Source organism: Mauremys mutica, chromosome 17, assembly GCF_020497125.1.
Source record: "Mauremys mutica isolate MM-2020 ecotype Southern chromosome 17, ASM2049712v1, whole genome shotgun sequence".
Taxonomy (NCBI): Eukaryota; Metazoa; Chordata; order Testudines; family Geoemydidae; genus Mauremys; species Mauremys mutica.
The window spans coordinates 9,208,086-9,347,624 of record NC_059088.1 but is presented as its reverse complement, the minus strand read 5'-3'; the positions used below and the strand labels follow the sequence as shown (position 1 = coordinate 9,347,624).

Here is a 139,539-nt window from a genome sequence, read left to right as displayed (position 1 = left end):
CCCGGCCCCAGGCCTCCGCAGGGGGACAGGAGCAGGCTTGGGGGCCGGGGGGAAACCGCCTCCCAGCGGAGGGGGGTGGGGCTAGGTTGCTCCACATCCTGCTGCCCGGTGATTGCAGGGCGGCCCCGACCCCCACTCACGGGGCAGCGGGAAGTGGAGCGACCTGGCCCCAGCCTGCTCTGCTCTGCTCCCCTGGCTCCCAGCCTTGGGACTTGAGGGCAGGGGGGAACCGCCCCCCAGCACTCACGGGGACGCATAGCTCAGGGGAAGGGGTGGGGTGGGGGCAGGGCTGGGGCAGAGCAGGGGCAGGGCTTTGGGGATGGGGTGGAGTGGGGGGTGGGGGCCATGGGGACGAGGCGAAGCAGGGAAGGGGGCAGCTTTCCTGGGTGGCTCAGCTGGGGGATCGGGCTGGCCGCTGGGGCAATTTCCTGGTGCCCTGCGCAGCTGCGTAGTTTGCGCGTGGGTAAGGCCGGCCCTGCACAAAAGGCTGTGATGAACTGCGGACCTGCCGCAAGGCAGATTGAAATGGAGCAGGGGGGCTCAGGGAGTGGGGCTAAGGCGAAACGGACGTGTCGCAGCAACCCAGAGTGTCCCATGCGTCTCACCGTGATACAGGCTCTCTGGGAACGTCCCCTTCTTATTGCCCGGCCCCAGAATCCCACAGGACAGCCCCACAGCTGGGTCCCTGGCTCCAGCACGTCGGTTTCGTACCATGGCTCCTTCGACAGGTCCCAAAGAGTTTGCACCCCCGCTGGAGGCTGAACTGACGTTCTCCCCTGTAGCTCCCAGCCTGTGCGTGCCAAGGTGGGAATTTTCTTAATGTTATGTCTGAAGCCGGTGTGTGCCTCAGTTTACCCTGTGCGTTGCACCAGTATCTAGGTGGTGGGACAGGGGTGTAGAAGCAGCAAAGAATCCTGTGGCACCTTATAGACTAACAGACGTTTTGCAGCATGAGCTTTCGTGGGTGAATGCCCACTTCGTGGGATGCAAGAATGGAAATTTCCAGGGGCAGGTAAATATAAGCAAGCCAGAAGCAAGCTAGAGATAACGAGGTTAGATCAATCAGGGAGGATGAGGCCCTGTTCTAGCAGTTGAGGTGTGAAAACCAAGGGAGGAGAAACTGGTTCTGTAATTGGCAAGCCATTCACAGTCTTTGTTTAATCCTAAACTGATGGTGTCAAATTTGCAAATGAACTGAAGCTCAGCAGTTTCTCTTAGGGCTTGTCTACACTACAGGACTATTTCGAATCTACTTAAGTCGAATTTGTGGATTCGACCTTATGAAGTCGAATTTGTGTATCCATACTAAATACACAAATTCGAACTTCTGAGTCCACATTCACGGGGCCAGCTTCGACTTTGGAAGCGGTGCACTGTGGGAAGCTATCCCACAGTTCCCGCACTCCCCGCTGCCCATTGGAATTGTGGGATTTCCCCCCAATGCATGCTGGGGGAAAAAATGTGTCGTCATTGAACCGTCAATCCCGCCCTCCCTGTCTTCCTTGAAAGCGCCGGCGGGAAATCTGTTCGCGCCCTTGTCTGGTCGGTTACAGCGCGGACGCCACAGCACTGCGAGCATGGAGCCCGCTGCGATCATCGCTGCACTTATGGCCGTTGTCAACTCCTCGCACGTTATCGTCCACCTCTTCCACAGTCAGATGCTGAGAAACCGGGCGAGGAGGCTCCGGCAGCACGGTGAGGAGAGTGGCGCAGACCTCTCAGAAAGCAGGGTACGCCGGGCAGTGGAGATCATGGTGGCAATGGGTCAAGTTCATGGTGTGGAACGGCGATTCTGGGCCCGGGAAACAAGCACAGACTGGTGGGACCGCATAGTGTTGCAGGTCTGGGATGACACAGAGTGGCTGCGAAACTTCAGGATGCGTAAGGGCACTTTCCTTGAACTGTGTGACTTGCTGTCCCCTGCCCTGAAGCGCCAGGACACAAGGATGCGAGCAGCCCTGAGTGTGCAGAAGCGAGTGGCCATAGCCCTCTGGAAACTTGCCACGCCAGACAGCTACCGGTCAGTAGCGAACCACTTTGGCGTGGGCAAATCTACTGTGGGGGTTGCTGTCATTCAAGTAGCCCACGCAATCGTTGAGCAACTGTTCTCAAAGGTAGTGACTCTCGGAAATGTCCAGGTCATCATAGATGGCTTCGCCGCGATGGGATTCCCAAACTGCGGTGGGGCTATAGATGGGACTCACATCCCTATCCTGGCACCAGCCCACCAGGCCAGCGAGTACATTAACCGAAAGGGCTACTTTTCAATGGTGCTGCAAGCTGTGGTGGACCATAGGGGACGTTTTACCAACATCAACGTCGGGTGGGCGGGCAAGGTTCATGACGCGCGTGTGTTCAGGAACTCTGGTCTGTTTAGACGCCTCCAGGCAGGCACTTTCTTCCCGGACCACAAAATAACGGTTGGGGATGTGCAGATGCCTACAGTGATCCTCGGGGACCCGGCCTACCCGCTAATGCCCTGGCTCATGAAGCCCTATACAGGCGCCTTGGACAGAGACAAGGAACTCTTCAACTACCGGCTGAGCAAGTGCAGAATGGTGGTGGAGTGTGCTTTCGGACGTCTCAAGGGGAGATGGCGGACCTTACTGACTCGCTCGGACATCAGCGAAAAGAATATCCCCGTAGTGATTGCTGCTTGCTGTGTGCTCCACAATCTCTGTGAGAGCAAGGGCGAGACCTTTTTGGCCGCTTGGGAGGTTGAGGCAAATCGCCTGGCTGCTGTTTACGATTAGCCAGACACCCGTGCTGAGAGAATATCCCAGCGGGAAGCGATATGCATCAGGGAGGCTTTGAAAGCGAGTTTCCTCGCAGAGCAGGGTAACCTGTGACTGTCCACTTGATTTTAAGAGAGCCTGATCATAAACCAAGTTTCCCCCAGTTCCGAAGGACGTTTTAAAACTAAGGACATGTTTTAGTAATTAATAATAAATCTTTCGTTGACTTTGCATTTCTCTTTCTTCGTTGAAACATGGAAGCACTCTGTGCTGGTTAAGGTGTGCACTGATGGGTGGGTTTGCAGGAAGGGGCGAGGGGTGCCGTCTTTGGATAGGGGTTAACATGACGGCTGTGGGTTTGGGCGTTGGAAGGGGTGAGGGGTGTGGGGGAAGGGTGAGTATCTGCCCCTGGATGAGGTCTCTTTTTGGGGCTCAGGGCACCGGGGAGGATCGTGACTACGGTCCAAGTGCATGTGAAGGGAAGCCTGCCTTTACATTCTGGGATGTCAGGCACCAGGACCCTGCACAAGCATACACATCAAGGAAAGACCCGGGGCAGCATACACCACACAGACTGTCCCTGGTGCCTAGTGACTGCAGTCTGTGTGTGCCCTGCAGTTGTCCCTGCAGCCAAGTCTGTAGCATGGCACTGTGGGCTATGCAGTGAAATTACAACCCCCCCCCCCCCCTACAGAACAACAGAAAGTCTTCTGACACCAGAAACATGACGGAAACAGTCAGTAACACAAAACCGCTTTTAATAATGTAGTACACAGTGGGGGGTTTAAACTTGGAGTTGGGACTGGTTGATGCTTTAAGGAAAGAGCTTGTACAAATTTACAGCGCGACAGTTGTCTCGAACATTATCGGTGTGCTGCGGTGCAGGGACAGTTCTCACGGCCCCTACCGCCCCTCCGTCTTGTCACTTTGGGTGGGGGGGACAGGACTTCTTGGCGTTGGAGGGCGGTTGCAGATGCACTGCAGGGGGGCTCTCTCCTCCTGACTGCGGTCTTGCAGAACATCTACAAGGCGCCGGAGCGTGTCCGTTTGCTCCCTCATTAGACCAAGCAGCGTTTGAGTCGCCTGCTGGTCTTCCTGCCGCCACCTATCCTCCCGTTCCATGTGTGTGCGATGCTGCTGACACAGGCTCTCCCTCTACTGTCTCTGCTCTGCCGCCTCCGCTCTGGAGCTGGCCATCAGTTCCTGGAACATGTCGTCCCTTGTCTTTTTCTTTCGGCGTCTAATCTGAGCCAGCCTCTGCGAGGGGGATGGCGGGGCAGTCCGGGAAGGACCCGAAGCTGTGTGATGCGAAAAAGTAGGTGATTTCCTTGAACAAATACATGTTTGCCAACAGTAAACACAGTCTAGTCAGTTTCAGTTAAGAAGACCAAACAGGGAACCAAGTCTCAGGAGATCTCGGAACTAGTCCGAGATTTCGGAATACGCTCTCATTGGCGGCGCGATTGCACTGGATAGCGCACAAGCGAGGAGAGACAGCTGCATCCCTCTTGCACAAAGTCCTGGTAAGCCTTACAGTACAGAGTGCTTATCAGTTACTGCTTAGCTGTGGTCTCCTGCTGGAGGCAATGTGCAAAGCAGAAAAGATGAGCGTTATGCGGCACCTCCCGCCAGTGAACGGGAAAGACCCCTGTATGCGTTTCCTCTGTGGCCTGCAACACGTGGCTGTTAAGCGAGGGTCATTCTTATGCAAAGTAAAACTCTGTTAAGCGAGGGTCATTCTTATGCAAAGTAAAAGTCTACCATGCACAATAGTAACAGTACACTAATTCCACTAATTAGATGCAGCACTTCCACAACGACATCACCCTGAGGCGTGTCAGGCGCACACAGAGAGAGCGGATGTTAATAGAAGCCCTGCACAGACCAGGACCCTACGCTGCCATGCTCGTAGAGGCGATGGTCCCCCTGTACCTGAGGATGGCCTGGCGCGGAAGAGTGTGCTTCAACGGAGCACCCAATAAAGCACCTCTCCCAAGAAACCTCTTGCTGAGGCTTTTCCAGCTGCTCTCTGAGAGCTTTTTTGAACTATCCCCAGAGGACTATTGCTCCATTGCTGTTTGTGTAGACCTGCTGTTTGTCTAGTTTCATATTTAAAAATTGTTATATAGTATTTCTATTTTTTATATATATCCCTGTTTCTTAAAAAAATAAATGTATCCCTGTTTGTAGCACTTACCGCCTGATCCTTCCCCTGATTCCGAGTCCGGGTTAACGGGCGGGGACGGTTGGTAGGGGATCTCTGTGAGGGTGATGAAGAGATCCTGGCTGTCAGGGAAAGCGGGAGTGGGTTCGATGTCGCCTGCGCCGTCCTCAACAGACCCTTCCTCATCTTCCCCATCGGCGAACAGGGAGGGGGAACTGTCCCGGTACACTATTCCGTCCTCGGAGTCCACCGTCACTGGTGGGGCACTGGTGGCAGACCCACCTAGAATGGCATGCAGTGCCTCGTAGAAGCGGCATGTCTGGGGCTGGGCTCCGGAGCGTCCGTTTGCCGCTCTGACTTTTTGATACCCTTGTCTTAGGTCCTTCACTTTCACGCGGCACTGCATCGCATCCCGGCTGTATCCTTTGTCTTTCATGGCTTTAGAGACCTTCTCGAAGGTCTTCGCGTTCCGCTTGTTGGAGCGCAGCTCCGAGAGCACAGACTCCTCGCCCCACACAGCGATCAGATCCTGGACTTCCCGGTCAGTCCATGCTGGGGACCTCTTTCTATTCTGGGATTGCCCGGACTCCTCTGCTGGAGAGCTCTGCATCGTTGCAGGTGCTGCGGAGCTCGCCCCGATGTGCAACCAGAACGTCAGATTCAAACCGCCCAGACAGGAAAATGAATTCAAATTTTCGCGGGTCATTTCCTGTGTGGCTGGCCAGAGAATCCAAGCTCGGAATGCTGTCCAGAGCGTCAACAGAGTGGTGAACTGTGGGATAGCTCCCGGAGCTGCTAAGTTCGATTAGCATCCACACCAAGCCTAATTCGAGCTAGCAAGTGCGAATTTAGCGTTACTCCACCTGCCGGGGTGGAGTACCAAATTCGAACTAAAGAGCCCTCTAGTTCGAATTAAATGGCTTCCTGGTGTGGACGGTTGAGCGGTTAGTTCGAATTAACGCTGATAAATTCGAATTAAAGTCCTAGTGTAGACCAGGGCTTAGAAGTCTGGTCCTAAAGTTTTTTTGCTGCAGGATGGCCACCTTGAGATCTGCTATTGTGTGGCCAGGGAGGTTGAAGTGTTCTCCTACAGGGTTTTGTATATTGCCATTCCTAATGTCTGATTTGTGTCCATTTATCCTTTTCCTTAGAGACTGTCCAGTTTGGCCGATGTACATAGCAGAGGGGCATTGCTGGCATATGATGGCATATATTACATTGGTGGACGAGCAGGTGAATGAACCAGTGATGGTGTGGCTGATCTGGTTAGGTCCTGTGATGGTGTCGCTGGTGTAGATATGTGGGCAGAGTTGGCATTGAGGTTTGTTGCATGGATTGGTTCCTGAGCTAGAGTTACTATGGTGCAGGGTGCAGTTACTGGTGAGAATATGCTTCAGGTTGGCAGGTTGTCTGTGGGCGAGGACTGCTCAGAAACTGCTGAGCTTCAGTTCATTTGCAAATCTGACACCATCAGCTCAGGACTAAACAAAGACTGTGAATGGCTTGCCAATTACAGAACCAGTTTCTCCTCCCTTGGTTTTCACACCTCAACTGCTAGAACAGGGCCTCATCCTCCCTGATTGATCTAACCTCGTTATCTCTAGCTTGCTTCTTGCTTGCTTATATTTACCTGCCCCTGGAAATTTCCACTCTTGCATACGACGAAGTGGGTATTCACCCACGAAAGCTCATGCTGCAAAACGTCTGTTAGTCTATAAGGTGCCACAGGATTCTTTGCTGCTTTTACAGAACCAGACTAACACGGCTACCTCTCTGATACTGGACAGGGGTGTGTGATTGTGCAGAGATCCCTAGAGGGCAGGTGTGACCGCCAGGTCCTCTAGCTGCCTGGGCCCAGACAATGGCTGGACACTGTATCCTGGCAACATGGCCAGGGCCCATCCTCGGCAGGAGCCAGCGGGAGGAGCTGGGAGCAGAGGAAGGGGGAGGCTGGGCACCTGGGTGTGATGAAGGGTGGGCTGCTGGACACTGAGTGGTCTCCTGGTTTGGGAATTGGGGTGGGGAGAGCCCAGGGCTCTGGATCCCCCCAAGATGGACGTTGCTGAACCTCCCTGGTTACTCTGCTAACAAGCTCTGTTCTACACCATGTTCCCAATGACTAATAACCCATTTGTGTCACCCGCTGGCTGAGTCACTGCTGACGGCAACGTTGGGGGGCAGGGCCCTGGGGGGGGCGGGTAGGGCTTTCACAGGGGTACGATTCAGATAGGCTCCCTGGGGAGCTCGCGGTGTGAACAGGGGGCTGAACGCCCCGAGGTCAGAGACTGGCCCCGGTGAGAGTCTGGCCCAAGGGGGGGTCACTGCAGGAGGGGCCTGTCTGAACTTCATTCCAAGACGTTCCAGAGCCCCCAGCCTGGGGCCCGGGACATGGTGCTGCCTAATTTCCCACTGGGGTCGTTCTAAGCCTGACCTGAGGGCACGGAACCGCATCCACAGGAGGTGAGATTAAAAAGATTAGGGCCGTTCAGCTTGGCAAAGAGACGACTCAGGGGGGATATGATGGAAGGCTAGAAAATCATGCCATGGGGTGGGGAAAGTGACCAGAGAACTGCTATTTCCCCTGTGCCACAGCACCAGAACCAGGGCCCACCCAATGAAGCCAACAGGCAGCAGGTTTCATACAAACAAGGGGCTGTGCTTTTCCCCACGGTGCACAATTAACCTGTGGAACTCCTTGCCAGGGGATGTGGGCATGGGCAAAAGCATAGCAGGGTCCAGAAAAGAACTAGATCAGTTCCTGGAGGATGGGGCCATCAATGGCAATTAGCCAAGATGGTCAGGGACACAACCCCCCGCTCTTGGTGTCCCCAAACCTGGGACCGCCAGAAGCTGGGAGGAGAAGTTGGGGTGGGTCTCTCCTAAATTGCCATGTGCTGGGCACTGCCCCTGAAGTTCTGGTCGTGCCGCTGTCGGAGACAGGACACTGGACTAGCTGTGGCCGCTCTTCTGTTCTTAACAGGCTTCTTGACGGCACCACCCACGAGAACTACATTTTTCCCCATTAAAATAAATAAATCCAAAGAGTTGGGTCTCAGGTTCGTTTTATGCAGTGCAACAACATCAAGGGAGGTGAGTCCGTCCGGGAGCCGAGAACCCCTGCGGGGGAGAGTGGCTAACGCAGGCTGCAGGGTGGATTTCAGTGCCGTGTTGCTTGTTGCACTGGGTGGGGAATCAGGAGAGAAGCGTCAGCAGGAGGAGCCCAGCGAGGGCTGGGAGGAGCCCGGCTGCTCCTGGTGCCCCGCCCGCCGCACCGGAGGCCTCAGTGCATTTCTCTCTGGTTAGATTCAAATTGATCCTTGCGAAGGCCGACGAAGTCTCATTTAAGTGGTGGCACATGGACTCGGAAGCGCAGCCCTTCATGACGGTCGGTAATGGGATGCCAGCTGTGTGGGGTGGGGGAAAGCAGGTGATTGTCAGGGGAGCAGCTCCATTCCTCAAGCTGGAGCAGGACACAACAGACTCCCCCTCCTCAGGGCCCATCCAAACTCCCCTCCCCCCACCCGGAGCCTCCATCTACTCATTTTCTCTGCTCCCCCCCAGCCTGTTTGTCCCTGGATGGCCGCCCCCCTCCGACTCAGACTCACTGTGTGTCCTTGACCAAGTCTCTTGCAGCCCCAGTCAAGAGCCCACCGACAACACCTGGCCTGTATTAGCCCCACGGCTCCCCTACAAAGCAGCAGCTCAGTTCTGGTTGGATCTCTAAAACGGGTGGTTTTGCAGTGAGCTAAGGCAACATGATGGGACTGCACAAACTAGGGTCAGTTCCCAGCCCTGCCACAGCCTTCCTGTGTGACCTTGGGCTAGTCACGGCAGTGCTCTGTGCCTCAGTTTCCCCACCTCTTAAATGGGGAGAATGATCCCCACTCAGCCTACAGAGATTGCAGGCTCTTTGGGGCACAGACTGTATCTCCCTATGAGTTTTTAGTGCCCAGCACAGAACGGGTCCCTTAGCTTCCTTGTGGGTCTGTGCAGTGCCCGGCATGACGGGTCTCCCAGGACTAAACCGGACCCTGCCACGAAGAGTCTAAACTACAGACAGGCAACACATAGGAGGAGAACCAGAGGCCCAGGGAGGGGAAGACACTGGCCCAAGGTCTCACCAGAGGCCAGTGCTGGGAACAGAACCCAGGTGTCCTGATCTGCAGCCGACACCTTTCCCTAACGGCCCCCACCCAGCGTCTCGATTCTGCCCGACGGGGGGAACACAGCAAAGGAAAAATAATCCCACAATAAATGAAGAGACGTTACCAATCATTACAGCCCCAACGGCGTCAATACATTGGGTCTCAGCTCCAGTACAATCTATGGTCCCTTCACGGCATTGCTCAGTGGTCAGAGCGAAGCAGCCCGGGCAGCTCCGGCCGTTGTGTGTGGTGTCAGCCGGGGGCACTGGGAAGAAACAGAGCAAACGCAGTCAGCTCGGGGGACGAGCCCCAGGAGGCGTCGGGGCAGGGAGAGCAGCTGGGGGCTGCACAGCTCAGCCCTGGGTGCCCCCTGCAGGGGGAGCTGTAGCTCCGGGGACGCCGGGGTTAGCAGGGACGGGGGAGGGGTTTGCAGCAAGGAGCCCTGGACCCCGCCCTGGGTGGGGTCAGCCGGGTTCACACCTGGTGAGCTCCACCCACTAACCTCCACATACCCAGGGTCTCAGTGTTATTCAGGGCGGGAGAATCAGTCTCAGGAAGTTAACATGGGGCAGGTTCCAGGCATCGGGAGGTGCAGGGGGATCGAGGATGAGAGGCGGATATGGGGAGATTTACGTGTAACATTGACTGTTTTGCAGGCGTCTCCCTCGCAGCAGGTGATGTTCGTCCTTGATGTCACTACATTCCCAAAATTCACAGAGATGGGACCGGTTTCACATTGACTCGACGGCACACAGGCCTTGAGAATTCTCTGGGTCTCAATTCCCGCTGCACAACAGGAGAAGACAGATTTATTCCCCTTCCACTCACACCCCACTGATGCCCTCTTTACAATGACGCCCATGTGCCATTATCCTTCCTCTACCCACAGAGAAACTGAGGCACAGGGAGGGGAAGCAACTTACCCAAGGTCCCGCAAGGCTAGACAAAGTGATTCCAGCACCTAAATCCAGTGCTTAGATCCTCCAGCTCCCCACTCGGCTGCCGCCTAAGCCTGGGGGCCCAGGATCTCCGGCCCATAAAGTCCAGGCACTCACAGGAAATCCGCAGTGTTTGCAATTTGCACAGTTCCGACGCTGTCCTGGTGACAGGTTGACGTGCTGTGTCAGTAAAGGCCAGACACCCGGAGCGTGGAAAGAAGAAGAGGTGGCAGGAAGAATACCACCAACGGGACACGGTTGCGACGAACTGTATGAACTGAAGAGAACAAGTCTGCTCTAAGAAAGCATCAGTTACCAAAGTTTCCAGGAGGTGGTACATGCAGGGCTGCCGAAATCCTGATGCCGTGTGTCCTGCTCACCCCTTAGCCAGCCCAGGGCGGGATTCACAAACTGAATGTTCCCCTGCCAATATCACCTGTGGGACCTGATCCAGGGGACGCCCTGGGAGCACGCCCACCAGATCCGGCTCTGCACAAAGCCCAGCCAGGGAGGAGGTTGGCGGGGGGGGGGGGGGGGCCGGGGGATATTACCTCCCATATACCCAAGAGACCAGTCGATATTTACAAGTGCTCTGCTAGCAAAACTGTCTGAGCCACTTTCTTAGAGCAGACTTGTTCTCTTCAGTTCATACAGTTAGTCACAACCGTGTCACGGTGGTGGTATTCCACCTAGCATCTCTTCTTCACATGGTACGGGTGTCTGCCTGTACTGACGGCACGTCCGACCGTCACCAGGACAGTGTTTGAACTGTCCAAGCTGCAAACACCGTGAATTCCCTCTGACTGACCGGGCCTTTTGTTTGAGACCCGCTGCTTGCAATGCTGAGGCTAAGCCCCATTGGGAGGTAGCCCCACAGCGACTGGCATAGAAACCCAGGAGTCCTGGCTCCCAGTCATTGCCTGTTGGAACCCAGCCACCTCACTTCCGTCCCAGAGGAAGGCGTAGAATAGAACCCAGGAGTCCTGGCTCCCCAGCCCCTTCCCTGACCCAGGTTGGTTAGGGCCCATCTCACCTACCCGCTATGATTTCAGTAAGGAAGATGCCACAAGAGTATTGCCCAGCGGCGCAGGTCTGCATGCTGCCCGTGCAGTTGCTTCCAAATCCTTTGCAAACCTCACATTGCAGACAGGTCCCTGGAGAAGGAGAGAGAACATGAGGGTCTAGATTCATCCCTTCCTTGCACCCTCACTTTCTCTTGAATTTAATTGTGGGTCTCACCCATTGATACCAATGGAGATACGGTCCTTTGACCCCTGCTAGGGATCGTGCAGAAATGCCTTTAATATTGTCTTGAGCTCACGTTAGTGAAATTCAGATCTGCTGCCTTTCAGACAAACTCGTGGGGGAAATCCCCTTTCAGGAATGTCCCTGGTTTCTGGCCAGCTCTGAAACGTGCCCAGTCAGGACACAGTTCTAGTGATTTAAAGAATAAATATTTCCTCCCATTTCCAGAATTGTTTCACTCCTTTCCACGGGGGCTTTCCTCCTCGGACGTTGTCACTCAGACATCCCCAGCTCAGCCCCCGTTATCCTGTGGCTGCTTTTTGGTTACATTCACTAACAGTTTTACCTGACAGGCTGCTCTGAGGAGTTCGAGGAGTTAGGAAATCAGCCCCTGTAGGAACAGACCCCACTCACCCGTAGCCAGGAGAGCAGCGAGGATGCAGACAGCAAGAGAAGCCTCCATGGTGATGGGGAAGCAGTAGATCGGCGCTGGGGTCTCGGATGCAGCCAATTCTCTGGCCAGAGGATTGATCACAGAGGGGCTGAACTGAGATCAGAAGAAAGGTTGCACATGCATGATCCAGTCGACAGGGGTGCGGAACCACTGAGCCGTTTGGCACAGTTCTGAGGTAGCCCCACTTCTGACCCCTTGGTGGCTGGTATGTTTATGGCACCCACACAGATAAGTCAGAGAGAAACCTGAAATGCTCCTGCTGGAAGGTTGCAGCATAAGATGACTCTGTTTCTGGGCATCCAGAACAATCAGCCACAAGAACAGAAATAAGAGAGAGAGAAAGCAGGCTGCTCCCTAAACCGTGGGAGAGAAACCAGGCAGCTGCCCATGGCAGCGAGAGACAACTCAGCCCACTTTGTTCTAGGCTGGTTCTTTGCAAGCTGCATCTGGTCCCACGTCTCCCTGCAGAGCCCCCAAGACTGCCAGCAGGACCAGGAAGCCGCCCTCTCTCCCCCTCACCCCTCTTAAAGTGACAGTGTGCCATTGCAAACAGTCCTCAATACAAAACATCCATTAACAGTCATATGGTGGAGGAGTGGGGCTGGGAGCCAGGACTCCTGGGTTCTAGCCTTAGCTCTGGAAGGGGAGTGGGGTCTAATGGTTAGAGCGGGAGGGACAGGGAGCCAGGACTCCTGGGTTCTGCCTGCAGTTCCAGGAGAAGAGTAGGGTTTGGTGGGTTAAAGCAGGGTTACTGGGAGCCAGGACTCCCAGATTCTATCCTTGGCTGCAGAAGGGGAGTAGGGTCTTGTGGTTAGAGCACAAGCAGATGGAGGGGTATCACTTACCAAATGCTCCTTAGAGTAAAGTTTGCCTGGGTGAACTCGGTGGCTAATTCTGCGAGTGGAAAAGCTGTGCCAGGCTCTCCCTGCTTCCTGTTACACCGGGGCTGCCCCTGGCTCTCTGCCTCTTTTTATAGAAGGGCTCAGGTATCTGCTGTGATGCAATATAGAAAGTTTAATGGATCTGCACACTTCAGAGTCTGTACGTTCCTGGTCCCCTCTCCAGCCCTGCACACTGGGCGTCTGTGCACACTGACAAATTCTCCTCCCTTCCTGCCGGGAAATCGAATGAGGGGAATGAGTGAAAGCACCTCCTCTTGGAAGGCTTGGGGTGGCGACGAGGAGTAGCCAGTCACATGTCTGAGGGAAGGAACGGGGCAGCAGGACTCCTGGGTTCTGATCCTGATGACATCTAGCTTAAGGGCAGGTCTCCTGCGTCCTACTCCTGTCCTTGGGAGAAGCGGGATCCAGTGGTGAGAGAAGTGGGGACGGGAGCCAGGAAGCCTGGGTTCTATGCAGGTGACAGTGGGGCACAGTGGAGTAGGGTTGGGTGGGCCTTGGAAATCTGGGTTCCATAAGGATGTGGGTCTAGTGAGTTAATGCAGGAGGAAGGGGGCCTGCAGGTCAGGAGTCCTGGGTCCCGTAGAGAAGTGTGGGGGGGTGTCAAGTAAGTTAAAACTCGTTGTCAGGACTCCTGGGTTCTCTCCACAACTCTGGGGAGGGAATGGGGGCTGGTGGGTTAGAGGAGGGGGCTAGGAGCAAGTTTACTGGGGTCCTGTTCTCAGCCGGGAGCAGGATTTTGTGGGTTTGACTCTCAATCTTTCCAGACGACTGTTCCCCTTTCAGGACTCTGATTTGTCTTGCGTGCCCCCAAGTTCCCCCTCACTTAAAAACGACTCGCTCCCAAAATCAGACATAACAATCCCAAAGCGCCACAGCCGCACTATTACTGACACATTGCTGCCTTTCTCATTGTTACCACATCATTATAAAATAAATCGATTGGGATGTTAATAAAATATTGCACTTGCATTTCAGCGGACAGTCTAGAGAGCAGTGTAAACACGTCATTGTATGAAATGTTAGTTTGTACTGACTTCACTGGGGCTTTTTATGTGGCCTGTTGTACATCTAGCCAAATGTCTAGATGAGTTGATGTACCCCTGGAAGACCTCTGCGTACCCCAGGGGTACACAGATCTTTGGTTGAGAATCACTGGATTAGAGAAAAGGCACCAATTTTTCAGTCAGAAGGTGCTGTGACTTTTTTTTTCTAATTTCTCCTTGTACAAGCAAGTCGTTTTTTAAGTGAGGGCAAACTTGGGGGTACGCAAACCAAATCAGAGTCCGAAAAGTGGTACAGTCTTCTGGAAAGGTTGAGAGCCACTGGGTTAGATCGAGGCTTCGACCCAGGGCTCCTGGCTTCTCTTCCCAGCCCCAGCAATCGCTCCGTGACTTTGGGAAAGTCACAGGGCCCGTCTCGCCTTTTCACTGTAAACATTACAACAATATTGCCAACCTCCACCGGATCTCGTAATAACCTTTGCAACCTTCTTGGTACCTTGCAGTGCTGGGCATGGGGAGGGCTAAAGCTCTAGGATGTTTTGGGTTCTTTTCCCTCCTTTGTTCCATTGACACTCACGTTCAGCCCCGTTTAAACGCAGAGCGGAACAGAGGGAGCTGGGCACGAAGAGGAACCAGCATCCTGCAATGCAGAGATTCTACCAGGCCGGCAGAATCAGTCCAGGGGTTCCCATCACCTTCCTAATGATCTTGACAACAGCTCTGGGTTTAAGCTAGTTGTGATTTGTAATGGTTTTGGCTGAAAACAGAACCATTTTTGGCCAGAAATGTCAAAAACAAATCGATTTTAAGGCAAAAAAAAAGTCAATAGCTGAAAATCGTTTAAGTTCACAAGGGAAGCATTTTCAGTGACAATGTCCTGGAAACTGAACAACTGTCAGCTGGATACAAAACAAATTTGGCCAAAAGTCACCCAATCTTTGGCCACAAACGGACAAAATCTTTGGATTCAAACTTAGTTGTGATGGGAAATTTCCTCGCAGCTCCTCATGGAAATGCCCCTCACTGAAATGTGTTGGGCGGGCTCTTGGTCAGCCCTCTCCCGGTACAAAAAGAAAGGGGAAGGGTGGAAGAGAAATCGGGATCTTGAGACTGACAGTCCCCAGGGCCAATGGGGAGAGGGCAGTGCTCCAGGTTAGCTTGATTGACAGGGCATTGAGGCAATCAGGACCCTGGGGGGCTGTCCTTTGTGTGAGCTGGGGCTTCCTGAGCCAGGGCAGGGCAGAGCTAAGGGGAGAGCAGCAGCCTGAGCTGGGAGCTAGAACTGGAGCAGGCCGGAGCTGGGTGGCTGAGAGTCTTAGCTCCCATTAGCCCCCCTGGCAGCCCCCAGCAGCGCTCGCAGCCCCAGCGCCGGAGGGCACTCAAAGCCCTTCCTGTGGGGAAATAGCTCCTCGCTTCCCCGCTGGTGGGACGGGAGCCAGGGGAGGGCAGGGCCTGGCCAGCCTTGGCCCAGAGAAGGGACCTGGCCAGTGCTGAGCTCCAGGAGTCTCCCCCACAAAGCCGGGCAGTTTTATTTCCAGTGTCACCCTCGGTGCTGTCCTGAGACATTTCAGTCGCTCCTGACGGAAACCTGAGGACATTATTGTCTGTACCTCGGCGTCTCCATCAGCAAATACAAATGTTTGCTTTCTGAAATTAGTCTATGGACCCGGGGACTTTTTCACAGTTCCTGGAGGGATCTTAATCATACCAGGTTGTTACAGCCTGGGAACAGGTCTCTTTCCTAACTTCCTTAATATCTGAGTGTGCTCTAGATACAACATTGCTTAGCGGGCAAATGTTCTTGATAACATTTAACATGACTAGTGTCAGATTGTATTTTCATTATGGCACGTTGAGAATCATTCAGTTGGGTCACTGTAGATACAGACTCAGGATTCCTCTAGTACATTATAAAACTGAACAGTTTCCAGAGGTTAAAACCACCTTTTAGATCAGTCCTTTGTAAATACAAGTTCAATTTATAAATTGGTTTTTATGTTTGGAATCTTTACACCTGGAGTTCCTTGAACTGGAGGGTGTTTCTTTTGTGCTGGAGAACTATCAAATGCATCGTATAAATAGATTACAATATTTAAGACTTTATTTCTAGTTACTGAGTAACTTAATAAGAAAAGAAAACACATTACCATTGGAAAAAGGTGATAACATTGTAATCTACTGGAAATACACCGTCAGATGTTGTAGAGATGATGGGAAACCGTTGTTGGCCAATCTATTGCAATATTTTCTTTCCAATGATCACTTTTAAAGCTTTTGGTTTTTCCTTTTTTTTTAAACTAGTGCCAAAATGACCCTCTCTAATTTATTAGTTATTCCATGTTTTAGAAGAATATTTTTTGGAAAACTGAACTGCTTTACTTCATAACTTTTTCATGAGAAATGAGATACACAAGTTAAAAGTGTGTATATTTGCTTGCTTATAATTTTCCAAAAGGCAATATAAATGAAAATAAACAAGTGTGTGAGTGTCTGAGAGTGATTGGTGGCACAGGGTAAGGACATTGATATTGAGCAAATATTCTGCATGAATTTTATTTGCCGGTTAAAGTTATTAGTTCTTGTATTAAGACTCCAAAACTGATAAAAGTAAGTAAATGCAAAGTAATGCACATTGGAAAACATAATCCCAGCTACACATACAAAAGGATGGGGTCTAAATTAGCTGTTACCACTCAAGAAAGATCTTGGAGTCACTGTGGATAGTTCTCTGAAAACATCCATTCAATGGGCAGCAGCAGGCAAAAAAGCGAACAGAATGTTGGAAATCATCAAGAACGGGATAGATAATAAGACAGAAAATATCATATTGCCTCTATATAAATCCATAGTATGCCCACACGTTGAATACTGTGTGCAGATCTGGTCAGCCAATCTGAAAAAAAGATATATTGGAATTGGAAAATGTACAGACAAGAGCAACAGAAATGATTAGGGGGATGGAACAGCTTCTGTATGAGGAGAGATTAAAAAGACTGGGATTCTTCAGCTTGGAAAAGATACAAGTAAGTGGGAATATGATAGAGATCTATAAAATGTTGAAGGGTGAGGAGACAGTGAATAAGGAAGTGTTATTTACTCCTTCACATTACATGAGAACTAGGGGTCACCCAGTAAAATTAATAGGCAGCAGGTTTAAAACAAACAAAAGGAAGTATTTTTCCACACAATGCATGGTTAACCTGTGGAACTTCTTGCCAGAGGATGTTGTGAAGACCAAGAATTAACAGGGTTCAAAAAAGAACTAGATATGTTCATGGAGGATAGATCCAAAGATGGAGTCCATAGCTCTGTTTGCCAGAAGTTGGGAATGGGCGACAGGGGTTGGATCACTTGATGATTCCCTGTTCTGTTCATTCCCCCTGGGGCACCTGGCGTTATCCTCCGACAGTAGGCAGGATAGTGGGCTAGACAGACCATTGGTCTGACCCAGTCTGGCCGTTTTTATGCTTTTACCTCAAGGCTTGGGGTTGGGAATATCCTGCTGTGTTATCTCCTGATTGTTCTAAATTTAGATATAAATGTAAAATGAAGCTTTAACTGGGGTTTGTATATAGATCTAGATATTTCTTTCTTTCTCTAGGAATTAGGTAGTGTGCTCCTGTCTGCTAATTCTAAGTTATTACCTGCCAAAAAATTGGATCCACCTCCCCAATCTGAAATGGCGCCGCTGGGATGGGCCCAGGACGCCTCAGCCTGCTCTGATCATTCACGCTGAAGTTCAGCAACCTGGGTCTGTTGTTCTTCAATTCCGGCCCTGGCAGGGCCCGTGGCCAGACCTGGACAGTGCTAGCGGAACCCAGCCAGTAAGGCAACGGGGTGGATCCTCTTTGTGACACCAATTATGTAAGCGGAAGCGGGAGATGGTCTCGCTATTGTGGGGAACTTTCTTGGCTTCTGCAGCATCCCAGGTGGTATCGGATGGTGGCAGGATCTGAGTCCACCAGAGGCCGGCTGCCCCCGAGGGCTCCCCTTCCTCTCTCCTGCGCGGCAGAGTCCTTGTGACCCCAACATGGCTGGGCTCAGGATCCCTGGGGGGCTGACCCTCCTGTCTCATGGTGGTCACTTAGGCCAGGGGTTAGGGTGTCCCCCCCCCAGGTGTTCTCTCCACACCGGACGCTTCCCTGAGCCCTGCATTACGTGCAAACCCAGCACAATGTATTCAACAGGAACTGTAAGGAAAATAAGGAAAAAAATAGCAGGTGAAAGGAACAAGGACCCCGCCCTGTGGGCCCGGGGACACCACAGCCAGCCGTCTCTGGGATGTAAGGGGAGTTCAAAAGTCTGGTCCTCACATGTCCCAGGCCCCAGCCATGCTGTGGTGACACCGCGCGTCGGCCCCTGCTCTGGCGGTGCCCACATGCCCTCAGGCACTAGGGGGCAGGACCCTTCTCCCCAGCATCGGCCTCCCCGTCAGGGTTAATGTCTTTCTCCAAGGCCAACGTGTCCCTGCACTAGGTCCTCTGGTGTAGCTCAGTCCTGGCTCCCCGGCAGCCCGGCTGGTCTCCAGTACTCCAGCTCCCAGCTCCGGCCTGCTCCAGCTCCAGCTCCCAGCTCGGGCTGCTGCTCTCCCCTTAGCTCTGCCCTGCACTGGCTCAGCCAGCCCCAGCTCACACAGAGGACAGGCCCCCGGGGTCCTGATTGCCTCAATGTCCTGTCAATCAAGCTGACCTGGAGCACTGCCCTCTCCCCATTGGCCCTGGGGACTGTCAGTCTCAAGATCACGATTTCTCTTTGGCCCTTCCCCTTTCTTTTCGTACCAGCAGAGGGCTGACCAAGAACCCACCCAACACATTTCAGTGAGGGGCATTTCCATGAGGAGCTGCGAGGAAATTTCCCATCACAACTAAGTTTGAATCCAAAGATTTTGTCCGTTTGTGACCAAAGATTGGGTGACTTTTGGCCAAATTTGTTTTGTTTCCAGGACATTGTCGCTGAAAATGCTTCACTTGTGGATTTATACAGAGGCATTATGATATTTTCTGTCTTATCTTTCCCATTCTGAAGGTTCCCAACATTCTGGTCACTGTTTTGATGCCACTGCACATTGAGTGGATGTTTTCAGAGAACTATCCACAGTGACTCCCAGATCTCTTTATAGAGTGGTAACAACTAATTTAGACCCCATCATTTTGTCTGTATAGCTGAGATAATGTTTTCCAGTGTGCATTACTTTGCATTTCCTGTCCTTTCTCAGTTTTGGAGCCTTAATACAAGAACTAATCACTGTAACTGGTAAATAAAATTCATGCAGAATATTTGCACCATGTCACACCAATCCCCTTCAAACACCCACACACTTGTTTATTTTAGTTTATATGACCTTTTGGAGAATTATAAGCAAGCAAATATACACACTTTTAATTTGTGTTTCTCATTGCTCATGATAAAGTCATGAAGTAAAGCAGTTCAGTTTTCCAAAAAATATTCTTCTAAAACATGGAATAACTAATAAATTAGAGAGGGTCATTTTGGCACTAGTTTAAAAAAAAAGGAAAAACCAAAAGCTTTAAAAGTGATCAATGGAAAGAAAATATTCCAATAGATTGGCCAACAACGGTTTCCCATCATCTCTACAACATCTGATGGTGTATTTCCAGTAGATTACAATGTTATCACCTTTTTCCAATGGTGATGTGTTTTCTTTTCTTATTAAGTTACTCAGTAACTAGAAATAAACTCTTAAATATTGTAATCTATTTATACGATGCATTTGATAGTTCTCCAGCACAAATGAAACACCCTCGAGTTCAAGGAACTCCAGGTGTAAAGATTCAAAACATAAAAACCAATTTATAAACTGAACTTGTATTTACAAAGGACTGATCTAAGAGCTGGTTTTAGCCTCTGGAAACTGTTCAGTTTTATAATGTACTAGAGAAATCCTGAGTCTGTATCTACAGTGACCCAACTGAATGATTCTCAACATGCCATAATGAAAATACAATCTGACACGAGACGTGTTAAATGTTATCAAGAACATTTGCCCTCTAAGCAATGTCGTATCTAGAGCACACTCCGATATTAAGGAAGTTAGGAAAGAGACCTGTTCCCAGGCTGTAACAACCTGGTATGATTAAGAGCCCTCCAGGAACTGCAAAAAAGTCCCTGGGTCCATAGACTAATTTCAGAAAGCAAACATTTGTATGTGCTGATGGAGACGTCGAGGTACAACAATAACGTCCTCAGGTTTCCGTCAGGAGCGACTGAAAGGTCTCAGGGCAGCACCGAGGGTGACACTGGAAATAAAACTGCCCGGCTTTGTGGGGGAGACTCCTGGAGCTCAGCACTCGCCAGGTCCCTTCTCTGGGCCAAGGCTGGCCAGGCCCTGCCCTCCCCTGGCTCCCATCCCACCAGCGGGGGAGCGAGGAGCTATTTCCCCACAGGAAGGGCTTTGAGTGCCCTCCGGTGCCGGGGCTGCGAGCACTGCTGGGGGCTGGCGGGGGGGGGCTAATGGGCACCCAGACTCTCAGCCACCCAGCTCCGGCCTACTCCAGTTCTAGCTCCCAGCTCAGGCTGCTGCTCTCCCCTTAGCTCTGCCCTGCCCTGGCTGAGCCAGCCCCAGCTCACACAGAGGACGGGCCCCTGGGGTCCTGATTGCCTCAATGCCCTGTCAATCAAGCTGACCTGGAGCACTGCCCTCTCCCCATTGGCCCTGGGGACTGTCAGTCTCAATATCCTGATTTCTCTTCCACCCTTCCCCTTTCTTTTCGTACCGGGAGAGGGCTGACCAAGAACCCACCCAACACATTTCAGTGAGGGGCATTTCCATGAGGAGCTGCGAGGAAATTTCCCATCACAACTAAGTTTGAATCCAAAGATTTTGTCCGTTTGTGGCCAAAGATTGGGTGACATTTGACCAAACTTGTTTTGTTTCCAGCTGACAGTTGTTCAGTTTCCAGGACATTGTCGCTGAAAATGCTTCCCTTGTGAACTTAAATGATTTTCAGCTTTTGACTTTTTTTTGCCTTAAAATTGATTTGTTTTTGACATTTCTGGCCAAAAATTGTTCTGTTTTCGGCCAAAACCATTACAAATCACAACTAGCTTAAACCCAGAGCTGTTGTCAAGATCATTAGGAAGGTGATGGGAACCCCTGGAATGCTTCTGCCGGCCTGGTAGAATCCCTGCATTGCAGGACCCTGGTTCCTCTTCATGCCCAGCTCCCTCTGTTCCGCTCTGCGTTTAAACGGGGCTGAACGTGTGTGTCAATGGAACAAAGGAGGGAAAAGAACCAAAAACATCCTAGAGCTTTAGCCCTCCTCATGCCCAGCACTCCAAGGTACCAAGAACGTTGCAAAGGTTATTACGAGATCCGGTGGAGGTTGGCAATATTGTTGTAATGTTTACAGTGAAAAGTCGAGACGGGTCCTGTGACTTTCCTTAGGTCACGGAGCGATTGCAGGGGTTGGGAAGAGAAGCCAGGAGCCCTGAGTCGAAGCCCCGATCTAACCCAGTGGCTCTCAACCTTTCCAGAAGACTGTACCACTTTTCGGACTCTGATTTGGTTAGCATACCCCCAAGTTTGCCCTCACTTAAAAAAACAACTTGCTTGTACAAGGAGAAATAAAAAAACCCAAAAGTCACAGCACCTTCTGACTGAAAAATTGCTGCCTTTTCTCTAATCCAGCGATTCTCAACCAAAGATCTGTGTACCCCTGGGGTACACAAAGGTCTTCCAGGGGGTACATCAACTCATCTAGACATTTGGCTAGATGTACAACAGGCCACATAAAAAGCCCCAGTGAAGTCAGTACAAACTAACATTTCATACAATGACGTGTTTACACTGCTCTCTAGACTGTCCGCTGAAATGCAAGTGCAATATTTTATTTACATCCCAATCGATTTATTTTATAATGATGTGGTAACAACGAGAAAGGCAGCAATGTGTCAGTAATAGTGCGGCTGTGGCGCTTTGGGATTGTTATGTCTGATTTTGGGAGCGAGTCGTTTTTAAGTGAGGGGGAACTTGGGGGTACGCAAGACAAATCAGAGCCCTGAAAGGGGAACAGTCGTCTGGAAAGATTGAGAGTCAAACCCACAAAATCCTGCTCCCGGCTGAGAACAGGACCCCAGTAAACTTGCTCCTAGCCCCCTCCTCTAACCCACCAGCCCCCATTCCCTCCCCAGAGTTGTGGAGAGAACCCAGGAGTCCTGACAACCAGTTTTAACTTACTTGACACCCCCCCACACTTCTCTACGGGACCCAGGACTCCTGACCTGCAGGCCCCCTTCCTCCTGCATTAACTCACTAGACCCACACCCTTATGGAACCCAGAGTTCCAAGGCCCACCCAACCCTACGCCACTGTGCCCCACTGTCCACTCTATAAAACCCAGGCGTCCTGGCTCCCGTCCCCACTTCTCTCACCACTGGATCCCGCTTCCCCAAGGACAGGAGTAGGACACATTAGTCCTGGTCTTAATCTAGATGTCATCAGGAACAGAACCCAGGAGTCCTGCTGCCCCGTTCCTTCCCTCAGACATGTGACAGGCTACTCCTCGTCGCCACCCCTAGCCTTCCAAGGGGAGTTGCTTTCACTCATTCCCCTCATTCGATTTCCCGGCAGGAAGGGAGGAGAATTTGTCAGTGTGCACAGACGCCCAACGTGCAGGGCTGGTGAGGGGACCAGGAACGTACAGACTCTAAAGTGTGCAGATCTGTTCAAGTTTCGATATTGCATCACAGCAGGTACCTGAGCCCTTCTCTAAAAAGAGGCAGAGAGCCAGGGGCAGCCCCGGTGTAACAGGAAGTGCCTGGCACAGCTTTTCCACTCGCAGAATTAGCCACCGACTTCACCCAGGCAAACTTTACTCTAAGGAGCATTTGGTAAGTGATACCCCTCCATCTGCTTGTGCTCTAACCACAAGACCCTACTCCCCTTCTGCAGCCAAGGATAGAATCTGGGAGTCCTGGCTCCCAGTAACCCTGCTTTAACCCGCCAAACCCTACTCTTCTCCTGGAACTGCAGGCAGAACCCAGGAGTCCTGGCTCCCTGTCCTTTCTGCTCTAACCACTGGACCCCACTCCCCTTCCAGAGTTAAGGCTAGAACCCAGGAGTCCTGGCTCCCTGTTCCTCCTGCTCTAACCACTAGACCCCACTCCCCTTCAAGAGCTAAGGCTAGAACCCAGGAGTCCTGGCTCCCAGCCCCACTCCTCCACCATATGACTGTTAATGGATGTTTTGTATTGAGGACTGTTTGCAATGGCACACTGTCACTTTAAGAGGGGTGAGGGGGAGAGACGGTGGCTTCCTGGTCCTGCTGGCAGTCTTGGGGGCTCTGCAGGGAGACGTGGGACCAGATGCAGCCTGAAAAGAACAAGCCCAGAACAAAGTGGGCTGAGTTGTCTCTCGCTGCCATGGGCAGCTGCCTGGTTTCTCTCCCACGGTTTAGGGAGCAGCCTGCTTTCTCTCTCTCTTATTTCTGTTCTTGTGGCTGATTGTTCTGGATGCCCAGAAACAGAGTCATCTTATGCTGCAACCTTCCAGCAGGAGCATTTCAGGTTTCTCTCTGACTTATCTGTGTGGGTGCCATAAACATACCAGCCACCAAGGGGTCAGAAGTGGGGCTACCTCAGAACTGTGCCAAACGGCTCAGTGGTTCCGCACCCCTGTCGACTGGATCATGCATGTGCAACCTTTCTTCTGATCTCAGTTCAGCCCCTCTGTGATCAATCCTCCGGCCAGAGAATTGGCTGCATCCGAGACCCCAGCGCCGATCTACTGCTTCCCCATCACCATGGAGGCTTCTCTTGCTGTCTGCATCCTCGCTGCTCTCCTGGCTACGGGTGAGGGGGGTCTGTTCCTACAGGGGCTGATTTCCTAACTCCTCGAACTCCTCAGAGCAGCCTGTCAGGTAAAACCGTTAGTGAATGTAACCAAAAAGCAGCCACAGAATAACGGGGGCTGAGCTGGGGATGTCTGAGTGACAACGTCCGAGGAGGAAAGTCCCCGTGGAAAGGAGTGAAACAATTCTGGAAATGGGAGGAAATATTTATTCTTTAAATCACTAGAACTGTGTCCTGACTGGGCACGTTTCAGAGCTGGCCAGAAACCAGGGACATTCCTGAAAGGGGATGTGCACCGAGGGTTTGTCTGAAAGGAAACAGATCTGATTCTCAGGCACATGAGCTCAAGGTGATATGAAAGGCATTTCTACATCATCATCCCCAGTTGAGGTCAATGGGCTGTGGCTCCACTGGTGTCAGTGGGGCCAGATCTGCAGCTGGGTTCAGTTAAATTCAGGGGAAAGTGAGGGTGCAAGGAAGGGACGAATCTAGACCCTCATGTTCTCTCTCCTTTTCCAGGGACCTGTCTGCAGTGTGAGGTTTGCACTGGAGCAGGAAACAACTGCACGGGCAGCATGCAGACCTGCCCCACTGGGCAAGACTCTTGTGCCTTCATTCGTACCGATGTCACAATGGGTAGGTGAGATGGACCCTAACCGACATGGATCAGGGAACAGGCTGGGGAGCCAGGACTCCTGGGTTCTATTCTACGCCTTCCTCTGGGACGGGCTTGGGGTGGTTGGGTTCCACCAGGAAACGGCTGGGAGCCAGGACTCCTGGGTTCTGTGCTGCACCCTGTGGGCTAGTATGTAAAAAGCATCTCAGTATTGCAACAGTGGGTCTCAAATAAAAGGCCCTGCAACTTTTAACTTTTTTTAAGGGGGAGAGGAGAGAGAGCCAGGTCCTCCCTCCCACGGACAGAGCCAGCCGCCCCACGGCGCTCTAAGGAAACACCACTGAGCCCCTAGTGCTGCTCCGGGGGGCAGGGCAGGTGCTGGTGCTGGGATCTTGGGGAAGGGGCTCTGGGACCCCAAAAGCTGCAGCGGCTGCAATTGAAGCCGCTGGTGGCCACATGTGTCCACTGCAGCTGTGCTTGGGAATCAGTCCAGGTGACTCGCCAGCCCGTGGGCCGGGGCCCACTCAGGAAGGGAGCCGCAGAAGCCAGCACAGCCAGCAGGGGCCGCCTAAGCCAGCCAATAGGAAAGGCCGAGGAGAGGGGTGTGGCCTAAGTTTGGCTTCACGGAGGCGCCAATCTCTGGTTGGGATCCACAGCTGGGAACCCCTCACTGGTAGTCGGGCATCTGAACTGGGTCAGCCCTTCCTTGCAGAAGACGGCATTGAAAGAGGGGCTGCCAGGAGACCCCAGCATCTGGGTGCTCAGCTAGGCCCTGGGGGAGCCAAGTTCAAATCTCCACTTAGCCAAAATCAGGCTGGGGACTTCAGCGCAGATCTCTCCCTCCTACGGCCGTGCCTGGCCCCCTGGCCTCTGGGTGGGTCTCTCAGTCTCTCCTGTTGAAAAAAACGCACATTGTATGAAATAGTAAATCGTTCCCTGGAACCCGATTCCCCCATGTCCACGGGGAGCGTCCGACCCACTGGGCTCCTGGGTATCCGGGGGGAGCAGCCCAGCATCTCCTCCCCTGGCTGGGCTTTGTGCAGGGCCGGATCGGGTGTGCGTGCACCAAAGGCATCCCCTGGCTCCGGCCCTGCAGGTGAGATCGTCAGGGGAACAACTAGTCTGTGAATCCCGCCGTGGCTAAGGGGTGATGCCCAGTGTCGGGATCTCAGGAGCCTGGCACCTACCCCCTGGTGGGAACTTTGGCATCAAAAGGACTTTCTGGGCAGGAGATTCGGGCCCGCAGGGTTCGGTGTCAGCTGAGTGGGGAGCTGGAGGATGTAAGTGCTGGGTTTAGGTGCTAAAATCTCTTTGTCTGGCCCTGTAGGACTGTGGGTGAATCACGTCTCTCTGTGCCTCAGTTTCCCCATGGGTAGAGGAAGGCTAATGGCACAGGGCTTTGTTGTGAAGAGGGCATTGATGGGGTGGGAGTGGAAGGGGAACAAATCTCAGCCTTCTCCTCTTGTGCAGCGGGAGTGACGGGACAGAGCTTTCTCAAGGGCTGTGTGCCATCCAGCGAATGTAAAGTCGGCCCCGTCTCTGTGAATTTCGGGAATGGAATGGAAATAAGGACAAGCTTCACCTGCTGCGTGGGAGACGCCTGCAGAACAACCACAGTTACAGGTACCTCTCCCCAGCTCCGCCTCTCCTGCCCCATCCTTCTGCACCTCCTGCTGCCTGGAACCTGCCCCATATTAACTTATTGAGCCTGGTCCTCCCGCCCTGCAGGGGGCGCCCCATGGAATAACGCTGAGCCCCAGAATGGGTGGAGTTTAGTGGGTGGGGCTCTAGGCTCCCACCAGGTGTGAACCCGGCTGGCCCCACCCAGGGCAGGGTCCAGGGGTCCCTGTTGCAAACCCCCTCCCCCGCTCCTGCTGCCCCCGGAGCTACAGCTCCCCCTGCAGGGGGCACCCAGGGCTGAGCTGTGCAGCCCCCAGCTGCTCTCCCTGCCCCGACGCCTCCTGGGGCTCGTCCCCCGAGCTGACTGCGTTTGCTCCGCTTCTTCCCAGTGCCCCTGGCTAACACCACCCTGAATGGCCGGAGCTGCCGTGGCTGCTACGCGTTGAACACTGGTCAATGCAATGAACAAACCATAGCGTGTACTGGACCTGAGACGCAGTGTATTGATATTGCTGGGACCATAACATCTGGTAACTTCCGTTCATTTATTCAGGGGTTCTTTTTCCTTTGGGCAGAAGCGAGACGCTGGGTGGGGGCCGTTGGGTAAAGGTATCGGCTGCAGATCAGGACACCTGGGCTCTGTTCCCAGCGCTGGCCTCCACTGTGAACTTGGTGTGACGGGTTGGACCACAGAACCCCCCTGGGGAGCTGCCAACTGATGTGCCAAGACTACTTCTGCTCCTGCTTTCCCTGCCAGCCTGGGAATCCAGCACCCTGTCCTGCTGAGCCAGACACGCCCGTCTGCCCCAACACCGCCCCAGGGTCTGAACCACGTGCCCCAAAGCTGCAGGCTTTACTGAAGGCAGCTCACAGAAGTGTGCTTGTCTTTAACACTCAGATGCCCAACTCCCAGTGGGGTCTAAACCCAAATAAATCCATTTTACCCCTGTATAAAGCTTATACAGGGTAAAGTCATAAACTGTTCACCCGCTATAACACCAATAGAGAGATAATACCCCCCAGGTATTAATCCATACTCTGGGTTAATTAATAAAAAGTGATTTTATTAAATACAAAAAGTAGGATTTAAGTGGTTCCAGGTGATGACAGACAGAACAAAGTGAATTACCAAGCAAAATAAAATAGAACACTCAAGTCTGTATCTAATACAGTAAGAAAACTGAATACAGATAAAATCTCACCCTCAGAGGAGTTCCAGTGAGCTTCCTTTTCCAGACGAGTCTCCTTCTAGTCTGGGTCCAGCAATCACTCCCACCCCCTGTAGTTCCTGTCCTTTGTTCCAGTCTCTTTCAGGTATCCTTGGAGGCGGAGAGGCTCTCTCTTTAGCCAGCTGAAGACAAAATGGAGGGGTCTCCTAGGGGTTTAAATAGACTTTCTCTTGTGGGTGGAGACCCCTCCCTCCCCCTGTGTAGAATCCAGCTCCAAGATGGAGTTTTGGAGTCACATGGGCAAGTCACATGTCCATGTATGACTGAGTTTCTTACCAGCCAAGCCACATTCCTGGGAAAGCTCAGCTGTGGATTGGTGTCTTCAAGTTCATTGTTGGCTTAAGTGGTTCTTGATTGGGCACTTAATTTTCCCATTTTTTTCTCAAGAAGCTGCCCAAATGCTCTAGTTAAAACCAAGACAGTACACAGCCAATATTCATAACTTCAAACACAAAAATGACACGTGCATACAAATAGGGGGAATAGATTCAGTAGATCATAACCTTTGCAGAGATATGTTACATGGCCTGTGTAGGATAAAACATATTCCAATTATGTCGTATTTACTTTCATAAGCATATTTCCATAAAGCTTTATGGGGTGGGCCAGTGTCTTCCCCTCCCTGTGCCTTTGGTTCTCCTCCGTCCATTGCCTGTCAATAGTTAAGTCTATAAACTCCTTATTGTAGGGCCTGGCTTAGTCCTGGGAACCCCTGTTGTGCCCGGCCCTGGACAGACCCCTGACCAAGATTGGGGTCTCCTCTTCTGCTGGGTGCCAAAAAGACTTTTGACTGAGATCGGGGTCCCCTCTTCTGCCAGATGCTGAAGGACTCCTAGTGAGATACAGTCCCTGTCCCCAAAGAGCCTGCAATCTAAGCAGGCAAATGAAGGATCTTTCTCCCCATTTTAAAGGTGGGGAAACTGAGGCACGGAGCAGTACCGAGACTTGCCCAGTGTGACACAGGAAGGCTGTGGCAGAGCTGGGATCTGAACCTAGTTTTGCGAAGTCCCCTCATGGTGCCTTAATTCACTACAAAGCTGCCCTGTTTAGAGATCCCACTACTGCCACCAGAAAAGAGCTGCTGCTTTGGAGATGAGCTGTGGGGTTAATACAGGCCTCATCCAATGTAGGTGTTGTCAGTGGGCTCTGGATCGGGGCTGCAAGTGACTGGTTTACAGACACACAGCGAGACTCTGTCCGAGCGGAGGAGAAGTGGGAGGCCATCCTGGGCCAGACAGGCTGGTGGGAGCAGACAGATGGAGAGGTGAAGGCTGTGGGGGTCAGGGGAGGTTGGTGAGGCCCTGAGGAGGGGGAGGCCATTGTGTCCTAGTCCAGCTGGAGGAGTGGAGCTGCCCCCCTGACAATCACCTGTTTCTCCCAAACACGCAGGTGGAAGTCAAATGCAGACGGTCATGAAGGGCTGCGCTTCCGAGTCCATCTGCACCAATATAAAAGTGGGTTCAGGGACCTTCGCAGGCAGCAGTGCAGATCTAACCACGGCCAAATGCACAGTGGCCTCTGGCGCGGTGGGCGTGGCTCCGGGACTGGTCGAGATCCTCCTCCCGGCCCTCGCTGGGCTCCTGCTGCTGAAACTTCTCTCCTGATTCCCACCCGGTGCAAGAGCGACACAGCACTGAAATCCACCCTGCAGCCTGCGTTAGCCGCTCTCCCCGCTGGCAGGGGTTTTCGGCTCCAGGATGGACTCACATCCCCTTGATGTTGCTGCACTGAATAAAACACTGGAGACGAAATGCTCTGGAATTTTATTTATTTATTTATTTAAAATGGGAAAAATTCAATTCTCGTGGGTGGGACCATCAAGAAGCCTGTTAGGAACAGAAGAGCGGCCACAGCTAGTCTAGGGTCCTGTCCCCGACAGTAGCACAACCAGAACTTCCAGGGCAGTGCCCAGATAACGGCCATATTGGAGAGACCCAGCCCTGACTTCCCCTCCCGGCTTCTGGTAGACAGAGGTTTAGGGACATCCAGAGCAGGGGGGTTTGTCTCTGAGCAACTGGCAAATTGCCATTGATGGCCCCATCCTCCAGGAACTGATCTAGTTCTTTTCTGGACCCTGCTATACTTTTGCCCATGCCCACATCCCCTGGCAAGGAGTTCCACAGGTTAATTGTGCACCGTGGGGAAAAGCACAGCCTCTTGTTTGTATGAAACCTGCTGCCTGTTCATTTCATTGGGTGACCCCTGGTTATGGTGCTGTGGCACAGGGGAAATAGCAGTTCTCTCATCACTTTCCCCACCCCATGGCATGATTTTCTAGCCTTCCATCATATCCCCCCTGAGTCGTCTCTTTGCCAAGCTGAACGGCCCTAATCTTTTTAATCTCGCCTCATATGGAAGCGGTTCCGTGCCCTCAGATCAGGCTTAGAACGACCCCAGTGGGAAATTAGGCAGCACCGTGTCCCGGGCCCCAGGCTGGGGGCTCTGGAACGGCTCGGAATGAAGTTCAGACAGGCCCCTCCTGCCGTGACCCCCCTCGAGCCAGACTCTCACGAGAGCCAGTCTCTGACCTCGGGGCGTTCAGCCCCCTGTTCACACCGCGAGCTCCCCAGGGAGCCTGCCTGAATCGTACCCCTGTGAAAGCCCCCCCGCCCCCCCCAGGGCCCTGCCCCGCAACGTCGCCGTCGGCAGCGACTCCGCCAGCGGGTGACACAGAAGGGTTGGTGAGGCTACGATGATGTCACGGAGCTAATGGAATCCGTGACTTCCAGAGACCTCCGTGACATTTCCTGCTTCAGCCCCGGGGCAGTGGGGCTGGAGCTGGCAGCCAGTGAGGGACCCAGAGCTCTGAGCTACCGCAGGCGGCAGGACCCCCCCACAGCTCCCGGCCACCAGCCCCAGAGCTCCAAGCCGTGGCAGGCGGCAGGGGGCTCCCCCTGTTCCCAGTCGCTGTGGGTGGAGGGCGGCCCAAGCAGCTCCCAGCCACCATGGTGGCGGGGAGGAAACCCTGAAGCTGGAGCTGAGGTGGGTGCTGGACCCCCCAACGCCCCATTTTGTTACCGTTGGTTCTAGTAAAGTCAGGGACTGTCACGGGCTCCTGTCCATTTTTGTTCTCCGGCTCCCCCAGCGGCTTTGTGCAGAGGATGGGCCCTGGCCATCAGTTGCCAGGGAGGGGGGGGCTGAATGGGGGTGCAGGGACACATAGGGATGGGGGAGGGGGTTTAGGGACACGTGGACATTGGCAGATGTGCCTGACCAAATGGGAGAAGCCAGGGGTCAGCCAGGGTCTGCATGGGGCAGGGTCCCAACTCCCTAACAACCCCCCCTCAAAAAACCCTGTTCCACGCTTCTCCCACCCACACCCGACCACCCTCCAGATTTACTGCCAGGCTCCTGCCCTCCCTCAGCTCCTCTGTTACCCCGACTCCCCCCGGCCTTTGCAATGCTTCTGAGGGCTGCAGGAATTACATAGCTGTGTTGTGGTTTAAATGAATTATCACTCGGAGTTCTGTATTAATGTGCCTAGTAAGGAATCTATTTATCAAAAAAAAAAACATTTCTTGAAACTTTTTCGTTGCCTGCACTGTTACAGACATACTTGCTAACAGGTATTTTGAAATAAATTACCAAAATAATTGAATCTGGTGGGATTATAGTGTTCTTTTGACAGATAACATGCGGAATTTTGAAGAATTGTACAATATTGTGTGCAGAACTTTTAATGTTTTGGTGCAGAATTTAAATTTTTTTGGTGCAGAATTCCCCCAGGAGTAAATAATTTAAATGATCATTAACAGAAATGGCATTTGCCACCTAGTGGTGCATTAAAAAACTACAAACAAGCTGATTTTATACAGTTTATATGGACAGTAATTCAAAAAAAGTCCCTCAATTTTTCACAGCTCCCCCCAAATGTCTAGGGGACAGAAATCGTCTATAGATGGAAAACTCCCAGCCCTGGACACACATAAGGAATTGCACTCACTGGTGTCCCCGATGCTGGCAGCTCTGGAGCAGCTAACTGAATTAATAGCTGCATTTCTCTGATGAATGCATCTGTTCTGGAATTTGAATGCTCGTGCTCAGTTGGTTGAAGAGCTCAAGACAGGGCAAAGTGAAGTTTGTCCAGGCCCTGAGAGTGGCTTTCCGGCGTTTCAGCCTTGGATCTGGATTGTCCTGCTGGCCGCACGTCGTTCATGGCAGAAAACACCCTCTGCACTGAAACATTGCGGCCAGGCAGGCAGAGGCTCCGTTCTGCGTGTGGCACTGAGGATTTCCCTGAGATGTTTGATTGCTTGATCCCATCTGCCGCATACCAGCATCCCTGTAGTTGTGTCAGTCCAGCCACACGGTTCCCCTGGGTCCATAAACTAATTTCAGAAAATAAATATTTGTATTTGCTGATGGAGACGCCGAGATACAGACAATAACGTCCCCTTTGTGGGGGAGACTCCTGGAGCTCAGCACTCAGCAGGTCCCTTCTCTGGGCCAAGGCAGGCCGGGACCTGCCCATCCCACCAGCGGGGGAGCGAGGAGCTATTTCCCCACAGGAAGGGCTTTGAGTGCCCTCCGGTGCCGGGGCGGCGAGCGCTGCTGGGGGCCGATGGGCGCCCAGGCTCTCAGCCGCCCAGCCGGCGGGGGATGTGGGGAATGCATTACACCGGCTCTGCTCAGGGTGGGGGTGGACAGAGCCATCTGGACAGCTCCCCTCTTCCGGCCACGGAGCAGCAGCAGCCCACACAGCCGGGGGATTGACATTTCCCGCCATGGGCAGCGCGTGAACCCCTCGTTCGGGGATGCTATGACTCGGCCCCACCCATTCCGCCCAAGGCCCTGCCCCCTCCCGCTCCAGAGCCCTGAGCCCCCCACTGCAGCCGGAGGACCCCACCCCAGCTGCCCCAAGTGCCGGCGCCCCAGCCAGCCCGGGCCCCAGGCCACCCTGCCCTGGCTGGCCCCAAGCTCAAACCACCCCAGCCGGCCCAGCCTCGGGTTGGCCAGCCCCAGCACCGGGCAGCCCCAGGCCTGGAGCGCCGGGCGGCACGAACACCGGCCCAGAGCCCCTTCCCACACCATGAACCCCTCTGCCCCGCCCCCAGCCTGGAGCCCCCTCCTGACCCCAAACCCCTCATCCCCAGCCCCACGCTAGAGCCCACACCCCCCGCCGGACCCCTCGCCCCCCCCCCGTGCCTGCCAACCCCCTGCCTGAGCCTGGAGCCTTCTTCCACACCCTGCGCCCCTCATTTCTGGCCCCCACCCCGGAGCCCACACCCCCGGCTGGAGCCCTCAGCCCCTCCCACACCCCAGCCCAGTGACAGTGAGTGAGGGTGGGGGAGAGCGAGGCACCGGGCGGGGGGGGAATGTAGTGAGTGGTGCGTAGGGCCTCGGGAAGGGGGCGTGGCCTCACGGAAGGGGCGGGGCTAGGGTGTTCGGTGTTGTGCCGTTAGAAAGTTGGCAACCCCAGCCCTGAGTCCCTGGCCAGCCCCCCTCGCCCCAGCCCCAGCCCGCACCCGCTTCGGGAAAGAGGCTGAGCGAGGGTGGGAAGAGGCGCAGCCGGGGCTGGGGCCATGGGGGAATCGCGGGATGCAGGACGGGGCCTTGGGGCAGAGCGTGGGCCAGGCCTGGCTGTTTGGGGAGGCTCAGCCCCCCCTGGCCTACGATACCTGCCGCTCATGTCCCACAGCCCGGAGCCGAGGGGATGGGGGAAGCTCCTGGGGGACATCCCTAGCAGCCAGCAGCCACGTCCCACTCGGACCCCAGCTAAGGGCTGCGGGTGCCTTTTCCTGTTTGCACCCTGCTGTGGTAGAAAACTTGGGGGGGGAGAAACCCCTGCTCCATCCTTCCTCAGTGCTGCCCCTGCCTCGTTGGGGCTACGAGGACTGTGCCCCGTGGGACAGAGGGGAAGAGGTGCCCCCGAGGGCAGGCCGGCCCCTGGGTAGAGGGAGTGGGAGCGAGGACTCGGATCCTTTCACCGTCCGATTCCACCTCCATAGTGCAGAAGCCAAGAAAGTTCCCCCAAGAGCGGGACCATCCCCCGCTTACATAATTGGCACCACAAACAGGATCCTGTCCGCAGGCTCCACCCCATGGCATTACTGGCGGGGTTCCAGTGGCACGGGCCAGCTCTGGTCCAAAGCCCTATCATGGTAGGGTGACGATACGGCCCCGTTTTCCAGGGCCAGTCGCCAGGCGAGGTCCTGTGTCCCAGGGCAAACACCATCCCCAGGAGAGTCACCCCAGCGCTATCTCAGTGTGTCAGGATCTTTCCTCGCTACACCCCTAAAACCCCTCCGTGCCTGGGGAAAGCACACAGCTGACTGGAGAGGTTTGAAGTGTCTGCCTCTAAAGCCAGCTCCTTTCAGACCTGAGACTGACGCAGCTGTCGAGTCAGTGCACGAGAAATGCCCAAACGTGAGGATTGACGAGGAGGCGCTGTTGGACGGAATCCCTCGGTTAAAGGAGTTTGTGCTGGGGGCGGGAGAACTGTGTGGCTGGAATGACACAACTACAGGGATGCTGGTATGCAGCAGATGGGATCAAGCAATCAAACATCTCAGGGAAATCCTCAGTGCCACACGCAGAACGGAGCCTCTGCCTGCGTGGCCGCAATGTTTCAGTGCAGAGGGTGTTTTCTGTCATGAACGACGTGTGGCCAGCAGGACAATCCAGATCCAAGGCTGAAACGCCGGAAAGCCACTCTCAGGGCCTGGACAAACTTCACTTTGCCCTGTCTTGAGCTCTTCAACCAACTGAGCACGAGCATTCAAATTCCAGAACAGATGCATTCATCAGAGAAATGCAGCTATTAATCCAGCCAGCTGCTCCAGAGCTGCCAGCATCGGGAACACCGGTGAGTACAATTCCTTATGTGTGTCCAGGGCTGGGAGTTTTCCATCTATAGACAATTTCTGTCCCCTAGACATTTTGGGGAGAGCTGTGAAAAATTAAGAGGGACTTTTTTTGAATTATTGTCCGTATAAATTGTATAAAAACAGCTTGTTTGTAGTTTTTTAATGCACCACTAGGTGGCAAATGCCATTTCTGTGAATGATCATTTAAATTATTTACTCCTGGGGGAATTCTGCACCAAAACAAGTTCTGCGCACAATATTGTACAATTCTTCAAAATTCTGCATATGTTATCTGTCAAAAGAACATAGTATAATCCCACCAGTTTCAATTATTTTGGTAATTTATTTCAAAATGCCTGTTAGCAAGTATGTCTGTAACAGTGCAGGCAACGAAAAAGTTTCAAGAAATGGTTTTTTTTTTGATAAATAGATTCCTTACTAGGCACATTAATACAGAACTCCGAGTGATAATTCATTTAAACCACAACGCAGCTACGTAGTTCCTGCACCCCTCAGAAGCGTGGCAAAGGCCGGGGGGAGTCGGGGTAACAGAGGAGCTGAGGGAGGGCAGGAGTCTGGCAGTAAATCTGGAGGGTGGTCGGGTGTGGGTGGGAGAAGCGTGGAACAGGGTTTTTTGAGGGGGGGTTGTTAGGGAGTTGGGGACCCTGCCCCATGCAGACCCCGGCTGACCCCTGGCTTCTCCCATATAGTCAGCACATCTGCCAACGTCCACGTGTCCCTAAACCCCCTCCCCCATCCCTATGTGTCCCTGCACCCCCATTCAGCCCCCCCCCCCTCCCTGGCAACTGATGGCCCGGGCCCATCCTCTGCACCAAGCCGCTGGGGGAGCTGGAGAACAAAAATGGACAGGAGCCCGTGACTGTCCCTGACTTTACTAGAACTAACGGTAACAAACTGGGGCGTTGGGGGGTCCAGCACCCACCGCAGCTCCAGCGTCAGGGTTTCCTCCCCGCCACCGTGGTGGCTGGGAGCTGCGGGGGCCCCCCTCCACCCACAGCGACTGGGAGCAGTGGGAGCCCCCTGCCGCCTGCCACGGCTTGGAGCTCTGGGGCTGGTGGCCGGGAGCTGTGGGGGGGTCCTGCCGCCTGCGGTAGCTCAGAGCTCTGGGGCCCCCACTGGCTGCCAGCTCCAGCCCCACTGACCCGGGGCTGAAGCAGGAAATGTCACGGAGGCCTCTGGAAGTCACGGATTCCATTAGCTCCGTGACATCATCGTAGCCTCACCAACCCTTCTGTGTCACCCGCTGGCGGAGTCACTGCTGACGGCGACGTTGGGGGGCAGGGCCCTGTGGGGGGCGGGTAGGGCTTTCACAGGGGTACGATTCAGGCAGGCTCCCTGGGGAGCTCGTGGTGTGAACAGGGGGCTGAACGCCCCGAGGTCAGAGACTGGCCCTGGTGAGAGTCTGGCCCGAGGTGGGTCACTGCAGGAGGGGCCTGACTGAACTTCATTCCGAGCCGTTCCAGAGCCCCCAGCCTGGTGCCCGGGACACGGTGCTGCCTAATTTCCCACTGGGGTCGTTCTAAGCCTGATCTGAGGGCACGGAACCGCTTCCATATGAGGCGAGATTAAAAAGATTAGGGCCGTTCAGCTTGGCAAAGAGACGACTCAGGGGTGATATGATGGAAGGCTAGAAAATCATGCCATGGGGTGGGGAAAGTGACCAGAGAACTGCTATTTCCCCTGTGCCACCGCACCAGAACCAGGGGTCACCCAATGAAGCCAACAGGCAGCAGGTTTCATACAAACAAGAGGCTGTACTTTTCCCCACGGTGCACAATTAACCTGTGGAACTCCTTGCCAGGGGATGTGGGCATGGGCAAAAGTATAGCAGGGTCCAGAAAAGAACTAGATCAGTTCCTGGAGGATGGGGCCATCAATGGCAATTTGCCAGTTACTCAGAGACAAAACCCCCTGCTCTGGGTGTCCCTAAACCTCTGTCTACCAGAAGCCGGGAGGGGAAGACAGGGCTGGGTCTCTCCAATATGGCCGTGTTCTGGGCACTGCCCTGGAAGTTCTGGTTGTGCCACTGTCGGGGACAGGACCCCAGACTAGCTGTGGCCGCTCTTCTGTTCCTAACAGGCTTCTTGATGGTCCCACCCACGAGAATTGAATTGTTCCCATTTTAAATAAATAAATAAAATTCCAGAGCGTTTCGTCTCCAGTGTTTTATTCAGTGCAGCAACATCAAGGGGATGTGAGTCCATCCCGGAGCCGAAAACCCCTGCCAGCGGGGAGAGCAGCTAACGCAGGCTGCAGGGTGGATTTCAGTGCTGTTTTGCTGTTGCACCGGGTGGGGAATCAGGAGAGAAGCTTCAGCAGGAGGAGCCCAGCGAGGGCCGGGAGGAGGATCTCGACCAGTCCCGGAGCCACGCCCACCGCGCCGGAGGCCACTGTGCATTTGGCCGTGGTTAGATCTACACTGCTGCCTGCGAAGGTCCCTGAACCCACTTTTATATTGGCGCAGACGGACTCGGAAGCGCAGCCCTTCATGACCGTCTGCATTTGACTTCCACCTGTGTGTTTGGGAGAAACAGGTGATTGTCAGGGGGGCAGCTCCACTCCTCCAGCTGGACTAGGACACAATGGCCTCCCCCTCCTCAGGGCCCCGCCAACCTCCCCTGACCCCCACAGCCTTCACCTACCCATCTGTCTGCTCCCACCAGCCTGTCTGGCCCAGGATGGCCTCCCCTTTCTCCTCCGCTCGGACAGAGTCTCGCTGTGTGTCTGTAAACCAGTCACTTGCAGCCCCAATCCAGAGCCCACTGACAACACCTACATTGGATGAGGCCTGTATTAACCCCACAGCTCATCTGCAAAGCAGCAGCTCAGTTCTGGTGGCAGTAGTGGGATCTCTAAACAGGGCGGCTTTGTAGTGAATTAAGGCACCATGAGGGGACTCCGCAAAACTAGGTTCAGATCCCAGCTCTGCCACAGCCTTCCTGTGTCACACTGGGCAAGTCTCGGTACTGCTCCGTGCCTCAGTTTCCCCACCTTTAAAATGGGGAGAAAGATCCTTCATTTGCCTGCTTAGATTGCAGGCTCTTTGGGGACAGGGACTGTATCTCACTAGGAGTCCTTCAGCATCTGGCAGAAGAGGGGACCCCGATCTCAGTCAAAGGTCTTTGTGGCACCCAGCACAAGAGGAGACCCCAATCTTGGTCAGGGGTCTGTCCAGGGCCGGGCACAACAGGGGTTCCCAGGACTAAGCCAGGCCCTACAATAAGGAGTTTATTGACTTAACTATTGACAGGCAATGGACGGAGGAGAACCAAAGGCACAGGGAGGGGAAGACACTGGCCCACCCCATAAAGCTTTATGGAAATATGCTTATGAAAGTAAATACGACATAATTGGAATATGCTTTATGCTACAAAGGCCATGTAACATATCTCTGCAAAGGTTATGATCTACTGAATCTATTCCTCCTATTTGTATGCACGTGTCATTTTTGTATTCAAAGTTATGAATATTGGCTGTGTACTGGCTTGGTTTTAACTAGAGCATTTGGGCAGCTTCTTGAGAAAAGAATGGGAAAATTAAGTGCCCAATCAAGAACCACTTAAGTCAATAATGAACTTGAAGACGCCAATCCACAGCTGAGCTTTCCCAGGAATGTGGCTTGGCTGGTAAGAAACTCAGTCATACATGGACATGTGACTTGCCCATGTGACTCCAAAACTCCATCTTGGAGCTGGATTCTACACAGGGGGAGGGAGGGGTCTCCACCCACAAGAGAAAGTCTATTTAAACCCTTGGGAGACGCCTCCATTTTGTCTTCAGCTGGCTAAAGAGAGAGCCTCTCCGCCTCCAAGGATACCTGAAAGAGACTGGAACAAAGGACAGGAACTACAGGGGGTGGGAGTGATTGCTGGACCCAGACTAGAAGGAGACTCGTCTGGAAAAGGAAGCTCACTGGAACTCCTCTGAGGGTGAGATTTTATCTGTATTCAGTTTTCTTACTGTATTAGATACAGACTTGAGTGTTCTATTTTATTTTGCTTGGTAATTCACTTTGTTCTGTCTGTCATCACCTGGAACCACTTAAATCCTACTTTTTGTATTTAATAAAATCACTTTTTATTAATTAACCCAGAGTATGGATTAATACCTGGGGGGTATTATCTCTCTATTGGTGTTATAGAGGGTGAACAGTTTATGACTTTACCCTGTATAAGCTTTATACAGGGGTAAAATGGATTTATTTGGGTTTAGACCCCACTGGGAGTTGGGCATCTGAGTGTTAAAGACAAGCACAGTTCTGTGAGCTGCCTTCAGTAAAGCCTGCAGCTTTGGGGCACGTGGTTCAGACCCTGGGGCGGTGTTGGGGCAGACGGGCGTGTCTGGCTCAGCAGGACAGGGCGCTGGATTCCCAGGCTGGCAGGGAAAGCAGGAGCAGAAGTAGTCTTGGCACATCAGTTGGCAGCTCCCCAGGGGGTTTCTGTGATCCAACCCGTCACACCAAGTTCACAGTGGAGGCCAGCGCTGGGAACAGAACCCAGGTGTCCTGATCTGCAGCCGATACCTTTACCCAACGGCCCCCACCCAGCGTCTCGCTTCTGCCCTATGGGGGGATGGGGGGTGAACAGCAAAGGAAAAAGAACCCCTGAATAAATGAACGGAAGTTACCAGATGTTATGGTCCCAGCAATATCAATACACTGCGTCTCAGGTCCAGTACACGCTATGGTTTGTTCATTGCATTGACCAGCGTTCAACGCGTAGCAGCCACGGCAGCTCCGGCCGTTCAGGGTGGTGTTAGCCGGGGGCACTGGGAAGAAGCGGAGCAAACCCAGTCAGCTCGGGGACGAGCCCTAGGAGGCATCGGGGCAGGGAGAGCAGCTGGGGGCTGCACAGCTCAGCCCTGGGTGCCCCCTGCAGGGGGAGCTGTAGCTCCGGGGATGCCAGGGGCAGCAGGGGCGGGGGAGGGGTTTGCAGCAGGGAGCCCTGGACCCCGCCCTGGGTGGGGCCAGCCGGGTTCACACCTGGTGGGAGCCTAGAGCCCCGCCCACTAAACTCCACCCATTTTGGGGCTCAGCGTTATTCCATGGGGCGCCCCCTGCAGGGCGGGAGGACCAGGCTCAATAAGTTAATATGGGGCAGGTTCCGGGCAGCAGGAGGTGCTGGGGATGGGGGAGGAGAGGCGGAGTTGGGGAGAGGTACCTGTACCTGTGGTTGTTCTGCAGGCGTCTCCCACGCAGCAGACGATGCTCGTCCTTGTTGTCATCACCTGCCCAAAATTCACAGAGACGGGGCCGACTTTACATTCGCTGGATGGCAGACAGCTCTTGAGAAAGCTCTGTCCCGTCACTCCCACTGCACAAGAGGAGAAGGCTGAGATTTGTTCCCCTTCCACTCCCACCCCATCAATGCCCTCTTCACAACAAAGCCCTGTGCTATTATCCTTCCTCTACCCATGGGGAAACTGAGGCACGGAGAGACGTGATTCACCCATGGTCCTACAGGGCCAGACAAAGAGATTTCAGCACCTAAACCCAGCACTTACATCCTCCAGCTCCCCACTCAGCTGACACCGAACCCTGGGGGCCTGAATCTCCTACCCAGAAAGTCCTTTTGATGCTAAAGTTCCCACCAGGGGGTAGAGCCACCCCTTAGCTGCAGTGGGATTCACAGACTAGGTGTCCCCTGACGATCTCACCTGCAGGGCTGGAGCCAGGGGATGCCTTCGGCGCACGCACACCAGATCCGGCCCTGCACAAAGCCCAGCCAGGGGAGGAGATGCTGGGCTGCTCCCCCCGGATACCCAGGAGCCTAGTGGGTCGGATGCTCCCCGTGGACATGGGGGAATCGGGTTCCAGGGAACGATTTACTATTTCATACAATGTGTGGCTTTTTCAACAGGAGAGACTGAGAGACCCACCCAGAGGCCAGGGGGCCAGGCATGACCTCTTTCAATGCCGTCTTCTGCAAGGAAGGGCTGACCCGGTCCAGATGCCGGACTCCCAGTGAGGGGTTCCCAGCTGTGGATCCCAACCAGAGCTGGGCGCCTCCGTGAAGCCAAACTCCGGGTGAGGGGCGGGGCTTAGGCCACACCCCTCTCCTCGGCCTTTCCTATTGGCTGGCTTAGGCGGCCCCTGCTGGCTGTGCTGGCTTCTGCAGCTCCCATCCTGAGTGGGCCCCGGCCCACGGGCTGGCGAGTCACCTGGACTGATTCCCAAGCACAGCTGCAGTGGACACATGTGGCCACCAGAGGCTTCAATTGCAGCCGCTGCAACTTTTGGGGTCCCAGAGCCCCTTCCCCAAGATCGCAGCACCAGCACCTGCCCTGCCCCCCGGAGCGGCACTAGGGGCCCAGTGGTGTTTCCTTAGAGAGCCGTGGGGCGGCTGGCTCTGTCCGTGGGAGGGAGGACCTGGCTTTCTCTCCTCTCCCCCTTTGCTGTGATTGAAATCGAAAATCGGTCCCTGATATTTACGACGGCTTTGCTACCAAAAAAATATGAGATGCTTTCTTACAGCAAACACGTTCTGTTCAGTTCATTGCAACTGTGTCATGTTGGTGGCACCTCGTCTTCCTTACACGGTGCAGGTGCCTTCCTGTACCGATGTGGCACGTCCAGCTGCCACCAGGACGGTGTTTGAACTCCCCAAGCTGCAGCCACTGTGAAGTTGGTGGGCCTTTTATTGGAGACCGACTGTTTGCAATACTGAGATGCCTTTCACGTACTAGCCCACAGGGTGCAGCACAGGACCCAGGAGTCCTGGCTCCCAGCCATTTCCTGGTGGAACCCAGCCACCCTAAGCCCGTCCCAGAGGAAGGCGTAGAATAGAACCCAGGAGTCCTGGCTCCCCAGCCGGTTCCCTGACCCATGTTGGTTAGGGTCCATCTCACCTACCCATTGTGACATCGGTACGAATGAAGGCACAAGAGTCTTGCCCAGCGGCGCAGGTCTGCATGCTGCCCGTGCAGTTGTTTCCTGCTCCAGTGCAAAACTCACACTGCAGACAGGTCCCTGGAGAAGGAGAGAGAACATGAGGGTCTAGATTCGTCCCTTCCTTGCACCCTCACTTTCCCCTGAATTTAACTGAACCCAGCTGCAGATCTGGCCCCACTGACACCAGTGGAGCCACAGCCCATTGACACCAACTGGGGATGATGATGTAGAAATGCCTTTCATATCACCTTGAGCTCATGTGCCTGAGAATCAGATCTGTTTCCTTTCAGACAAACCCTCGGTGCACATCCCCTTTCAGGAATGTCCCTGGTTTCTGGCCAGCTCTGAAACGTGCCCAGTCACGACTCGGTTCTAGTGATTTAAACTGTAAATCTTTCCTCCTTTTTCCAGAATTGTTTCATCCCTTGTCACAGGGACTTTGTGACTTCCAGCCGTCTCCTCCTCGGACGTTGTCACTCAGACGCCCCCAGCTCGGCCCCCCTTATTCTGTGGCTGCGTTTCGGTTCCGTTCATCAACAGTTTCACCCGGCAGGCCGCTCTGAGCTGTTGGTACGTTGGAGAAGTTAGGAAATCAGCCCCTGTAGGAACAGACCCCACTCACCCGTAGCCAGGAGAGCAGCGAGGATGCAGACGGCAAGAGAAGCCTCCATGGTGATGGAGAAGCAGTAGATCAACACTGGGGTTGCTGATGCAACCAGATCTCAAGTTGGGGGATTTATCGGAGACGGGCTGAAATGAGATCAGACGAAGGATTGTACACGCACAATCCCAGCTGACAGGGCCGGTGGAACCACAGAGCCATTTGCCACAGCTCTGGGGTAGCCGTAGCACTGAGCCCTTGGCGGCTGGTATGTTCGTGGCACCCACATAGAGGCAAACCTGAAATGCTCCTGCTGGAAGGTTACAGCGTGAGGTGACGCTGTTTCTGGGAATCCAGAACAATCACGCACGAAACCACAAAGAAGCGGGACACAAAGCAGGCAGCCTCTTAAACAGGGTGAGACAAAGCAGGCTGCTCCCTGTGGCAGCGAGAGACAATGGGCCCACCTTGTTCTAGGCTGGTTCTGTCCAGGCCGCATCTGGTCCCCACGTCTCCCTGCAGACCCCCACGACTGCCAGCAGGACCAGGAAACCACCCCCGCCCACTCTTAACGCGATAGCTTGCCACTGCAAACAGTGCTTGATACATAAAGTCCAGGTCTCTGCAAAGCGGCTCTCAGCCACGTGCTATTTTTAACAGCGGAGGGATCCCTGGGCCTGGAAAAAGGCAAACCCTTATCCCTCCTCCAGAGCCAAATTACCTCTGTTCTCCCTCCCCACAGATCAGGGTCTGGGGCCCTGGAATCATCACCCCAGTTTCCCCAAGAGGAGGAGGAATTGTACTGACCCCTCCCCACACTCAGGTGAATTTTTTTCCCCACACCACACAGCTGTGACACATCCCCCACTCAGTTGGGGTCCCTCACTTTGCCACAGGCCATCAGGGAGCCATAGGCTGGGGGGAGACATTCCCCTCCCTCCTGGTGACAGCTACCTCCGCCCCCCCCCTCCCCATGCACTGTGCTGGGGCACTTCCCAGCCTTGCGGCGTGTCACAGAATTGCCAGTACTCTGCAGCTGCCTCAGTTTCCCCACTCTCAGCCACCCTCATGCTCTGTTGTGCCAGGGCGGAGCTGATTTCCCTGCTCCCGGCAGAAGAGTCCAAGAGTTTACACTGAAGTCAGAGTCCCCTCTCCGGTGAGGCAGCAGGCGGCTCTCTCCTGACACAGCCTATCAGTCTCAGGCAGCTGTTTGCAGTCGCTGGGTATAGAACTGGAGTTTAATGGTGCTTCTCCCTTGATACGACCCCGCTGCAGCTGTCAGTTGCCAGCTTGCACGCTGGCTCTTGCCGTCATCAGCATTAATATGGTGGAGGAGTGGGGCTGAGCACCAGGACTCCTGGGTTCTATACTAGCTTGGGGAGGGGAGTGGGGTCTAGTGGTTACAGCATCAACAGCCTGGAGGGGTATCACTTACCCAAACGCTCCTTAGAGTGAAGTTTGCCTGGGGTGAAGTCAGAGGCTGATTCTGCAGAGTGGAAAAGCTGTGCCCGGCTCTTGTTCTGTCCTGTCACACCTGGGCTGCGTCTGCCTGGTTTTATAGGTACCTGCTGTGATGTAATATAGAAATCTGTGAGATTTCTTCACCAGGTAGAGTCTATACGTTTCTATTCTTCTCACTGGCCCTGCCCACCCTTTCGACATCTGTGCACACAGACAAATTCTTCTCCCTTCCTGCCAGGGAATTGAATGAGAGGAAGGAGTGAAACCAACTCCCCTTAAGAGGCCTGGGGTGGCAACGTAGGCAGCGGGTCACACAAGGGACAGAGAGGCCTGACTTCTGGATCCTGTGCTTGGGAGAAGCAGGACTCCTGGGTTCCATACAGTGGGGCACAGAGGAGAAGGGTTGGGTGGGCCTTGGAAATCTGGGTCCCCTAAGGGCGTGGGGTCTAGTTAATGCAGGAGGAAGGAGGCCTGCTGGTCAGGACTCCTGGGTTCCATAGGGGTGGAAAGGGAGGGAGGCTAGTAGTTAAAACTGGTTGCCAGGATTCCTGGGTTCTCTCTCCAGCTCTGGGAGGAGAGTGGGGGCTACTAAAGTAAAGCAGGGGGCCTGGGAGGCTGGACTTCCATGTTCTGCCACCAGCTGTGTCCTCTGGTGGATTAAAGAAAAGGTCTGGGAGTCGGGACTCCTTAGATCTAGGCCCAGCTCTTAGGTGGAAGCAGGATCTCCTGGGTTACAGCCGGGCTCGGAGCCTGAGTTCCCTTTTCAACTCTTCCAGTCACTGTGTGTCCTTGGGAAAGTCACAGGGCCTGTCTCTCTTTTCATTGCACACGTTATAACAATATTGCCAACCTCCACCAGCTCTCGTAATAACCTTTGCAAAGTTCTTGGTACATTGGGGCGTGGGGAGGGCCACAGCTCTGAGGGTGTTTTTGATCCTTTTCCCCGTGCATCCCATTGACACACAATTTAAGCCCCAATTTAAATGCAGACCGGAACAGCGGCATGTCATAAAACAGTTAGCTAAGGGTTAACGTCTCTTTTACCTGTAAAGGGTTAACAAGCAGTAACCTGATGAACACCTGACCAGAGGACCAATCAAGGGACAAGATAATTTCAAATCTCTGTGGAGGGAAGCCTTTGTCTGTGTTCTTTGTTTTGAGTTCGTTCTCTCTTTGGATCTCAGAGAGGCCAGACATATTCTTCAAGTTCTCCAAGGTTTCCTGAAGTATTTTCTTCTATTCAGTATAGTGAGTATTAGAAGGCGGTTTAGTCTTATAATTGATTTCTACATTTGCAATTGTGTATTTGCTGAAGAAATATCTTTATTTCTGTTTGCTGTTACTTTGATTATTCCGAGGAAGGAGGAGGGGAGGAAAAGCCTCTCCAGGCTTCTAAGTTAGACCCTGTATTTTTGCATCCTGGTAATACAGAGATAGTGTACTTTTTTTTCTTTCTTTAATAAAATCTTTTCTTTTTTAGAACTTGATTGATTTCTTCCCTTGTTTGGATTTTCAGGGGAAGGGGAGGAGGGGAAAGTGAATCCCTCTTTGTTTGATTCAAGGAGTTTGAATCAAGGTATCTCTCCCAAGGACAAGGGGAGGGGGAAGGAGGTGGGGGGAATGGATTATTTCCCTTTGTGTTAAGATCCAAGGAAGTTGGGATCTGTGTTCCCCAGGGAAAGTTTTGGGGAACAGGGAGTGTACTAGACACTGGAATTTCTAGTTGGTGGCAGCTTTACCAGATCTAAACTAGGATTTTAGTTTAGAGGAGTCCATGCAGGTCCCCATCTTGTGAACGCTAAAGTTCAGAGTGGGGAATAAACCTATGACACGGCACCTGCGCATGGAGACCATCCAGGGCCCTGCAATGCAGTTGAGATTCTACCGGCCCGGCAAAGTCATGCCTGGGGGTTCCCATCACCTTCCTAATCACCTTGACAGCAGCTCCGGGTTCAAGCTGGTTGTAATTTGTGCTTGATCTCTGCACCTCTTCCTCCTGTCCCTCAGCCCCAGCTCCCTCACACTGTGTCATAAATGTTATGGAAGAGCAGAGAGGGATTCTCGCCCCCAGGCCCAGAGTAACACACACGCGGCCCCGCCGAAAACCTCACAAATCTGACAAGCACGAAACCGTTGGCAGAAAATTGCAGGTAAAAAAAAAATCGGCCGGAAAATGAAAATTGTCTAGCTGATAATACAAAAAAATGTGGGTTGAAAAGCGCTAAAAACTGGATAAGTTTTGGCTACAAACTGCTACGAATTGACCGACGATTGGCCTAAATGTGAATGATTTTCAGCCTAAACCCAACAATGTTTTGAAGCCAAATTATCAAAACCCAAACAATTTTCAGCCAAAACAAAGGTGAAAAAATGTAGTGTTTCCGGCTGAAAACGGAACAATTTTTTGGCCCATATGAGGAAAGATTAGGGCCGTTTAGCTTGGCAAAGAGACGACTCAGGGGGCATGTGACAGAGGGCTAGAAAATCATGCCATGGGGTGGGGAAAGTGACCAGAGAACTGCTATTTCCCCTGTGCCACCGCACCAGAACCAGGGGTCACCCAATGAAACAAACAGGCAGCGGGTCTCATACAAACAAGGGGCTGTACTTTTTCCCGCAGTGTACAATTAACCTGTGGAACTCACTGCCAGGGGATGTGGGGATGGTCTAAGGTACAGCAGGGTTGAAAAAAGAGCTAGATCTGTTCCTGGAGGATAGGGCCATCAATTAGGGCAATTAGCCAAGATGGTCAGGGACACAGCCCCCTGCTCTGGGTGTCCCTAAACCTGTGACTGCCAGAAGCCAGGAGGGAAGACAGGGCTGGGTCTGTCTTAAATTACCATGTTCTGTGCACTGCCCTGGAAGTTCTGGTTGTGCCAGTGTTGGGGACACGGCACTGGACTGGCTGTGGCCGCTCTTATGTTCTTACCGGGGTTCTTGATGGTCCCACCCATGAGAATCCCATTTTCCCTCCATTGAAACGAATAAATAAAATCCCAGAGCGTTTGGTCTCCAGTGTGTTTTATTCAGTGCAACAATATCAAGGGGAGCCGAGAACCCCCGGAGGGATGAGGGGCTGACGCAGGCTGCAGGGGGGGATTTCAGTGCAGAGTGGCCATTGCACCCGGTGGGGAATTAGGAGAGAAGCGTCAGCAGCAGGAGACCAGCAAAAGCTGCAAGGAGAAACCCAGCTGGTCCTGGAGCCACGCCCGCCGCGCCGGAGGTTGTGGTCCTTGAAGTCACGCCCGCTGCGCCGGAGGTTGTGGTCCTTGAAGTCACGCCCGCCGCATGGGAGGTTGTGGCTGCTGGAGCCACGCTTGGAGCGTTGGAGGCCCCAGGTCCCGGAGATGTGTCCGTCGCGTTGGAGGCCCCGAGTCCCGGCGGCGTGTCTGTCACGTTGGAGGCCCCGGGTCCTGGCGACGCGTCTGTCGCGTTGGAGGCCCCAAGTCCCGGAGACGCGTCTGTCGCGTTGGAGGCTCCAGGTCCTGGCGATGCGTCCGTCGCGTTGGAGGCCTCAGGTTCCGGAGGCGCGTCTGTCGCGTTGGAGGCCCCAGGTCCCGGCGGCGCGTCTGTCGCGTTGGAGGCCCCGGGTTCTGGAGGCGCGTCTGTCGCGTTGGAGGCCCCGGGTCCCGGCGGCACGTCTGTCGCGTTGGAGGCCCCAGGTTCCAGAGGCGCGTCTGTCGCGTTGGAGGCCCCGGGTCCCGGTGGCACGTCTGTCGCGTTGGAGGCCCCGGGTCCTGGCGACGCGTCCGTCGCGTTGGAGGCCCCGGGTCCCGGAGACGCGTCTGTCGCGTTGGAGGCTCCAGGTCCTGGCGATGCGTCTGTCGCGTTGGAGGCTCCAGGTCCCGGAGACGCGTCCGTCGCGTTGGAGGCCCCGGGTCCCAGAGGTGCCTCCGTCACATTGGAGGCCCCAGGTCCCGGCGGCGCGTCTGTCGCGTTGGAGGCCCCGGGTCCCGGCGGCGCGTCTGTCGCGTTGGAGGCCCCAGGTTCCGGAGGCGCGTCCGTCGCATTGGAGGCCCCAGGTTCCGGAGGCGCATCTGTCGCGTTGGAGGCCCCGGGTCCCAGAGGTTCGTCCGTTGTGTTGGAGGCCCCAGGTTCTGGAGGCGCGTCCGTCACGTTGGAGGCCCCGGGTTCCGGCGGCACGTCCGTCGCGTTGGAGGCCTCAGGTTCCGGAGGTGCGTCTGTTGCGTTGGAGGCCCCAGGTCCCGGTGGCGCGTCTGTCGCGTTGGGGGTCCCGGGTCCCGGAGGCGCGTCCATTGTGCCGGAGGCCGCAGGTCCTGTCCAGGAGGGGTGACCTGGAGAGGGGGAGAGACCCATAGGGAGGCGCTGACGGACAGGCTGGCGCTGCATCCCAGGCCTGCACCATCCACCCTGCACAGTGACAGGGAGCAACACTGCCCCCCACCTGACAGGCCGCAGGTACCCCCAGCATCCCCCAGGTACCCCCTCCCAGTTCACCCCCCCTTCAGCATCCCCCAGGTACCCCCTCCCAGTACACACACACCCCTCCTGCAGCTCCAATTACCCCTAAAGCACCCCTCAATTGTACCCCCCAGGTCTCCTCTCCCTGGCAGTGTCCTCTATTTGGGAACTGGAAATATGGCAACCCTAGCAGCAGGGAGCCCTGGATCCTGCCCCGGGTGGGGCCAGCTGGGTTCACACCTGGTGAGAACCCTGAGCCCCAACCACTAAACTCCATCTACCCAGGGTCTGAGTGTTATTCCATGGGGTGCCCCCTGCAGGACAGGAGGCCTATTCCCAGGTGATCAGTGTTATTCCAAGGGGCGCCCCCTGCAGGACAGGAGGACTATTCCCAGGTGATCAGTGTTATTCCAAGGCGCGCCCCCTGCAGGACAGGAGGACTGTTCCCAAGTGATCAGTGTTATTCAATAGGGTGCCCCCTGCAGGACAGGAGGACTGTTCCCAGGGGCTGAGTGTTATTCCAAGGAGCGCCCCCTGCAGGGTCAGAGGAGCAGTCTCAGGAAGTTAACACCAGGTAGGTTCCAGGCAGCAGGAGGTGCAGAGGGATGGGGCAGGAGAGGCAGGGATGGGGAGATTTACCTGTAACTGTGGTTGTTCTGCAGGCCTCTCCCACGCAGCAGGTGAAGCTTGTCCTTATTTCCATTCCATTCCCGAAATTCACAGAGACGGGGCCGGATCTACATTGGCTGGATGTCACACAGCCCTGGAGAACGGTTTGGGTCTTCATTCCCGCTGCACAGGAGGAGACGTCTAAGATTTATTCCCCTTCCACTCACACCCCATTGATGGCCCTGTGCCATTAGCTTTCCTCTACCCATGGGGAAACTGAGGCACGGGGCATGGAAGTGACTCACCTGAGGTCCCGCAGGGCTAGACAAAGCAATTTCACCACCTACATCCAGTATTTACATTCTCCAGCTCCCCACTCTCCGGCTGCGGGGGAATCAGGTTCCAGGGAATGTTTATTTCATACAATGTGGGGCGGCTTCAACACACACACACACACCCTGGATCCAGGGGGCCAGGCACGACCGTAGGAGGGGAGAGATCGGGGCTGAAGACCCCAGCCCCATTCGGGCCAAATGGGGATTTGAACTTGTCTCCCTAAGGGTCCAGCTGAGCCCCCAGCTGCTGGGGTCTCCTGGCAGCCCCTCCTCCGGCGCTGACATTAGCAAGGAAGGGCCGACCCGGTCCAGGCCCCGGACTCCCAGGGAGGGGCTCCCGGCTCTGGATCCCAAGCACCTCCATTCAGCCCAGACTTAGGGGCTTAACTCCGGGTGAGGGGCGGGGCTTAAGCCACACCCCTCTCCTCGGCATTTCCTATTGGCTGGTTTAGGTGGCTGTCTGCTCTGCGTGCTGGCTCTGATGGATCCCATCCTCAGGCACCTCCCTCTGCCCATGCACCGTACGGGGAGCCGGGCCCTGACCCACTGGCTGGTGAGTCGCCTGGGGGTTCGGCATCGCAGTGCTGAGCCAAAGGCCCCGTTGGGGAGCTAACCCACAGGATCTGGCACAGAACCCAGGTGTCCTGGCTCCTTAACCGCCGCTCAGACCCACCCACCCGACTCCCTTCTCAGAGCTGGGACTAGGAGAGGACCCAGGCGTCCTGGCTCCCCAGCCTGTTCCCTGGCCCGGGTTGGGTAGGGTCCCTCTCACCTACCCCATGTCATTTCTGTCAGAGCGATGCCACAAGAGTCTATCCCAGCATCACAGGTCTGTAGGTCGCCCGAGCAGCTGGTTCCTGGTCGATCGCAAACCTCACACTGCAGACAGGCCCCTGGAGCCGGAGAGAGAACAGGAGCCACCTGGATTTGTCCCTCCCTCACCTTCCCCTGGGCTCGGCGGGGAAGCACCGGGTACGGTGCCCTGGGGTCCCTCATCCACCGCGCTGCCCCAGGTCGGTCCCTGGTCCCAGCTGGCTACAGACATTTCACGCTGCTCGGGGGCTGCATCTCCCCGGGTTTGCTGCAGGTTTCATTTCCCCAGGGGGGTTTTCCCAAAGAGATCCCCAGCGGGTGTGAGCTGGTGTCGCTCTCCAGTGCGGTGCAGCAAGGGCCGAGTCCCACCTGCCATCGAGTCCAGTGCAGCTGCACCCCCCTGACACCGGCTGGGCCCTGCCCCACTGACTCCAGTGCAGCTGCGCCCCCCTGACACCGGCTGGGCCCTGCCCCACTGACTCCAGTGCAGCTGCGCCCCCCTGACACCGGCTGGGCCCTGCCCCACTGACTCCAGTGCAGCTGCGCCCCCCTGACACTGGCTGGGCCCTGCCCCACTGACTCCAGTGCAGCTGCACCCCCCTGACACTGGCTGGGCCCGGCCCCACTGACTCCAGTGCAGCTGCACCCCCCTGACACCGGCTGGGCCCTGCCCCACGGACTCCAGTGCAGCTGCGCCCCCATGACACTGGCTGGGCCCTGCCCCACTGACTGCAGTGCAGCTGCACCCCCCTGACATCGGCTGGGCCCTGCCCCACTGACTCCAGTGCAGCTGCGCCCCCCTGACACTGGCTGGGCCCGGCCCCACGGACTCCAGTGCAGCTGCGCCCCCATGACACCGGCTGGGGATCACATTCACCGGCCCTTCATGTTGCCTTGTGCTTCTGCTGCTGAAATTCAGCTCCGCTGCCTGTCACACCACAGACAATCCCCGTTCGAAATGCCCTTGGCCTCTGGCCAGCTCTGAAACCTGCCCAGTCACGACTCCGTTCTAGTGATTTAAACTGTAAATATTTCCTCCCTTTTCCACAATTGCTGCACTCGCTGTCACGGGGACCTTGTGACTTCCAGCCCTCTCCTCCTCGGACGTTGTCACTCAGACCCCCCAGCTCAGCCCCCGTTATCCTGCGGCTGCGTTTCGGTTTCGCTCATGCAGAGTTTCACCCGGCGGGTGGCTCTGAGCTGTTGGTACGTTGGAGAAGTTAGGAAATCAGCCCCTGTAGGAACACAGCCTCACTTGTGGCAAAGAGAGCACCAGGAGCACAGGGTCTGGGGTAAGCCCGGTGGCTGGACCCAAAGTCAAAGCAGAGCGATACCAGGTCAGCGTCTGGTACCGGAACTTGGCAGCAGGGTTGCTAGTGTTGCTAAAACACGGGTTCTCCTGAGAAGTACCAGGCACCGGGAATTCATGTAAATACATTCCAGAGGGCGAGGACAGGACCACCCCAGCATAAAACTACCGGATAAACACCATCCTGGGAGCCAGAGCAGGGCCACACCGACCCCTAGGAAAGCCAAAGGGAGGAGGACAGAGTGATGGATGGACCTGGTGTGTTTGAACCAACAGGAGAAGGTCCAGGGTGGTGGCTCACCACGTCGGGAGTGTGATACGCAACTGACTGAGCTGTTAGGAGGCTGTAACCACGCAGCCGGGACGCTAGGACAGTGTTTCCTGGAGCCCCTTCGCCGCCGAACCGAGTCTGTGTCTTTCTGGGTAATACCATCCAGGTCTGCTGTGCCCGCACAGCTGGGATGGCACATGGAAAGACCAATCACGCATGCCAACTGCCAACCCCACTCACCCATAGCCAGGAGAGCAGCGAGGATGCAGGCGGCAAGAGACGCCTCCATGGTGATGGAGAAGCATAGATCGGCACTGGGGTCTCTGATGCAGCCAAATCTCCGTCCGGGGGATTTATCACAGACGGGCTGAAATGAGATCAGACGGGGGACGGCACGTGCATGAGCCCATTGATAAGGTGGGTGGAACCACAGAGCTATTCCCCACAGTTCTGGGGTAGTCGCACCTCCGATCCCTTCGTGGCTGGTATGTTCGTGGCACCCACTCAGAGAAGTCAGAGACAAACCTCAAATGCTCCTGCTGGAAGGTAGCAGCCTAAGGTGACTCTGTTTCTAGGAATCCAGAATGATCACACAGAAAAAACCAAAAACAAGAGGGAGACAAAACAGGCTGCTCCCTATGGCGGTGCGAGACAACTCACCCACCTTCTTCTAGGCTGGTTCTTTGCAGGCTGCCTCCGGTCCCACACTTCCCTGCAGAGCCCCCAGACTGCCAGCAGGACCAGGAAACCCCACTCCCCCGACCCACACACTCTTAAAGTGACAGCATGCCATTACAAACAGTCCTCGATACACAGTGTCCAGCTCCCTGCAAAGCAGCTCTCAGCCATGCACTGCTTTTAACAGCAGAGGGATCCCGGGGCAGGACAAACCCTAATCCCTCTTCCAGAGCCAAATTCCCTCTCTGCCCCTCCCCACAGATCAGGGCCTGGGGCCGTGCCCCATCGCCCCAGGTTCCCCAGGGGGAGGAGGAATTTGACTGACCCCTCCCCCAGACTGAGTGGGGGTTTTGCTCCCCACGCCACACAGCTGTGACACCTCCCGCACCCAGCTGGGCTCATGCATGTTCGCACAGACCACCAGGCAGCCATAGAGTGGGGGGAGACATTCCCCCTCCCTCCTGGGGGCAGCGACCTCTGCCCTCTCCCTCCCACCCCTGTGCACTGTGCTTGGGGGCTTCCCACCCTAGGGGGGTGTCACGGCATTGCCGGGGGGGGTCTGCAGCTGCCTCAGTTTCCCCACATTTAGCTGGGGCCTCAGCCACCCTCAGTCTCTGTTCTGCCCCATGCTCCCTGGTAAGGTGGGGGGCAGAGCTGATTTCCTGGGCCCGGCTGAAGCAGTCCAAGTGTCTACACGGGAGTCAGAGAATCATTTCTCCGGTGCGGCAGTGGGCGGCTCTCTCACCCCACCTCCCCTCAGTCTCAGGCACTCGCTGGGAGGAGAACGGAGCACAATGGTGCTTCTCCTTTGATGCGAACCTGCCGCACCCATCAGCCGCCCCGTTCGCATGCTGGCGCTTGCCTTCATCAGCATTCATACGGTGGAGGAGTGGGGGTGAGCAGCAGGACTCCTGGGTTCTATGACTGGCTCTCAGCGGGAAGTGGTGTCTAGTGGTTAGAGCCAGGGTGGGGGACTGGGAACCAGGACTCCTGGATTCTCTCCCCAGCTCTGGGAGGGGAATCTAGTGGTTAGAGCAGGGGGGCTGGGTGCCAGGACTCCTGGGTTCTCTCCCCAGCTCTGGGAGGGGAGTAGGGTCTAGTGGTTAGAGCACCAACAGCCCAGAGGGGTATCACTTACCTAGCGCTCCTTAGAGAGAAGTTTGCCTGGGGTGAAGGAGGTGACTAATTCTGCGAAACAGAAAGGTGCACCTGTCTCTCTCTTTTTATAGACGGGCTTGGGTAGATGCTGTGATGTAATATAGAAACAAATGGCTTAGCAGGTTTCTTCTGGTCATGCCTATACATTCCTGTTCCCCTCACCGGCCCTGCCCTCCTGTGCACCCTGACAAATACTCCTCTCTTCCTGCCGGGAAATCCTATTCGAGCAGCGGGTTCCAGACCCCTAGGTGTACCAGTGCTCTCGTCGGGGGTACGTGGGAGAAATCCTGTAACGGCGGAGAACCGTGGGAGTAGCTGGACCCCTATCTTCAGAGGGGCAGAGCCCCGGGCCAGCAGCCCCCGCTCTTTGGCCGCCCAGCTCTGAAGGCAGCACCACCGCCCGCAGCAGCGCAGAACTTCAGAGATGGGCCAGACCTATAACAGGGTTATAGAAAACTGGATAAATCCATGGCGGACGGGTCCATCACCGGCTATTAGCCAGGCTGGGCAGGGATGGTGTCCCCAGCCTCTGTTTGCCAGCAGCTGAGAATGGGAGAAAGGCAGGGCCGGCTCCAGGCACCAGCCGACCAAGCACGTGCTTGGGGCGGCACCTTGTAAGGGGCGGCCAAGATTGGAGTGACGGGGCGGCGCTGTGGGGGTTTTGTTTGTTTGTTTGTTTTGTTTCGGCGGGCGGCGCTCGGGGTTTTTTTTTGGCGGGGGGGCAGCGCTCGGGGGGGTTGTTTGTTTCAGTGAGGCGGCACTCAGGGTTTTGGGGGGGGGTTGGCGGAGCGGCGCTCCGGGTTTTTTTGTTTGTTTGTTTCGGCGGGGCGGCATTCGGGTTTGGTTTTTTTCCGTTTTGGTGGGGCAGTGCTTGGGGGGGTTGTTTCGGCAGGGCAGTGCTGGGTTGTTGTTTTTTTGTTTCAGTGGGGTGGCGCTTGGGGGGTTGTTTCAGCAGGGCGGGGTTTGGGGTTTTTTTTGTTTTGATTTCATGGCGCCCGGGCATTATGGGGAGGGACGGGAGCAGGATTAAGGAAATTAATTCCCGCACGACGCAAATGACATGAACCCCCTGGCCAGCAACTGCTGCTGTCCCGCCGCCCAGCTCTGAAATTCAGCTCTGCTCAGACGGGCGTCCATGGTAGACTGCGTTATTTGGAAACAGGTACACAGGTGGAAAAACCACTGGATGAGGGGAATGAGTGAAAGCAACTCCCCTGGGAAGACTTGGGGTGGCAATGTGGGGTAACAGGTCAAACATGGGACAATGCGGCAGGACTCCTGGGTTCTGTTCCTGGAGCCATGTAGATCAAGGGCAGGACCCTTGGGTCCCATTCCTGTCCTTGGGAAAGTGGGATTCAGGGGTGAGAGAAGTGGGGGTGAGAACCAGGACGCCTGGGTTCTATAGAGTGGACAGTGGGGCACGGTGGACTAGGATTGGGTGGACCTTGGAAATCTGGGTTCCATAAGGAGGTGGGGTCTAGTGGATTAACGCAGGAGGAAGGGGGCCTTCAGGTCAGGACTCCTGGGTTCCATTGAGAAGTGATGGAGGGGCTAATAGTTAAAACTGGTTGTCAGGACTCCTGGGTCCTCTCCCCAGCTCTGAGAGGGAAGTGGGTTCTGGTAGGTTAGTGCAGAAGGACTGGAAACCAGGACTCCTGGGTTCGGGTCTCTTCCCAGCTCCACCAATCACCCTGTGTCCTTGGGAAAGTCACAGGGCCTGTCTCTCCTTTTCGTTTTATACATTATAACAAGATTGCCAACCTCCACCGGATCTCGTAAGAATCTTTGCCAAGTTCTTGGTACATTGATGTGCTGGGCATGGGGACGGCTAAAGCTCTGGGGGTGTTTTTGGTCCTTTCCCCATGTTTGGTCTATTGACACCCACGTTCAGCCCCGTTTAAATGCAGAGCGGAACAGGGGGACCCGGGCATGACGAAGAACCAGGGCCCTGCAAAGCAGTCGAGATTCTACCAGGCTGGCACCTGGCAAAATCCTCCCAGGGGTTCCCATCACCTTCCTAATGACCTTGGGAACAGCTCTGGTTTCAAGCCGGCTGCAAAATGGGTGTAGCCTCTGGTTCTCTTCCTTCTATCAGGCAGCCAAACTCTCTCACCCTGTGTCATGACTGTTATGCAAGAGGAGAACTGGATTCCCGCCCCCAACCCAGAGGAAACGTCAGATTTCATTTAAAAAAACAACCACCTTGAAAAGCTCAAAACTCTGAGAGTCATAAAACTTTTGGTGGGAAGTTGCCAGGGGAGGGGGATGATTTCAGCCAAAACATGAAAATTGTTCAGATGAAAATAAGAAATAAGATGGGCTGGAAAGGGCTTAAAACTGGAGAAGTTTTGGCTACAACCTGCTACTAAGTGAACAATTATTGGCCCAAAGTGAATCATTTCAACCTAAACCCCCAAATATTCTGCAAATTGGGTGTGGCCTCTGTTTCTCTTCCGTCTATCGGTCACCCAAACTCTCTCACTCTGTGTCATAAATGTTATGCAAGAGGAGAACTGGATTCCCGCCCCCAACCCAGAAGAAACGTCGGATTTAATTTTAAAAAAAAAACCACCTTGAAAAGCTCAAAAATCTGAGAGTCATAAAAGTTTTGGTGGGAAGTTGTGGGGGGAGGGGGAATTATTTCAGCCTGGGTGAGAAGTAAATTGCCATAATGTAGCCCCATGTGTGACTTTAGGCCCAAACCTTTGCTGGCAGAATAAATATTTGGGGATCTCACTTCTGGCACCAGTGCCTCTCATGGGGAGCATAGTCACTGTCTCATTGTCCTTCCAATTGGGGGAAGGGCAGGGTTAGAGCATGGGACGGGTTGGAACCATTGTCATAAAGCACCAGATTGCAACCCACAGGATGGGTGCATGGGGCGGCCGTGGGAATGCACTCCGGGGAATTCTGGGTAGGGAAAATGGACCACACCGTGCATCTTTGGGGCTGCTACGGGAATGTTGCAAAGGGGTATCTCTTCTTGGTGGAAGCTGCCAGCCAAACTAGGAAAGCCCTGACAAACAGCCTTTGATATTCATACAGCCAGGCCTTGGATTGAGGCCAACAAATGTAGGGTGTGGAACAGAGTGTCTAAATCAGCTGGGCAGTCAGGGCTCCTGGGTTCTTCTCCTGCCTCCAGGAGGGGTGTGGCGGGTAATGAGTTAAAGGAAAAGGAGCCAGGAGGCCTGGTTTCTATTCATGGCACCAAGAAGGGAGTGGGGTCTAGCAGTTGGGGAAATGAAGTCAGAACTCCTGGGTTCTGTCCCTAGTTCTGGGAGCGGAGTGGGGTCTAGTGGGTTAGAGTGGGGGGGTCTGGGAGCCAGGACTCCTGGGTTCTGTCCCTAGTTCTGGGAGGGGAGTGGGGTCTAGTGGGTTAGAGTGGGGGGTCTGGGAGCCAGGACTCCTGGGTTCTCTCCCTAGCTCTGGGAAGCAGTGAGCTCGAATGGTTACATCACGACCCCTGCTGTGTCCCAGTGAAATTTGCACTGCCCCTTCGCTGCTGTCCTGGGGCGGGGAGATGCCACGAGATGGGTGACATTTCTGTTGCAATTTACAGGACATCTGCCCATCCGGAAGGGAGCATCACGGTGAGACGCAGAGACGCCCTGGGGCCAAGCAATGGTGGAAAAGCAAAGGTGGGGCTGGAGGAGGGGGTGGCAGCTGCCGCTGAGCCTATGGGTGGTCCTGCAAACAAATCGCACCAACTTCAAGCAAACAGCTAAGGTCTCCTAAGGGTGAAACCCAGCCTGTAGCGAGGAGGTGTGGCCTCGAGACGGAAGCGGCACGCTGCAAGCCGCCTGGTGGGCGGAGCCAGGGGGCCCCGCCCCGCACGCAGAGGCGGGGAGAGGAAGGGGAAGTATAAAAGGCCGACCCAGCAGCTCAGTTCGGAGGCAGCTGCCGAGGGAGACAGACGCGTCTTCCCCAGCAGGGCGCCGAGGACTGCGGCTGCCCCGAGGGCCTGCGCGAGCCACCGGAAAGCCCTGCAACTCCCGACGCCGAGGAGCTGCTACCAGCACCCTTTGCGGGGTATCCCGGGGAGATTGAGGAGGACCCCCAGATGCATGTACCCCCAAGGGGGACAGTAGGAAACAGCCTGGGGAAACCGGGCAACCGTCTGGTCGAGATCTGGCCAACGTGTTGTGGGTGGATCCCCGCTGACCCAGTGGCAGACCCCTCCGCTGCTGTTAGAGCCCTGCGCTGGGACGCGGTGGAGACGGTGGGCCTGCGTCCCCCCTGCCACCTCACCCCTGGGGTGCCAGGACTTCCCCTCCATAGGCCAGGGGGCCTGCGCTCCTTGGTCACCCCTATCTGAGCCCCATAGACTGTGCATGGCGCTCACCCCCTACCTGAGCCCTGCTTAAAGGTGAGGTGAATAAAAGGCCACAGCTCTGCCTGATGGCAGGTCAGAGCCTGGACTGTTTCCGGCCCTGTCCCACTTGAAGGCCGGGGCCCCTTCAGAATCATTAATGCCCCCCACACACACACACACTTTTTTATCTTTGCTTGGAAAAGTCTATTGCAGACCAAACTGTGAGGAGGCGCAGCCTCCCTCAGAGGCGGAAGTGGAGAGACAGCCACACCAGCTTCCCCGTCCCGCACCGCAGCTGCAATCAGGTCCCCACTGCTCCAGGTGCTGTGCAGACACCCCCCCCCAAATTGGGACATACAATGAGGGTCAGTCCCTGCCCCCCGAAAGAGACTGCGTCTAAATAGACAAAAGAAGGATCATTATCCACATTTTGTAAATGGGGAAACTGAGGCAAGGAGCCGGGACTTGCCCCGGGGTCACGCAGGGAGCTGCATCCACATCTCCTGAGTCCCCAGCCCTGTGCCAGAGGCAGGAATCAAACCCAGAGCCTAGTCCAGGGTGTTAACTGCAAGACTGTCCTATGATTTACCACTCCTGACACCAGCAGGGGAGCCACCTCAGATGGGAGTGCACAGACTTCCCCAGGAGAAGTGCTGGTGTCAGGAGTGGGTCCCTAAGTATTTCTCCTGCCAGCCAAGGTCCTGCCAGCTGCCCTGGCTATTGGCGGGACAACACAGACCCCATCCAAAGCCCAGCCCTTACACGGGGAGACTCCCCACTGACTTCCATGGGTTTTTGGACTGAGAAACGGGGGCTGGTGGCAGAGTGGGATTAGGACCAAGGTGTCCTGTGCCTTCACCACAAGATCCTCCCAGACTGCAGAGGTCTTATTGAACGAGTGAGCCCCAGGGGGCTGGCAGGAAAGGGGGTCAGGAGGGGATGGACCCAGCCAGGACCTGGAGGAAGAGGGTGAGTTGATGTCCTCCACCATTGCTGCCCGTCACCAAAGAGACATATGCCTGGATCCACTTGCAGGTAGCGGTAGCGAGTTGGGTGTGATGCATGGCTAGAAAGGGTTAAACGTCCTGCAAAAGAAATAATCCTCAAAAGACATGTGGGGAGAGAATGTTTCAGGTTTTGTGTATTTACAGATGTATGAGTAGGGTTGACAATGTAATCAACAGTCCCCGTCTGTGCTGTATTCTGATCACTCAGAGGTCAAAAGAACATCCTGTCATTTAAATGAACTGTAAACACGGGATATCTCGGTATTCATCTCTCTTTGAAATGTACCGGGAATGGTGGAGGAACCAACAAATGGCCTTATGTTAATTCTATAGCTAAGTACTGGTGATGGGCGTCCTTCAAAGTCACCCGAATGACCTTTTGTCCCCCAGGAACTCCAACCTGTCAAAAGACATGAAATGGTATGAGAGATCCTTGGGTCCTGATTCTGTCATCTCAGATCTGCTTGGGCTTCATTGGGGGAAGTTTGAGTCGCAAGCCTGAGGGCTGGTCTACACTGGGGGGGGGGGTCGATGTAAGAGACACAACTACAAGAATAGCGTAGCTGAAGTCGAAGTATCTTAGTTCGACTTACCTGGCCGTCCTCACGGCGGCGAGTCGACTGCCGCGGCTCCCCCATCAACTCCGCTTACTCCTCCTGCTGAGGTGGAGTACGGGCGTCAATTCAGGGATTGATTTATCGCATCTAGACAAGACGTGATAAATCGATCCCCCCATAGATCGATTACTACCCGCCGGCGGGTAGTGTAAACGTGGCCTGAGGTCCCAGTTATGCTGGTACGCCCTGAATATGAGATTTGGACATTGGACTATAAGCTATTTACTATTTCTGCAAGAACTCTTTGCAACTACAAAGCTCACCATCTCTGCTATGAATCTGCACCTCAATGAACTGAACTCATGTCTGTCTGTATATTGATCTTTTAACCATACTCTCTCTCTCTTTTGTTTTTTAATAACGTTTCATTTAGTTAATAGGAATTGGCTGTAGTGTGTATTTGGTTAAGATCTGAGTCCAGTGGCACCTTAAAGACTAACAGATTTATTTGGGCATAAGCTTTCGTGGGTAAAAAACCCACCTCTTTTTACCCACGAAAGCTTATGCCCAAATAAATCTGTTAGTCTTTAAGGTGCCACCGGACTCCTTGTTGTTTTTGTGGATACAGACTAACACGGCCACCCCCTGATACATTAAGATCTGAAACATTCGTTAACCTGGCAGGTGATGTGTCCGATCCTTTGGGATTGGTAGAACCTTTTCTTTTATATAATGAAATGAGATTTACAGAAATTTTCATCATATTTGACGTGGGTACCTGGATGGAGGCCTGAGGGCGGATCACTTGAAGGGAACTGCGTTGTCTGGACTCCTGAGTCACCAGTAAGGTGATAAAGAAGCTGTTTTATGCTGGCTTGGTAAATCTAAGGATTGGAATATCCACCAGCTCTACGGGGATTGTCTGCCCCGTTCTTTGCAGTTCACCCTAATTGAGTGACCACAGCTGCCCCCCACTGGGACCCTGGTCAGAGTGGCGTAGTCGTGCTTGGATGCAAATTAATTGGTTAATTTAAATTAACCCACAGGTTAATTGGGTTTTGGATCAGAACCACATGCTTGTCAACATTTAATTTTGATATTGGAGAGTTAAAGGGTTAAAAATCGGTTACAGTGAATGACCCCTGATCAAGATCCTGGAAGAATTGTGCTCACAGAAGGGGTTGTCTTTTAAGAAAAAGGCCCCAGAGCAGGAACTGAAAAATCTGTTAATTGCCAGCGATAAGGAAGCAGAGCCAGCGAAAATGCTTGTGGTGAGAAACCAGCAGCAGTTTGAACATGAACAGAGAATTCCTACTTTCAATGGCAAGAAAAGCAAAAACTAGCTGCTATGGAAAGAGAACGCCCATGTTTTGAACAGGAACAAAGAACGGCATCTATTCCATTGCAGGAACTAGAAGCTAAGACAAAAGTGGACAGACTTAAGCTCCAACTCAAGAGAATAAAGGAACAACAGGAAGTGTCTCGTCCTGAAAAGCCGGCTCCTCTCAACAACAGAGATGGGGATGGAATCTATCCAGGTTGTAACAATGTTGGGATGTTGTTTGACTCTAAGCAATTGTCTGTGTGTAACCAAATATACCCCGACACTGCCACCTTTTATGTAAATGCTTTTGCTGTGAGCTCAGGTGAAGGAAACTTGTGAAGAGAATGTAAAAGTCAATGGGAAAAGCTGCGTAGGGGAAATTACAGCTTCTAAGATCACTCTTGTTAAAACAGATCTTGTCAAAGAGGAAGATTATTTACCAAATCAGTGTGAATATTGTGATCCTCTATGAGTTTACTGTGCGTGTGACTTTAGCCAGAATCCATCTGGAATGGAATGGTGTTAAACACGACGTTATAGCTGGGGTAAGGAAGTTATTGCCTAAGGATCCTATGATTAGGGATGATATTAAAGCTTTGTTCAGCCAGGTTGACATAAATCAGTCACAGGAAAGACATAATCCTGAACCTGTGTCTACTAGGGGCAAGGATTTGCCTATGGAGGGTTTCTCCAAACGTTTGTCTGAGGAAGACGGCTGTTTATCTGGGCAAAGAAGCAGTGGAAGAAAGTTTCTTGCACATGTGGAAGAAAGTTCTGAGTGTCTGTCTGGTATCTCAGAAGTGAATCCAGCATTAGATAAGGCTCAGGAAGAGGTTTCTCTAGAGCAAATTAAAGTTGGTGATCAGGATAAAGCCCTAATTGAGGAAGAAAGGGTAAATTTCTGTGGGTGATGGAACGTTGGCTAGTAAAGCTGGGGGAAGTCAGCCTGACCCAGGTAAAAGTGATGAGCTTAAAGCAGCTCAGTGTAATAAGAACTATTTGTGGAAAGCAGCAGTTTATCTGTTAAGGGAGGGGAGGCACAGAGAGTTTAGATGAGCAGAGGCAGCCTTGGGAGCTGATGGCTTTGTCTAATCAGCAGTTTGGGAAGGGAAGGTTAGTGGAACATGAGTATCCCTGCACCTTGCCTGCTACCAGTGTGGAGAATTGTGACAGTGGAGGAAATGTCCCTGTGTCTGTTAAGGGTAATGACCTGCCTATGAAGGGAGCTACCCCAATCTCCAAGCAATTGTCCGCGAACAGCCCTGTGTGCTGGGATGAGGGAAATGAGATCCTAAGCTGTGTGTCTGGTAAAGGGGAATGTTTCTCCAGCTCTTTTCTGTCTGTAAAGCAGACAGAAGAAACCTGCCAGCCTGTGATGGTTGAAAATTTATCAGTTGACCCAGGATTGATTCTGGATACAACTAAAGCCCAGGAAGGAAGTGGTCCTGAATTTGTGCCGGTTAGGAATAATGACATTGTAACTAGGTTGCATCCAGTTAATGTCATAAATAGCTCCCAGAGACCAAGTGATTCCGGTGCTTCTCTTCTGCCTGTTGCTAGTGTGTTGCTGGGTAAAGATATGGCAACCTTCTCTGCTCAGGGTGATAGCATAGCCGGGCACAAGAAAAGCAGGAAGGTGATTTGACTGTTACCCACTGACAGTGTGGAAACTTGTAACAAGGAAGAGAACGCTTCTAATCTTGTGACTGTGACATCTAGCAGTTTACCGGAAAGGGAGTTGTGTGAAAACCCTCCTGATGGGCCAGAGGTGATTCTGGATGTAAGTGAAACTCAGAAGAAATGTGGCGATTTGTCTGTTGTGCCCAAGTCGGTTCTGGACATAAATAAAGCTCAGAAAGAATCTGTTGCCATGCAGGATATTGCAGAAGGAAAGGAATTTCTGGGTGAAGGAATTGTTTCCATTGACTCTTAATGGGCCGTTGTTGATCGGAAGCAGTCTGTCTTCTGAGGAAAGTGTGTTGGTGCCTAATGGCCAGAGTCTTCCAAATGTGTATGAATCCACCGGCCTTGCTTCAGAAAGACCCGGTGTGGAGAGCTTTGAAAAGATTTCAGATGGAATACAAATTGTTAGGGAGTTTAAACAGCCCTCCAAGCTTCACCAGCTTGTTGGGGAGACAATGTTGTTGGTACATGAACGGCTCCATGTTGATTCTTTGACTAAGCAGTCCGTGACACAGGTACTGGGGGAAGATCGGGTTACTGGTTTTTCAGAGCAGAACGGCCTTATGACTGAACCCACAAGGATGCAGGGGAGAGCAGGCGAACTCTCATCTCTAGATATTTTTGATCTGACTTGGAGTCTCTTAGTGGACGTGACATCGGATTCCATGCGGAACCAGAGGTCGGTAAGGGAAGGACAAAAGATCCCCGAGTCTAACGTGCTAGTGAAAATGGGTGGTATCTCTTTAAGGCAGAGTCCAGCCTTGGAATTGGTAAAGCTGGAGGATCTGAAAACAGGTGCACAGGCGAGTGTCTGTGTTGCTGCAAATTACCGGTCTGGCTGGGAGGAGAAAGACTCGCCTGGAGCTGGAGCAAAGAGGACGCACCCAGCCGGCCAATGGATTCTGTTAAGCAGATTTTGACCCTCCGGAACAGGGGGGGGGAACAGGGAGAAAGGGGAAAAGTTGATCCTGCTCATGAAAGCCGGAGGTTAACCCTAAAATGCCCAAACCCCGATGGCGTTGAACCAAAGGCATGGCATGCCACACATGGTTGTGAACGTAGGCTTGTAATACGTGATGTTAATGTTAATGCTCATGTTCACTTCTGTGACTGTGGTTAGCTGATACCAAGAACTGTAACAATGTACAACGGGCAGGGATTTTTGGAAAAACCCTTGAACGTGTTGGGGGTGATACATGAGAACTCATGATGTTGTAAAAGCCTTCATGGTTAGACTCTTTCATGACATGACAACACACTGTATGTTAAAAGGCCTGGTGATGCTGATATCCCACAGTTTGTGCCTGTATCTGATCTCGGGACTGTACACAGCAGAAAAAAACCACTAAAGGCTGGAACTGCTGTGCAAAGGGGAAACTGAGGCACAACAGCTCACAGCCTTCACGGCTGAATGCCAGAGTAAGTGCTCTTTGAAAAACATGAATGGCCACGTTACGTTAACACATAGACCAAACCCTGGAATCCCTAACGTGTTTCCCAAAGTATGGCTGGGGCCAACGCATGCCTCAATAATTTGGCCTTACAACGAATTCAGTGTAAACACAGCTCATATCAGTGTTGGAAGGGCCTTACGGTGTATCCAGGAGCTTTAATTTCTCCCTTCCACACCAGCCTCACTGTGACGCATGGTTAGAAAGGGTTAAACATCCTGCTAAATAAATAACCCTCAGAAGACATGTGGGGAGAGAATGTTTGTGGTTTTGTGAATTTACAGATGTATGAGTAGGGTGGACAATGTAATCAACAGTCTCTGTCTATGCTGTAAAAAGTGACAAAAAGTCCTGTGGCAACTTATAGACTAACAGACGTATTGGAGCATGAGCTTTCGTGGGTGAATACGCACTTTGTCAGACACATGCATCTGACAAAGTGGGTATTCACCCACGAAAGCTTATGCTCCAATACTTCTGTTAGTCTATAAGGTGACACAGGACTCTTTCTCACTTTTTACAGATCCAAACTAACATGGCTACCCCTCTGATACCTGTCTGTGCTGTATTCTGATCACTCAGAGGTCAAAAGAACATCCTGTCATTTAAATGAATTGTAAACACGGGAATCTCGGTATTCATCTCTTTGAAATGTACCGGGAACGGTGGAGGAACAAGAAAATGGCCTTATGTTAATTCTATAGCTAAGTATCGGTGATAAACGTCCTTCAACGTCATCCTAATTACCTTTTGTGCCCTGAGGAACTCCAACTTGTCAATGAAATTGTATAAAAGATCCTTGGGTCCTGATTCTGTCATCTCAGATCTGCTTGGGCTTCATCAGGGGAAGTTTGAGTCGCAAGCCTGAGGCCCCAGTTATGCTGGTACGGCCTGAATATGAGATTTGAACGTTGAACTATAAGCTAGGAACTCTTTGCAACTACAAAGCTCAGCATCTCTGCTGTGAATCTGCACCTCAATGAACTGAACTCATGTCTGTCTGTATATTGATCTTTTAACCATACTTTCTCCCTTTAGTTTTTTAATAAAGTTTAGTTAATAAGAATTGGCTGTAGCGTGTATTTGGGTAAGATCTGGAACATTCGTTAACCTGGCAGGTGATGTGTCCGATCCTTTGGGACTAGTAGAACCTTTTATTTTATATGATGAAATAAAATTTACAGAAATTTTCATCGTATTTGACGTGGGTACCTGGATGGAGGCCTGAGGCTGGATCACTTTAAGGGAACTGTGTTGTTTGGTCTCCTGAGTAACCAGTGAGGTAATGGAGAAGCTGTTTTATGCTGGTCTGGTCAATCTAAGTGTTGGAATATCCACCAGCTTTATGGGGATTGTCTGTGTGACCTTGCACCCCATAAAGCTTTATGGAAATATGCTTATGAATGTACATATGACATAATTGGAATATGTTTTATGCTACAGATGCCATGTAACGTATCTCTGCAAAAGGTTATGATCCACTGAATCTATTCCTCCTATTTGTATGCACGTGTCATTTGTGTGTTTGAAGTTATGGATATTGGCCGTGTAGTGGTTTCATTAAGTAGCCTTAGTAAAGCATTTGGGCAGCTTCTTGAGAAAGGAATTGGCAAGTTAAGTGCCCAATCAAGAAACACTTAAGCTAATAAAGAACTTGGAGACGCCAATCCACATCGGAGCTCTCCCAGGAACGTGGCCTGGCTGGTAAGGAACTCAGTCATGCATGGACATGTGACTTGCCCATGTGACTCCAAAACTCCATCTTGGAGCTGGATTTTGCATAGGAGAGAGGAGGGGGTCTCCACCCACAGGAGAAAGTCTATTTAAGCCCCTGAGGGACTCCTCTATTTTGTCTTCAGCTGGCTAAAGAGAGCCTCTCCACCTCCAAGGTTAACTGAAAGAGACTGGAACAAAGGGAAGTAACCACAGGGGTGGGAGTGATTGCTGGACCCAGACTAGAAGGAGGCTAGTCTGTAAAAGAAACTTCCTGGAACATCTCTCAGGGTGAGATTTCATCTCTAATCACATGTGTGTTTTCTTTCCTTTTGTTTGATAAAATAAAAAATTAAAATAAAGTATACGGAGTTATACCTATCTGTAAACGGGTCAGACTCACCCCTGCAGCGCCTCCTGCTGGTCTGTTCTGGCAATTAGCTCTCCAGCCTCCGAAGCGCCCTCTGCAAGCTGGTGATCCGCTGCCTTTTGGCCCCTGTGTCCTCCCAGGACCCGGTGCCCCTTTATCTGGGGTGCTTCCCCCTGGCAGTAACCTCTTTCTCTCAGGGTCTCCCCTCCTCAGGGAACCCCCACCCTCTATCCCCACCTTGCCTCAGTGTAATGGCTACTGCCAGTCATCGTCTAGCCCCCCGCGCCCTGGGGCAGGCTGCAGCATCAGCCTATTCATCACTGGCAAGGAGGGTTTGGACCTGCTGCCTTGGCCTACCCCTGGGCTGCCCCCTGCAACCTCCAGTACCTGTTAGCCCAATGCTAGGCCGCAGCCTGGGGCTTTCCAGGCTGGAGCTCCCCAGCTCCTCTGCCTTTCCTCAGCCCTGCTCCACTCCGGTACCTTGTGTCCAGCTCCCTGCAGCCAGGCCCTTCTCCCTCTACAAGCAGAGAGAGACTGTTTGGGCTTCTGGCTTCCCTGGCCTTCTTATAGGGGCCAGCTGGGCCTGATTGGGGGGTGGCCCAGCTGCAGCCACTTCCAAATCAGCCCAGCTTAAAAGCTGTTTTCTCCAGCCTCGGCCCCTTCCCGGGGCTGTTTTTAACCCCTTCAGGGCCGGAGCAGGGGTCCACCCTGCTACACTATCTCCTAGAACTGGAAGGGACCCTGGAAGGTCACTGAGTCCAGCCCTCTGCTTTCACTAGCAGGACCAAGTACTGATTTCGCCCCAGATCCCTAAGGGGCCCCCTCAAAGATTGAGCTCACAACCCTGGGCTTAGCAAGCCAATCACTCAAACCACTGAGCTCTCCCTCCGGCCTAATTCACTTTGTTCTGTCTGTTACTACTTCGAACCATTTCAATCCTACTTTTCGTATTTAATAAAATCACTTTTTACTTATTAATTAACCCAGAGTACGTATTAATCCCTGGGGGAGCAAACAGCTGTGCATCCCTCTCTATCAGTGTTACAGAGGGTGAACAATTTATGAGTTTACCCTGTATAAGGTTTATACAGGGTAAAACGGATTTATTGGAGTTTGGTCCCCACTGGCAGCTGGGCATCTGAGTGTTAGAGACAGGAGCACCTCTTAAGCTGCTTTCAGTTACGCCTGCAGCTGTTGGGGGACCTGCTTCAGACCTGGGGCTGTGTTTGGAGCAGGCTAGCGAGTCCGGCCCAAACCAGGCAGGGCACTGAAGCCCCAAGCTGGCAGGGAAAACAGACTCCGAGGTCGTCAAAGCACATCAGGCGGCAGTTCCCAAAGGGGTTTCTGTGATTCAGCCCATCACAGGCTGCCCCATTCTCTGCAGTTCACCCTAACTGAGTGACCACAGCTGGCCCCCACTGGGACCCCGGTCACAGTCAAGAAGACATATGTTGATCCACTTGCCGGTAGTGGTAGCTGGTTGGGATTCACTCATATTGGGCCACATAAACACAGAGATTCCCTGGGAGCCTCCGAAGACGTTATAAGTCTTGCAGACACTCCATGTACAGCAGCCTCCGGCTGAGGAATGAGCCACTGGGAAATTTGTAAGCAGCTCTATTAGAAATTTATTAATTTTTTTTAACAAAAACTGAAATTTTCTCCTAATCCCGTGACTCCCAGAGCAGGGTCTCTAAGTAAGGCACCAAATATCAGTAGCTTTGGCAACACTGTCTTTGCAGTCGGCTCTTGGCTGTGGCTCTTTCTGTTGCTGTTATCTGCAGCTTGTTCTGTCCCAGAGCCCTGCTCGCTGCTCCTCCTGGCTTCCTGCCTCCTATGCACGGCAGCTGCAGCCCATGTCCTAGTGCCTGGGTTCCCCTCAGCCCACGGGGCTCAGCTCTGAGCAGCCAGGTGCCTTGGGTGCTCACCTCCATTTTCATGGCTCTTTCTGCTGTTTAGAGGGGCTTAATTGCTCCATGCCCTGAGCCTGAAGGCAGGTGCTTGCCGCAGCCATCGGCTCTCATGAGGTCTGGGGTTGTCTGTGCACCCAAGAGTCACCCGTTGGCAGCCCTTAGCAACCTTCAGCATAACAACACGTAAATAGTGACTAGGGGGAACTCCAGAATATCGTTAGGGCAGGCGAGGCGTCACCAGGTGGCGCTGTTACACTTTGCCTGGGCAGGACTTTTTCTGATTGTGCGAGCGAGTTTTGACTCACGGGGAGATGTGCTGGGGTTTTGCTAGTTCGGGGGTGGGGGAATTGTGCAAGGTTTTTGTGTGGAGGGAGGTGTGCAAACAGCAGGTGCGTTTGCTGTGCCCTGTAGCCTCTGATCGGAGTCAGTTCTGGAGGCGGAGTTGCTCCCTGAAGCCCTGGTGTTTGGCAGAGACACATGGAAGCGGAGCTGACAGAGTCAGCGCTGGTACACGCAAGCACACACGCACGCACGGACGCTCTTGGGTGACTGAATCTCTGATTGTGCTTTATTCAGAGCAGTTAGAAACGCACAGGGGGATTCGTACCATTTCTGGAGTTTCTGGGGAGCTGAGAGCCAGGACTCCTGGGTTCTCACCCTGGCTCTGTGAGGCGAGCGGGGTCTAGTGGTTAGAGCAGGGGGGGGCTGCAAGTCAGGACTCCTGGGTTCTGTTCCCTCCCAGGGATCTTTGAAAGGCTGGAGGAGAAGCTGTGAAGGGGTTATTAATAATACACCGCACTTTGCTCCGAACCCCAGCAGAATTAGCAGAGAGTCTCCTCTTGGCTGCATCAGCCTCTGTCTCAAGCCCCCGCCCATCCAGGGATCCCAAAGACCTTTGCAAGAGAAGCTCGCCATTGTTATCCCCCTCATAGCGAGTGGGAAACTGAGGCACAGGGAAGGGCAGAGCACGTTGGTTATACTGAGACACCAATGGCAGCCAGGACGCTGATGGGGCCTCAGCAGAGGATTAGCCCCAGAAGGGCAGGGAGGAAAAGGGGGACCCGGGGAACGATGCTGCCCAGGGTGACGGGACCCCAGGCCAGAGTCCGGGTGGCGCTGCTGGTCTGCGCTCTGGGCGCTGGGCCGCACTGGGTTTTGGTCAGTTTGTAGGTGAACACCCCCGATTCCAGCATCTTGATTTCACAGGCCGCCCGGGTAGCACAGCCCCTGCCGGCAAAGGGGATCGCGACACTACCTGTGTGGGGAAACCAGAGCAGATCAGACGCGGCACGGCCTAACCCCCTTCTGTGATGCCATGATTGGGCCCCAGCTGGTTCTCCAGGTAAAATAAACCTCGGGGGGGTTGGGGGAACCCCGCTCTTCTTCCAGCGCGGTCCTCAAGACGCACCCACGTTTCTTTGCAAGATGCCCAGGCCTCGGAGTCGTTATCACTGGCCTAGCAAAGGGAGGTCCTGCATGCCACGTGACAGCATCTCATGCTTTGGCGGAGGGGACCATGTGCAGCCCCTGGCCTGGGGATACCCGGGTATGGGGGGCACATGGAGTAAGGAGGAGTTGCAGGGAGTTCCTGAGGCACAGGGGGGCTCTTAGGGGGTGCAGTGTGCTCATCTTACAGAAGTAATGACCCTCCGGGCAGATGTTTCACCTAGTCGGGCAAGCGTGTGGGCCGGTTTTTTTCATGCAGTATCTTTCTAGGGCAGCTGTGGCAAGTAGCAGAAGAAATCGCTCTCTGCATAAATTTCTGACTTCAAAAATATTCCCTGAGAGCCCCTTGAGTTTGAACAGAGATTAAGGGGCCAGCCTGCATGCCATTTGCACCCACCTCTGTTCCAGGACTGGTGCAAACAGTGTAAACAAGCAAGCTGCCCTAAGGAAATACTAGACTTTGCCCCACGGATTTCTCCTCCAGTGGGAAACTGACCTACAAGGCCCCAGAATTCAGCAAAGGGGATAACTTTTGACCAGAGCGGATTACCAAAAATATGCAAAGAGACTCCAAGTCTTGCTGGAATCTCCATGGGGGCTGGGAGCCAGGACTCCTGGGTTCTATCCCTGGCTCCGGATGGGGAATGAGATCTAGTGGTTAGAGCGGGGGGGGGAGGGGGCTGGGAGCCAGGACATGTGGGTTTGGTGGTTAGAGAGAGCTGGTAACCAGGACACCTGGGTTCTATCCCTGGCTGTGGGAGGAGAGTGGGGTGCAATGAGTTAGAGTGGGGGGGTGGGAGCCAGGACACCTGGGTTCTATCCCTGGCTCGGGGAAGGCTGTGGGGTCTAGTGGTTAGAGCGGGAGCACTCAGAGACAGGACAGACCCTGATCATGCAGCTCTTTGTTTTGAGCGACGGCCTCTATTGTTTCAGCTGTTGCTAATCAAAGGGCCATTTCCCAGCTCAGCCGGCGCCGACGAGCCCCAGGACACTCCCCGGCTCCCCAGGGGTTTAACCCGCCCCAGAGCGAAGGAAGACGCACCTTGCGCCAGCGTCCCGACGACGACAGCACATTGGTCGGCACCTCCCGTGCAGCGCAGGTTCCCGTTGCTCTCGCAGCTCTCGGAGCCTGGGGCGTAGCAGGCCGGGCACTGCAGCCCGTTGCGGACGTTGCTGATAGCCAGCCCTGAAAGGCAGCCGGGGAAAGAAGGTTTTGATCCAAGAAGAAACCGCGGCAGGAGAACGTAGGGCAGGCAGGACCCTCCCGGGCCATCAACCCGGCACATCGTCCCGCTCAGGCACCTATCTGGCCCCACTCCTCCAATGAGCAGCTGTCCCGCCACCCCTCCTCTCTGGCCGCTAGAAACATCCTGACTTCCAGCCTCGGTCGTTTCCTGGCCAGTGTGTTCCCACGCCCGCGTCTTCCACCAACTCCGATCGCTCTTCTCCCTCGGGGCTGCTTCCCCCCGTCATGTTCTGGGGCACACGCCGGACCAGTCAGGGCTTGCGCCCGCCTTGCTCCTTTCGAGAGGCAAAACCCAGCAGTTTCCAGGAGCTTCAACCCGCCTCGGTGGAAGGACCCATCTCTCTCCGCGTGCAGGAGCTCCGGCCCGCTGGTGCCTGTCCAGCGACGGAGGCCGAGATGGATTCTTCAACCAAAGGGATTGAAGAAAAGGGTCCGTAAGAAATGGACCTCGATCCAAAGCAGCAGCTGGTTGAGTCTGAGCCATTCAAACGTGGCTTTTTACGTCAGTTTCTTTGTAACCCTCCCTAACTCCAGTCCTGCTGCTTGTCCGCGTCGCCTACGTCCTCTTGTTAAGAAACCGGTTTGACTTTTCACCTAAATCGGTGGCTTGCGACCTTCGTCCGTTTGCGGGGCCCTAAAGAACTCCGAACGGAGGTGCGGCCTCCTCTGGGCATCTCAGACAGGCTGAAAACCACTGATCTCAGCCAAGCTGGTGCTGTGTTTGAACAGAGGTGATGGCTAACTGCCGGTACCGTGGCAAGCTGCTGGGTCTCTTTAAAGAAGCAAACAAACCAGATTATGCCTCTGACTGGGGGGCCTGGGTTGGGGTCACCTCTGCAAGCAGCAGCCACGGAGGGAAGGTACCAGGACCCCTGCTGCCCAGCCCACAGACGCTCAGGGGACCGCAGGCTGCAGTCATCCGGGCTGTAAGCTGCAGAAGTAGGGCATTTTACGGCACCCGTGATTACAGGGCAGGCAGTGACCCCTCACTGGTCCGGTTTGCACCCCAAAAGATGCCCCCTGAGAGCAATGAGGTCTCCTCTCAGCCTGCATTATCCCAGCTAAACAAACCCAGCTCTCCCAGTCCCCTCTCAGAAATCCGGCTCCCCATGTCTCCGATCAGCCCAGTAGCCCTGCTCTGCACCTGGCCCAGTTTGAATTCATTTGCCTTGAAGGTGGGGGACCACCGCTGGACACAGTGTGCAAGGAAAGGTCTTACCAGGACAAAGGCATGAAAACGTCCCTCTCTCCCCTGGACACGTCTCATCCACACTTGCTTCCCATGACAAATGACTTCCCCCCAAACCGCCTGCTTGCCCCAGGGTCTTCGGGAATCTCCTGGCTTTTCCCCGAGGCCGGGAATAGCGGCTCCTTGGAGGTTTGGGGTTCAAGCCAGCGGCTTCCCCGCACCTGCGAATCAGACCCGCCGCCGGCGGTACGTACTGGAGGGCGTGGACTCGGCACTGCAGTCGCCGCTCTTGCAAATTTCTGACCGGATCTCCACAGCCACCTTGTCTCCAAAGTAAAAAGCCAGGAAGCCCGTGAGGCTCTGGCGGGAGTTGGCGCAGGACTGGTACGTGCCCGAATTCTCCGCACCTGTTGGAAAGGCAGCGAAGCGAGAAGGGGACGTCGTGCGTCGGCTACACTGACGGAGCCACCGCAGCCGCACGGCCCCCGTTAAATATTGGCATGAGCAGGTCGTCAGAGGCGGGTCTCCCACAGCCAGGTGAGTGCACTAACCATCGGGCCATACAGCCAATTGCTCCCCAGCCCGGGGACCATTCCGCTAGCTGCCCCAGTCTGAGCAGCTCCCAGAGCAGAGATCAGACGGGCCTGGGGGGCTCCCTTGTTTCTTTCCAAACGAGAAATACTTGGCCTGACTTGGGCGCCCGCCTCCAGGGGAGACGTCATCCCAGGCAGAGAGAAGGGCCCCCCGCCCAAGGCCCCGACCTAGGAGAGTTGGGCGCCTCAGGGGATCGGGCCCTGAATCCCAGCCGTTCCCTCTACATTTTCTTCCTTGGCTCCTCGCTCAGTGGGATGGCCCCGAGCGCGGCAATTCCAGGATGTGTCCCCCCAACCCCCTGCTCCTTATAACCATCGCCAGCCATCTCTGTAGGGCCGCGGGGCTGGAAGCAGTGGGGGGTTCATCCCAGGGTGCCCTCCCTGCTAGACTCAATTCCGGGGTCCTGACTGGCGTTGCCCTCCCAGAACCACGGGGGCGAGGGTGGCATCATCCCACTGGGTGGGGCTGCCGTCCCTGGGCCATGACGCTGAGTGGGGCAGGCACTTCCCTTTGGCTGTCATATCATCCCTGGGAACGAGAAACTGAGTCCCCAGGCCTGGGGGGCCCCTCGCTGCTGGGGGGTTCCCTGCGATCACCCAGCGAGCACCTAGCTGGAAGGGACCTCATCCAGTCCAGCCCCTGGTGCTGAGGGCGGACCAAGGCAACCTAGACCAGCCCTTACTGGTGTTCGTCCAGCCTGGTCGGGGAACCTCCGCTGACGGGGACCCCACGACCGCCCTCGGGAGCCGATTCAGGCAGCTAGGGAGCCGCGTGGCAAACGCGCCCAGGAGCAGGGTTCCCGCCGCACGGGCGCCTCCCGCAGCCACCGCAACGGGACTCACCGAGCGTGTTGTGTTCTTGAACGATGATGCAGGAGTCCTGGGGCGAGGAGCAGGTCTGGGGGACGGTGTGACAGCTTTGCCCAGATTTGCAGTAGAAACAGGCCAGAGGCAGCCCTGAAAAGAGGGGGAGCAGGGAGAGAAACTCATCTTTGTACCCAAACGTCTGGCTTCCCAATTTTGCTTGCCTCAGTTTCCCCCGGACTTGGCACTGCTACACAGAGCTGAGTGTGCAAAAGCCCGTATAAGTGTGTAATAGCCTCGCTCACCTACAGCCACCCTGGCTCAAGGGGGTGCTATTCCACCCCAGGGGCTGCAATGCCTTCCGCGTTCACCCAATAATAACTTGCAAACGTTACCCTGCTGGGTCCCGACAGTGGCGGAAAATTTCCCATCCCGCCCATTCATGGATGGAAAATGGACGTTGGCAAAGGGCTGAATATTCTGATTGCCTGGGGGCCCAGCTGCCCCAGAAACTGAGGCGAGGGAGAGACAGGAAAGCAGAGGATGTAGCAGTTCTTACAAAACAGGGTGTGCGGCAACCGAGCTTTCACCATCATCTGCAGCCGTTTGCTTCGGGCCCATTTCCCCGTGAGTTCTCCGTGCACCGGTCTCTCCACAGAGCCTCCGAGCGGTGCCCGCACACGGCACCATCTTGCCCAAGGAGCCGTGGGTCAGACCCAGCTCTGGCGCTGTCTCTAGGGCTTGCGACTCAGTGACCCCTTCTGCCGTGGGTCACCTCTCGCCCCCCGGCCCTCCTGGAGTGCGCGGGGTCCGACTCATATAGCCTTCAGGCTCCGCCCACTGCCCGCAGCCTCGGCAGCGATTGGTGGTTGATCAGAGCCAGCTGGGCCACACCTCCTGCTGATTGGCTGGGCCGGTTCCCCACCCACAGCCCATTGGGTAGCTGGGGCGGGGGGGGGTCTTTTTCCCCACCCACGTAGCTGTGCATTCACCAGAACCCACCTGCGGCTGAAACGCTGAATGGCCAGAAACTGAATTGATCTGGGAGGCCAAAAATCATCATATTTGAAGCCAGAAATGGCACCTGGTGCATTATGGAAGATGAAATTCAGTTGCCTGCTGCTCCCATTCTCCTGCCTGGATTACGTGTCTCATGACACACCTGGCTCCCAGCACCCCTGCCCTAACCACTAGACCCCACTCCTCTCCCAGAGCTGGGGAGAGAACCCAGGAGTCCTGGATCCCAGCCCCCGTTGCTCTAACCACTCAACACCACTCCCCTCCCAGAAACAGATAGAGAACCCAGGAGTCCTGGGTCCCAGCCTCTCTGCTCTAACCACTACACCCTACTTCCCACCCAGAGCCAAGACTGGAACCCAGAAGTCCCAGCCCCTACTCTCCTCCCAGAGCTGGGGATAGAACCCAGGAGTCCTCGCTCCCAGCCCCACCCTGCTCTAACCACTAGACCCACCTCCCCTCCTAGAAAGAGCACTAGGTCCCTGAACTACAGCTCCCACGAGGCACCGCGGCAGCATTTCAGGATTGAAATTTTGCATGTTTCGATTTTCCATGGACAGCTTGAAATTTCCGTTGGGAGGGAACCCCCTGCTGCTGCTCAGTTTCCAACCAAAGTTATCCCCAGATGACCCAGAGTATGGGGGTGTCTCAGTCACAGAACACAGCAAGCTCTGCTACAGGGCTCACAGGCTCTTTAAAGCAGGCCCACGCCCCTCCTGTCCCCTGTGGGGTGGCCACGGCTCCGGCTGCCGGCCCCCACCGCCGGCGACTCACCCGTTTCGTTCTGAGCTGCCGCGGTCGCTTGGAGAGCGCCGAGGACCCAGAGGGTGACGAGCGCTTTCGCCATGACGGAGGAGAGCACGGGGTTGTGATCGGCCTGTGGGACAGCAAGCACTGACAGGTCAGGGGATTACCGGGCAGACACCGGGGCTGGGAGCCAGGACTCCTGGGTTCCCTCCCTGTCTCAGCCACGGACCTGGTGTGTGTGAGTTAGGACCGATCAGGTCTCTGAGCCTCGGGGACCTGAACCTGAGAGTTACAATGTGGAGGGGACTAGAAAGAAAATGAAATGAGTTAAGACCCCTAGAAAATAGATCAGCATCACCAGAGCAATGGCCCATCTAGCCCAGAGTCCTGTGTCTGGCCAGGTGCCCCAGAGGGAATGAACAGAACAGGACGATTATCAAGTGATCCAGCCTCTGTCAGCCACTCCCGGCTTCTGGCAGTCAGAGGGTTAGGGACACCCAGGGCAGAGGGTTGTGTCTCCGGCCACCTTGGCTAATAGCCACTGATGGACCTGTCCTCCGGGAACTGAGCTCATTGTCTTCTGAACCCCGTTATACTAATGGGTTTCACAACCTTCCCTGGTGGGGGGCATTTAGAAAGGGCAAGGGGGGGATTCTGCCCACCCCCCAAGTTTCCCACCACAGCGGGGTGCAAACAGGAAAAGGAGCCGCTGCCCCGTCTCCCGCCGGAGGCACCCGCAGCCCCTAGCTGGGGTCGGAGTGGGACGTGGCTGCTGGCTGACAGGGCTGTCCCCAGGAGCTGCACCTACAGCTCCCCTCGCCCTCGGCTCCGGGCTGTGGGGTGTAAATCACCGGCTGTGTGGGCTGCTGCTGCTCCGTGGCCGGGAGGGAGGAGCTGTGCGTATGGCTCTGTCCGCCCCCACCCTGAGCAGAGCGGGTGTAAGGAGGTTCCCACATGCCCCCTGAGAGCCTGGGCGCCCATTAGCCCCCCCCGTGCCAGCCCCCAGCAGCGCTCGCAGCCCCGGCACCGGAGGGCACTCAAAGCCCTTCCTGTGGGGAAATAGCTCCTCGGTCCCCCGCTGGTGGGACGGGAGCCAGGGGAGGGCAGGGCCTGGCCAGCCTTGGCCCAGAGAAGGGACCTGGCCAGTGCTGAGCTCCAGGAGTCTCCCCCACAAAGCCGGGCAGTTTTATTTCCAGTGTCACCCTCGGTGCTGCCCTGAGACCTTTCAGTCGCTCCTGACGGAAACCTGAGGACATTATTGTCTGTACCTCGGCGTCTCCATCAGCACATACAAATGTTTGCTTTCTTCAGTTAGTCTATGGACCCGGGACTTTTTCAAAGTTCCTGGAGGGCTCTTAATAGTACCAGGTTGTTACAGCCTGGGAGCAGGTCTCTACTAACTTCCTTAATATCTGAGTGTGCCCTAGAAATGACATTGCTTAGAGGGCAAATGTTCTTGATAACATTTAACACGTCTAGTGTCAGATTGTATTTTCATTATGGCACGTTGAGAATCATTCAGTTGGGTCACTGTAGATACAGACTCAGGATTTCTCTAGTACATTATAAAACTGAACAGTTTCCAGAGGCTAAAACCAGCTTTTAGATCAGTCCTTTGTAAATACAAGTTCAATTTATAAATTGGTTTTTATGTTTGGAATCTTTACACCTGGAGTTCCTTGAACTCGAGGGTGATTCATTTGTGCTGGAGAACTATCAAATGCATCATATAAATCGATTACAATATTTAAGACTTTATTTCTAGTTACTGAGTAACTTAATAAGATAAGAAAACACATCACCATTGGAAAAAGGTGATAACATTGTTATCAACTGGAAATACACCTTCAGGTTTCCGAGAGCTGATAGGAAAACCGTGTTGGCCAATTTATTGTCATATTTTCTTTCCAATTATCACCTGAAAAGCTTTTTGTTCTTCCTTTTTTTTAAGCTAGTGTCAAAACGAATGTCTCTAATTTATTAGTTATTCCATAGAAGAATGGTTGAGGGAAAACTCAACTACTTTCGACTCAACTTTTTCAGGAGAAATGAGATACACAAATTAAAAGTGAGTATATTTGCTTGCTTATCGTTTTCCAAAAGGTCATATCAATGAAAATGTTAGCTTTGTATTAAGGTTCCAAAACCAATATAGGAAAGTAAATGCAAAGTAATGCATATCGGAAAACACAATTCCAACTATACAGATACAATGGTGGGGTCTAAATTAGCTGTTACCATCTAAGAAAGAGATCTGGGAGTCATTGTGGATAGTTCTCTGAAAACGTCCACTCAATGGGCAGCGACAGTCAAAAAAGGGAACAGAATACTGGGAATCGTTAGGAAAGGGATCAATTACAGGACAGAAAATAAAATATGGGATCTCTATAAATCCATGGGACGCCCACGTGGTGAATACCGTGATCTGATCACCCCATCGCAAAAAAGATCTACTGGAATTGGAAAAGGTGCAGAGAAGGGCATCAAGCATGATGAGGTGGAGGGAACGGCTGCTTCCGTATGAGGAGAGATTAAAACGACTGGGACTGTTCAGCCTGGAGAAGAGACGACTGAGAGGGGATGTGAGCGAGGTCTGTAAAATGTTTTCGGAGATGGTGGAGATAGTGGTTCAGGAAGTGTTATTTACTCCTTCTCATAACAGAAGAACTCGGGGTTGCCCAGTGAAATGACTAAACAAAAGGAAGTATTGCTTCACCCACCTCACAGTCAGCCTGTGGAACTCCCTGCCAGGGGATGTTGTGAAGGCCAAGACTATAACAGGGTTCAAAAAAGAACTAGATACGTTCTTGGAGGACAGGTCCATCAGTGGCTATTAGCCAGGATGGGCAGGGATGTGACCCCCTGCTCTGAGTGTCCCTGGCCTGTTTGCTAGAAGCTGGGAGTGGATGACAGGATGGGTCACTCGATCAATGCCTGTTCTGTTCATTCCCTCTGATGCACCTGGCATTGTCTTCTGGTAGTAGCCAGGGGACTGGGCTGATTGGTCTGACCTGGTCTGGCCGCTCTTATTCTCTTGACCCCTCCAGGCTTGGGGGTGGGAATATCCTGCTGTGTTATCTCCTGATTGTTCTAAATTTACACATACATATAAAATGGGGCTTTCACTGGGATTTGTATCTATAGTTTTCTATCTTCAGATAGGAATTAGATGCAGAGCGTCTGCCACCTAATTCCAAGGTATTATCTGCCAAAAAACTAGAGTTTTCAGCTGCCTACATAGCTCCTGGAATGATGGTTAAATTCCCCCCCTTCCCTCCCGATCTGAAATGGTGCCCCCGGCCCCTGGCAGCGAATGCCGCAGGCTAGCTGGGCGCTGGGTGAGGTAGTACGTCCTTATGTTTGTTTTAAACCTGCTGCCTAGTAATTTCATTGGGTGACACCAGGTTCGTGTGTTATGTGAAGGAGTAAATACCACTTCCTTGTGCACTTTCTCTGCACCCGTCATGATTTTATAGACCTCACTCCTGTTCCCCCTTAGCCGTCTCTTTTCCAAGCTGAAAAATCCCAGTTTTATTAATCTCTCCTCATACGGAAGCTGTTCCATCCCCCTCATAATTTTTGCTGCTCTTCTTTGCACCTTTTCCAATTCCAATAGATCTTTTTGAGATAGGGCCACCAGATCTGCACGTGGTATTCAAGGTGTGGGCGTCCCATGGATTAATATGGAGGCAATATGATATTTTCAGTCTTATTATCTGTCCCTTTCCTAATGATTCCTGACATTCTGTTTGCTTTTTCGACGGCCGCTGCACATGGAGTGGGTGCTTTCAGAGAACTATCCACAGTGACTCCAAGATCTTTCTTGAGTGGTAGCAACTAATTTAGTCCCCATCACTCTATATGTAGAGTTAGGATTATGGTTTCCAATGTGCATTACTTTGCATTTATCAACCTTGAATTTCCTCTGCCATTTTGTTGCGCAGTTTGGTGAGATCCCTCTGTAACTCTTTGCAGGCAGTTTTGGGCTTAACTCTCTTGAGTAATTTTGTATCATCTGCAAACTTGGTCACCTCACAGGTTTTTCCAGATCATAGAATCATACAATATTAGGGTTGGAAGGGACCTCAGGAGGTCATCTAGTCCAACCCCCTGTTCAAAGCAGGACCAATCCCCACCTAAATCATCCCAGCCAGGGCTTTGTCAAGCCTGACCTTAAAAACCTCTAAGGAAGGAGATTCCACCATCTCCCTAGGGAACCCATTCCAGTGCTTCACCACCCTACTAGGGAAATAGTGTTTCCTAATATCCAGCCTAGACCTCCCCCACTGCAACTTGAGACCATTACTCCTTGTTCTGTCATCTGCCACCACTGAGAACAGCTGAGCTCCATCCTCTTTGGAACCCCCTTTCAGGTAGTTGAAGGCTGCTATCAAATCCCCCCTCACTCTTCTCTTCTGCAGACTAAACAATCCCAGTTCCCTCAGCCTCTCCTCATAAGTCATGTGCTCCAGCCCCCTAATCATTTTTGTTGCCCTCCGCTGGACTCTCTCCAATTTATCCACATCCTTCTTGTAGTGTGGGGCCCAAAACTGGACACAGGACTCCAAATGAGGCCTCACCAATGTTACATAGAGGGGAGTGATCACATCCCTCAATCTGCTGGCAATGCCCCTACTAATACAGCCCAAAATGCCGTTAGCCTTCTTGGCAACAAGGGCGCCCTGCTGACTCATATCCAGCTTCTCGGCCACCGTAACCCCTAGGTCCTTTTCTGCAGAACTGCTGCCCAGCCATTCGGTCCCTAGTCTGTAGCAATGCATGGGATTCTTCCATCCTAAGTGCAGGACTCTGCACTTGTCCTTGTTGAATCTCATCAGGTTTCTTTTGGTCCAATCCTCTGATTTGTCTAGGTCCCTCTGTATCCTATCCCTACCCTCCTGCATATCTACCACTCCTCCCAGTTTAGTGTCATCTGCAAACTTGCTGAGGGTGCAGTCCAGGCCATCCTCCAGATCATTAATGAAGATATTGAACAAAACCGGCCCCAGGACCGACCCTTGGGGCACTCTGCTTGATACCGGCTGCCAACTAGCCATGGAGCCATTGATCACTACCCACTGAGCCCTACAATCTAGCCATGTATGGCCATGTTGAGCAGTATCGGTCCCAGTGGGACTCAGGACACCCACATTCTATTCCCGGCTCTGCCACAGACACCTTGCTGAGTCATTTCATTGCTCCGTGCCTCAGTTTCCCCCATCTGTTAAGTGGGGAGACTGATCCTTCCTGAGTCTATCTAGAGTGCAAGCATTTTGAAGGCAGGGACTGTCTGTCATGAGCTGCTTATGCAGCAGCTGATCTCAGTCAGGGTCTCCACAGTGCCTGGTACAAAGGGGCCCTGATCTCGGCTGGGATCTGTGCAGCACCCGGCTCAACAGAGACAATATTGGGGTCTGTGCACCGCCTGGAACCCTGAGCTTCTACTGGGAGATCTTTGGGGAAGATGGCTCCTTTTCAGTATGCACGTACAGCACCCGGCGCTCCCGGATGCCCATCGCCAACCGGAGCCACCGGCTGCTACCGCAGAATTAAGAATAATAAACGTACCTTTGGTTATCGTGGGCTTCAGCGGACCCGGGTGCTTCCCTCTCTGAAGTCTCAGTCACCAGCTGCAGCCACAGCCCCAACTCTTCCTTCCTTTATAGCAGAACCAAAGGCTGGTTCAGATAGAGAACGGAAGCGGCGAGAGAAAGAAGCAGCAGCAAAACCTCAGGATCCTGGTTACTGCTTGGCACTGGCGGCGTAACTAAGGGAATCAAAATAATGACTGAAATGTGTGGGGAGCAACTGACGCCCTGGGCAGCCCCGTGGGAGGCGTGGGGCTGGGTGGTTCTGAAGATCAACAACGTTCCCGGCCTAACGCACAGGGGAGATGCTAAGGTGGGAGAGAGCTCGATTTTCGTTCGGTTTTTGACATTCCCATAAGCAGGCCAGGGAAATGAGGGCTCAGAGAAATCAGCACTAGGTGGGTGAACACCTGGTTGGAAGACCCTCCGCAAAGAGTAGCTAGTAATGGTCAAACTGGGAGGGCGTCTAGTGGGGTCCCGGGGCCAGTCCTGGGGCCGCTACTCTTCCATATGTTTAGTAATGACTCGGATAACGGAGCGGGGAGCATGTCTCTAAGCTCCGCAGCCAACCCCACGCTGGGAGGGGTCGCAAGCACTTTTGAGGGCAGGCTGAGAGTTCGAAACGGCCTGGACGAGTTGGAGAATTGGTCCGAAATCAACGGGAGGAAATTCCATCGTGACAAGAGCGAAGAACATCACTTAGGAAGGAGGAAGCCGATGCAGAGCTACAAACAGAGGAATTGCTGTATGGCTGGGAAGGAGCTGGGGGTCAAAGAGGGTCACAGATTGAACCTGAGTGACAAAGCCATGCTGCAGTAGCATTCTGGGATGCATTCACCGGAGTGTCGTAGGTCAGACACGGGAGGTCATTGTCCCGCTCTGCTCGGCACTGGAGAGGCTCCAGCTGGAGAACTGGGTCCACCCTCAGCACTGCGCTGTAGGAAAAATGGGGACAAACTGGAGAGTCCAGAGGAGATATCGTCTCTGGGACCCCCTGTGACAAAGTGGGACTGTTCTTACCGTTTCCTCTGAACACTGTGGGGGGGCCTCAGTTTCTGGCCGACCCTCTGTCTCCTGGCAACTAATGGCCCAGGCCCTTCCCCCCTGCAAGGGGATGCTGAAGGTTTGGGAGAACAAAGAGAAAGGAACTCAGCAGAGAAGGAGGGGCTGGAGGGGGTGTCAGTTTGAAGCTGGCTGGAGATGGGAAGTGAGAGCAGACGTGGGGGTCTGCCTCGCTGGGCCCCAGAATGGACCCGGCTGAGGGGTCCGGTTCTCTGTACCTACAAGCTCTGTGTTCCTTTCATCTAATAAACCTCTGTGTCACTGGCTGGCTGAGAGTCACGTCTGACTGCGAAGTGGGGGGGCAGGACCCTGTGGCTTCCCCAGGACCCCGCCTGGGCGGACTCGCTGTGGGAAGCGCACACAGGGGCATATGCTGAATGCTCCAAGGTCAGACCCAGGAAGGTGAAGCCGTGGGAGCTTCTTGCCCTGGAGACAGGCTGCTCCGAGGGAGAGGAGGCTCCCCAGAGTCCTGCCTGGCTTTGTGGGGAGCAGTTCCAGAGCATCGCCCGGGGACTCCGTGACACCCTCATCACGCCGGGTGCTGCACAGACCCCGACCAACTGAAGGGCCCCCCCTTATGCCAGGCGGGACAGACACCTTGACCAAGATCAAAGCGCTCATTGTGCCAAGGGAAGACGTCACACCTCAGGCCTGTAACAAAAGCCAGTGAGCAGGGTGGTAATGGGCCCAGATGCAGACAGGTGGTGCTTTAATAAATGGAGTTTCATAGAATCATAGAATCATAGAATCTCAGGGCTGGAAGGGACCTCAGGAGCTATCTAGTCCAACCCCCTGCTCAAAGCAGGACCAACCCCAGCTAAATCATCCCAGCCAGGGCTTCATCAAGCGGCCTTAAAAACCTCTAAGGAAGGAGATTCCACCACCTCCCTAGGGAACCCATTCCAGTGCTTCACCACCCTCCTAGTGACATAGTGTTTCCTAATATCCTACCTAAACCTCCCCCACCAAAATGTTTCCCTGACAAAGACACGCAGATTGGAACACGCGTTCCCTGGGAAGGAAATTGAGACCAAGAGCTCCTGAGTTTGTCAAGGGACAGGGAGTTGGGCGTGCTCTTGTCCCGTGGCTCGGGAAGCCCATCTAGCTTAGGTGCCCTTAGTGCACTAGCTGTCGCATGGACCTTGCTACTGTGCACTAAAAGTTTCCTCTTGCACGTTGATCTCCTCCCACTGCAAAGCAGGTGTTCATGTCCCCACATAGCCAAGCCCTTAGCTTGGAGTGAAATGTATTTCAGAGGAGAGGAAGCGTCCGAGTCGGCTGTTTGTTTGGAAATCGGTTTCTCTGCTGCCTTGTTTTATTTGCTAATAAACCTCCTTGTTTTAAGAAGGCTCGTTACGGGGTAGCAGCGATCACAGCTTCCCGAAAGAGAGAGAGGCAGGGCTGTGCGGGAATGGGAATTGCCAATTTATGGGAAAATTGGTGACTTTGTGTTTCTTTACAAATCCAAATGCAAATCGTTAATGTCAACACTTCCCGCTAGATGGGTACTTGGGGGGAAACGTTCGTTGTGGGTCCATCAAAGCATTTGGTTTCGATTTTGATGTTTTTTACACAATTTTAATACAAAACAGATCAAAATCTTTCACAAAGAAATGAAAAATCAAAATGTTCCCCCCCAAAAAGGTCGAAGCTGCAGCCGTATTGAAACGCTTTTGTTTGTTTTCCATCTTCCCCCCCTAAATAAAATTTCATCAAAATCGGCACAGTCCCACGGGGAATTTCGGTGTTGCTGAAATGGTGTTTTCCAGCAGAAGAACATTCCCGCTAGCTCTGAACAGATGCCTAGTTGGACCAGGCTAGGAATAGATGGTCAGTACACATGGGTGTTGTGCCTATACTTGGTCTACAAGTGGGAAAATGGCAAAATTCCACTGTAGATAGATAGAAGCACGAGACTGGATACCTGGGGGAAGACCAAGGATCCCACTACTGGCACCAATCTAAGGGGGAAGTGTTTGGGGCTATGGGGGAGCTATGAATGCCCATAAACCAGCTCTAGGTGAGATATTATGCACAGACAAGAGGACAATCACTTCACACAGAGCTGCTGTGGTTTCAGTGAGGCGGTGTATTAGCCCATGAAATACACATCCTCTCCAGCTCCCCTCCTAGCATATCTATTCTTTACATCGACTGATTCATACAGAAAGCGGGAAGTAGCAAGATGCGGTTTATTAAAAATGCCAGGCACCTCACAGTGATGGTAAGGGAAGCTACAGCCGTGACAACAGACCAGAAGCCAACACCCAGTGGGGTGTAGCTTTATGGGTCATTTCATTTAGAATAGTTACAAAAAAAACAGGATAACAGTCTGCTGAAAGATTTCGCCACTCAGGCACGGCCAGTTCTTTCAATGTTTGCTGATTTTCTTCAAGCCCCAGTTCCTGGAGTCGGGTGAATATGTGACAATCTCCTCTTTTGTCAAATTAAAGAAATATCCATTTCTAGCTCTTGTGACCACGAGGAACAGTTCAAAACTGGGACTCCAGTGTTGCATTCCGGCTGTTGAAAAACGGAGGAGAGGTCAGAGAAGAGCCACGAGAATGATTAAAGGGTTGAAAAACCTGCCTTAGCATGAGAAACTCCAGGAGTTCGATGCATTTAGTGGAACAAAGAGAAGGTGAAGGGGTGACATGATCACAGTCTTCAACAGGGAAAAGAAATTTGGTCGTGGGCTCTTCAATCCAGCAACGGTCAAACACGATCCAATGGCTGCAGGTTAAAGCCAGACAAATCCAGATGAGAATTAAGGCACCATTTTTTAGCAGTGAGAGTAATTAACTGGTGGAACAGCTGACCAAGCGCTCCGGTGGATTCTCCATCCCTGGCGATTTTAAAAGCAAGATTGGCTGTTTCTCTAGAAGATCTGCTCTTGTCCAAATGGGGATTATTTCGGGAAATCCTACGGCCCGTGTTGTGAAGGTCAGGTGAGATGAGTGCAGCTGTATCCCCTGGCCATCACACCTCTGAAAACTGGAGGCTTGGGACAGTCCTTTCCAGTGGACATTTCCTGCAAAATTCCCCCGTGAAATTCTGCTCAGCATCACATCGTATCAGCCCAACTTCTGTGGGCGAGAGAGCTGGTCCAATCAACGCTGTTCCTTCCCCCACCTTGTCTCTCTAACATCCTGGGACCAACACGGCTGAGGCTACACTGCAGACAAAATCAAGGTGAAGGTTTTCTGTCACCCACAGGTGCCAACTTTCTCATTTCCCAGAGGGTGCTAGACCCCTGCTCTGCCTCCACTCCATCCCTTCCTCCAAGGCCCACCCTACCCCACCTCTTCCTGCCCCCCACCCCAACCCCACCTCTTCCCACCCTTACTCCGCCCCCTCCCCCAGCGCCTCCTGCAGGCCACTGAACAGGTGACCTCGGTGAGCGGGAGGCGCTGGGGGGAGGGGGAGAAGCTGATCGGCAGGGCTGCCAGTGGGTGCTGAGCACCCACTGTTTTTCCAGCCTCCGAGCACCCACGGAGTTGGCGCCTACGCTGTCACCATTATTTTCGCTAGTGACTCTGGTCCCAGAGGATGGGATCCCCTCCGGGACCTACTTCCGCACGGCTTCCCCGGACCACCTGGTCCTGTTCCGGGAGGAAACTTCGTCCAGTTCTCTGGGGTCTAAACCCCCCCTTGGTTCGAGTCTGGATTTCGTCCCCGGGTGCCGCTGTTTTGCCAACGGCGACGCGATGCTGAGTCACTCTGAGTCAGGCATCGGGCAGGGGGTGCAGGGCACGGCACACACCCGAAGTGACACATCAAACCACTTCCTTGATGTGCGTTTCCTGCACGTTGCATCGCTTGTTTGGGGACTGGCTTGGTGATGCTGCAGCAATCACTCCCTGCGCATGCCACAGGTGGGTCTGGGGGGAGGTGGGGAAGCTACACGCTGAGGTGGGGTTGGGGAGGTTGCATTTTACGGGGGTGGGGGCTGCACGTGTGACGGGTGTGTTTGAGCAAGAGAATCTATGTTTAAAGTTGTACCACCTAGCGATGCTCACAGCCTGAGTGTGACTCTGTGTGTGTGTGTGTGTGTGTGTCCCTGCTGCCCCCTACTGGAGGGGCTGAGCCCTGCTCTGTGTGTGTGTGTGTGTGTGTGTGTGTGTGTGTGTGTGTGTGTGTGTGTGTGTGTGTGTGCTGCCCCCTGCTGGAGGGGATGAGCCCTGCTGTGTGTGTGTGCGTGTGCGCTGCCCCCTGCTGGAGGGATAGGCCCCGCTCTGTGTGTGTGTGTGTGTGTGTGTGTCCTGCCCCCTGCTGGAGGGGCTGAGCCCTGCTCTGTGTGTGTGTGTGTGTGTGTGTGTGTGTGTGTGCCTGTGCGCTGCCCCCTGCTGGAGGGGCTGAGCCCTGCTCTGTGTGTGTGTGTGTGTGTGTGTGTGCGTGTGCGCTGCCCCCTGCTGGAGGGGCTGAGCCCTGCTCTGTGTGTGTGTGTGTGTGTGTGTGTGGGTGTGCGCTGCCCCCTGCTGGTGGGATAGGCCCTGCTCTGTGTGTGTGTGTGTGTGTGTGTGTGCATGTGCGCTGCCCCCTGCTGGAGGGATAGGCCCCGCTCTGTGTGTGTGTGTGTGTGTGCATGTGCGCTGCCCCCTGCTGGAGGGGCTGAGCCCTGCTCTGTCTGTGTGTGTGTGTGTGTGTGTGTGTGTGTGCTGCCCCCTGCTGGAGGGGATGAGCCCTGCTGTGTGTGTGTGTGTGTGTGCGTGTGCGCTGCCCCCTGCTGGAGGGATAGGCCCTGCTCTGTGTGTGTGTGTGTGTGTGTGTGTGTGTCCTGCCCCCTGCTGGAGGGGCTGAGCCCTGCTCTGTGTGTGTGTGTGTGTGTGTGTGTGTGTGTCCTGCCCCCTGCTGGAGGGGCTGAGCCCTGCTGTGTGTGTGTGTGTGTGTGTGTGTGTGTGTGTGTCCTGCCCCCTGCTGGAGGGGCTGAGCCCTGCTCTGTGTGTGTGTGTGTGTGTGTGTGTGTGTGTCCTGCCCCCTGCTGGAGGGGCTGAGCCCTGCTCTGTGTGTGTGTGTGTGTGTGTCCTGCCCCCTACACAGAGCTCTGACCTGCAACGCTGACCCTGCACTGTCTCCAGTATACAACCAGCCACACGTGGCAAGCACACAGCAAACACCGCAAGACGTTTCGTGCGGCAACAGCCTTCGCTCCGGGTGGGTTGACCCTCTGTTCGCAGCCCATGCTGGAGCAGCCTTGAATCAAGCCTGCGTTCTCTTTACACAGAATGGTAGTTTGGTCAGAGCCGCCTTTGCCTTCAGCAGCTTAACCTTCCTGAGCTTAAAACACGTCATTTCCCTTATTTAAAAAAAGAAACCGCGCCTATACATTCAACCCACAGGGGCTCCACCTGTCATCACAGAAAACCACAAACCGCTGAATAAACAGGAGAAAAAGAGAATCAAACCCAACCGTTTGTTCCTGGGTTAAAAACCTAACTCCACTCTGGTGTTTTGGAAGCCGAGCGTAACCGATTTGCTTTGCCTGCTTAGCCCAGGCAAACTCAACACACTCAAAGGCTTTTCCACAACCCTTTGTTTTAGCGAAGGGTGGCCACGTACGATCCAACCAGTCAGGTGTATCCACTTGGTAAGTCCCAGGCCAAGGGACACAGAGTAGACCCACAGCTCGACCTACAGTTTTGCATATGGGGGGACCCACAGTTCGGCTGGGGGAGCGAATGTTTCAGCCCACCCAGAGACGCTGGGTTTGTTCTGTTGGAAAGGGGCTTCTCAGTCCTAGTGAGGATAAGGTGCTTATGAAACCCGTGTTCCCTGTTACGACACCACGATCTGCACTTTATTTAACCCTCCGCTGAAATTTCTCAATTCTTCCTCCACTCAAACAGTCAGAATCCGGCAATTTTAGCGCTGGCCTCGTCTTCCTCTCTGCCTTTGAGTCTCTCCAGTAAACCTTCTCCTAATCCAACCGTTGGAGGCGACCTGCTTCTCACAGGCTGCACCCAACGCTCCCACAGGCCATTTGGTTTTTCCAGCAAATGTTGTGATGCCGAAGACGACTCCCATTGCTTTCCCAAAGGCTACAGGTCCAAGTTTTGTTTTTCCAACACGTTCCCCTGAGTCAATAGCCCGGTCATCCCTCTTGGCCAATCCCCCTTGTGCCTCCCCAGGTTCCAGCCCCTCGCCCTTTTCTCCCCCACACCCTGCCCTTGTTCCATTTGCTTCCCATTGGGCTGAAGTTTTCCTCCAGGAAACCATCGAATGCCCCCACCATGGACCGAGGCTCAGTTCTCCATCCAATCCAGCAGTTCCCAGCCGCCATCCTCCAACCCAACGGCGGCCAGATGTTTCTCCTGTTTGCACAGCTGGGGCTTTTCCAATGGGGCAGAATTCCTCGCAATGAAATCCCCTGCTCCTAGCTCCCTCCTCCATGCAAACTATTCCTCTGTGGGGCCCGAACCCCTTGGGATGCTCCCATGCACCCACAACAGCTTATCCTGCTCCTTCTGCAGCATGTTCCCCGTTCAGCCCATCGTCCCTGCCAGGAGGAACAGCCTCAGCAGAGTGAAGGCTGCTGCCTCCCACCCCGAGTCATCGCCTGTTAATGCCGATGGGGTGGGGGGGCGGATAGAGGAGTCAGGTCCCCCAGCGCTCCGGCAGGGAGAGGAGGGTCCCATGGTGAACGTGGCTCTTTGGAGGGATCATTTCCGGGTGTTATTTTCCCTTGCGGATGCTGCAGCCGGCCTGAGCCAGAGACCAAACCCACAAACATCAGAAAGCATCACGGGGCAAAAATTAGAGCGGGGGGGGCGGAGGAGAGGGGAGAATGTCAAGAGACAGTTGCAGCGAGGGGATCCCCCAACCCCAAAGGTGTGTGAAACAGAGGGGGGTTGGGATCCTGGGGTGGGGTGTGCCCCCTGCTGGAGGGGACAGGCCCTGCTTTCTGTGTGTGTGTGTGTGTGTGTGTGTGTGTGTGTGCTGCCCCCTGCTGGAGGGGACAGGCCCTGCTCTGTGTGTGTGTGTGTCCCTCTGACCCACTGGGCATGGGGCCATGGGGTGTCTTTCCTGCCCTATCTCAGACCTAGGTACTTTGCAGCAGTGTGGGCTGACGCTCTAGAGTGTTGGGAGCTCTCTGCCCCCACCTAGTGGCAAACAGGGAAATGCAGCAGGACAAGTCAGGCCTTATTTGCATTTTTATCACCCAGCATCCCCATGTGACCATTTCGTCCATGATGGTTAAACGTTCATGGAAATTGTGAGTGTGGAGGCACTGAAATGTCGTTGTCCTTAGTGTGGGACCAAAGGGCAAGAGACCTGCAGAGACTATGCCCTGGGGTGAGGGGTCACCCTAAACAGAAAATCAGTTTTGCATCCTTGGCTAGTGGCATAGTCATCCCACCACAGGAAGTTGGTTTCATGGTTTGAGGAGAGGACCATAGATAGGGGTGACTGTGCTCAAGGGTCCTTTATGCCACTGATTTCTCTCTAGTAATAACTTAGCAGGAGCTGTATGGTGGTAAGAAATGCCCCATGGCTGGCTCTTGACTGATGCTGTAGGGGACAATAATAGACCTTATTGGACTCTGGGTTTCAGCCATCCCCTTGTGCTAAGGGACTCTGCCATGAAGGGGAGTCATCAAGTTTAAGGACCCTCCTCTGCGTGTGGGCTGGGAGATACTGGACACAGTCCTGGCAGCACAGGGCTGATTCCACATCCACAGAGGCATTCCACGACACAGCAATTTCCTAGGATCACCCAGCACAGACCAACAGGCCCATCTAGCCCGGTATCCCGCCTTCGTCCTTGCCCTGCTATAGGCCACTAGGTCACGTTCCTCCTTCCTCAAAGACTTTTTTCCCTCTCTGCTGCCATCAGTTTTTGGGTTAAAATTTGGGTTTCTCTTGAAAAGCCACTTTTAGTTGCGGGTGAAAAAAATTGACTGACCCCAAACAGCCCCTCAACGGACTCACCTGCTCCATTCTCCTCTCACATAGGTAGTGCCCCATGTGTAACAGCCTCCTAGCATTTACCCACAATACCCCTTGACTAAGGCTGTTAATCTGTGGATTGGAGGTGAGAGAGGACCCAGGGTGTGGGCTGAGCAGTGTGGAAAGAGGAACTCTAGGAGCAGCTGGGTCTCAGGAGAAGGTGTGAGCTGGACTTCATTAGGTTATCAATGAGTTTGGGGTTAAGAAAGCCAATCCAGGGGTACCTTGGGATTCCATTTAGTGCACGGAGCGTCTCCCATGACCGTCTGGTCCACAGCCGACTGCCACAGCTCCTAGTACGATACAGCCCTTTAACGCCACTGGGAACGGCTCACGCTTTGAATTCTGAAGAGCTACGAGTCAAATCCAGAGCCCAGGGCAAGGTGGGGCCTGTAATGAACGGCCTCACTCGCTCAATTGCTGGGTTTTTTATGGTCGCTAGGCCCCTGCACCGTGGGAATCCCGTTTATTTAAGGACCCAATTACAGGATATTAGCCTCATTATACAGCTGCGGAACTGGGATGCAAAGAAGCTGAATGATTCCCCGAGTATCAGAGCGGGAGCCGTGTTAGGCTGGATCTGTAAAAGCAGCAAAGAGTCTTGTGGCACCTTATAGACTAACAGACGTTTTGGAGCCTGAGCTTTCGTGGGTGATACCCACTTCGTCGGACGCATGATTCCCCGAGTGGCTGGGGCAGAGGAAGATGCTGAAATCCAGCCGCACGTTAGCAGCACAAGGTCAAATCATCTGCCCTCACATTGGGAACCTCAATGAACCTAGAGCAGCACGAAAGAGATTTGCACTGGACATTTATTGTTTGTGAAAAGTGGCTTTTTCTACCTCTCCGAAACAGCTGCGGGTCAGGAGTGAGGGGCACCGGCAGAGCTCAGGCAGGCTGAGTTCCTGGCACTCGCAGCTGGCTCTGCCCGAGGGGCAGCTTCTTCTACTTTGGAACGAGCCCTGTTCTCTCCCCGGGGGGTTCGATCAGGATGCTGGCACCTGGGGAGATGTGAGAGATGCTGGGTTTGGGGTCCTGACTCCCAGGTCTGCTCTAACCCACCAGACCCCCCTCTGTTCCCAGTGCGGGGGAGAGAACCCAGGAGTCCTGGTCCCCAGCCCTCCCTGCTTTCACCCACCTGACCCCATTGCCCCATCCAGAGCTGGGGAGAGAACCCAGGAGTCCTGGCTCCCAGTGTCCCCTGCTCTAACCACTAGACCCCCACGCCCCTCCCAGAGCTAGATCCCAGGAGTCCTGGCTGCCCTCACGAGGAAGCTCCCAGCTGTACCTGAGCTGCGACGTCTCTTACACACGATGAAAGTCACCAGCAGGGCCACACACATCAGAACTGCCAACGGCACGCCCACCATGAGAGCCAGGAACCTGGGGAACAGTTGGACTGGGGAGAGAGAGGGAACCTGTAATAACCAGCCCCCACACCCTACCCCAGAGGTGGCTGCATCTCGGTGCCAGCTGAGGGGTCCCCATATAACCAGCCCCGACACCACACCCCAGAGGTGGCTGCATTTCAGCCTCTCTCGTGCCAGCAGGCGGGTGACACTGACCGGAGAAGGAGACGCTCATGGAGACGGCCTGGTTGTACCCGGGCCCCTGTACAGTCAGGGTGTAGTTGCCGACGTCGGTCTCCCTGAGCCCCGTGATGTGCAGGGAGCAGCCGGGCCCCACCGTCTCCCGCCCCGTGTGGGCCGGGCCGTAGAACTTCTGGGGGGTGGCGGACGGGGCGTAGCTCAGGATCCAGTGTGCGGCGATGCCGGCTTCTGCCCCTCGGTACCAGCTGCAGACCAGGAGGGTCTGGGGGATGCCCAGCACGACCAGGGTCACGTCCCCCCCCACATCCAGGGCCGCCGGCTCCTGCCTGATGGTGAGCCCGTCCCAGGCTTGTGCCAGCTGGAGGCAGGAGCTCAGGAGGGAGGCTGTTGGGGGATGGGAGAGGGTGATGGTAACTGGCATCCCTCACTCCCGACCCGCAGCCCCCTGCTAGCCCAGCCCCCTCCCCGCCCCCACTTTGCCGGTGCCCCTCACTCCCGACCCTCTGCCCACCCCACACCTGCCAGGATTAGACCCATCCATGCGCTGCCTGGGCCGGGCCGGTTCCGGCTGGTGGGGAGAGGCCCCATCCCCTGTCCCCCAGCGGCTCCGGGCGTCCAGTCGCAGCCTGCGCGGTGTGGGGGTTTGGGGGGGGGGTTCCTCATGCCACGTCGGCCGGGGCGAAGCAGGGCGGGGCTGCGGCTGCCTGGCGGAGGGGGGAGCCGTTGCACAAGGCGCCCCCCCCACGAGGTCCCCACTTCCCCATCTGCTTCCTCTCCTGTGGCGGGGGGTGTTGTGTCCCGGGGGAGGGGCTGCCGGGCATGACCCTGTCTCCCCACCTCCCTGCCCCCCCATGGGGTCATGGCCCCCTCCCTTCTGGGACTCATGACCCCACTGTGCACCTTCCTGGGCCCCGCTCCTTCCCTGCCTCCCGGAGCCAATACCTCGTCCTCCCGGCCCCCCGCCTCTTGGGGGTCCGGGGCCCATCTCCCCCCTTCTCAGTGGGGCACAGTCCCGCTTCTCCCCACTGGGGTCATCGCCTTGTTTCCCCTCCCCCCACCCCTTAGTGCTCACGGTTCCCCCATCCTCTTGGGATCACGCCCCCATCTCTGCCCCCCTCAGAGGAGGGGATCCAGGCCCCATCTCTCCCCTTGCCCACAGGTTATGACCCCACCTCCTTCCCTTGGGGTTCTGAATCCCTCGCTTCAATTGGGGGTGAACTGCCCCCCTTTCCCGGGAGCCATCGGGACGTTGGCTCTGACCCGGCCGGGGGGGGCTCTGCCCTGTGACGTCTGCAATGGAAATCGCCTCCCAGCAACGACCCTTCCAGACAGCCAGGTTCACACGGGCCCCTCCTCTCCCTGCCGGAGCCTGGGAGGGGGACCCCAGCGCCCCCTCCCCGCTGTCACCCCACCAGCATTAACAGGGGCCCAGCAGCCTGGCGGGGACAACGGGGCGACTGGGAACACGATGCTCGAGCCGGACAAGCATCCCAAGGGGTTCGGGCCCCACGGAGGAACATGGTTTGCGGAGGAGGGAGTGAGGCGCGGGGGGGGTTGCGTTGCAAGGAATTCTGCCCAGTTGGGAAAGCCCCGGCTGTGCAAAAAGGAGGAACATCGGGCGGCCGTTGGGTGGCGGACGCTGCCGGGCACTAAACAGGAACCCGGCGCAGGCCGGGACGGGGAGTTTGACTGTTCGGCGCGGGCCAACCGCAGGGGAAGGGGAAACGCAGCCACCGGGCCACGGGGAGGGGGACGGATGTTGCGAAAAGGGGCGAGCGAGGAAAGATCAGGCCGGCGGCAGGCGAAAGGGCCACAGGGGGATGCCATGGTGGGAACATCGCCAGAGTCTCTGAAACGGCCCTGAGGGGAGCCCAGGGGGAAGGGAGTGAAATAATGGGCCGGGTGCGGCGACTTGACAGCCAGCGGGGGTTTCCCTGGCACCCCGGCCCTTGTCTGCTCCTTTCCCAGGCAACAGCTGGGGGGTCTCCGAGCCGAACCTTGTGTCCCCCGCAAGCCGAATCAAGGGTCCCCCGCCTGCTGAACCGAGGGTCCCCCACCAGTCAAACCGAGGGTCCCCCGCCTGCAGAACCATGTCCCCTGCCTGCCGAACTGAGGGTCCCCCGCCAGCCGAACCATGTGGCCTTCACCAGCCGAACCGTGTGTCCTCCACCGGCCGAACCGAGGGCCCCCACCAGCCGAAGCTGGTTCCACGCCGGGTCACTGGCTTGGGGCAGCCGAGGTGCGAGCTGCGGGGGAACAGGGACCGGGCAGCATAAGCAGCCCCGGCCTCTGCCACACAGGCTGGTTTGTCGTGGATTCATCGACTCCCCGGCCAGGCAGGACCATTGGGCCCATTGACCCCCGATAACCATGAGTGACCCCAAATTCTGCTGCCACTGCCCCGCCCCCACTTTCTTTATTGGAAATAACGTGGATAAATAAGCATCCTCTTTAAGGTTTGCAGAGACTCTGGGTTTACAGCAGGACTCCTGGGTTCTCTCCCCAGCTCTGGGAGGGGAGTGGGGACTAGTGGTTAGAGCAGGGTGGGGCTGGGAGCCAGGATTCCTGGGTTCCATTCTTAGCTCTTAGGCCGCACCCTGACACCACATGGGGCTCAGGGCAGCTGATAGTTGTGCCGTCGCCCAATTTCACTTGCTAACTGGCAGCTGCCCCAATCCCCTGGCAGCCCCCCACTGTGGTCTCCCCTGCAATGGCTCCCGTGCAATGGACATTCGTAGCTGTGCCAATGTCCTGGATTGGGCAGCACCAGGAGGGTGGCTGCAGCCGTGCACAGCGATAGCTGTTGTGAACCAAAGCAGAGGGAGACAGACCCAGGCTGGCCCCGATGACCCAGGCTGGCACTAGGGGGCGCTGTGCTGCAGGGGGCAGGGTGGGGGTCTCCCCTGGCAGTCAGGGCTGGCCCTGATGCCCCAGGGCAGTGCTAGGGGGCGCTGTGCTGCAGGGGGCGGGGTGGGGTCGCTCCCTTCTCTACAAATACCCGGCGCAGGGGGACCAGCAAGGAGGGCTGGGGGTGGTTAGATCCAGGCACCTATTTTTGGCCCTGCGCTGTGGCTATTCCCTGCCCCCCAGGCCCCTGCACTGTGGCTATTCCCCGCCCCCCAGGGCCCAGCGGTGGGTGGCTGTGGTGCTGCAGAGCTGTGAGACCCACGGCCGTGTTGCAGTGGGCGCGCTGGCAGCAGGGGGCAATTGTCTGCTGGCAGCCTCAGCCCCGGGCCAGGCCAGCCGCTTTCACCAGCCTCCTGCAGCCCTGGGCCGGGGTGGATTCGCCAGCATGGGCAGCGTTATCTCTCCTCCCCTTCTCCAGCAGTGCCCCTCGAGGGACTACGATCCCAGCAGGGCTCAGCTCCTGCCCCGCTGCCCCCGGACGCGGGTTGGCAGCTGGGTACAGAAGAGCCCCCGCCACGTGGGCCGGGTGTGGCCCCGGCGGCGGGACGACGCCTGAGGTGGGAACTGCATCGCGGTGGAGCCTAGATGGCTCTTAAACAGGGACAATGAAAACAGACCCACAACGTACCGTCCGGCGGAGCCGAGTTACATGTAGCTGCGCCGTTGCATCGGGCGACGCTGCTCCTCGCCATTCCCAGCCGGGACAGGGAAGGGATTTTCAATGCCACTATTAGAGTCACTCAGGCAGCCTCCGGAGCAGCCCGTGGACGTTGTCCCGTCTGTTATGGATCTGGGAGGCTGGGAGGGGCACCTCGAGGAGGAGCAGGGAGGTTATTTTAACTCTGCGTTTGGCCCTGGGGCGATGCTGCGGGGAGCCTGTGTCCTGCTCTGGGGCTCCCCATTCCAGAATGACGTTGGTCAGTTGGGGAGGGGTCAGAGCAGAGCCTGAAACCAGCCTTAGATCGAGAGACTCCAGGAGCTTAACACAGTGAAGGTTCAGGGGGGACGTGCTCCCCCTCTCTCAGTACCTACCCGGGGAACAAATATTTAATAACAGGCTCTTCAGTCGAGCAGCGGAAGGTTGGACACCATCCAGTGGCTGGGACTTGAAGCCAGACAGACTCAGACTGGATATAAGCCGTCAATTTTTCACAGGGAGGGTAATTAAGGGGGGCCTGAGTCATCTATCTGCTGCCCCGACCGGGAAAACCGAGAGGTGTGCTGCTTGCCAGGAGCTCGGATTCACGATGCGGCGGAGAGACTGCCGAGACTCATCAAGCCCTGGGATCGCTACCCCTTCCTGCTTCTCCACGTGGGCACCAAGGAGCCTGCCAAGAATGACCTTGAGCGTATCACTGCAGACTACGCGGCTCTGGGAAGAAGGATAAAGGAGTTTGAGGCCATCCTCTCTGTGCAGGGAAAAGGCCTGGGTAGGGATCGTCGAATCGTGGAAATCAACGAATGGCTACGCAGGTGGTGTCGGAGAGAAGGGTTTGGATGTTTGACCATGGGATGGTGTTCCAAGATGGAGGAGTGCTAGGCAGAGACGGGCTCCACCTAACGAAGAGCGGGAAGAGCATCTTTGCAAGCAGGCTGGCTAACCTAGTGAGGAGGGCTTTAAACTGGGTTCACCGGGGGAAGGAGACCAAAGCCCCGAGGTAAGTGGGGAAGTGGGATACCGGGAGGAAGCACAAGCAGGAGATTACAAGAGGGGAGGGCTCCTGCCTCATTCCGAGAAAGCAGGACGATCAGCGAGTTATCCTAAGTGCCTAGACACAAATGCAAGAAGCCTGGGAAACAAGCAGGGGGCACTGGAAGTCCTGGCACAGCCAAGGAATTATGATGTAATTGGAATAACAGAGACTTGGTGGGATAACTCACATGCCTGGAGCACTGTCATGGATGGATATAAACTGGTCAGGAAGGACAGGCAGGGCAGAAAAGGTGGGGGAGTTGCGTTGTATGTAAGGCTTTGGCTACACTTGCATTTCAAAGCGCTGCCGCGGCAGCGCTGCCACGGCAGCGCTTTCAAGCGCTAAGTGTAATCAAAGCACCAGCGCTGGGAGAGTTTTCTCCCAGCGCTGTCCGTACTCCACTTCCCTGTGGGGAATAACGGACAGCGCTGGGAGCGCGGCTCCCAGCGCTGGGGCTTTGACTACACTGGCGCTTTGTAGCGCCGCAATTTGCAGCGCTGCAGAGGGTGTGTTTTCACACCCTGCTGCAGCACTGCAAATTTGTAAGTGTAGCCAAGCCCTCAGAGAGGAATACGACTGCTCAGCGCTCCGGTGTGAAACTGCACAAAAACCTGAGAGTCTCTGGATTAAGTGTGAGCAACAAGGGTGATGTCTAAAGATTCCCAGATCGTTAATTTCCTTACCAGCCTTTTCTTCTCTGAATCACCTGCCTGTTTGTAAACAAAACCCTGACTCCCTGCCCGAGGCACGAGCTGGGAGAAGCACCTCTCTGCATAGTAGGATTTTATGTTTGTATTTTATATAATTTAGAATGAAGGATAAAGAATAATAATGCTGCATGTATTAAATGTATTGGTGTATGATCTGATCACATCCTGCCAGCCACCCTTTCTAAATAGCAGGAAGGAACGGCCTAATGGGCCAGCAGGTAGAGATACATCAGCCAGAATCTGTGTCTGGGCTGAATTCAAGGCAGTGACAGACCTTTGGGGCTCACCAATTTGTTGTAGGTTTAGCCTTTTAAAAGGACACCAGGATTGGTTTCTTGTGCATTGCAACTTGATGTTCCTGTTCAAGACTTTCTGGGCAAATTAATTCTGTGTTGTGCGTGAATGAGGAATGTGTGTGTATAGAGAGAAGTGTGAAGGCCATCGCTGAACCAGAAGTTTAAGGCGGAACCGGAGACAGACGCAAGGACACCAGGAGGCTGCAACACACCCCTATCGAAATGTCAGAGGAGGCAGATTGACGACGCTAAAGATGAGACAGGCACCTATCAATGGGGACAAGACAGCGTGATCAGAACCCGCAGGGGGTAACTCCCTGAGGAACTTCATGAAAGAACAAGATAAAGGACGAGAAGGACAATTTAAGAAAACGAGCCCTCGTCAAACAACAGTTAATTACAGCACGACGGTGCAAAACTCATTGGTCGCAATGAAGGAAAATCACTATATCAACAGGGTGTCTTGCCGTGACACTTTGGGTTCACCCTGCCAAGACTTCCCAGAGCATCGTGTCGCAATGGACAGAACCCGGCTCCTCCCTATCCGTGATCAGCCTCGCTGGCCGCTAGATTGATCCGGAGTCTGGACTGGTAACTGTACCATCGACTGGCGGGACAGTGTGTGTGTGGTGTGAGTGAATGCATATGCTAAATGTTGTATCTTCAATAAACGCGGCGTATTGCCTTTTCCCCTGAAAAAGATCCCGTGTGCTTCTGATAAGCATAACACACGGGCCTTGGACTCAGAAAGCAGGGTGGTGGCAGAGTGGGATTAGGACCAAGGTGTCCTGTGCCTTCCCCACAAGACCCTCCCAGACTGCAGAGGCCTTATTGAACGAGTGGGACCCAGGGGGCTGTCAGGACAGCATGGACCCAGCCAGGGCCCAGAGGAAGAGGGTGAGGAGATGTCCTGCCCCGTTGCTGCCCATCACCAAGGAGACACGTGCCTGGGTCCACTTACCGGTAGTGGTAGCTGGTTGGAATTGACTCAGATTGGGCCATACAAACATGGAGACCCCCTGGGAGCCTCCGAAGACCTTGATTAGTCTTGTGGATGCTCCAGGTGGAAAATTTTCAAGCAGCTCTATTAGAAATTGTTCTTAAACGAAAGCTGAAATTTTCTCCTAATCCCGTGACTCCCGGAGCAGGGTCTCTAAGCAAGGCACCAAATATCAGTAGCTTTGGCAACACTGTCTTTGCAGTCGGCTCTTGGCTGTGGCTCTTTCTGTTGCTGTTATCTGCAGCTTGTTCTGTCCCAGAGCCCTGCTCGCTGCTCCTCCTGGCTTCCTGCCTCCTATGCACGGCAGCGGCAGCCCATCTCCTAGTGCCTGGGTTCCCCTCAGCCCACGGGGCTCAGCTCTGAGCAGCCAGGTGCCTTGGGTGGTCACCTCCATTTTCATGGCTCTTTCTGCTGTTTAGAGGAGCTTAATTGCTCCATACCCTGAGCCTGAAGGCAGGTGCTTGCCGCAGCCATCGGCTCTCATGAGGTCTGGGGTTGTCTGTGCACCCAAGAGTCACCCGTTGGCAGCCCTTAGCAACCTTCAGCATAACAACAGGTCAATAGTGACTAGGGGGAACTCCAGAGTATCATTAGGGCAGGCGAGGCGTCACCAGGTGGCGCTGTTACACTTTGCCTGGGCAGGACTTTTTCTGATTGTGCGAGCGAGTTTTGACTCACGGGGAGATGTGCTGGGGTTTGCTAGTTCGGGGGTGGGGGAATTGTGCAAGGTTTTTGTGTGGAGGGAGGTGTGCAAACAGCAGGTGCGTTTGCTGTGCCCTGCAGCCTCTGATCGGAGTCAGTTCTGGAGGCAGAGTTGCTCCCTGAAGCCCTGGTGTTTGGCAGAGACACATGGAAGCGGAGCAGACACGGTCAGCGCTGGTACACGCAAACTCACACGCACACACGGACGCTCTCGGGCGACTGAATCTCTGATTGTGCTTTATTCAGAGCAGTTTGAAACGCACAGGGGGACTCGGACCATTTCTGGAATCTCTGGGGAGCTGGGAGCCAGGACTCCTGGGTTTTAGCACCAGATGTGGAAGGGGAACTGAGTCTAGTGGTTAGAGCAGGGGGGCGGCTGGGAGCCAGGACTCCTGGGTTCTCTCCCAGCTCTGGGAGGGAAGTGGGGTCTAGTGGTTAGCATGAGGGAGGGGCTGGGCGTCAGGACTCCCTCGCAGGGATCTTTGAAAGGCTGGAGGAGAAGCTGTGAGGGGGTATTAATAATACACCGCACTTTGCTCCAAACCCTAGTGGAATTAGCGGAGAGTCTCCTTTCGGCTGCATCAGGCTTTATCTCAAGCCCTCCCGCCCCCATCCAGGGATCCCAAAGCCCTTTACAATGGCAGCTCACCATTGTTATCCCCCTTACAGAGGGGGGGAAACTGAGGCACAGTCAGGGGACGGGACAGGCCGAGCGCACCAGTTATACTGAGACACCAATGGCCCAGGGGGGTCCTGCCAGTCAGCAGAGGAATAGCCCCAGAAGGGCAGGGAGGAAAAGGGGAACCCGGGGGACGACGATGCTGCCCAGGGTGACGGGACCCCAGGCCAGAGTCCGGGTGGCGCTGCTGGTCTGCGCTCTGGGCGCTGGGCCGCACTGGACACTGGTGAGATTGTAGGTGAACACCCCCGATTCCAGCGTCTTGATTTCACAGGCCGTCCACGTAGCACAACCCCGGGCTGCAAACGGGATCGTGACATCACCTGTGCCGGGAAACCAGAGCAGATCAGACGCGGCACGGCCTAACCCCCTTCTGTGACGCCATGATCGGGCCCCAGCTGGTTCTCCAGGTAAAATAAACCTCGGGGGGTTGGGGGAACCCCACTCTTCTTCCAGCGCGGTCCTCAAGACACACCCACGTTTCTTTGCAAGATGCCCTGGCCTGAATCATTATCACTGGCCTAGCAAAAGGAGGTCCTGCACGCCACATGACAGCATCTCTGCTATGGCAAAGGGGGCCATGCAGATCCCCGGCCTGGGGGTACCCTCCTATGGGAGGCACATGGAGTAAAGGGGTGCAATGTTCTCATCCTACAGAGATAATAAAGCAGCTGACACTCCGGGCAGATGTTTCACTAGTCGGACAAGTTTGCAGGCCATTTTTTTTCATGCAACATCTTTCCAAGGCAGCTGTGGCAAGCAGCAGGAGAAATTGGTCTCTGCATGAATCTCTGACTCCAAAAACATTCCCTGAGAGCCCTTGGAGTTTGAACAGAGATTAAGGGGACAGCCTGCATGCCGTTTGCACCCATCTCTGTTCCAGGACTGGCGGAGACAGTGTAAACAAGCAAGCTGCCCTAAGGAAATACTAGACTTTGCCCCACGGATTTCTCCTCCAGCGGGAAACTGACCTACAAGGCCCCAGAATTCTGCTGCTGCTCAGCAAAGGGTGGAAAATATTGTTACTCCCTATGACCAGAGCGGTTCACCAAAAAATTGACATCTTGAGGGTCATTCCCATAAGGAAGAAAAATTGGCACTGGAAACAGAGCTATCTTTGATGTAACCCTGCATAGCTGCAAACAATGTATTTGCCCATGGTACAAAGCCCCTTTCCAGCCAGTTTTCTGCCCAAAAGCTCTGTCTTAGCTTTTCTCAAGGCCGCATTCCCAGTCCTTGTTCTATCTCTGTCCTGAGCTATTCTGCCTCTGCTCCCTGGTCTTCTGCTTCTCTCCCATGGATCCACCCTCACCAGTCCTAGCTTTGGGAAACTTCACAACCCACATGGTGAAGGTTGGGCTCAGTCTTGCCATGTTTGAAATATTGAAAGGGACACCAAGTCTTGCTAGAATGTCCAGTGGGGGCTGGGAGCCAGGACTCCTGGGTTCTCTCGCCACCTTGGATAGGGGAATGGGGTCTAGTGGTTAGAGCAGAGGGGCTGGGAGCCAGGACTCTGGAGTTCTCTCTCCAGCTCTGGGAAGGGAGTGGGGTCTAGTGGTTAGAGCTGGGAGCCTGGACTCCTGGGTTCTTTCCCTGGCTCTGGGAAGGGAGTGGGGTCTAGTGGTTAGAGCTGGGAGCCAGGACTCCTGGGTTCTTTCCCTGGCTCTGGGAAGGGAGTGGGGTCTAGTGGTTGGAGCAGGGGAAACTGGGAGCCAGGGCACAGCCTGATCATGCAGCTCTTTGTTTTGAGCAAAGGCTTCTATTGCTTTGGCTGTTGCTAAGCAAAGGGATGTTTCCCAGCTCCCCGGCTCAGCCGGCGCGGACGAGCCCCAGGACACTCCCCGGCTCCCCAGGGGTTTAACCCACCCCAGAGCGAAGGAAGACGCACCTTGCACCAGCGTCCCGACGACGACAGCACATTGGTCGGCACCTCCCGTGCAGCGCAGGGTCCCGTCGCTCTCGCAGCTCTCGAAGCCTGGGGCGTAGCAGGCCGGGCACTGCAGCCCGTTGCGGACGCTGCTGATAGCCAGCCCTGAAAGGCAGCCGGGGAAAGAAGGTTTTGATCCAAGAAGAAACCGCGGCAGGAGAACGTAGGACAGGAAGGACCCTCCCAGGCCATCGCCCTGGCACATCGTCCCTCTCAGCCAGCTAGCTCGGTTATTTGGCCCCACTCCTCCAATAGGCAGCTGTCCCGCCACCCCTCCCCTCTGGCCGCTAGAAACATCCTGACTTCCAGCCTCGGTCGCTTCTTGGCCCGTGTGTTCCCACGCCCGCGTCTTCCACCAACTCCGATCGCTCTTCTCCCTCGGGGCTGCTTCCCTGCGTCACGTTCTGGGGCACACGCCGGACCGGTCAGGGCTTGCGCCCGCCTTGCTCCGCGCGCGATTGCTCCTTTCGAGAGACAAAACCCAGCAGTTTCCAGGGGCTTCAACCCACCTCGGTGGAAGGACCCATCTCTCTCCGTGTGCAGGCGCTCCGGCCCGCTGGTGCCTGTCCAGCGACGGAGGCTGAGATAGGTTCTTCAACCAAAGGGATTGAAGTCTCAGAAAGAAAAGGGTTGGTAAAAACTGGACCTTGACCAATGTGGTGGCTTGTTGAGTCTGAGCCACTCAAAAGCAGCTTTTTACCTCCATTTTTTGGTAACCCTTCGTAACTCCAGTCCTGCTCATTGTCTGCGCCGCCTAGGCCCTCTCGTTAAGAAATTGGTTTGACGTTTCACCTAAATCAGAGGTTTGCAACTTTTTTCCATTTGCGGGTCTCCAAAGAATTCCGAATGGAGGTGCGGACTCCTTTGGGAAGCTTAAACATCGTCTGCGGCCCCCCAGGCAACTGGGGACCACAGCTTGAAAACCGCCAAGGTAAGCCAACCCGGTGCCGTGTTTGAATGGAAGTGAGTGTTAACGGGGCAAGCTCTTTAAAGGAGCAAACCAACCTGCTGGTGCCTCTGACCAGCCCGGAAAAGGGCCGGACGTTGCAGCGCTGGGAAAATCTGGGCCTGGGGATGGGTGGGAAGGGTGTTGGGTGGAGGATACCAGGGACAGAGTGATGCACCCCAGCTGCCCAGCCCATAGACACTCAGGAGACTGCAGGCCTCCGAGCTGTGAACGCTGACATAGGGCATTTTAGGGCACCCGTGATTACAGGGCAGGCAGTGACCCCTCACTGGTCCGGTTTGCACCCCAGAAGATGCCCCCTGAGAGCAATGAGGTCTCCTCTCAGCCTGCATTATCCCAGGCTAAACAAACCCAGCTCTCCCAGTCCCCTCTCAGAAATCCGGCTCCCCATGTCTCCGATCAGCCCAGTAGCCCTGCTCTGCACCTGGCCCAGTTTGAATTCATTTGCCTTGAAGGTGGGGGACCACCGCTGGACACAGTGTGCAAGGAAAGGTCTTACCAGGACAAAGGCATGAAAACGTCCCTCTCTCCCCTGGACACGTCTCATCCACACTTGCTTCCCATGACAAATGACTTCCCCCCAAGACACCCGCTTGCCCCAGGGTCCTCGGAAATCCCCTGGCTTTTCCCCAAAGCCAGGAATAGCAGCTCCTTGGAGGTTTAGGGTTTGATCCAGTGGCTTCCCCACGCCCGCAAATCAGACCCGCCGCCGGAGGTACGTACTGGTGGGCACGAAATGGGCGTTGCAGTTGTTGATCTTGCAAATTTCCGACAGGATCTCCACCATCACTGTGTCCCCGAAGTAAAAAGCCAGGAAGCCCGTGAGGCTCTGGCGGGAGTCGGCGCAGGACTGGTACATGCCTAGATTCCCAATGCCAGGTGAAAAGGCTGCAGAGCGAGAAAGGGACGTCATGCACCAGAGTCACGGCCCCCGTTAAATATTGGTACAAGCAGATCCCTAGAGCAGACCCCAACCCCACCTTATAACCATCGCCAGCCACCTCTGTAGGACTGCAGGGCTGGAAGCAGTGGGGGATTCATCCCATAGTGTCCTCCCTGCTACTCTCAATTCCGGGGCCCAGACTGGCGTTGGCCCCCCAAAACGATGGGGGGGTGGCATCATCCCACCGGGTGGGGCTGCCGTCCCTGGACCATCACGCTGAGTGGAGCGGGCACTTCCCTTTGGCTGTCATATTATCCCTTGGAACAAGAAACAGTCCCCACGCCTGGGGGCCCCCTCGCTACTGGGGGGCTCCCTGCGAGCACCCAATGCTGCGCCTAGTTGGAAGAGACCTCGAGTGGGCACCCAGTCCAGCCCCTGGCACTAAGGGTGGACCAAGGCAAGCTAGACCAGCCCTTACTAGTGTTTGTCCAACCTAGTCGGAAAACCTCTGCTGACGGGGACCCTACTACAGCCCTTGGGAGCCGATTCCAGCTCTTCACCCCCGGAAGTAGCTGGTTGGCTGCCTTTGGCTGCATTCAGACACACGCCGGCTAGGGAGCCACATGGGAAAAGCATCCCAGAGCGGGGTTCCCGCCGCACCCCGCAGCTGCCACGAAAGCCGACGGGACTCACAGAGAGTGTTGTGTTCTTGAACCATGATGCAGGCGTCCTGGGGCGAGGAGCAGGTCTGGGGGAGGTTGTGGAGACAGCTTTGCCCAGATTTGCAATAGAAACAGGTCAGAGGCATCCCTGAAAAGAGAGACAGGGCGGGGGTGAGGGGAGAGAGAAACTCATCTTTGTACCCACTACCAACGTCCAGCTTCCCAATTTCCAAATCCTTCCCAGGCCTGTCCAGGCTACAGCTGTTGACAGCACTGCTAACGGTGCCGCCAGAGCGTAGACGCTTCCCACACTGGAAGAAGGGGCTGTGATGAAGTGGGAACATTCTGCCATATTTTTATGAAGCTGATGCGTGCCTCGGTTTCCCCTGGACTTGGCATAGCTAGCCAGTGGCCCTGGGGAAAGAGCTGAGTGTGCAAAAGCTCTTGTAAGTGTGCAAGAGCCCTGCTCACCAACAGCCACCCTGGCTCAAGGGGGCGCTATTCCACCCCAGAGCTGAGGAATGCATCAAACCACTAAGGGGCTCAGATGTCTTCCACATTCGACCGATAATAACCCACAAACGTTACCCCGCTGGGTCCCGACGGTGGCGGGAAATTTCCCATCCCGGCCATTCATGGATGGAAAATGGACCTTCGCACAGGGCTGAATATTCTGATTGCCTGGGGGCCCAGCTGCCCCAGAACCCCAGGCGAGGGGCAGACAGGAAAGCAGAGGACGCAGCAGTTCTGACAAAACAGGGGTGCGTCAACAGAGCTTTCACCATCATCTGCAGCCGTTTGCTTCGGGCCCATTTCCCCGTGAGTTCTCCGTGCACCGGTCTCTCCACAGAGCCTCCGAGCGGTGCCCGCACACGGCACCATCTTGCCCAAGGAGCTGTGGGTCAGACCCAGCTCTGGCGCTGTCTCTAGGGCTTGCAGCTGAGTGACCCCTTCTGCCGTGGGTCACCTCTCACCCCCTGGCCCTCCTGGAGTGCGCGGGGTCCGACTCATATAGCCTTCAGGCTCCGCCCACTGCCCGCAGCCTGGGCAGCGATTGGTGGTTGATCAGACCCAGCTGGGCCACACCTCCTGCTGATTGGCTGGGCCAGTTCCCCACCCACAGCCCATTGGGTAGCTGGGGCGGGGGGGGTTCTTTTTCCCCACCCACGTAGCTGTGCATTCACCAGAACCCACCTGCGGCTGAAACACTGAATGGCCAGTAACTGAATTGATCTGGGAGGCCAAAAATCATCATATTTGAAGCCTGAAATGGCACCCGGAGCATCATGGGAGATGAAATTCAGTTGCCTCCTGCTCCCATTTTCCTCCCTGGGCTACCTTAATCATGATGCACCTGGCTCCCAACCCCCCTGCTGTAACCACTGGACTCCACTCCCCTCTGAGACCTGAGAATAGAACCCAGGAGTCCTGGCTCCCAGCCTCTCTAATCTGCCTCTCTTACCACTAGACCCCACTCCTATCTGAGAGCCAGCGACAGAGCCCAGCCCCACCCTGCTCTAGCCACTAGACCCACCTCCCCTCCGAGAAGGAGCACAAGGTATCTGAACTACAGCTCCCATGAGGCACCGCGGCAGCATTTCAGGATTGAAATTTTGCATGTTTTGATTTTCAATGGACAGCTTGAAATTTTTGTTGGGGGGGACCCCCTGCCCCCGGCCATTTTCCAACCGAGGTTATCCCCAAACGACCTGGGGTGGCATGGGGAGGAGGTGAGCAGCCCTCTGTGGGGAAAGAAGTAGTTCGGGACTATTTAGAAAAGCTGGACGAGCCCAAGTCCATGGGGCCGGATGCGCTGCATCCGAGGGTGCTAAAGGAGTTGGCGGATGTGATTGCAGAGCCATTGGCCATTATCTTTGGAAACTCATGGCGATCGGGGGAGGTCCCGGATGACTGGAAAAAGACTAGTGTAGAGCCCATCTTTAAAAAAGGGAAGAAGGAGGATCCGGGGAACTACAGGCCAGTCAGCCTCACCTCAGTCCCTGGAAAAGTCATGGAGCAGGTCCTCAAGGAATCCATTTTGAAGCACTTGAAGGAGAGGAAGGTGATCAGGAACAGTTAGCATGGATTCCCCAAGGGCAAGTCATGCCTGACTAACCTAATTGTCTTCTATGAGGAGATAACTGGCTCTGTGGATGAGGGGAAAGCAGTGGACGTGTTATTCCCTGACTTTAGCAAAGCTTTTGATACAGTCTCCCACAGTATTCTTGCCAGCAAGTTACAGAAGTCTGGGCTGGATGAATGGACTATAAGGTGGCTAGAAAGCTGGCTAGATCATCGGGCTCAACGGGTAGTGATCAACAGCTCCGTATCTGGCCCCGACCGCCAGCGACTCACCCATTTTGTCCTGAGCTGCCGCGGTCGCTTGGAGAGCGCTGAGGACGCAGAGGGTGACGAGCGCTTTCATCATGACGGAGCAGAGCACAAGGTCATGTGAGGCCTGTAGGACAGCAAGCACTGACAGGTCAGGTGGTTAGCAGGCAGGGACCAGGTCTGGGAGCCAGGACTCCTGGGTTCTCTCCCCATCTCAGCCACAGACCTGGTGCGTGAGCTAGCACAGGCCTGTTCTGTAGGCCTCAGGGGTCTGAGCACAAGAGCTAGAATGGGGACAGGACTAGAAGAAAACGAAATGGGTTAAGACCAGTGGAAAACACACCAGGATGGCCAGACAGCGTCAGAGCAAAGATTCCTCCAGCCCAGAGTCCTGTGTCTGACAGTGGCCAACGCCAGGCGCCCCAGAGGGAATGAACAGAACAGGGCGATTAGCGAGTGATCCATCCCGTCAGCCACTCCCAGCTTCTGGCAAACAGAGGCTCATGGGCATCGGGAGCAGCGGGTTGGTCCCTGACCATGCTGGCTAATTCGTTCTTGTATTAAGGCTCCAAAACTGATATAGGAAAGTAAATGCAAAGTGATGCACATCGGAAAACAGAATCCCAGCTACACAGACAAAATGACAGGGTGTAAATTAGCTGTTACCCCTCAAGAGCGAGATCTGGGAGTCACTGTGGCTAGTTCTCTGAAAACATCCACTCCATGTGCAGCATCAGTTAAAACAGCGAACAGAAGGTTGGGAATCATTAGGAAAGGGATCGATAACAAGACAGAAAAGATCATATTGTCTCTATAAACCCATGGTACACCCACACCTTGAATACTGCGTGCGGATCTGTTCACGCCATCTCCAAAAAAAATAAATAAAAATATTGGAATTGGAAAAGGTGCAGAGAAGGGCAACAAACACAAGGAGGCAGAGGGAACGGCTGCTTCCGTATGAGGAGAGATTAAAACGACTGGGACTGTTCAGCTTGGAAAAGAGACGACTGAGGGGGAATATGGGCAAGGTCTATACAATGTTGCTGGGTGTGGAGACAGTGAATAAGGAAGTGTTATTCACTCCTTCTCATAGGACACCCAATGACATTACTAGGCAGCAGGCTTAAACCCAAGAAAAGGAAATATTTTTGCACACAACCCAAAGTCACCCTGCAGAACTTGTTGCCAGGGGATGTTGTGAAGGCCAAGACTGTAACAGGGTTCAAAATGAACTAGATACGTTCCTGGAGGTAAGTTCTATTAGCCAGGAGGGGCAGGAGGGCAACCCCATGCTCTGAATGTGACAATGTCCCTCGTCTGTTTGCCAGCAGCTGGGAATGGGCGACAGGGGGTGGATCGCTTGATGATTCCCTGCTCTGTTCATTCCCTCTGGGGCACCTGGCACTGGCCACTGTCGGAAGACAGGACACTGGTCTAGATGGACCTTTGGTCTGACCCAGTCTGGCCGTTCTTATGACCCCTCAAGACTTTGGGTTGGGAATATTCTGCTGTATTATCTCCCGATTGTTCTAAATTTACACATAAATGTAAAACCCGGCTTTAGGGGGTTGCAGAGAGATTTTTCTTTCTTTGTACAGGAATTAGGCACAGTGCTCCTGTCAGCTAATTTCTAAGTTATTATCTGCCAAAAATCTGGAGTTGTCAAGTGCCTGAGTCACTCCTGGAATGAGGGTCAAAGTCGCGCGCCCCCCAATCTGAGATGGCGTCCCTGCGCCCTGGCAGGGAGTTCCCCAGGCTAGCTGTGCACTGGCTGAGGCGGTGCTTCCTTGGGTTTGATTTAAACCTACTGCCGAGCAATTTCATCGGGTGACACCTGGTTCTTGGGTTATGTGAAGGGGTAAATAACACGTCCTTATCTACTTTCTCTGCACCCGTCATGATTTTATACAGCTCTATCATATCCCCCCTTAGTCATCTCTTTGCCGAGCTGAACAGTCCCAGTTTTATTAATCGCTCCTCACACGGAAGCCGTTCCAAACCCTGAATCATTTCTGTTGCTCTTCTCTGCACCTTTCACAATTCTAATGTCTCATTTTTGAGATGGGGTGACAGCCTCTGCACACGGTATTCAAGGAGTGGGCATCCCATGAATTTATAGAGAGGCAACACGATGTCGTCTGTCTTATTGTCTATCCCTTTCTTAATGAAGCCCAACATGGTTAGCTCTTTGACTGCCGCTGCGTCTGATGAGGCGGGTTCTAGCCCACAAAAGCTTATGCCCAAATAAATGTGTTAGTCTCTAAGGTGCCACAAGGACTCCTTGTTGTTTTTGCTGAGACAGACTAACACGGCGACCCCTCTGAACGCTGCACATTGAGTGGATGATTTCAGAGAACGATCCGCAATGACCCCAAGATCTTGCTGGAGGGGTAACAGCTAATTTAGACCCCGTCATTGTATAGGTAGAGTTGGGATGATGTTTTCCAATGTGCATCACTTTGCATTGATCAGCCTGGAACTTCCTCTGCCATTTTGTTGCCCAGTTGGGTGAGATCCCTCTGTAACTCTTCGCAGGCAGTTTGGGGCTTCCATCTCTTCAGTAATTTTGTATCATCTGGAAATTTGGTCACCTTATGGGTCTCCCCATTTTTCAAGGTCATTTATGACTAAGTTGAACAGCACCAGTCCCAGTGCAGATCCCTGGGGGGCCCTGCTACTTACCTCTGGCACCAAGGTCCCCGATCGCTGCGTTAAGACGAATACAGCAGGGATTGTGGTTCTGTTTCGCATGGCTAAGAAAGGAGAAGTGGGTTTTTTGTTAATGCTGGAACTCTGAACACCCACTTTCTAGTCCCGGCTCAGCCCCAGGCACCCATCTGAGTCATTTCATTGCTCCGTGCCTCAGTTTCCCCCATCTGTTAAGGGGAGACTGATCCTTCCTGGGTCTATCTAGAGTGCAAGCATTTTGAAGGCAGGGACTGTCTGTCGTGAGCTGCATACACAACAGCTGATCTTGGTCAGAGTCTGCACAACACCTGGCACAATGGGGCCCTGATCTCGGCCGGACTCTGTGCAGCACCTGGCATAACGGAGATCCCGATCTTCATCAGGGTCTGTGCAGAGCCTGATCTTCTACTGCGAGATCTTTGGGGAAGATCGCACCTTTTCAGTGTGTGCGTACAGCACCTGACACTCCCGGATGCAGATCGCTACTGGGAGCCGCCGGCTGCTACCACAGAATTAAGAATAATAAACGTACCTTTGGTTATCGTGGGCTCCAGTGCATTTCCCTCTCTGAAGCTGCAGTCGCCAGCTGTGCCCACAGCCCCAACCCTTCCTTCCTTTATAGCAGAACCAAAGGCCAGTTCAGGAAGTGGCACAAGAAAGAACACGCAGCAGCGAAACTTCAGGATCCTGGTTCCCACTCGGTGCTGGCAGCGTAACGAAGAGAATCAAAATAGTGACTGAATTGGGTGGGGGAGCAGCTGATGCCTGAGCAGCCCCACAGGAGCCATGGGGCTGGGTGGTTCTGAAAACTGACAATGTTCCCAGCCTAATGCCTAGGGGAGAAGCTGAAGATGGGATATAACTCGATTTTAGTTTGGTTTTTGACACAGCCCTGAATGACATTCCCATAAGCAAACTAGGGAGACTCAAGCGCAATGAAATCACTGCTAAGGGGTGCACAGCTGGTTGAAAGACCATCCTCAAAGAGTAGCTATTAATGGTCCGCCTGGGAGGGCGTCTATTGGGGTCCCGAGGTCAGTCCTGGGCCTGGTACTCTACAATATTTGGGTTAATGACTTGGATAATGGAATGGGGAGCACGGCTCTGAGATCTGCCACTGACCCCACCCCGGGAGGGGTTGCAAGCACTTTGGAGGGCAAGATTAGAGTTCAAAACGGTCTGGACAAGTTGGAGAATTTGCTCCAAAATCAACAAGAGGAAAATCAGAGCAAAATACGTCACTTAGGAAGGGAGGACCCAACACACAGCTGCAAACTGGGGAATCGCTGTAGGGCTGGGAAGGATCTGGGGGTTGATGAGGATCACAAATGGACCCTGAGTCACCAAGTGATGCAGTTGAGACAAGGGCCAGTTTCTTGCTGTAGGAAAGATGGGAACAAACTGGAGCGAGCCCAGAGGAAAGGGTGGCACCGGGACCCCCATCACGCTGGGTGCTGCACAGACCCCGACTGACTAAGGGGCCCCCCTTGTGCCAGGCAGGAGAGACACCCCGACCAAGGTCAAAGCGCTTGTTGTGCCAAGACTGGGCACGTGGATGGCGTCACACCTCAGGCCTGTAACAAAAGCCAGAGTGGACGGTAACCGGGCCCAGACGCAGACGGGGAGGGGCTTTAATAAGCGTTTTTTTCCCTGACAGAGACGCGCACATTGGAACACAGAAAGAAAATTGAGAGCAAGATCTCTTGAGTTTGTCACGGGGCAGGAAGCTGGGTCTGTTCTTGTCCTGTGACTCGGCTGGAAAGCCCGTCTCGCTCAGGTGTGATCTCCGCAATCACTTAGTGCACCAGTCGTCACAAGGACCCTGATACCGCACCCTAAAAGTTTCCTTGTGCACGTTGAGCTCCTCCCATTGCAAAGCAGCTCTTCGTGTCCACACAGACAAGTGCTGAGCTTGGAGCAAAGTGTATTTCAGAGGAGAGGAAGCGTCCGCGTCAGCTGTTAGCTGTTAGGAAATCAGTTTCTCTGCTGCTTTGTTCTACTTGCTAATAAACCAACTTGTTTTAAGAAGGCTCATCATCAGGGCGGTCCTTAGGATTTGTGGGGCCCTGTGCAGGGTTATTAAACTGGTGCCCCTATGCCTGACGGCAGCCCGGGCTCACATGGGTATGTTAAAGAAAGGGGGTCTTTTGAAGGATTTATTTTAAAACTGTATGTCTGAAGATCCAAGCGTTTAAGGCTAAAGACGAATACTCAGATTATGCATCTAAAAATCTATGCAAGGATTTTTTAGAGATGTGATTTTATAATCTTCAGCAACACACCAATTAAATATTTTTAAAGCAAATTTTAAACTAAGGTCTTGTAGGCTAACGTGTTCTGAGTAAATATGACGGTGATGCACAACCGTTTTTGTCAGTAAATTCAGAAACTGACAGTCTATGCCTGGGGTTTGGCAAATGCCTGTGAAATGGCTTCATTACCCCTTGAATGGCTCTTTAGCAGTTTCAATGTTGTGCTAATCGGTCTGGCAGGCTGGACTTTTCCCTTTTAAGTTACTAGATCCCCTCTAAGTTACTAGATCCAGCTGTGGTGGGAGCCTGCAGGAAGGGTCAGAACAGGGATAGAAAGAGGTGGGGGGGTGGACACTTAGACCCAGGGGTGCCCCAAATTGCCTCTTTATGGGGAATTTGGACATTTTTTTTCTTTCCAAACCAGAACAAAAATCATTAATGTCAACATTCCCTGCTAGATGGGCACAGGGGGAAAACATTTGTTGTGGGTCGAGCAGAGACTCTTGTTTGGATTTTGACATCTTAAAATATTTTTTAAACAATTTCATAACAAAATTAATCGAGACCGTTCACAGTGAAATGGAAAATCAAGATGTTCCCTCCCAAAGTCGAAGCTGCGACCGCATTGAAATGCTTGTGTTTGTTTTCTGTCTTTTGGCACTGAAGTGAAATTTCATCAGAGTCGAAAAAGTGCCATGGGAAATGTCAGTGCTGCTGAAATGGTGCTTTCCAGCGCAAAAACTTTCCCACCATCTCCAAAGAGCTGCCACTTAGACCCGGCTAGGAATAAGTGGTCAGTACAGATGGGTGCTGTACCCACACTTGGGCTAAGAGTAGGAGAATGGCAAGATTCCAATGTGAGATAGGTAAAGGCATGAGACCAGAAACCAGGGAGAAGACCCAGGATCCCACTACTGACACCAACCTAAGTGGGAAGTGGTTCGCACTCTGAGGGCGATATTAATGACTGCACACTGGATCTAGGTGAGGTATTATACACAGACCAGAAGAGGATCATTTCATACAGAGCTATAGTGGCTTCAGTGAGCAGTGCATTTGCCCATGAAATATACCCACTCTCTAGTTCTCCTCCTAGCACATCTGTTTTTTACACCCACTGAGTCAGACAGAAAGCAGGAAGTAGCAGGATGTGGTTTACTGAAAATTCCAGGCACGTAACAGTGCTACTAAGGAACATTACAGCAATGCCAGCAGACTAGAAGCCCATGGGGTGGATACCTGCCATCCCCTGCAGTCTCAAGAGATTAACTGCACAGCTGTTCTGTTCTGAAACACCAAATCTCTCCCTAGCCCCTGAAGCCCAGACTGCTCACTTACAGAATCAGCCTGGAGACATCCCTCTCCCAACACCATGGTCTTCCCAACAAGCTGGCCAAGCATGGCTACTTGGTTACCAGGCTGTTCCAATTTCTTAACAGCGCTTACTCCATCTGAGCCCTTCCCAAAACTACCCACACTGGATCTCTCAAAGGGAAAGTCAGTGGATCCATTCACAACAGAAAATTTCTGGCTGTTAGGAACTGAAACTTCCTTGATCAAATCACGTTCACACCCTTCAGCTACAGCAAACTGCTTGCACCGATCACTCTGAGGATTCCTTTCCCCAGGAGCTTCTCTGAGCAACAATTCACGCCCCACAGAAATTCTGCCCTTCCCCGCTTCACCTAGGGCTTGCTCTAAAGGAACATTTCCCTGAGCAACAACAGACTCTGACTGGGTCTCACTTACATCCAGGATCACCTTTGGCCCATCAAGCGGCTTCCTACACAATCCCCTTCCAGGCAAACCCATAGACTCACTAGATAGAAGGTGAGAGGGGCTCTCCTTCCCTCTGCAACTTTCCTCACAGTCGCTGGCAACATGCAAGTTGTCGGGCTCAACACACACACGTTTTTGAATCATTTCCTCCTTGTTGCAAGTTTCCACACGGTCAGTAACACAATCAAATCACGTTTCTGCTCTCCTGGTGCCCTGGCTAGGGTATCACCCCGATCATACAGAGCCGCTACACCTTTTCCCAGCCACACGTTAGCAACAGGGAAAATACAAGCACCAGAATTGTCTGGTCTCTGGGATTTTGCTAAGACACTCACTGGATGCAGCCTAGTCACGGGGCCATCCTCCAGAGCAGACACAAACTTAAGATCATTCCCTTCCTGGGCGTTAGCTGTATCCACAACCAACAGTGAGACAACTGCACTATCCTCAACCCTCCCAGGCTGAAAGGCCCCTTCTGTCTGCTCCACAGACAGAGAACTGGAGACACCTTCCCCTTTCCCAGACACACAGCTGGGGATCTCACTCCCCTTGTCCCAGCACACAGGGCTGTTCACAGACAACTGCTCGGAGACCGGGGTAGCTCCCTCCCTAGGCAAGTCAATACCCCCGACAGACACAGGCACATTCCCTTCACTGTCACAATTCTCCACACAGGACACAGGTAAGGGATAGGGACACTCATCTTCCACTATCCCGGCCTTCCCAAGCTGCTGACTAGACAAAGCCATCAGCTCCCAAGGCTGCCTAGGCTCCTCCAAACTTTCCCTACCAGGCACATGGCCACTCCCCACAGAGAAACTGCTGCTCTTCTCAGCACACTGAGCTGCTTCCAGCAAATCACAGTCACCCTTTCCAGGTTCCCTTTTACAAACTGTACCAGCCACCGATCCATCACCCATCCAGAATCTCCCCTTCCCTTCCTCAGCTAGGGCTTCCGCCTGGCCACCCACTTGAATCTGCTCCTGGGAAACATTTTCCTGACCAATGAGATCTTTCTGCTCTTGATCTAATTCCAGATTCACTTCTGAGACATTGGACAGACATTCAGACACTTCATTCCCAGACAAACAGCTCTTCTCCTCAGACAAACCCTCCCCAGGCAAATCATTGCCCATAACAGACACAGATTTAAGATCATTCCTGTCCTGTGACTGGCTACCTGGACTGAACAAAGCTTTAACATCTTCCCCAAGCAAAAGATCCACAGGCAATAACTTCCTTACACCTAGGGTGACCAGATGGCAAGCGGAAATATCGGGACTGCCACGGAGAGGGGTGGGGAGGGGTGCATTTTTAGATTTTTTTTTACACTCACCCTTCTGGGTCTTCGGCAGCAATTTGGTGGAGAGTCCTTCTGTCGCTGACGTTCTTGGGAGGTATTTCGGCGGTGGGTAATAAACCTTGCCACCAAAGAGAGAAGCTGCTGCCAAAATGCTGCCGAATACCATCGGCGACTGAAGGACTCTCCGCCAAAGACCCGGACGGGTGATTGTAAAAAAAAAAAGGGCTCGAAACAAAATATCGGGACAAATGGCGTCCCGGCCGTACTTCAGTTGGGATGTGACCCAAACTCCTCAAAATCGGGACAGTCCTGATTTTATCGGAACGTCTGGCCACCCTACTTACCCCAGCTATAACCCCATGCTTAGTCCCGTTCCACTCAGGGTGGGTTCTGGCCAAAGGCACAGGTACAGTAAACTCACCGAGGACTACAACATCCCCACTCCGATTTGGGGAGTAATCTTCCTCTTTGACAAGACCTGCTGTAACAAGAGTGATGTTGGCAGCTACCATTTGCCCCAAGCAGCTTTCACCATTGACATTTACACTCTCTATGAATTTTCCATAACCACCCCCATACAGAGCACTGGCACAATTTATGGGGTCACCTTCTGCTGAACTCACAGTAACAGCATTGACATAAAAGGTGGCCGTGTTGGGGCACATTTGGTTACACCCAGACAACAGCCCAGTTATACAACCTACCAACATTGTTACAAACTGGACGTTCAAGAGGATACAGTTTCTGCTGTTCTCCCCTTGCTTTTTGGACATGGTGCTGAAGTCTGGCCGTCTCCTGTTGCATCCGGTGAACCCTCTCCTCAGCAGCCAGTGTTAGGGGGCTTGTTCCTTCACCCTCCCATTCCCTGGTCCTTCTGGCGTGAACAGGGAGCAGCAATACCCGGAGTCTGAAGGTGCAAACAATTCAATGTTTATTGGGGTGAGCTTCCAGCAAGCATGATTCCAGTTCCCTTCCTCGGTGTCCCCTTCCCAGCTCTGATGCCACAGAGCCTTGCCTGTGTCCCTGTTCCCATTCCCCCCCTTAGCAAAACATGATTCCAATTCTCCCCATCCCCTTACTTCCTGACTGACTGCAGCCTATATAGTAAAACTGGAGTTCTGCTCAGCTAGACCTTAACCAATCATTTTACTGAAATGTAACTAACCAATCCTAACATACTGTAACATGGTTATTTAACCAATTATATCCCACCACCTTCATTGGTTTACACCCAACAAAATTAATTATACAGCAGACAGACACAATCACAGAACCAGACAGAGATTATACAGACAGACAATAGGGAAGTGGAGACCACAGTGATAGAACGATACAGAAATGGGGATTTCACACCCCAGCTATTGATAAGTGAGTTCTTGCCAGACAGGATGCCATCAAACTAAGTTTTCAGTAAATCTTCCAGGCTCTTCCATTCTCTGGAGGTGATAGATCGGATCACCAAAGGCCTTATCTTAAGAAAAGGCCTTAGACTATCCTAGCGAGAGAAAGCCGATAAACACGCAGACTGATTTTGATTCTTCTTTTGTACGTCTATAACTAGCTAAGTGATAAGAATACTTGGGTTTGTTTAGTTTAGAAAAGAGAAGACTGAGAGGGGACATGATAGCAGTTTTCAGGTATCTAAAAGGGTGTCATCAGGAGGAGGGAGAAAACTTGTTCACCTTCCCCTCTAAGGATAGAACAAGCAGCAATGGGCTTAAACTGCAGCAAGGGAGGTTTAGGTTGGACATTAGGAAAAGTTCCTAACTGTCAGGGTGGTTAAACACTGGAATAAATTGCCTAGGGAGGTTGTGGAATCTCCATCTCTGGAGATATTTAAGAGTAGGTTAGATAAATGTCTATCCAGGATGGTCTAGACAGTATTTGGTCCTGCCATGAGGGCAGGGGACTGGACTCGATGACCTCTCGAGGTCCCTTCCAGTCCTAGAGTCTATGAATCTATGAATACACCTACATTCTAACAGGACAGGCCTTTGCAGACAGGCCAGAACATCAATCTCCTAACAGCCAGCCGCTCAATACGCTCCCTGCCACCCGTTTCCTCTCTTATAGCAGCTTCTTTTTCTAACTCAGAATTTCTTTCTTTGGCTTCTTTTTCTAATTCTGCATTTTTTTGCTTTCCCAGCCATCGGATGTCGGCTAGTCTCTGTTCGTGCTCAAGCTGCAGTTTATTTGCTGCCTTTTGCGTTCTAATCGCTTCTGCAGCTTCTGTAGCCTCAGGTAAGGGCCATGCTCCTGCCTCCTGGTCACTGGCCATTAACGGCTCTCTCAGTTCTTGGTTTGTACCTTTCTTTCTAAAGCTTATCCCCTTTTCTGAACACAAACCTTCCAGGGCTTTTTTTGTCAAGGCCTCATATGCTCTTTGCTCACCCATTGCAACTGCTCCTTAACCAACCAAACTCTCAATACCAAATTTCAAATTTGGACAGCGTGGGGTTCTGACCCAAAGCTTAATTAACCTGGTGCTGCGGATCCTGCCGACTACGCCCCTGTGACGCTGCTGCCTTTGGTGGGACCCAACTGAGAGTGTCAATTCAGGACAAATTGCTCAGAGCAGGGCAGTCACAGCCCGAGGCTGGGTTTCCTTTGCACACCCAGGCAACCAAACCATCCAGACAGAGAGGACTTTGGTCTCACCGCACTGGCTAACCACAAGTCACACAAGCAATTCCCTCAGACACTCCAGTTTCCCAGTATCACCACCAGTGCCACTCATCCTGGGGATGAAGGGTTATGAAAACCAATACTCCTGTAAAAGAAAAAGGTTCTCCTGATCCCAAAGGACCAAGCCCCAGACCTGGGTCAATATAGAAGTCAGATCTTACCCACAATCTAAAATCTAAAGGTTTATTCATAAAAGGAAAAAGATCGATCTGAGAGCTAGAATTGGTCAAATGGAATCAATTACATACAGTGATGGCAAAGTTCTTGGTTCAGGCTTTTAGAAGTGACAGAATAAACTGCAGGTTCAAATCAAGTCTCTGGAACAACCACAGATGGGATGGGTCATTCAGTCCTCTGTGATGGGATGGGTCATTCAGTCCTCTGTGCAGAGCTTCAGTTTGTAGCAAAGTCCCTCCAGAGGTAAGAAGCAGGATTGAAGACAAAATGGAGATGAGACAGCTGCCTTTTATAGTCTCTTCCAGGTGGAAGGAGACTTCTTTGTTCCTACTGTGGAAAATCACAGCAGCAAGATGGAGCTTGGAGTCACATGGGCAAGTCACATGTCCATGCATGGCTCAGTTTGCAGGCCGATGCCGTTGTTTACATGTTAGTTTGGACATTCCCAGGAAAGCTCAGATGTTGATTGGCATCTCCCAAAGTCCATTGTCAGTCAAGTGTTTCCTGCTTGGGCATGTACTGAGAATTGTCCTCTCTTAAGAAGCCGACCAAATGCTTCACTGAGGCTATTTAGAATCAAACACATGGAGATACAAGTACAGAGCCAATATTCATAACTTCAACGGGGCTGGGGGTGGTTAGATCCAGGCACATATTTTTGGCCCTGCGCTGTGGCTATTCCCTGCCCCCCAGGGCCCAGCGGTGGGTGGCTGTGGTGCTGCAGAGCTGTGAGACCCACGTCCGTGTTGCAGTGGACGCACTGGCAGGAGGGGGTGCTGTTCCCCCAGCATTTGTCTGCTGGCACCCTCAGCCCCAGGCCTAGTCAGCCGCTTTTATGAACCTTGTCATAAACATACAGCTCAGGGTAGCATAAAATCCCTCCTTTACCTGGAAAGGGTTCAGAAGCTCAAGTAATCTGGTTGGCACCTGACCAAAAGGACCAACGAGGGGAGAAGATCCTTTCAAATCTGTGGGGAATGTTTTTTGAGTGTGTGTTCCTTTGTTCAGGGTCAGCGAGGAACGAGGGCAAGGAAAATACATCTCCCTAAGACATATCTGAACTAAGCATCTAATCTTACAGAAATACTAAGTAATAGCAAGGAAATACATTAGCTTATCTTTTGTTTTAGCTTGTGAATTTTCCCTGTGCTAAGTGGGAGGTTTATCCCTGTTTTTATAACTTTAAAGTTTTGCCTAGAGGGGAGATCCTCTGTGGTTTGAATCTTTTTGTTACCCTGTAAGTTATCTTCCATCCTGATTTTACAGAGGTGATTCTTTTATCTTTTTTTAATAAATAAATAAATAAATAAACTTCTTTTAAGAACCTGATTGTTTTTCAGTGTCCTAAAGATCCAGGGGGATTGATCTGTGCTCACTTTGTAACCAATTGGCTAGGATATTATTCTCAAGCCTCCCCAGGAAAGGCAATGTAGGAGCTTGGAGGGATATAAGGCTCCAAGCGGCCCTCCCTAAATGTTTTGTTTAAATCACTTGGTGGTGGCAGCGATACCAAGGGCAAGGAAGGAATTTGTGCCTTGGGGAAGTTTTAAGCCTAAACTGGTAGAAATAAGCTTAGGGGGGGGGTTCATGCGGGTTCCCACATCTGTACCCCAGAGTTCAGAATGGGGAGGGAACCCTGACAAGCCTTCTGCAGCCCTGGGCCAGGGTGGATTCTCCATCTCTGGTGACTGCTAAATCTGTGTTTCCTCAAAGACCTGTTGTGGATCAGCAGGAATTAGTGCAGTGACGTTCTGTGTCCCTTGGGAAGTCGGACGTGATGACCATACTGGGCAGGGGGGGTCTAGGAATCGCCAGGGCGCTGCAGACTCTGGTTGGATTGATCGGGAGGCAGGCCAGGGCTAGTCGCCCCCTTCCGGAGATGAGGAAACTGAGGCACGGGAGGGTGAAGGGACCTGCCCAAGGCCACAAAGGGAATTCAACGCGGCTCCCCTGACTGCCAGGCTGACGCTCTCACCACTAGACTGTGCTTCCTACCCCCTGGTGCAGGCCACCAGCACAGAGCAACCTGCAGACAAATCCCTTCTGTACCCAGACCCTGAGCGCGTGGAAACCAGCATCACTCCAATGAAGCGACGGCCCATTAACCCCCAGCTGGGGGTCTGGCGCCATTGACTCTAACGGAGCCATGGCCAATGGACACCCCTGGGGATCCGGCCCCATTGACCCCAGCCAGAATTCCTGGATTCTAGGCCAGGAGACATCTCTGTGCTCAGCTGGTACGAGCCGAGCCCGGGGGATTTACCAGCATTAAATCACTGTTGAATTAGAACCGATCTTTATCTCTCCTCCCCTTCTCCAGCAGTGCCCCTCGAGGAACTACAACCCCAGCAGGACTCAGCTCCTGCCCCGCTGCCCCCAGCCGTGGGTCGGCAGCTGCGTACAGAAGAGCCCCCTGCCACATGGGCTGGGTGTGGCCCCGGCTGCGGGACGACGCCAGAGGTGGGCATTGCAGCGTGGTGGAGCCTATAGGGCTGGCTTGCTTGCTTGTCTGTCTGCCTTTCCTTATGGGTTTCCTCTGGGTTGATTGTTTGTTTCACTGTACTAGGTTTCTAGGTTTATATTAGATAAAGGCACAGATAGGCACAGATAGCGAACACCTGTTCCGGACATTTCACCTACCTGGCTGATAAGTTAAAGCGCACGCTCCATATATGGTGGTGGCCTTGAACACAGCTAAGTGAGGATGCGTTGAAGCAAGTGAGTATGTGGGGGGGGACACGGGACCTACGTCCAGACGCTTTTTAAACTTAACAGGCAGACGGCAAAGAACGTGGGGAGAACCAGTTAGGCCAGAAATAGCAGAGGTGAGACTGAGCTAATGGCATTGGTGGGTCTGTACATGGCATTAATACATACAAACCTTCCAGCCTAGGGAGTGAGCGTATCCTGATACTTTGTGGAAACCACCTCAGATGCTCAAGCTCTCTGGAAGGGGGGACCCACCAGGCTGGAGTCATTCTCGCTCTTCATTGTTAGTTTATCTTAGTGCCTCACCAAAGGCTGTTATGTAAATTAAGCTGTCATGGGATAAAAGGGAAGGTCCTTTCATGGATTGAAAGCTGGTAAACTCAGGTATACAGGGTAAACTCATAAATTGTTCGCCCTCTATAACACTGATAGAGAGACATGGACAGCTGTCTCCCCCCACCCCCGCAGGTATTAATACATACCCTGAGTTAATTAATAAGTAAACAGTGATTTTATTAAGTACAGGAAGTAGGATTTAAGTGGTTCCAAGTAGTAACGGACAGAACAAAGTGCATTACCCAGTAAAATAAAATAAAACACGCACATCTAAACCTACTACAGTAACGCAACTGAATACAGGCAAGATCTCACCCTTAGAGATGTTCCAATAAGTTTCTTTTCTCAGACTGGAGACGCCTTCCTAGTCTGGGCCCAATCCTTCCCCCGGTCCAGCCCTTGTTCCAGCTCAGGTGGTAGCTGGGGGATTCCTCGTGATGGCTCCTCTCCCCCTTTGTTCTGTTCCACCCACTTATCTCTCTTTTGTGTAAGGCGGGAATCCTTTGTCCCCCTGGTTCCCCCCACACACACACCTTAGCAGTGGAAAAGCACCAGGTTAAAGATGGATTCCAGGTCAGGTGACATGATCCCATGTCACTGCAAGACTCCATTGCCCACTTGCCAGCACACACGTGTACAGGGAGACTCACAGGTAAAACACACCCATCTGCAGGCAATGGTCCTGGCTGATGGGAGTCATCAAGATTCCAAACCACCATCAATGGCCCCCACTTTGCATAGTTACAATAGGCCCTCAGAGTGATAGCTGATATTTCTAGTTCCAGATACAGGAGTGGTACATTTATACAAACAGGACGACCACACTCGGTAGATTAGAAGCTTTGTAATGATCCCTTACAAGGGACCTTTTGCACGCAGCATATTCCAGTTACACTATAGTCACTCATTAGCATACTTTTATAAAATCATATCGACTGTAACGTCACACCCACGTCCAGCCCCCGGCGCTGAGGCAGAGCCAAGTGATCCCAGACCGGCCCCAATGGGGGTTTGTCCGAGCCGGTGCTAAAACCCTCCAGTGCTGGGATCCCACAGACCCCGGGAGCCGATCCCAGAGCTGAGCTGCCCTGGGAGTTAGAGGTGCCTCCGACCTCGACCTCCCCTGCGGCACCTGAGCCGGCTCCTGCTTCTCCTTCCGCCAGGGCCTGGAGACAATGGCTCCCCGGCCGTGGTATAAAAACCTCTCGCACATTCGAGGGCTGTTGTCAGGTGCCCCCCATGCCCTTGTCTCCGACTGAACACGCCCAGTTCCTTCAGCCTTTCCTCCGGGGCAGGTTTCCGAACCTCGGAGCACGTCTGTTACCCGTCTGGGCTCCCTCCAGCTTCTCCACATCTCCCCTAGAGCGCGGAGCCCCGAACCGGGCCAGGCTCCAGCCGGGCCTCAGCAGCACCGAGCGGAGCAGGACAACGACCTCCCGGGTCGTACCGACGACAGGCCTGTTAGTACAGCCCTCAATGGCATTGGCCTGGGGCGCCACAGCCTCCGGCGCTGACACAAGCAGCCTTCCTGGCTTGGAGCTGGGCCAATTTCAATCAACGAGGTTGAAATTTACCCCTCTACAGAGGGTTTCATTTCGGGGATGTGGGGGGGACTTTGTGCCGGCCCCTCTCTGCAGGAGGGGTGGGTTTCACACGCCGCTTCTGGAGAGAGTTTGGGAGTTTCTGGCTGCTGTCTGGGTGCTGGGAGGCCCACGGCTGTTGTGGCTGGTAAAATCTAGAGGTAGGCGCTGAGCTACTGCAGGGATGGACAGGGTGTGAAACCTTGGGCTGGTGGGGGGAGAGAGAGAGAGTTTGCCTACCACTCACACCAGTATCTCACAGCTAACACCAGTGTCCCACCGCTAGCACCAGTGTCCCACCACTAACACCAGCATACCACCACTCGCACCAGCATCCCACCTCTGACACCACTATCCCACCACTAACACCAGCATACCACCACTAACACCAGTATCCCACCACTCGCACCAGTATCCCACTGCTGACAGCAGTGTCACCCTCTCTGCTGAGTGGTACAAAAACATATGACCTTGAAAGCCAGTTTTCCATCATTCTCCACAGCTCTGGTTGTTAGTGACTCTGAGGACAGCTGTGTTTTTCACTTTCCATTTCCTGGGCACCTGGACTTTCCCCAGAGTTGCTGAACAAAGGTCATGTCAATACAAAGGACCATAAATGAGATAAGGGCGGAATGGAAGCTTTACCCCTGACTCCCAGGAACCAGGCAGTTTCCTCTTACTTGCCTTTGGCCTCAGGCCAGGAATGGTTCCTGTAAATATGACAATTGCCCTGAGCTCCTGTGTAATGTTGCTCCGCAGGTGACAATCGGCTCCCGGGCCTCACCCCCTCGTGACGCTGGTTGAAGCTCGTGCTGCACTCAGCTCCCCCAGCCCCCGACCAGTGCAGCTGCCCTGGGGCTAAACCCCAAAGTAAATGTTCTGCATCGATTCCAGCCCCATTTCACGATCGTGGCGTCATCAGCACTGCGGGTCGGCACGGTGTCAAATCAAACCTGCAGGGAGACAGGGCCTGTGCTGCCCCACCCTAGAAGTGGCTGCATCTCAGCTCCGGGTAAAGGATCCCTGTATAAACAGCCCCCGTGTTCCACCCCAGAGACAGCTTGTGACGAAGTGGGGGATTTTCTTGGTTTTTCCTTGGTTTTTCCAATGGGTTGCATGCAGAGGGGGTGGGACTCAGTGTCCCTGGGTCTTACTGGTTTGACGAGGTGAGGGGAGAGGGAGTTTGTTGGTACAGAGGACCAGAGAGGGAGCTTGGGACTCTGGCCGATGGCCTGGAGGATGGAGACCCCAGTGACCTGGTGACCCGGAGACTCAGCTCAGGAGTCGCAGCCGGTTTTGGCCAGTGGGGACAATGGGCTGCGGGGAGAGGACCCTGGTGACCCGACCAGCCGGCTCCAGCCAGAGGGGCCAGAGGACAGAAGAGGGGAGAGGGGGCCCAGGCGACCCTGTTTCCCTGGAAAGAAGCTAATGGACAGAGAGGGCTTGGGATGGGGGGTATCGGAGGCCCAGCTGGGAGCAGGGGGCTCTGGGCTGGAGGGGGGGGGCAGGCAGAGCCCCCCTGGCTGCAGGGGGACTGAGATGTGCTGGGCTGAGGGAGGCCAGGCCTGAGGCCGGAGAGTTTCCTGTGCTGGGTTCAACCCCCAATAACCCTCCTGTGTTACGCTGGGGGAGAGTCGCTCCGGGCTAGAGAACAGGGCGGGGGGGGGGAGATCGTCCCCTTCGGGGGTGAGGAGGCCCCGGGGGCCCAGAGCGAGGGGACTCCCTGGGGGGCCCACGGCAGAGACAGACGTGCTGAGGCTCCGAGAGGTGCGGCTCCAGGAGGTGGAGGGGCCTGGCCCCGGGAGAGAGTGGCCCCCCGAGAAGGGCTGTCGCACTGGATGGGGCACCCCCCACGGACCGCACGGGGCCATGCGTGGGCACGATCTGTGAGTCCGTGACACAGCTGCATCTCAGTGCTGGGTGACCAGCAGTGTAGACGTTGCAGGGGAGACCCCGCAGGGTCCCAGAGCTCAGGCTTCAGTGCAGGTGCAAAATAAAACCCACGTTGTACATTCCCAGAAGCCCATGTGGGTGCCCAGGGTGTGTATGTACACAGAGCCGAGCAAATTCTTCTGTGGCTAATGCATCTGATAGTGCCCCAGGCTCATGCAGACGGGCTCAGCCAGAGGCACTGACTTCCCGAGTTCCTGGGGATTCCTCCCCCACCTCCGCCTCAGGACCCGCCCCCCACTCCACCCCTTCCCTGAAGCCCCCGCCCCTCCTCTTCCCACCCCCACTCTGCCCCTGCCCCTTCTTGCCCCTGGTCCTTCCTGCCCCCGCTCCCCCACTTCCCCCCAGCACCTCCTGCACTCCGCCGAACAGCTGAGCACCGGTGGGCGGGAGGGCTGGGGGGAGGGGGAGGAGCTGATCTGTGGGGCTGCCAGTGGGTGCCCCAGGGCTGCAGCACCCACGGAGTCGGCGCCTATGGGATCAGCAACGGGGCACCAGAACACAACACCACACCGGGGGCTTTTATTTCGGATCCTGATTTATTCAGTGAATTTGCTAATGCACAGAGAGATTCCAGCCAGCCGTGAGGCACCGGGACAGACACACCCATGCGCTGGGCAGACCCTTGGCTATGGCCTCTTTGCGCCGCCCGGCAGCGCAAAGGGGCGTCGGAGGGGGTGCAGCTGGGACTTCAGGCCTTTATTCTGTCACTCATCGAGCCAGCTTTAGCATTCATTTCATCCAGCTGCAACACAAGGAACCCCCAGGCCTGTCTCCCGTAAGACGCTGGCTGCAGCAGGTACCATAAGGCTTGGGGGGGGCCTATGAACTTTAGCACAGATAAATGGCCCAACGGTCACCCCTAAGTTTTGGGGGACTGGGAACAGAGTGTTTAAAGGGGCGGTTTGTCCGTAACGACACCAGCCAGCCACAGGGACGTGAGCTAACCCCGGCTTTGGGATATTGTAGGACGGGAACGTCTGCAGATGTCTGACCACAAACCAGCCCTGGCAAGGAATTGACGTGTTTGAGAATAAGCTGAGATCAGTAACATCCTAACCTACAGGAGAAGGGACCCCGACATCGGCAGGGTGAGGAGATACAGATAAGGAGGAGGGGAGAAGCCCCTACTGAATAGGCATTAGGCACAGTGGCGTCAGCGTAACATTATAAAAGTCACACCCCAGCCTGTGGGCAGGAGGCAAGCGAGAGGCAGCGTTTGGGGGGTGCCCGGATCACGGCCCCGGGTGAAGAGGAGGAAGGTGCTGGTGAGGAGGAAGATAATGACTAACATTTCCGGTTGTTCTGCAAGGGGCAGTGCGAGAACGGGCGGTTCAGATGGACATTCTGTGTTACCGCTGTCCCCCTTCCTGGGCTGGAGCCTTTGGGACTCTGCTAAATGTGTGATCCACGATTAGAAACACAGAAGGTTCCTCCAGTGCGAGGGCTGCGACCGTTGTTCCCAACTGAACTGCAATTTTATGATACCAGCCCCGATCTTAGAACTAGAGCCTGCCAGACCTCCGAGTGATCATTGGGAATTTGTAAGTAATCAATAGAATTAACGTTCGATTCCGAGCTCGGGCTGCAACGCACAGGAATCAGGTGCTGCGGGGGCCGTGCTGGGCGGGGGTCAGGCGAGCAGCTTCACCAGCAGCAGCCCAGTCAGGCCAGGCAGGTAGAGGGCGAAGGAGAATCTCCCCAGAGCCGGGCTGGCCCCACTGGTGGTGGCAGTAGTTGGTTTGGTGGCGGCGGCGGGTGGTTTGGTGGTGGGGGTTATTTTCTCTGCAGCTTGGGAGCTCACCTTTGTGAACATGAATGTGTAGACTGCAGAAACCAGGGAGGTTCCAGGTTGAATGTCTTTTGTGGACGCAGTAGCGCAGCCTTTTGCAACAAATGTTGAAACAGTTGAACCTGAGGGAGACAATCAGCCAGTTATTGGGGGGGCAGCTCTGGTTCCTTCTCTGCCCCCAGAACCTTTGTCTCCACCATCCAGCGGTTCCCACCTCTGCCTCCCGTTCCCACCCCCCGGTGCTCTCCCTGCTCTCGCTGTAACCGGCCACGGCAGAGCGGGCGTCTGGTCCCCTCCTGCCTCCCCCGCGCCCCTTTCTGCAGCTCCACACGAGACTGAAGCTGGAGTTTGGAACTAGCTGATCTCCTGGGGCAGCTCCTTCCCCAGCGCACGGCCCCCCGGGGAACACGCCCGGCTCTCACCGTCCCCGACAGCCCCGACCGCTCGGTTCAGTTATTTTATAAACACCCCAAAGCGCTGGGAGTCCTGGACACACACTGAGAACAGGAGCTTCTTCACTGAGCAATAGCTTAGCCACGTTAAACATACAGGGAGTGGGGTCTAGTGGTTAGAGCAGTGGGGGCTGGGAGCCAGGATTCCTGGGTTCTCTCCCCAGCTCTGCATCATTGACATAACAACCCTTCTCATGGCAAGAGATGCACTGTCATCACTGAAGGAGAGGGGAGCTAGTCTGGAAGAGAAAACGTCGCATTTCCTCTCTCTCCTTCCCTCCGGCTGATCTGGGCCCCCATCTGCCCAAGGGGTCAGCACAGCCTGGTAGGCTCTAGGGGCTTGTCTACATTACATTATAAGTGATGTCACCCAGGGATGTGAAAAAGCCCCCCCAACCGAGCAGCATAAGTTACACCAACCTAAGTGCCGGTGTGCACAGCACTGTGTCGGGGTGGGAGCTTCTCCCACCAACGTACCTATTGCCACTCACGGGGGTGGTTTTATTAGGCAAAAAGCATCTTCACCAGATGTGTTCCAATGGTGCCGCGGTAGCGCTTCTAGCGTAGATTGGCCCTAGGTTTCACCAGCTCTCTGGGGAGTTCCTGAGCCATGAGCGTCCCGGGGCAGCTGCGGCCAGCTGGCAGCATTTACCTTTTGTTAGGGTCCCAGCGAAATCGATGCAATATTTCTCATCCCCTGTACAAGGGGTGATTTGGCTGTCGCAGGGATCGGAGTTCAGAGCAAAGCAGGTTGGGCACTGCAGCCCATTCGCGGCAGCGTCCACCGTGGGCACTGAGAACCAAGAGAGAGAGACACGGTTACAGGGTGGGTTAAACCTCGTTCAAACAGCGGGGTGCGCCCACTGCCCTGCACTGCCTGAACACGCAAAGGCCCCACCCCCAGCCCGGTGGCATCGCTCCATCTGTCTGTCACACACCAACCTCTGAGTCCCCAGCCGAGCTGATCAGTTCCAGAATTTCCAAGCATTTTCTAGACACCCAGGGCCAGAACCCTGCTCTTTTTGGGAGAAATCAGAAACACCCCACTGCCAGCTGATCAGCCCGGCCACCTCTGCGATTGTCTACAGGCCAAACACCTGGTCGATGATGGCCCCATCTCCGCTCTGCCCAGCATCTTAGTGGGTGCAACACAGTGACACCCGCAATGACTGATCTCCCAGATGGAAAGGAAGAGGAACATGGAACTGGGATGAAGGCGGCATATACACAGACCTGGCATGGTGGGGAAGAGGGGTGTGGGGGTGCACTGAATCGACTGTAGCAAGGGGGGCCGGGGTGTAAGGGTGTAAGGATCTGCCAGGTGTGAATCGTGCCCCCTGCTGACGTGCATGAACCATTCGTTAATGTGCTTTGAGCTGGTGCCCTTCCAAATCATCCGAACTAGTTGTTCACATGCAATAGCAGGGGCACACGGAGAGCTGGATTCACACCCCAGCTCAGCGCCGTCTAACTGTGCGTGTGGACAAGCCGTGAAACAGGGACAGTAAAAACAGACCCATAACTTACCTGCCAGTGTGCCCGAGTTACAGTTATCTGCGTTGTTGCATCGGTTGGTGTTGATCCGCAGATACTTGCCATTCCCAGCAGTGTAAGTTATGGCGGCATTTATGCCACTATTATAATCAGCTAAACAGCTTCTGGCGAAGCCCGTGGTCTTTTCCCCAACTGTTGTAAAGAAAGAAAACAGAGAACAGAGCTGAGAGGCTGGGAGGGGAACCTGGAGGAGGAGCAGGGAGGTTATTTTACCTCCATGTCTGGCCCTGGGGCGACGCTGCTGGGAGCCTGTGCCCGGTTCTGGGCTCCACCATTCGGGAAGGAGGTTGGTCAGTGGTAGGGCGACCAGAGAGCAAGTGTGAAAAATCGGAACGGGGGTGGGGGGGTAATAGGAGCCTATACAAGAAAAAGCCGCAAATATCGGGACTGTCCCTATAAAATCAGGACATCTGGTCACCCTAGCCAGGGGTAAGAGAAGAGCCGTGAGGACGATTGAAGGGTTAGAAAACCTGCCCTAGCACAAGAGACGCCAGGAGCTCGATCCGTGGAGCTGAACACAGAGACGGTTCAGGGGTGACGTGGTCCCCGTCTGCCAGAACCTACCCGGGGAACAAACGTTCACTGACGGGCTCCTCAGTCGGGCGGCGGAAGGTCGGACGCCGCCCCGTGACTGGGAGTTGGAGCCGGACAGACTCAGACTGGGAATAAGGGGAAGGTTTTTCACAGGGAGGGTCATTAACAACTGGGACGATCTCCCAGGGGCCGCGGTGGATTCTCCATCAGGGACAATGTGTAAAGCCAGATGGGAGGTTTCTCTCCCAGCTCTGCTCTAGGGATGATCTGGGGCAGGTCTCTGGCCTGTGCTGGGCCGGGGGTCAGATGAGACGATCCCAAAGGTCCCTTGTGGCCCTGGGGTCTAGGACTCGGTGGCCATGTCTGCACTGCCAAGTGAACCCAGGTTAGCCACACCCTGGGGTGAGCGTCTGCACTGCGAAGCCTCCCAGGGGTTAGATCCACCCAGACACCACCCGGCCGGTGCTGCACTAACCCCAGGGCAGCGCTAGGCCTTTGGGGGCATGTCCCAGGGCCCCTAGCGCTGCCCTGAGCTGGGCCGTCCTCTGCTGCGAGTCTCTGCGACGGCGTCTCTGCCTGAGAGCCGGGTAGAGCCGGAGCCGGCTGCAGGGAACGTGGGGTTTGAAACATCACCAAGGGGTGTTTAAACCGGCAGGTGATTTCAGTGCAGCAGAAGTGAGTAGGAAGGAGGGCAGGAAAACAGGGCCCCGAAGGAATTATGGGAAGGCGTTGGAGGACTATCAGCAACTGTGTGAAATAACCTAGTTTACAGCTGCGTCCTCACTGCAAAGTTAAAGTGGAACCCGGGTCTAAGCTACACTTTGAACTGCACAGCCTGCCTGAGCTCACAGCTTGTATCCACTAGGGTTAAAGGGTTCCTGGGGGTTAATAGGGACGGTGGCGGGGAGGCTAGAGCTAAACCCCAGGTCACAGCCCACATCAACTGCAGTGAAGACAAACCCTGAGTGGGGGGAAGTTTTAATAAACCCATTTGTGACTGTGCTGGGAAAATTTCCTGAGTGTGGTCAGAAAGAGAGAGAGAGAGAGAGATGGGTGTGTGGAGATTAGATAGATAGATAGAGAGATGGGGTGGATGGGGATAGATAGATTAGATAGGTAGGTAGATAATGACAGAGCACGTTAAAGCTGATGCTGTGCTATGCATCCTTCTTACAGGGTAAATGGAAGGAATCTTAAATCTCTTTAATTCAATGGGAGGATGAACAAAACTAGGTCTGTAACTCAGATTTTCAATTCCAAAGGGCAAACGTTGAGAAATGAAGGGAACCAGTGAAATCCGCCGGCCTGAAGAGCTCAGGGAGTTGAACACAGAGAAGGCTTAAGTCAAAAGGGAAAAAACATCTTGAATTTGCATCCCAAGCAAGGGGAAAAATCTTGTACGGAAGGGCTCCAGCCCTGAGCAGTGACTAACAGCTTCATTGGGAGCAAGGTGGCAGTGTACAAGGGATCTCAGCGCCAATTTTCTGTTTTTAACACGATTCAGAATGGGCATCTCCACCCAAAGCAGCTTCGCTTGTTGCAGCGCAGCCGTCCATTGTGGAGATGAAAACTTAGTGAATAATATTCAGTAAATAAAGAAAACCTGACCCCAGTGAAGTCAATGGGAGATTTGCAATTTGGGGCCAGGATTTCGAACCGCCATGTCTTCCAGTCGCTACGTAAGATACAGTAACGTTGCCTGAATGAATGAAGCGTCGAGCGCAGACTGAGTGCTCTGTGCCGGGTGAATGTGCTTTGTGGATGGACTGTTTGGGGTTGGCCTTGGCGATGAGGATGGTGACAGACTGCGGGGTAGGGTGTGCCTGGGTTGACGGCAATATCACTTACTCAGTGTATTTTCTTCTGCCACTTTAATGCAGCCGCCTGTACCCGCTGTTACTGGGCAGGTCCCTGCCGCAGGCTGGCAGGAGGAGTCTGCTGAGCCGGAGCACTGAAGGCATTTTGTGCTTTGTGCTGGAGAAAGAAGAAGGAGTGTTTCCTTTTTACTGTGGCGTAACAGTGTCACCTCTGGCACGTCCTTTAGCCCCAGTCTTCCCCCTCTGCTCTAAATTAGCCAAGGGATTAATGGACCTGATTTCCTCTGGGACACTCAGCAATTGCACAATTTCAGCCCCTGGGCCAGTGGTACCTGGGGAGTCAGAACTGGGATGGATGAAGGGGATGGTGCTCTTCCCAAGCTCCACCCACACAAAATCTCATTCCCGTTGTGCAGGTATTCACAGTACCGGAGAGTTGCTCGCTTCTCAGCGTGCGTTCATAGAATCATAGATCATTAGGGTTGGAAGGGACCTCAGGAGATCATCTAGTCCAACCCCCTGCTCAAAGCAGGACCAATCCCCAAATGGCCCCCTCAAGGATTGAGCTCATAGCCCTGGGTTTAGCAGGCCAATGCTCAAACCACTGAGCTATCCCACCCCCCTGTTGCCTGTGTTGGTTGCATGACCCGGGTCTCCTGGCAGCCTCCCATTGCCCTCACAAATTCGAGTTACCCTCCCATCCCCATCTATTGCAGGGTCACCAGACTACCCCCCACCCCCTAACTAATGCCAGGGGCTCTATCCCCCCTCCCTGTACCAAGGTCTCCAATTCTCTTCCCATGCCAGGAGCATTGTGTGCGTCCCATTCCCATCCCCCATACCAGAGTCCCCCATTCTCCCCCCATGCCCAGGCCACTGTGTGCTTCCCCCCGCCCCGCCCTATCATCCATCTTTCTGTCTGGGAGATCAGCTGCTCAGGGTGTAACATGAAAATACCATTGAGGTGAGTGCGGCCAGGCTCTCTGGGCTCCCAGCCGGCCAGCAGAGGGGTCTGACGGAAAGGTTTGGGGTGCAGAGCAGAAGCCAGTGACTTGGCCTCTAGCGTCGTGGGGATTGATCCCCGTTGGGAAGGCTCCACTGGACTGGTCCCCCCAGGTTTACACCTGGTTACATGGCCCTGAGCTTTAGTTAAAGCCAATTTTGCCCACATCCCTCTGGATCAGCCCAGCCATTTGCAATATGTGGGGGATGGGAAGGATGGAAATTGTCAGGCAAAAGCTGTGTTAAACAGAACAAAGGGACGTTCATTGTCTCTTGTTCCACAAATTACCATTGATACAGTCACATTAACCACAGCGTGTGGACACACACAGACCTCTTGGGGACATGGACGTGAACAATCTCCGCACTTCAGTCCTTATGTACAGCACCCTGCACACAAGCTGTGTAAGTGCAGCAGCTTCACAACTTTTCTTTTAGAGAGATTTAGATTTTCAGGCTCTGATGCTGTTCTAGTCTGAGCTCCTGCATTGCCCAAGCCAGAGAACCTCGCCCAGCCCTTCCTCCATCCAGCCCATATCTGATGGCTGAGCTAGAGCCGATATTTTAGAAGGACGTCCAATTTCAGTGTAAAGACTCCAAGTGATGGAGAATCCACCCCCCACTCTTCGAGAAGCTGCTGCCAGGATTAATTCCACCTTCGAATTCAACTCCCAGCCATTGGAGCTCATTCTGCCTCTGTTTGCTCGGTTGGAGAGCCCTCTGCTACCGGAAATTGTCGGCCTGATTCCCGGTTACACTCAGTCCCTTAGCAGTGTCATTTACTCCTATATGGAGTCCCCTTTGTGCTGCCAGAGCAGGGCAGAGGGGCCTTCATGGGAATAAGAATCCAGGGCAGTGTCCAGTAATGGTGTCTCAGGCCTGGTCCACACTCAACAGTTAGGTTGTTATAGCTACGGCGCTTGGGGAAGTCACACCCTCAGCACTGCAGTGAGGCCAGTCTAACCCCTGGAGGAGATGGAGGTCGATGGGTGAATCCTTCCCTCAACACGGCTTCCATCGCTCAGGGAGGGGAGTTCCTAGAGGGATGGAAACCCCCGTCCATTGGGACAGGCGACGCATCTACTACGGGTCTCTGCCAGCCCAGCTACAGCGCTGTGGCTAAGCGGCTACAGTAGCCCTAGTGTAGACAGGGCCCTGTACCCCACCCAGAGCTAATCCCCCCTCCCTGCACATGCTGGATGTTCCCCTGACTGGGGATCCCTGGGGTGTAAAGTGTCCAAGTCCGGGGGGGAGGCTACATGGCCACAGCAGCGAGTGACTCACCTTGTGCATTCGTTGTAGCTAGGAGAGCAGGCAGCAGGCAGAGGATGAAGGGAACCATCCTGGTGCTGGGAGGCCCACGGGGCTGGGCTCAGAGCTGAACGGAGCTTCTCACGGCTGACACGGCGAGCGCTGCCGGGGGGAGGAGGAGAGAGACAAGACCGAAATGAGAAGGGAAAGGGAATTACAGCCGAGATTCAGGGGGTAAAGCACCAGGGAACAGAGCTCACAAATAACCAATTTTTTTGTTCACTAGCAACTGTCAAAGATCGGGGAGGGGAAGTGGAATCTTTTTTGGTTGGCCCAAAATTCTCATCTAACTAAAAAGCTGAACAAAAAAATGGTTTTGTTTCTTTTTCAAGTATCTAAAAATATTTTTAAATTGGTTTTAAAATAAAAATTGACTGCAATTTTGAAATTAAAAGACACTTTGAGTTGAAAAAAATCAAAACATTTAATTCTGGAAATATCCAGACAAAACGTTTCCTTTTTTTAGGATTTGTTTTTCTAGAATTTTTTCCGGCTGAAGCAATGCAGCAAAATTGACACGAATTTGTGAAATGTTTTATTTCCCCCAAACCTGCATTTTTCAATGGAGAAAAGTTTGGGTTAGAAAATTTCTCCCAGCTCCGGCTGAAGACAGAAGCTGCCACCGAATTGCTGCCGCCGAGGAAACGCGCATGCTGCCCTAACAGCACACAGACTGCCCCCAATGTCCGCGGCGGCAATTTGGCGCACTGCTTGGGGCGGCAAAAACAGTGGTCCCTTCCCTGGATCAGCCTGGTTCAGTTAGAACCTGTCAGATCTAGGAGGCTTCAACCCCCTCAGCCCCCATGTGCGTTACTTTGCATTGATCAAAACTCAGCTTCATCCGCCATCGTGTTACCCATTGATCCAGCTCCGTTCAATCTCGCTGAGGTTCCCGACTAACCTCAGTAAGTTGCCTCCTCTGCAGATTTCACCACCTCCTCGCTCACCCCCTGTCAGACCATTTGAGTCACTTGAACTCTGGGTCTAGCACAGAGCTTAGAGGCCTCCACTTCTAAGCTTTTGCCATCACACAAAATTCCCTGGAATTTCAGCTCTGTTTTCTAGAGACACAAGGTGGGGGACGAGACGAGCGTCCGAGCGGCACCGAGCTCTTCAGCGGGTCAGCGGAGCTCCAGAGCTTGTGTCTCTCCCCAGCAGAAGCTGGTCCAATAAAAGCTTTTCCCTCCCACACCTTGTCTGTCTAGTATCCTGGGACCCACACGGCTACAACAACGCTGCAAACTCCTCTGCTCTCTGGCTGTTGTCCCATTTCTCCTCCATGCCAGTCCCTTGCCTCCCATCCCAGCACTGCTTCGATTCCTTACTGCTCCACGGCGAGGGACTGCGACGAAGGCTTTTTGGCAGTCCAAACCAAGTACGTTGACTAGATCTTCTCTGCTCCCTAATCCTGGGATGTTCAGAGCAGCCGGAGGGAGTTCGAGGCCCGACTCCCAGGGAGTTTCAGCGGACGCTGGCCCCCTCGCTGCTGGTTTTGCCTTTGAAAATCTCCCTATTTCGCTCACACACCATTCCATGAGTGGGACTGCTTTTCCTTTGCACAAGCTGAGCTGCTTTATCCCTGCAGCTTGCACCTGAAATATATCTCCAGCCTTTACCCACTTTCAGCAGATCATCAGTGATGACAAGCAATAATTTAACACTGCATTAAAAACTCTTACCTTCAGCCGCACCACGGTTCCGTTCACCTCCAACTTCTCTGTAATATCGAAGAGATGCACTGACCTGTCGAGCACGGCCCCTTCCTCTCTATATAGTCCAATGACACAGTCTGATTAATCTAGAAACTGGGAGTCACAGTGAATGATTTACTGAAATGTAATAAATTGCACGACCCTCATACCTGGTCACTCCCTCTTCAAATACAATCCAGATCGACCCTTTCTCAATCCATCAGCTATTGTTTTATTGAACTTGTCCCATACTGTTCGTGCAACAGAGATAAGAGGCGATACGCAGCTCAGTCACGGGTAGAGTTGCAATGTTTGCATACCAGAGGTGTTTATCCAGATCCTGAGGTGCTGTAAATGATAGAGGAACCGGTAAATTCACAGCAGCTGGGGATCCGGCTCCATTGATTCCATTGGAGCAAAGGCCAATTGATACCAAATGGGGGTCGGGTGAGATTGTCAGAATGAAACTAAGGATGGCCATGGAGTTGGCCCCATTACGACAGCTCCCTGCCCATTCCCAGAACAGGTTGTTAAATTCCTTCTCGTTAAATTGTGTTAATATTAATTGGGGAAAGATTTTCTTATCTGCCCCATACCAGGGGGTGGCATCAAACTGGGTCTCATGTGCATGAGGTCGCACCCGGCTGGGGGAATTTAGTTACAGAATAACTGAGCAGAGAAGATTGTTTCAGCCTTGGTTGCATTCCAGGCCAGCTTGGCTCCCGGAGGTTGTCAAGATGGGCAGGGGGCTTCCAGACAGAATCCAGGTGTTAGGCTCTCCAGATGTCTAACAAGAGAGAGTGGTTGGAGATTGACTGATGAACAGTGTGATGGAAAAGCTGGGGATTAGCTATAAACACGTATGGACTCATGGCTCAGATTCAGCCAGGCAGCGTGGTCTGGTAGTGGCACCTCGCTGAATCTGCAGCCTTGTTCTCTAGGATCTCGGCTGCCATTGAACGCACACGAGCTATCGAGTGCCAGGGTGGGAGCTCCCAACCCCATTCTAGGGAACTGTTGGATGGATAATTCCCCTCCCTGCTAAACATTTGGCTTTTGCCCACATTGCTCCAGATCAGCCCCAGCCGTCTGTCGTGCCCACCCCAAAGTTGTCTGGGAAGCCCCTCGCCCCAGCACTCTGCAGCAACACTCTTCACCTTGGTCAGTGAGTCACATCAGGACAAACCCCTGCCTAGTTGAACCCAGGAGTCCTGACACTCAGCCCCTCCCAGCCCTGTGCTCTAACCACTAGACCTCCCTCCTAGGGCCAGCTCTAGGCACCAGCTGACCAAGCACGTGCTTGGGGTGGCACCTTATAAGGGGCGGCCAATCTTGGTTCGGTGGGGCAGAGCTCGGTTTTTTTGTTTGTTTGTTTTGTTTTTTGGTTCGGTGGGGCGGCACTCCGAGGGGGGGGGCAGTGATTTTCTTTTTGGTTTGGTGGGGTGGCATTCGTGGGGGGGGGTTGTTTTTGGTTCGGCAGGGCGGCGCTGGGTTTTTTGTTGCTGTTGGTTTTGGTTTGGCAGGGCAGCGCTCGGGTTTTTTTGTTATTGGTTTTGGTTCGGCGCTCGAGGGGGTGTTGTTTTTGGTTCAGCGCTCGGGGTCTTTTGTTGGTGGTGGTGGTTTTGGTTCGGCGGGGCGGCGCTCGGAGAGGTTGGTTTTGCTTCGGCAGGGCGGCGCGTTATTTTGTTGTTGTTGCTTGGGGTGGGCAAAAAAGTTAGAGCCGCCCCTGCCCCCTCCACTCCCTGAGCTGGGGATGGAACCCAGGAGTCCTGGCTCCCGGGAGATAGGGACAGAGCGGATTCTCCATTCTTAAATCAAGACATGTCTTTCTTTCTAAAGGATGTGGCTCGTTTCCACACTCCCCCTCTCTCCGCCCCGATATGGGCTGCGTGCAGAACTCACAGGGGGAGGTTATTTGGCGAGGGATATACAGGAAGTCAGATTAGAGCATCTTACCGCTCCCTTCTGGCCTTAGACTCTGAAATGAAATCAGCTTTAAGAACCCAGCCCAGCTGCTTGGCTTCACTCTGTGACATCTGACTGACGTTCACCTGCATCAACTGGCTTGCCTTAGCGAGGCCTCGGAAACACAGAGAGGGTTGGCTAGCGAAGGGTTAAATCCGGGCAGCTCTCTTGGGAAAGGATTATCACCTGGTTTCCCATCATTCCATCCCTCTTTATGAGAGATCGCTAACTGCTGTGTTATCGGAAATTATAATTGTAATTCCACTTTCTATATGATACAGGACCCTCTTGTGTATATATATCTAGGGAAGAGGAGCTCAGGCTGGGAGAAGAAAGGAAGAAGCCCCATCTTCATTGTGCTCAGTGAAACACAGGTGGCAGAAGGTAAGAGATTCCCCGGCATAGAATTTAAGGCCAAGAATATAAGAATAGCAACACTGGGTCAGACCAAAGGCCCATCCAGCCCAGTGTCCTGTCTGCCGACAGTGGCCAGTGCCAGGTGCCCCAGAGGGAATGAACAGAACAGGGAATCACCAACTGATCCAGCCCCTGTCGCCCATTCCCAGCTTCTGGCAAACTGGAACCGTCACGGTGTTCCAGTCTGGTTTCCTGCCCAGCCCAGGCTGGCGAATGTCCCCCAGTGAGTTCCCCACGAAGCCCATGACATCTGGCATGGAAAGAGGTCCCCAGATGTGACTGGCCGAGTTGGTTACGATCCGGCTTGGTCCATGCTGAGAACTTAGGTCGAAAGAACAGTGATGCTCAGCTGAGCGCCGGGCTCCAGGCGTCGTCCCAGCGAGGTCGATGGAGAAATGCGTCTGGGAGCGTAGCTACCGTCGCTTGCAGAGGTGGAGCGCCGACGCCGACGGAAACCCCCTGCCATTGCCGCAGGAGGTGTCTGCACTGCAGGGTGGTGCCGGCGTCACTGGGACACCGTGGCTAGGCCAATGTCAGCTCGACGGCTTTACCCTGTCTGTACGGCCTCCGATCACATGCAAACGTTCAGGGGATGTTCGAGGCACTAGTGACCGGCTTCCAGCTGATTTGGGGGGGGGGCTGGGAAAGGTGGAGTTGTGGGGGTTCACACAGAGCCCCCGGCATCTGGTGAGCAGACCCTGGGCTCAAGCAGCTCTGCAGTGGTCTGCAGGTCAAAGAGCAGGTTGACGGCCCCATTCCGGTGTCACAGCCTCCCCCATCTCATCTCTACTCACCCTCCCGCTGGGGTGTAACCGGCTGTCCCCCGAACGGCTGATCCCCCGGACAGAGGAAGGAAATAAGAAGGGTGAGGAGGAGGGGAGCTGGGGGCACCCAGAGCTCCTGGCATGGGGGGAAGGAGAGGGAAGTCGTAGGGAATCCATGAAATAGAGGGGTATGGGAGGGGCACACACGGAGCTGCTGAAGGGGAATGGGGGAGCAGGGAGCCCTGGCAGGGTGCCATGTACTCAGCCAACACAAGCTATAAAGTGTTCTCGGGCCCCCCCCCAGGTCCTATAGGGGACGGAGTTGGGGCACAACCAGGGGCCCCCCAGGGCCCAGAGGGGATGGACTGGGGCAGGCTCAGGGTGCCCAGTGCAGCTGCAATCTGCCTATTCTCTGCCCCCCAGCTCTCCTTGATGAACAGCCCTGCAGGGCCTCTGGCAGGTAACTCCCGGAGCTGGCTGCTCACCTGCCGGGAGCTCCCTACCAGGAGGGATCCCCCGTCAGGAGCCCCCGCCTCATGCGGCCGCCCCAACCCACCCAAAGTATCGGTGACTAGAGCATACGGGGTGCCCATGAACTCTGCCCCACGTGCCCCTTCCCTGGGGTTATGGCAGAGGAGACTCGGCGCAGACAGGAGCCGACCTACATGGGTTTCATGAGACTGCCGTTTGGTGTGACCATCGGACTCGTGTCCTGACTGAAGTTTGAATTACTGGAGCGTAACAGCAGAGGCTTGGGGGGGGGGGTCGGAACAGATAGATAGGTGATGATTTTTGTTTAAATGCAAGTGTGACGTCGGTGTGTATTGTTGGTTTGGGCTGGCAGAGGTAAGTTTTGGGTAGTTTAAATAAATATAATATAATATAATAAATTCCTTTTTTAGCATTTTGAGGGTAATATTGATTTTTAAGCATTTTTGTATTTTGAGAGATGTAAATGTCCACGCTCGCCCAGCATGGTGGGGGTTTAACCCTTTGCTTCTCTTTGTATCCATTGAAACGGTCACAGGTGTAGGAGATCATGGGTGGGTCAGACAACGGGGGCGCTCTGACAACAACTATTTAAGAACAGTCGACGTTGGGGTTCCGGGTGGTAACGCTTCCTAAGGGCGAAAACACAAACTGCTGACGTTGTGCGTCCAAGTAAGCAGAAAAGGCCCCACTGCACAGGGATATATCAGACAGCTGAGCAGTCACCAGCTACAGCGAGCTATGCAGGATTCGAGTTTTAGCAGGAAATGGGCCGACATGTGCAGTGGGGCCTTTTCTGCTTTGGGAGGGGAAGAAAAGGAGGAGCCTCTCCCCAGGGCCACCAAATCTCACCGGTGCAATTCCTCTTACAGCATCGTTTTCAGCCAGGGCACTGATCCTCCGTGTCTGGACAGTTGGCTGCACCATGCAGGCTACATTCATCCTCTCCCTCCTCTCAGTGCTGCTGGCTACGTGGGCACCAGGTTTGTAAAATTGTTGGTGGTGCCCAGAACGGGTCCAGGCAGAACTGTCCCATCCATTGGACGGACAAGGGCAACCACCCTGGGCCCAGTGCTTTGGGGGCCCTGCGCTTCAGGGGCACACAGGGTCCAGGGTGGCCTGGAGGGTTAGCGGGGGGCCTGGCGTCAGTAGCAGCAAGCGACTCGGTTGCCCCAATCCGTCCTATGGACGGGACGGTTCTGAAAATATCAGCCCAAACATTGGTGGAGCCGGGCCCATGTTCCTGAATATTGGTGGAGCACGGGCACCATGGGCCCATATAACTCGCTGTCTGTGGGTCATTCTCAGAACCCACCAGGTGAGCTTCCCCACGCCTGCGCGGTTTAGATCACACCTCTCAGGTGTGGTACGGCTGCTCATGACTCAGACATCTCCCCATCCCATTCCCAGCCAAAGAGCCGGGAGGGGGATGTGTTCCCAAGCTCCCCAAAAATCAGGAGGAAGGGGAGAGATTTCACACCAACATTAAGGCCCTGGGCAGACCCCCAGTGGCCCACACCCCCACATCATGGCCCACATCTTTGCCTCCCTGGAGAGAGGTAGCATCAGCCGTTCCCCCCGACCCAGGACTAATCTCAGCAGCTGGGATGGGTTTGCAGTGAGGACACTCACAGAAAAGAGGATCAGACTAAAATGTGCATTTTCTTTCCTGCTAGCGAATGCTTTGAAATGTGTGCAATGCACGGCGCAGCAGGAGTTCTGCATGGACCAGGAGACGACTTGCACCGCGCCTGAGGATATCTGCTCCGCCCGCCTTGGGGAGAGCACCATGGGTACGTGAGAGACACTTTCCGATGAGCCACGTGCATCACTGGGCGACTGTGTCAGAACCTCACCGAGGGCTCACGTGCTTCATTGCTCCTCTTGGCCGAGCTCATTAAACCCTTCAGGAGCTCCCTACAGCCCAGAGCTCCCTGGGTATCCCTCCTAGCTCCCTCTGTGTGAAGGACCCCCTGCAACCTCCCTGCCCCCTCCCCCATGCCAGGGGCATTGTGCCTCCCCATTCTCCCCATGCCAGGCACACTATGTGCCCCTATTACCCCTCCCCCAGCGCCAGTACGACACCCGGAGCCCTAGGACCTATACCGTACACGGCTCGCTGCAGGCCCCAGCAGCTGTTTTTAGCAGCGGAGCGGCCTGCTGCCTCCCTGCCATGGGAGCCTTGTGCTGCCACATGGAGCTACCCACCACCACGGGGACACCGATACTTTTTCTATGTGGCGTGTAGCAGTACAGACAGATGGACCCTACATGCTGGCACCAGTGCTGCACCACGTTGCCAAATCCTTCGAGACCTGGTGCCTCGCCAGCTTTGACCCCCTGCGACGCATGCCCTGCTCATCCCCGATTGTTCTGGGTTTTCTAATCCAAACGGTGGGTGGTCCCACGGCGAATGCCTAGCGGATGTCTGTGTTTATTACCTTAGGCTGCATTGCCTGCTAAAAGCAGGGACCCTGGTCGGAGTAGCCGGGTGCTTCAGTTTCCGGCATGGAAGGGTGACAGGCCTCACCATGGCTGAGAAACTGGGGGTGGAACTGGAGGCTAACAGCTGCTACAACTTCAGCCAAAGCGTCAGCATTCGGTGCGGCCACATCCCAGCCGGGGTTCTGCAGAAGCTCAGGACAGATGGTCTCTTCTGGCCCTAGTGCAGATGAAAAACTGCCTGCGGTCACACATACCACTTCTGGGCTTGTTCTGTAACAACCCCTGGCTCTTCCAGTTTTCCAGCCGCAGGTGGGGAGGGGAAGGGGAGAGGTTGCTCACTAAATAACGTTCCCCTTTGCTCTTCCTCCTCCTCGTCTTCACACAGGGGTTTTGAAAACCAAGGGCATTATGAAGGGCTGCGTGACCTCTACTCTCTGCAGTGCAGGCACGGTTACTGTGACAGTTGGATCTGCGCTCAGCCTGAGGAGTGCGGTTCAATGTTGCCAGCAAGACAGCTGCAATAGTGACTCACCCACACGTACGTATCCATATCTGTGTCTCTCCCACTCCTCTCTTGCTCTTAGTCCATTCGCCAGCTCTTCTGTCCCTCGGGGTGCCCACCTGGTGAGCTGCCTCGAAGGGGTCTGGCATCTTCGCTGGGGGAGAAAAGGTGTGTTCTTCACTCGAGTTAGCTAACGTGAGGTAAAAGCCCAGGGTGGACAAGGCCATTTGGAGTCAAAGTAGCAGGTTGAGTTGAAGGCTGGGACAGTATAACTTGACCAGCAAACTCATGTGAACGTCTGCCCCAGGATGGTAACTCATGTGGACAGGACTTGAGCTGGGGCAACACTGGAGTTAACTTTTTCATTGAAGACAGCGCCGCTGTCTGAGACGGTGTAATCAAATCTTTCTGTGCCTCTCTGTAGAGGAGCAGACTCACCCCTGCAGCGCCTCCTACTGGTGTCTTCTGGGAATTAGCTCGATTCCTGCTCTGGAGCGCCCTCTGCAGGCCGGTGATCTGCCTGTCCTCTGGCCCCCGTGTCCCTCCCTGGACCCGGTGCCCTTTTACATGGGGGGTTACGCAGTAACCCCCTCAGTTTCAGGGTCTCCTCTACCCAGAGAACCCCCACCCTCTATCCCCACTTTGCCTCAGTATCAGGCTACTGCCAGTCATTGTCTAGCCCCCGCGCCCTGGGGCAGGCTGCAGTCTCAGCCAACTCATCCCTGGCAAGGGGGGTTTGGACCTGCTGCCTTGGCCTACCCCTGGGCTGCCCTCTGCAACCCCCAGTACCTGTTAGCCCAATGCTAGGCCACAGCCTGGGGCTTTCCAGACTG

At 54.1% G+C, this 139,539-nt stretch overlaps 4 protein-coding genes, 1 long non-coding RNA gene and 1 pseudogene across 6 annotated transcripts; 2 read left to right on the top strand and 4 right to left on the bottom strand.

Annotated features, from left to right (window-relative positions):
* The first annotated feature begins 22,343 nt into the window (after positions 1-22,343).
* On the top strand, positions 22,344-24,001 carry LOC123351409. Its single transcript, XR_006574021.1, has 3 exons — positions 22,344-22,434; positions 23,262-23,394; positions 23,914-24,001. It is a non-coding gene; the product is annotated as an uncharacterized LOC123351409 (long non-coding RNA).
* Positions 24,002-24,026: 25 nt separating this feature from the next.
* Positions 24,027-28,463, top strand: LOC123351917 (phospholipase A2 inhibitor and Ly6/PLAUR domain-containing protein-like). The gene is made up of 4 exons (XM_044991608.1): positions 24,027-24,030; positions 25,481-25,633; positions 26,020-26,160; positions 28,249-28,463. The coding sequence occupies exons 1-4, from the start codon at positions 24,027-24,029 to the stop codon at positions 28,461-28,463; spliced, it is 513 nt and encodes a 170-aa protein (XP_044847543.1).
* Positions 28,464-35,984: 7,521 nt separating this feature from the next.
* LOC123351916 lies at positions 35,985-51,952 on the bottom strand (annotated as a pseudogene).
* Positions 51,953-67,135: 15,183 nt separating this feature from the next.
* LOC123352225 (phospholipase A2 inhibitor and Ly6/PLAUR domain-containing protein-like) lies at positions 67,136-79,286 on the bottom strand. Its single transcript, XM_044992072.1, has 6 exons — positions 79,173-79,286; positions 73,632-73,734; positions 71,880-71,993; positions 70,698-70,850; positions 69,051-69,194; positions 67,136-67,817 (listed from the first exon to the last, which is right to left on the bottom strand). Exons 2-6 carry the CDS (start codon positions 73,702-73,704, stop codon positions 67,579-67,581), a joined length of 723 nt encoding a protein of 240 aa, XP_044848007.1. The 5' UTR covers positions 73,705-73,734; positions 79,173-79,286; the 3' UTR covers positions 67,136-67,578.
* Positions 79,287-97,291: 18,005 nt separating this feature from the next.
* LOC123351798 (phospholipase A2 inhibitor and Ly6/PLAUR domain-containing protein-like) lies at positions 97,292-107,895 on the bottom strand. 2 transcript variants are annotated; one of them, XM_044991439.1, is made up of 7 exons: positions 107,733-107,895; positions 107,195-107,265; positions 104,534-104,636; positions 102,210-102,326; positions 101,357-101,521; positions 99,628-99,771; positions 97,292-98,062 (listed from the first exon to the last, which is right to left on the bottom strand). In XM_044991439.1, the coding sequence occupies exons 2-7, from the start codon at positions 107,261-107,263 to the stop codon at positions 97,821-97,823; spliced, it is 840 nt and encodes a 279-aa protein (XP_044847374.1). In that variant the 5' UTR covers positions 107,264-107,265; positions 107,733-107,895; the 3' UTR covers positions 97,292-97,820. The 2 variants fall into 2 exon arrangements, with proteins under 2 accessions (XP_044847374.1, XP_044847375.1); XM_044991440.1 differs by lacking the exon at positions 107,195-107,265.
* A 14,609-nt stretch (positions 107,896-122,504) lies between these two features.
* On the bottom strand, positions 122,505-132,331 carry LOC123351912 (phospholipase A2 inhibitor and Ly6/PLAUR domain-containing protein-like). Its single transcript, XM_044991596.1, has 6 exons — positions 132,113-132,331; positions 130,407-130,535; positions 128,152-128,277; positions 125,743-125,901; positions 124,868-125,008; positions 122,505-123,885 (listed from the first exon to the last, which is right to left on the bottom strand). The coding sequence occupies exons 2-6, from the start codon at positions 130,462-130,464 to the stop codon at positions 123,605-123,607; spliced, it is 765 nt and encodes a 254-aa protein (XP_044847531.1). The 5' UTR covers positions 130,465-130,535; positions 132,113-132,331; the 3' UTR covers positions 122,505-123,604.
* Positions 132,332-139,539: the final 7,208 nt, after the last annotated feature.

Excerpts from the sequence above, each read along its gene's own strand:
- LOC123351917 (XM_044991608.1), top strand. Across the intron at positions 25,634-26,019 it reads CAGAACAACCACAGTTACAG|TGCCCCTGGCTAACACCACC; the intron begins GTACCTCTCCCC and ends GCTTCTTCCCAG. Across the intron at positions 26,161-28,248 it reads TGCTGGGACCATAACATCTG|GTGGAAGTCAAATGCAGACG; the intron begins GTAACTTCCGTT and ends CCAAACACGCAG.
- LOC123352225 (XM_044992072.1), bottom strand. The coding sequence starts at position 73,704 with ATGGCGAAAGCGCTCGTCACCCTCTGGGTCCTCGGCGCTCTCCAAGCG. Across the intron at positions 71,994-73,631 it reads GGCAGCTCAGAACGAAACGG|GGCTGCCTCTGGCCTGTTTC; the intron begins GTGAGTCGCCGG and ends CCCTCTTTTCAG. Across the intron at positions 70,851-71,879 it reads TCAAGAACACAACACGCTCG|GTGCGGAGAATTCGGGCACG; the intron begins GTGAGTCCCGTT and ends CCTTTCCAACAG.
- LOC123351798 (XM_044991439.1), bottom strand. The coding sequence starts at position 107,263 with ATGCGAAACAGAACCACAATCCCTGCTGTATTCGTCTTAACGCAGCGA. Across the intron at positions 104,637-107,194 it reads CGGGGACCTTGGTGCCAGAG|GCCTCACATGACCTTGTGCT; the intron begins GTAAGTAGCAGG and ends GCTGTCCTACAG. Across the intron at positions 99,772-101,356 it reads CGCCCATTTCGTGCCCACCA|GGCTGGCTATCAGCAGCGTC; the intron begins GTACGTACCTCC and ends GCTGCCTTTCAG.
- LOC123351912 (XM_044991596.1), bottom strand. The coding sequence starts at position 130,464 with ATGGTTCCCTTCATCCTCTGCCTGCTGCCTGCTCTCCTAGCTACAACG. Across the intron at positions 125,902-128,151 it reads GGCAGAAGAAAATACACTGA|TTGGGGAAAAGACCACGGGC; the intron begins GTAAGTGATATT and ends TCTTTACAACAG. Across the intron at positions 123,886-124,867 it reads CGCTGGGACCCTAACAAAAG|GTTCAACTGTTTCAACATTT; the intron begins GTAAATGCTGCC and ends TGTCTCCCTCAG.